The 144179-nt window shown below is 46.9% G+C and overlaps 2 protein-coding genes and 1 pseudogene across 3 annotated transcripts in view; 1 reads left to right on the forward strand and 2 right to left on the reverse strand.

Annotated features, from left to right (window-relative positions):
• The window catches only part of LOC135521084 (cytotoxic T-lymphocyte protein 4-like), a 9536-nt gene extending 776 nt beyond the window's left edge, over positions 1–8760 (reverse strand). The window contains exons 1-3 of one of the 2 annotated variants that reach the window (XM_064947029.1): positions 8522–8760; positions 7472–7834; positions 6746–6873 (exon numbers count right to left, since the gene is read on the reverse strand). In XM_064947029.1, coding sequence (XP_064803101.1) covers positions 6746–6873; positions 7472–7834; positions 8522–8579 — 549 coding nt within the window. In that variant the 5' untranslated portion in view covers positions 8580–8760. Of the gene's footprint in view, positions 1–6745; positions 6874–7471; positions 7847–8521 lie in introns of both variants that reach the window. The other variant, XM_064947027.1, reaches the window with a different exon arrangement.
• A 13663-nt stretch (positions 8761–22423) lies between these two features.
• On the reverse strand, positions 22424–88865 carry LOC135521340 (T-cell-specific surface glycoprotein CD28-like). Its single transcript, XM_064947257.1, has 3 exons — positions 88606–88865; positions 61369–61695; positions 22424–22581 (listed from the first exon to the last, which is right to left on the reverse strand). Exons 1-3 carry the CDS (start codon positions 88697–88699, stop codon positions 22424–22426), a joined length of 579 nt encoding a protein of 192 aa, XP_064803329.1. The 5' UTR covers positions 88700–88865.
• Positions 88866–91421: 2556 nt separating this feature from the next.
• Positions 91422–144179, forward strand: part of LOC135518892 (ras-associated and pleckstrin homology domains-containing protein 1-like) — a 132889-nt pseudogene continuing 80131 nt past the window's right edge.

Below are 144179 nucleotides of genomic sequence, written 5' to 3' on the forward strand. Positions count from 1 at the left end.
CATATTCACACCCCTGAGTCAATACTTTGTAGAAGAACCTTTGACAGCCATTAAAGCTGGGGGTTGTTCTGGGTTAAAGTCTCTAAGAGCTTTCCACACCTGGATCATTGCTAGACAACCATTTTCATGTCTTGCCATAGATTTTCAAGTAGATTTAAGCAAAAGTGTAACTCAGTCACTCAGGAACATTCCCTTTCTTCTTGGTAAGAATCTCCAGTGTAGATTCAATTTGTAAGTCGCTCTGGATAAGAGCGTCTGCTAAATGACTTAAATGTAAATGTAAATGTAGATTTGGCCTTGTGAGTTTAGGTTATTGTCCTGCTGAAAGGTGTATTCATCAAGGCAGACTTCCGGGTTTTCCTCTGGGATTTTGCTCCATTCAGTTTCTTTTTTATCCTGAAAAACTCCCCAGTCCTTAACGATTACAAGCATACCCATAACGGAAAACCTCCCCGGTCCTTACCGATTACAAGCATACCCATAACGGAAAACCTCCCCGGTCCTTAACGATTACAGGCATACCCATAACGGAAAACCTCCCCGGTCCTTAACGATTACAGGCATACCCATAACGGAAAACCTCCCCGGTCCTTACCGATTACAAGCATACCCATAACGGAAAACCTCCCGGTCCTTACCGATTACAAGCATACCCATAACGGAAAACCTCCCCGGTCCTTAACGATTACAAGCATACCCATAACGGAAAACCTCCCCAGTCCTTAACGATTACAGGCATACCCATAACGGAAAACCTCCCGGTCCTTAACGATTACAGGCATACCCATAACGGAAAACCTCCCGGTCCTTAACGATTACAAGCATACCCATAACGGAAAACCTCCCCGGTCCTTAACGATTACAGGCATACCCATAACGGAAAACCTCCCCGGTCCTTAACGATTACAGGCATACCCATAACGGAAAACCTCCCCGGTCCTTAACGATTACAGGCATACCCATAACGGAAAACCTCCCCGGTCCTTAACGATTACAAGCATACCCATAACGGAAAACCTCCCAGGTCCTTACCGATTACAGGCATACCCATAACGGAAAACCTCCCCGGTCTTTACCGATTACAGGCATACCCATAACGGAAAACCTCCCCGGTCCTTAACGATTACAAGCACACCCATAACGGAAAACCTCCCCGGTCCTTAACGATTACAAGCATACCCATAACGGAAAACCTCCCCGGTCCTTACCGATTACAGGCGTACCCATAACGGAAAACCTCCCCGGTCCTTACCGATTACAGGCATACCCATAACGGAAAACCTCCCCGGTCCTTAACGATTACAGGCATACCCATAACGGAAAACCTCCCCGGTCCTTAACGATTACAAGCATACCCATAACGGAAAACCTCCCCAGTCCTTAACGATTACAAGCATACCCATAACGGAAAACCTCCCCGGTCCTTAACGATTACAAGCATACCCATAACGGAAATTTTCCGGTTCCGGTTGGAGCGAGCGGTCGCATCTACACTTCGGTCCGCAGGTAGTATAACTTTTCATTACATTTCATTACATTTCGTTATAGTACAACGGTTTGATTTGTCTTATCTTAGCAATTTCTTCTTAGCTAGCTACATAGCCGTCTTTGTATCAACGACAATTGCATATTATCGTATTTCGTCGTCCTAACGTATCTGCCCAGCAGCTAGCTAAGCAGCTAGCTAACATCCACTGTCCACTAGCACTGTAGAAACTATTACACTCAACTGAACGACTCGATTAGCGTAGTGTCAGCTAGCTACATAGTTGTCTTCGCTGTCTTCGTATCCAAGATAATTGTGCAGTTTAGAGTGTGTAGACTTAGAGTGATTATCTTAATTTACCGAGGTTAGCTAGCCAGCTATTTGTCGTCCTTAACGTAGGAAATGCTGCTAGCTAGCTAGCCAACAGCTAGCCAACCTCTACCGAATTGAACTCCAACTACCCGGTCAACATTCCCGTCGCTCCACAGGTAGTATCACATTTTTCATTTCACTTCATTACAGTACAACGGTTTGATTTGTTTGATCGTAGCTAGCCAGCTACATAGCCGTCTTTGTATCTAAGACAATTGTGTAGTCTAGAGCGATTTTCTAGGTTAGCTGGCCAGCTATTGTCGGTCTTTCAACGTAGCTAGCCAGCTAGCCCCCGAATAGCAGCACTGTAGTAACTATTACAGTACAACGGTTTGTTTTGTTTGATCGTAGCTAGCTAGCTACATAGCCGTCTTTGTATCTAAATCAATTGTTTAGCCTAAAGCGATTTTCTAGGTTAGCTACATCGCAGCCACTACCAGCTAGCCTACTCCAGCAGTACTGTATCATTTCAATCATTTTAGTCTATAAGATTCTTGCTACGTAAGCTTAACTTTCTGAACATTCGAGACGTGTAGTCCACTTGTCATTCCAATCTCCTTTGCATTAGCGTAGCCTCTTCTGTACCCTGTCAACTATGTGTCTATCTATCCCTGTTCTCTCCTCTCTGCACAGACCATACAAACGCTCCACACCGCGTGGCCGCGGCCACCCTAATCTGGTGGTCCCAGCGCGCACGACCCACGTGGAGTTCCTGGTCTCCGGTAGCCTCTGGAACTGCCGATCTGCGGCCAACAAGGCAGAGTTCATCTCAGCCTATGCCTCCCTCCAGTCCCTCGACTTCCTGGCACTGACGGAAACATGGATCACCACAGATAACACTGCCACTCCTACTGCTCTCTCTTCGTCTGCCCACGTGTTCTCGCACACCCCGAGAGCTTCTGGTCAGCGGGGTGGTGGCACCGGGATCCTCATCTCTCCCAAGTGGTCATTCTCTCTCTCTCCCCTTACCCATCTATCTATCGCCTCCTTTGAATTCCATGCTGTCACAGTTACCAGCCCTTTCAAGCTTAACATCCTTATCATTTATCGCCCTCCAGGTTCCTCGGAGAGTTCATCAATGAGCTTGATGCCTTGATAAGCTCCTTTCCTGAGGACGGCTCACCTCTCACAGTCCTGGGCGACTTTAACCTCCCCACGTCTACCTTTGACTCATTCCTCTCTGCCTCCTTCTTTCCACTCCTCTCCTCTTTTGACCTCACCCTCTCACCTTCCCCCCTACTCACAAGGCAGGCAATACGCTCGACCTCATCTTTACTAGATGCTGTTCTTCCACTAACCTCATTGCAACTCCCCTCCAAGTCTCCGACCACTACCTTGTATCCTTTTCCCTCTCGCTCTCATCCAACACTTCCCACACTGCCCCTACTCGGATGGTATCGCGCCGTCCCAACCTTCGCTCTCTCTCCCCCGCTACTCTCTCCTCTTCCATCCTATTATCTCTTCCCTCTGCTCATACCTTCTCCAACCTTTCTCCTGAGTCTGCCTCCTCAACCCTCCTCTCTTCCCTTTCTGCATCCTTTGACTCTCTATGTCCCCTATCCTCCAGGCCGGCTCGGTCCTCCCCTCCCGCTCCGTGGCTCGATGACTCATTGCGAGCTCACAGAACAGAGCTCCGGGCAGCCGAGCGGAAATGGAGGAAAACTCGCCTCCCTGCGGACCTGGCATCCTTTCACTCCCTCCTCTCTACATTTTCCTCCTCTGTCTCTGCTGCTAAAGCCACTTTCTACCACTCTAAATTCCAAGCATCTGCCTCTAACCCTAGGAAGCTCTTTGCCACCTTCTCCTCCCTCCTGAATCCTCCTCCCCCCCCCCTCCTCCCTCTCTGCAGATGACTTCGTCAACCATTTTGAAAAGAAGGTCGACGACATCCGATCCTCGTTTGCTAAGTCAAACGACACCGCTGGTTCTGCTCACACTGCCCTACCCTGTGCTCTGACCTCTTTCTCCCCTCTCTCTCCAGATGAAATCTCGCTTCTTGTGACGGCCGGCCGCCCAACAACCTGCCCGCTTGACCCTATCCCCTCCTCTCTTCTCCAGACCATTTCCGGGGACCTTCTCCCTTACCTCACCTCGCTCATCAACTCATCCCTGACCGCTGGCTACGTCCCTTCCGTCTTCAAGAGAGCAAGAGTTGCACCCTTCTGAAAAAAACCTACACTCGATCCCTCCGATGTCAACAACTACAGACCAATATCCCTTCTTTCTTTTCTCTCCAAAACTCTTGAACGTGCCGTCCTTGGCCAGCTCTCCCACTATCTCTCTCAGAATGACCTTCTTGATCCAAATCAGTCAGGTTTCAAGACTAGTCATTCAACTGAGACTGCTCTTCTCTGTATCACGGAGGCGCTCTGCACTGCTAAAGCTAACTCTCTCTCCTCTGCTCTCATCCTTCTAGACCTATCGGCTGCCTTCGATACTGTGAACCATCAGATCCTCCTCTCCACCCTCTCCGAGTTGGGCATCTCCGGCGCGGCCCACGCTTGGATTGCGTCCTACCTGACAGGTCGCTCCTACCAGGTGGCGTGGCGAGAATCTGTCTCCCGCCACGCGCTCTCACCACTGGTGTCCCCCAGGGCTCTGTTCTAGGCCCTCTCCTATTCTCGCTATACACCAAGTCACTTGGCTCTGTCATAACCTCACATGGTCTCTCCTATCATTGCTATGCAGACGACACACAATTAATCTTCTCCTTTCCCCCTTCTGATGACCAGGTGGCGAATCGCATCTCTGCATGTCTGGCAGACATATCAGTGTGGATGACGGATCACCACCTCAAGCTGAACCTCGGCAAGACGGAGCTGCTCTTCCTCCCGGGGAAGGACTGCCCGTTCCATGATCTCGCCATCACGGTTGACAACTCCATTGTGTCCTCCTCCCAGAGCGCTAAGAACCTTGGCGTGATCCTGGACAACACCCTGTCGTTCTCAACCAACATCATGGCGGTGGCCCGTTCCTGTAGGTTCATGCTCTACAACATCCGCAGAGTACGACCCTGCCTCACACAGGAAGCGGCGCAGGTCCTAATCCAGGCACTTGTCATCTCCCGTCTGGATTACTGCAACTCGCTGTTGGCTGGGCTCCCTGCCTGTGCCATTAAACCCCTACAACTCATCCAGAACGCCGCAGCCCGTCTGGTGTTCAACCTTCCCAAGTTCTCTCACGTCACCCCGCTCCTCCGCTCTCTCCACTGGCTTCCAGTTGAAGCTCGCATCCGCTACAAGACCATGGTGCTTGCCTACGGAGCTGTGAGGGGAACGGCACCGCAGTACCTCCAGGCTCTGATCAGGCCCTACACCCAAGCAAGGGCACTGCGTTCATCCACCTCTGGCCTGCTCGCCTCCCTACCATTGAGGAAGTACAGTTACCGCTCAGCCCAGTCAAAACTGTTCGCTGCTCTGGCCCCCCAATGGTGGAACAAACTCCCTCACGACGCCAGGACAGCGGAGTCAATCACCACCTTCCGGAGACACCTGAAACCCCACCTCTTCAAGGAATACCTAGGATAAGATAAGTAATCCTTCTCACCACCCCCGCCCCTTAATGATTTAGATGCACTATTGTAAAGTGGCTGTTCCACTGGATGTCAGAAGGTGAATTCACCAATTTGTAAGTCGCTCTGGATAAGAGCGTCTGCTACATTTACATTACATTTAAGTCATTTAGCAGACGCTCTTATCCAGAGCGACTTACAAGTTAATTTTTACCTTTATTTAACCAGGCAAGTCAGTTAAGAACACATTCTTATTTTCAATGACGGCCTGGGAACAGTTCAGGGGCAGAACGACAGATTTGTACCTTGTCGGCTCGGGGGTTTGAACTCACAACCTTCCGGTTACTAGTCCAACGCTCTAACCACTAGGCTACCCTGCCGCTAAATGACTTAAATGTAAATGTAAATGTAAACGGAAAACCTCCCCGGTCCTTAACGATTACAAGTATACCCATAATGGAAAACCTCCCCGGTCCTTAACGATTACAGGCATACCCATAACGGAAAACCTCCCCGGTCCTTAACGATACAAGCATACCCATAACGGAAAACCTCCCCGGTCCTTAACGATTACAAGCATACCCATAACGGAAAACCTCCCCGGTCCTTAACGATTACAAGCATACCCATAACGGAAAACCTCCCGGTCCTTACCGATTACAAGCATACCCATAACGGAAAACCTCCCCGGTCCTTAACGATTACAAGCATACCCATAACGGAAAACCTCCCCGGTCCTTAACGATTACAAGCATACCCATAACGGAAAACCTCCCCGGTCCTTAACGATTACAAGTATACCCATAACGGAAAACCTCCCTGGTCTTTGTGGTTAAATCTGTGTTTGAAATTCACTGCTCGACTGAGGGACCTTACAGATAATTGTATGTGTGGGGCACAGAAATGTTAAACACTATTATTGCACACATAGTGAATCCATGCAACTTATTATGTGACTTGATAAGCAAATGTTTACTCTTGAACTTATTTAGTCTTGCCATAAAAAACGGGGGTTGAATAGTTATTGACTCAATACATTTCAACTTAAAAAAAAAATCGTAAAAATGTCTAAAAACACAATTCCACTTCGACATTATGGGTTATTGTGGGTAGGCCAGTGACACAACATCTACACTTAAACCATTTTAAATTCAGGCTGTAACAACAGAAATGAGGAAAAAAGTCAAAGGGTGTGAATAGTTTCCGAAGGCTTTGTACTCGGTGGAGAAAACTATAAAAGAACATATCAACAAGTAGTGTCTCTCAACCAAAATAACTTTTGTTTTTAGGTTAATGTTGGTCTTGAATTTGAACAAAACAGATGTGTACAGTATCAAGGGAGTGATCCGTGTTAAAGGTTGTTTGTAATGGTTTACCTGGTAAAGGAGAAAGGTGACAACAGAGATGACTATCAGTATGTTGGCTGCGACCAGAGCTAGTCGGACTGACGTTTCTCCCATGTCACTCGTTCCCTGGGCCTCTGGCAACGAGCAGCCTGGTTCCTCTACAGAAGGTCACACATATAGACTCAGTTTCATTGACTGTAGCTCTTTCCTTACAGTCAATGACCAAAAGCGCCCTCTTTGGCCTCATGGGTGGAACGTTATTCATATTTATCATAATTAATCATGTTTTTTTTTTTTATGCCGAAAATCTGGTGTTTCTACGTCAAACGGTTGTGTTGCATTTCAGTCTTCTGTCATGTATATAACGTGTAATATTGGGATGCAAACTCCAAATGTAACACATTTCAACTCTATATCTGACATGGTACAGGTGTCTTCTTTTTGTTAAGCCTATAACCATGTGTGTGAGGTGTCTTCTTTTTGTTTTGTATGTGAGGTGGATACGCTTGCTTCCAAGTAGATTTGTTTAAGACAACCAGAAAACACTCCGCTGTAGTAGAAGGTTATTAAGGAATTCAGAGATTTAAACAAATCCTTTTCTTTCACTGAACCCGAACATAAAATACACACCTGTTACTAGAATTTTCCCCCAAATCTCCCATCAACTTCATAGTCCACGTTACGGCTTCATACATAGTCACACAGTTATACGCCTAAGAATGTTTTATCTCAGTATACATTAGTATACAGACTTACCTGGAATGTAGAGAAGAGTACCATTTCCAAACACCCTGAGGTATGGCGCAGGGTACAAGACCTCTATGCCACAGTAGTACAGGTCAGTGTCGTTACCCCGGAGACCAGAGATAGTCAGGTTCACCCTGCCTGGCCCTAACTGGCCCCGACAACCCACCTCTCTCTCTCCCTCCACCTGGAAGGATGTCTGGTTGTGGGTGAAGGAGGAGGTGCACACCTCCTGCTTCCCCTCCCCGTACACCCCCCGGTACAGAGTGACCCTTAGCTCCTCCGGCTCATGTCTCCCTGTGTGGTGGTAGGAGCAGAACAGCTCCACCTCACCACGAAAACCGACCACACGGTACGGCTGGGTGACCCTCAGCGCTGGGGAGAGAGCTGCAGAAAGAGGGAGAGAGGTGGACAGAGAGAAGGAGAGAGCAGCAGAAAGAGGGAGAGAGGTGGACAGAGAGAAGGAGAGAGGTGGACAGAGAGAAGGAGAGAGCAGCAGAAAGAGGGAGAGAGGTGGACAGAGAGAAGGAGAGAGCAGCAGAAAGAGGGAGAGAGGTGGACAGAGAGAGGGAGAGAGGTGGACAGAGAGAAGGAGAGAGGTGGACAGAGAGAGGGAGAGAGGTGGACAGAGAGAAGGAGAGAGGTGGACAAAGAGAAGGAGAGAGCAGCAGAAAGAGGGAGAGAGGTGGACAGAGAGAAGGAGAGAGCAGCAGAAAGAGGGAGAGAGGTGGACAGAGAGAGGGAGAGAGGTGGACAGAGAGGAGAGAGGTGGACAGAAAGAGGGAGAGAGGTGGACAGAGAGAGGGAGAGAGGTGGACAGAGAGAAGGAGAGAGGTGGACAAAGAGAAGGAGAGAGCAGCAGAAAGAGGGAGAGAGAGAGAGAGGAAAGGTCAGATTAACTCACTGCTGTTGCTGAGCTTGTATCTTATACAGCTTCACGTTATCCAGAAACAGGGGTCCAACTCATAACACCTGAGGTCCCAACAACACTATACAACTAACAACTAACTAAGGACTAAATCTAGTCCTTAAAGAAATGTATCATATTTGAAAAGAACTCACCATTCCACACTGGGAGGTAAAGACCGAGACAGAGAAATGTCAACAGGCTGAGACTCATGATGACGAGAAGAAGTGTTCCTCTAAAAATACTCTTGTCAGACTTTTATATCATGTTTTGGAAAGAGTTTGAGATACATCCGCCATAGAAAGCCCATAGGTACCTCAGTACCAGTAATCCCACAACCACCCAGTCAAGTATACAGTTCACTATTCTGCTAGAATAGGTTCCAATACCAACGGAAAATATGCAAAGTGAATATAAAGAGAGAGAGAAAAACGCCCCTAAGTACAACAATGAAACGATTAGTCATAATGAAAATGCTGATGAGTGAGATTTGACACTTTTTGACGTCATCAGTGTTGATTGGAACATATTTGGTGCTGCAGTGATAATACTGAATAACCAACGATGGACGATCGGGGTTACACCTCTACTGTGGTAGATATTTAATTTAACCTTTATTTAACGAGGCAAGTCATTTAATTACATATTCTTACAAAGACGGCCTACCAAAAGGCCTCCTGTGGGGACGGGGGGGGGCGGAGGTCTGGGATTGAAAATGCAAGTATAGGACAAAACACAACACTACATAAAGAGAGACACCACAACACTACATAAAGAGAGACACCACAACACTACATAAAGAGAGACCTAAGACAACACAGCACTACATAAAGAGAGACACCACAACTACATAGAGAACACACAACTACATAAAGAGAGACCTAAGACAACACACAACACAACACTACATAAAGAGAGACCTAAGACAACACAACACTACATAAAGAGAAACCTAAGACAACACAACACTACATAAAGAGAGGCCTAAGACAACACAACACTACATAAAGAGAGACCTAAGACAACACAACACTACATAAAGAAACCTAAGACAACACAACACTACATAAAGAGAGACCTAAGACAACACAACACTACATAAAGAGAGACCTAAGACAACACAACACTACATAAAGAGAGACCTAATAAACAAGACTACATAAGACACCACAACACTACATAAAGAGAGACCTAAGACACCACAACACTACATAAAGAGAGACCTAAGACAACACAGCACTACATAAAGAGAGACACCACAACACTACATAGAGAGACACCACAACACTACATAAAGAGAGACCTAAGACAACACAACACTACATAAAGAGAGACACCACAACACTACATAAAGAGAGACCTAAGACAACACAACACTACATAAAGAGAGACACCACAACACTACATAAAGAGAAACCTAAGACAACACAACACTACATAAAGAGAGGCCTGAGACAACACAACACTACATAAAGAGAGACCTAAGACAACACAACACTACATAAAGAGAGACCTAAGACAACACAACACTACATAAAGAGAGACCTAAGACAACACAACACTACATAAAGAGAGACCTAAGACAACACAACACTACATAAAGAGAGACCTAAGACACCACAACACTACATAAAGAGAGACACCACAACACTACATAAAGAGAGACCTAAGACACCACAACACTACATAAAGAGAGACACACAACACTACATAAAGAGAGACACCACAACACTACATAAAGAGAGACAACACAACACTACATAAAGAGAGACCTAAGACAACACAACACTACATAAAGAGACAACACAACACTACATAAAGAGAGACAACACAACACGACACTACATAAAGAGAGACACTACAACACTACATAAAGAGAGACAACACTACATAAAGAGAGACACCACAACACTACATAAAGAGAGACACCACAACACTACATAAAGAGAGACCTAAGACACCACAACACTACATAAAGAGAGACCTAAGACACCACAACACTACATAAAGAGAGACACCACAACACTACATAAAGAGAGACACCACAACACTACATAAAGAGAGACACCACAACACTACATAAAGAGAGACCTAAGACACCACAACACTACATAAAGAGAGACCTAAGACACCACAACACTACATAAAGAGAGACACCACAACACTACATAAAGAGAGACCTAAGACACCACAGCACTACATAAAAGAGACACCAGACACTACATAAAGAGAGACACCACAACACTACATAAAGAGAGACACCACAACACTACATAAAGAGAGACCTAAGACAACACAACACTACATAAAGAGACAACACAACACTACATAAGACAACACAACACGACACTACATAAAAAGACACTACAACACCACAACACTACATAAAGAGAGACACCACAACACTACATAAAGAGAGACACCACAACACTACATAAAGAGACCTAAGACACCACAACACTACATAAAGAGACCTAAGACACCACAACACTACATAAAAGAGACACCACAACACTACATAAAGAGACAAAGACACCACAGCACTACATAAAGAGAGACAACACACACAACACTACATAAAGAGAGACACCACAACACTACATAAAGAGACCTAAGACACCACAGCACTACATAAAGAGAGACCTAAGACACCACAACACTACATAAAGAGAGACACCACAACACTACATAAAGAGAGACACCACAACACTACATAAAGAGAGACACCACAACACTACATAAAGAGAGACACCACAACACTACATAAAGAGAGACCTAAGACAACACAACACTACATAAAGAGACAACACAACACTACATAAAGAGAGACAACACAACACGACACTACATAAAGAGAGACACTACAACACTACATAAAGAGAGAGAACACTACAACGAGACACTACAACACTACATAAAGAGAGACAACACTACATAAAGAGAGACACCACAACACTACATAAAGAGAGACACCACAACACTACATAAAGAGAGACACCACAACACTACATAAAGAGAGACACCACAACACCATAAGACTAAGACAACACAACACTACATAAAGAGACAACACTAAGACACACAACAACACTACATAAAGAGAGACACCACAACACTACATAAAGAGAGAACACTACAAAGACACTACAACACTACAGAGACAACACTACATAAAGAGAGACACCACAACACTACATAAAGAAGACACCACAACACTACATAAAGAGAGACCTAAGACACCACAGCACTACATAAAGAGAGACCTAAGACACCACAACACTACAGAAAGAGAGACCTAAGACAACACAGCCTTACATAAAGAGAGACACCACAACACTACATAAAGAGAGACCTAAGACACCACAACACTACATAAAGAGAGACCTAAGACAACACAACACTACATAAAGAGAGACCTAAGGCGACACCACAACACTACATAAAGAGAGACCTAAGACAATACTACACTACATAAAGAGAGACCTAAGGCGACACCACAACACTACATAAAGAGAGACCTAAGACAACACTACATAAAGAGAGACCTAAGACAACACTACATAAAGAGAGACTTAAGACAACACAACATAAAGAGAGACACCACAACACTACATAAAGAGAGACCTAAGACAACACTACATAAAGAGAGACAACACAACACTACATAAAGAGAGACCTAAGACAACACTACACTACATAAAGAGAGACACCACAACACTACATAAAGAGAGACCTAAGACACCACAACACTACCTAAAGAGAGACACCACAACACTACATAAAGAGAGACCTAAGACAACACAACACTACACAAAGAAAGACCTAAGACACCACAACACTACATAAAGAGAGACACCACAACACTACATAAAGAGAGACCTAAGACAACACAACACTACACAAAGAAAGACCTAAGACACCACAACACTACATAAAGAGAGACACCACAACACTACATAGAGAGACACCACAACACTACATAAAGAGAGACACCACAACACTACATAAAGAGAGACACCACAACACTACATAAAGAGAGACACCACAACACTACATAAAGAGAGACACCACAACACTACATAAAGAGAAACCTAAGACACCACAACACTACATAAAGAGAGACCTAAGACAACACAACACTACACAAAGAAAGACCTAAGACACCACAACACTACATAAAGAGAGACACCATAACACTACATAGAGACACCACAACACTACATAAAGAGAGACCTAAGACACCACAACACTACACAAAGAAAGACCTAAGACACCACAACACTACATAAAGAGAGACACCACAACACTACATAAAGAGAGACACCACAACACTACATAAAGAGAGACCTCAGACAACACTACATAAGGGCACATCCCCAGCCGCGTCCTCAGAGCATGTGCAGACCAGCTGGCTGGTGTGTTTACAGACATATTCAATCAATCCTTATTCCAGTCTGCTGTTCCCACATGCTTCAAGAGGGCCACCATTGTTACTGTTCCCAAGAAAGCTAAGGTAACTGAACTAAACGACTACCGCCCAGTAGCACTCACTTCCGTCATCATGAAGTGCTTTGAGAGACTAGTCAAGAACCATATCACCTCCACCCTACCTGACACCCAAGACCCACTCCAATTTGCTTACCGCCCAAATAGGTCCACAGACGATGCAATCTCAATCACACTGCCCTAACCCATCTGGACAAGAGGAATACCTATGTGAGAATGCTGTTCATCGACTACAGCTTGGCATTTAACACCATAGTACCCTCCAAGCTCGTCATCAAGCTCGAGACCCTGGGTCTCGACCCCGCCCTGTGCAACTGGGTACTGGACTTCCTGACGGGCCGCCCCCAGGTGATGAGGGTAGGTAACAACATCTCCACCCCGCTGATCCTCATCACTGGGGCCCCACAAGGGTGCGTTCTGAGCCCTCTCCTGTACTCCCTGTTCACCCACGACTGCGTGGCCACGCACGCCTCCAACTCAATCATCAAGTTTGCGGACGACACAACAGTGGTAGGCTTGATTACCAACAACGACGAGACGGCCTACAGGGAGGAGGTGAGGGCCCTCGGAGTGTGGTGTCAGGAAAATAACCTCACACTCAACGTCAACAAAACTAAGGAGATGATTGTGGACTTCACGAAACAGCAGAGGGAACACCCCCCTATCCACATCGATGGAACAGTAGTGGAGAGGGTAGTAAGTTTTAAGTTCCTCGGCATACACATCACAGACAAACTGAATTGGTCCACCCATACAGACAGCATCGTGAAGAAGGCGCAGCAGCGCCTCTTCAACCTCAGGAGGCTGAAGAAATTTGGCTTGTCACCAAAAGCACTCACAAACTTCTACAGATGCACAATCGAGAGCATCCTGTCGGGCTGTATCACCGCCTGGTACGGCAACTGCTCCGCCCACAACTGTAAGGCTCTACAAAGGGTAGTGAGGTCTGCACAACGCATCACCGGGGGCAAACTACCTGCCCTCCAGGACACCTACACCACCCAATGTCACAGGAAGGCCATAAAGATCATCAAAGACAACAACCACCCGAGCCACTACCTGTTCACCCCGCTATCATCCAGAAGGCGAGGTCAGTACAGGTGCATCAAAGCTGGGACCGACAGACTGAAAAACAGCTTCTATCTCAAGGCCATCAGACTGTTAAACAGCCACCACTAACATTGAGTGGCTGCTGCCAACACACTGACTCAACTCCAGCCACTTTAATAATGGGAATTGATGGGAAATGATGTCAAATATATCACTAGCCACTTTAAACAATGCTACCTAATATAATGTTTACATACCCTACATTATTCATCTCATATGTATACGTATATACTGTACTCTATATCATCGACTGCATCTTTATGGAATACATGTATCACTAGCCACTTTAACTATGCCACTTTGTTTACATACTCATCTCATATGTATATACTGTACTCGATACCATCTACTGTATCTTGCCTATGCTGCTCTGTACCATCACTCATTCATATCTTTATGTACATATTCTTTATCCCCTTACACTTGTGTCTATAAGGTAGTAGTTTTGGTATTGTTAGTTAGATTACTTGTTGGTTATTACTGCATTGTCAGAACTAGAAGCACAAGCATTTCGCTACACTCGCATCAACATCTGCTAATCATGTGTATGTGACAAATAAAATTTGATTTGATTTGATTTAAAGAGAGACCTAAGACAACAAAACACTACATGAAGAGAGACCTAAGACAACACAACACTACATAAAGAGAGACACCACAACACTACATAAAGAGATACCTAAGACAACACAACACTACATAAAGAGAGACACCACAACACTACATAAAGAGATACACCACAACACTACATGAAGAGAGACCTAAGACACCACAGCACTACATAAAGAGAGACACCACAACACTACATAGAGAGACACCACAACACTACATAAAGAGAGACCTAAGACAACACAACACTACATAAAGAGAGACCTAAGACAACACAACACTACATAAAGAGAGACCTAAGACAACACAGCACTACATAAAGAGAGACACCACAACACTACATAAAGAGAGACAATACAACACGACATAAAGAGAGACACCACAACACTACATAAAGAGAGACAACAAAACACTATATAAAGAGAGACACCACAACACTACATAAAGAGAGACCTAAGACAACAAAACACTACATAAAGAGAGACCTAAGACAACACAACACTACATAAAGAGAGACCTAAGACAACACAGCACTACATAAAGAGAGACCTAAGACAACACAACACTACATAAAGAGAGACACCACAACACTACATAAAGAGAGACACCACAACACTACATAAAGAGAGACACTACAACACTACATAAGAGAGACCTAAGACACCACAACACTACATAAGAGAGACCTAAGACACCACAACACTACATAAAGAGAGACACCACAACACTACATAAAGAGAGACACCATAACACTACATAAAGAGAGACACCACAACACTACATAAAGAGAGACACCACAACACTACATAAAGAGAGACCTAAGACACCACAGCACTACATAAAGAAAGACCTAAGACACCACAGCACTACATAAAGAAAGACCTAAGACACCACAACACTACATAAAGAGAGACACCACAACACTACATAAAGAGAGACCTAAGACAACACAACACTACATAAAGAGAGACCTAAGACACCACAACACTACATAAAGAGAGACACCACAACACTTCATAAAGAGAGACACCACAACACTACATAAAGAGACCTAAGACAACACAACACTACATAAAGAGAGACAACACAACACGACATAAAGAGAGACCTAAGACACCACAGTACTACATAAAGAGAGACCTAAGGCGACAACACAGCACGGTAGCAACACCACATGACAACACAGCACGGTAGCAACACCACATGACAACACAGCACAGTAGCAACACCACATGACAACACAGCACGGTAGCAACACCACATGACAACAACATGGCAGCAATACAACATGGCAGCAGCACAAACAAATGGAACAAACATTATTGGGCCCAGACAACAGCACAAAGGGCAAGAAGGTTAGAGACAACAATACATCACGCGAAGCAGCCTGTCAATTGTCAGATAAAGGGGTTTGTCTGAAATGGGACCCTATTCCCTTATGGGCCCTGGATAAAAGTAGTGCCCTATTTATGGAACAGAGTGCCATTTTAATGAGGGATTATCCACATATTTACCATCCATCACTCAATATTTATGTGTGCTTACAGTATGTGAGGTTGTGTGAAACTGCTCAGTAATACGCAGTAGACATGATCTTTGATTTCCTAGAATAGGTGTGAAAATGTCTCGGAGGGGTCCCAAATGGCACCCTATTCCCTATATTATAGTGCACTACTTTAGACCAGAGCCCATATGTACCCTGGTCAACAGTAGTGCACTACATAGGGTGCCATTTGAGCGTGAGCCCTGGCATGTAAGGAAGAACGTGTGGTGAGGGCCTAACATGAGGGTATGAAGTGAAACTCACGTGAACTTGCTCCTTCCTTTACTTTTGAAACACAAACAGCTTCGTTCAAAGCATTAAACAATAGGGAGGGAGTCATTGTTATGGAACAACACAGAGATTATACAGTGTTGGTTAACACCCTTTACTACAAACATCCTGATTGGTAAAACTTTACTTAAAGCCTGTAAGAATAATGTATTCTGAAGCCGTTCTGATGCAGTATGAAGCCGTTCCAATGCAGTATGAAGCAGTTCCAATGCAGTATGAAGCCATTCTAATACAGTATGAAGCCATTCTAATACAGTATGAAGCCATTCTAATACAGTATGAAGCCGTTCCAATGCAGTATGAAGCCATTCTAATACAGTATGAAGCCATTCTAATACAGTATGAAGCCATTCTAATACAGTATGAAGCCATTCTAATACAGTATGAAGCCATTCTAATACAGTATGAAGCCATTCTAATACAGTATGAAGCCATTCTAATACAGTATGAAGCCGTTCCAATACAGTATGAAGCCATTCTAATACAGTATGAAGCCATTCTAATACAGTATGAAGCCGTTCCAATGCAGTATGAAGCAGTTCCAATGCAGTATGAAGCAGTTCTAATACAGTATGAAGCCATTCTAATGCAGTATGAAGCAGTTCTAATGCAGTATGAAGCCATTCCAATGCAGTATGAAGCCATTCTAATGCAGTATAAAGCCGTTCCAATGCAGTATGAAGCCATTCCAATGAAGTATGAAGCCATTCTAATGCAGTATGAAGCAGTTCCAATGCAGTATGAAGCCATTCTGATGCAGTATGAAGCAGTTCTAATGCAGTATGAAGCCATTCTAATGCAGTATGAAGCCATTCTAATACAGTATGAAGCCATTCTAATACAGTATGAAGCCATTCTAATACAGTATGAAGCCGTTCCAATGCAGTATGAAGCAGTTCCAATGCAGTATGAAGCAGTTCTAATACAGTATGAAGCCATTCTAATGCAGTATGAAGCAGTTCTAATGCAGTATGAAGCAGTTCTAATGCAGTATGAAGCAGTTCTAATGCAGTATGAAGCCGTTCCAATGCAGTATGAAGCCATTCTAATGCAGTATGAAGCCATTCTAATGCAGTATGAAGCAGTTCTAATGCAGTATGAAGCCATTCTAATGCAGTATGAAGCAGTTCCAATGCAGTATGAAGCCATTCTGATGCAGTATGAAGCAGTTCTAATGCAGTATGAAGCCATTCTAATGCAGTATGAAGCCATTCTAATGCAGTATGAAGCCATTCCAATGCAGTATGAAGCCATTCTAATGCAGTATGAAGCAGTTCTAATGCAGTATGAAGCCGTTCCAATGCAGTATGAAGCCATTCTAATGCAGTATGAAGCCATTCTAATACAGTATGAAGCCATTCTAATACAGTATGAAGCCATTCTAATACAGTATGAAGCCGTTCTAATGCATTATGAAGCAGTTCTAATGCGTGCAGATTGATTGAAAGCCAGTTCTAATGTATGGAAGACATAGTGCACAATGCAGTATGACAGCCATTCTAATGACTGGATACTGGACTCTATGAAGAACTCTCTTCTCATTCTAATGTTCAGTATGAAGCAGACACTTCTAATGCAGTATGAAACAGGATATGACACATTATTATGCAGTATGAAGTCATCTATTACTATAATGCATTACCATGAATACAGTTCTAATGCAGTATCAGAAGGGTCATCTATACATACTATACATACATTACCATCAGTATGAAGGGTCATCTATTCTAATGCATTACCATCAGAATACAGGGTCATCAATACAGTATGAAGCATACATTACCATCAGAATACAGTCATCTATGAAGCCATTCATAATACAATAAGGGTCATCTATGAACAATGCATTACCATCAGAAACAGTGTCATCTATACATACTATACATACATTACCATCAGAAGCAGTCATCTATAATGCATTACCATCAGAAGTCATTCTAATGCAGTATCAGAAGCAGTCATCTATAATACAGTATGAAGCCATTCATACTATAATGCAGTATCAGAAGTCATCATTCTATAATGCATTACCATCAGAATAAGGGTCCATTCTATAATGCATTACCATCAGAAGTCATCCATTCTAATGCAGTATGAATACAGGGTCATCTATACATACTATAATGCATTATCAGAATACAGGGTCATCTAATGCATACTATACATACATTACCATCAGAATACAGGGTCATCTATAAGCAATTCTACCATCAGAATACAGTCATCTATGCATTACCATGAATACAGGGTCATCTATACATTGTAATGCAGTATGAAGTCATCTATACATACTATAATACATTACCATCAGAATACAGGGTCATCTATACATACTATTCTAATGCAGGGTCATCTGAAGCTATCTAATGCATTACCATCAGAATACAGGGTCATCTATACATACTGTACATAGTACCATCAGAATACAGAGTCATCTATGAACACATTACCATCAGAATGCAGTATGAAGCCATTCATTAATCAGTATGAAGCCATTATAATGCATTACCATCAGAAGTCATCATTACTATAATACATTAGTATCAGAAAGGGTCCATTACTATACATAATACCAGTATGAAGGGTCATCATTCTAATACATTACCATCAGAATACAGGGTCATCTATACATACTATGCATTACCATAGAATACAGGTCTAATACATATGAACACACATTCTCAGAATGCAGTATGAAGCCATTCATCAGAATGCAGTCATGAAGCCATTCATCAGAATACAGGGTCATCTATACAGCTATACATACATTACCATCAGAATGAAGGGTCATCCTATTTAATGCATTACCATCAGAAGGGTCATCTATACATACTAATACATACATTACCATCAGAATACAGGGTCATCTATACATACATTACCATCAGAATACAGGGTCATCTATACATACATTACCATCAGAATACAGGGTCATCTATACATACTATACATACATTACCATCAGAATACAGGGTCATCTATACATACATTACCATCAGAATAAGGTCATCTATACATACATTACCATCAGAATACAGGGTCATCTATACATACTATACATACATTACCATCAGAATACAGGGTCATCTATACATACTATACATACATTACCATCAGAATACAGGGTCATCTATACATACTATACATAACCATCAGAATACAGGGTCATCTATACACACATTACCATCAGAATACAGGGTCATCTATACATACTATACATACATTACCATCAGAATACAGGGTCATCTATACATACTATACATACATTACCATCAGAATACAGGGTCATCTAGCACATTACCATCAGAATACAGGGTCATCTATACATACTATACATACATTACCATCAGAATACAGGGTCATCTATACATACTATACATACATTACCATCAGAATACAGGGTCATCTATACATACTATACATACATTACCATCAGAATACAGGGTCATCTATACACACATTACCATCAGAATACAGGGTCATCTATACATACTATACATACATTACCATCAGAATACAGGGTCATCTATACATACATTACCATCAGAATACAGGGTCATCTATACATACATTACCATCAGAATACAGGGTCATCTATACATACTATACATACATTACCATCAGAATACAGGGTCATCTATACATACATTCATCAGAATACAGGGTAATCTATACATACATTACCATCAGAATTTATGGTCATCTATACATACATTACCATCAGAATACAGGGTCATCTATACATACTATACATACATTACCATCAGAATACAGGGTCATCTATACATACTATACATACATTACCATCAGAATACAGGGTCATCTATACATACTATACATACATTACCATCAGAATACAGGGTCATCTATACATACATTACCATCAGAATACAGGGTCATCTATACATACTATACATACATTACCATCAGAATACAGGGTCATCTATACATACTATACATACATTACCATCAGAATACAGGGTCATCTATACATACATTACCATCAGAATACAGGGTCATCTATACATACTATAAATACATTACCATCAGAATACAGGGTCATCTATACATACATTATCAGAATACAGGGTCATCTATACATACTATACATACATTACCATCAGAATACAGGGTCATCTATACATACATTACCATCAGAATACAGGGTCATCTATACATACTATACATACATTACCATCAGAATACAGGGTCATCTATACATACTATACATACATTACCATCAGAATACAGGGTCATTACCTATACATACATTACCATCAGAATACAGGGTCATCTATACATACCATCAGAATATACATACATTACCATCAGAATACAGGGTCATCTATACATACATTACCATCAGAATACAGGGTCATCTATACATACTATACATACATTACCATCAGAATACAGGGTCATCTATACATACTATACATACATTACCATCAGAATACAGGGTCATCTATACATACATTACCATCAGAATACAGGGTCATCTATACATACTATAAATACATTACCATCAGAATACAGGGTCATCTATACATTATCTACAGGGTCACATACATTACCATCAGAATACAGGGTCATCTATACATACATTACCATCAGAATACAGGGTCATCTATACATACTATACATACATTACCATCAGAATACAGGGTCATCTATACATTACCATCAGAATACAGGGTATCATTACCATCAGAATACAGGGTCATCTATACATACTATACATACATTACCATCAGAATACAGGGTCATCTATACATACTATACATACATTACCATCAGAATACAGGGTCATCTATACATACTATACATACATTACCATCAGAATACAGGTCATCTATACATACTATACATACATTACCATCAGAATACAGGGTCATCTATACATACTATACATACATTACCATCAGAATACAGGGTCATCTATACATACATTACCATCAGAATACAGGGTCATCTATACATACTATACATACATTACCATCAGAATACAGGGTCATCTATACATACTATACATACATTACCATCAGAATACAGGGTCATCTATACATACATTACCATCAGAATAGGGTCATCTATACATATTACATACATTACCATCAGAATACAGGGTCATCTATACATACTATACATACATTACCATCAGAATACAGGGTCATCTATACATACATTACCATCAGAATACAGGGTCATCTATACATACATTACCATCAGAATACAGGGTCATCTATACATACTATACATACATTACCATCAGAATACAGGGTCATCTATACATACTATACATACATTACCATCAGAATACAGGGTCATCTATACATACTATACATACATTACCATCAGAATACAGTGTCTATCATACTATACATACATTACCATCAGAATACAGGGTCATCTATACATACATTACCATCAGAATACAGGGTCATCTATACATACATTACCTGGGACCATCAGAATACAGGGTCATCATCTACATTACCATCAGAATACAGGGTCATCTATACATACATTACCATCAGAATACAGGGTCATCTATACATACATTACCATCAGAATACAGGGTACATCTATACATACATTACCATCAGAATACAGGGTCATCTATACATACATTACCATCAGAATACAGGGTCATCTATACATACTATACATACATTACCATCAGAATACAGGGTCATCTATACATACATTACCATCAGAATACAGGGTCATATATACATACTATACATACATTACCATCAGAATACAGTGTCTGACATGTTGCTGTCAGTCTGTCTGACATGTTGCTGTCAGTCTGTCTGCGTCCCAAATGACTGATTTTATGTGACAGTTGAAAAAAGACCTATCCAGACAATACATTTTAAATTGTGTCGAGGATTACACTGACTGTTTTCTATCGTAGTTCCATAAAGTGCATGATGCAGTAAAGTGGCCTACCACAGGCTGCAATTTGGAACGCAGGCTCTGTCATTGTGCTGGATCAACCTACCCAGATGAGGACGACGATGATGGTGAGGATGGTGCTGTAGAGGAGTAGCACCCCACATCCCACCAGCAGCAGACACAGAAGGAGGGGATTAGGATCCTCCACACAACTATGTTTGGCCAGTGGATCATGGTGTTTCAGACACTGCTTCTCTGTGAACCAATCAGAACACACAAGAAGCCCGTAATAAGAAATAAGATCTGGGACCAGGCAAGGAATGTATGGTTCTGTTATAGATCATGGACTAGCTAGAATTGTATGGTTCTGTTTTAGATCTGGAACCAGGCTTGGATAGTATGGTTCTGTTATAGATCATGGACCAGGCTTGGATAGAATGGTTCTGTTGTAGATATGGGACCAGGTGAGGATAGTATGGTTCTATTAGTGATGTTATAGATCTGGAACCAGGCTAGGATAGTATGGTTCTGTAACAGATCATGGACCAGGCTAGGATAGTATGGTTCTGTTTCGATCTCGGACCAGGCAACGATAGTATGGTTCTGTTTTTATATCTGGGACCTGGGTAGGACTGTATGGTTCTGTTATAAATCTGGGACCAGGCTAGGATAGTATGGTTCCGCTATAGATCTGGGACCAGGCGAGGATTGTATGGTTCTGTTATTGATCTGGGACCAGAAGAGGATAGTATGGTTTAGTTATAGATCTGGGACCAGGCTCGGATCGCATGGTTCTGTTATAGATCTGGGACCAGGCTAGGATTGTATGGTTCTGTTGTAGATCTGGAACCAGGCTAGGATTGTATGGTTCTGTTATTGATCTGGGACCAGGCTAGGAATGTATGGTTCTGTTATAGATCTGGGACCAGGCTAGGATAGTATGGTTCCGCTATAGATCTGGGACCAGGCGAGGATTGTATGGTTCTGTTATTGATCTGGGACCAGAAGAGGATAGTATGGTTTAGTTATAGATCTGGGACCAGGCTCGGATCGCATGGTTCTGTTATAGATCTGGGACCAGGCTAGGATTGTATGGTTCTGTTGTAGATCTGGAACCAGGCTAGGATTGTATGGTTCTGTTTTTGTTCTGGGACCAGGCTAGGAATGTATGGTTCTGTTATAGATCTGGGACGAGGCAAGGATAGTATGGTTATGTTATAGATCTGGGACCAGGCAAGTATAGTATGGTTCTGTTAAAGATCTGGGACCTGGGTAGGATTGTATGGTTCTGTTATAAACCTGGGACCAGGCTAGGATAGTATGGTTCCGTTATAGATCTGGGACCAGGCTAGGATTGTATGGTTCTGTTATAGATCTGGGACCAGGAAAGGATAGTATGGTTCTGTTATAGATCTGGGACCAGGCTAGGATTGTCTGGTTCTCTTTTAGATCTGGGACCAGGCTGGGATAGTATGGTTCTGTTATAGATCTGGGACCAGGCTAGGATGGCATGGTTCTGTCATAGATCTGGGACCAGGCTAGGATAGTATGGTTCTGTTATAGATCTGGGACCAGGCTAGGATTGTATGGTTCTGTTATAGATCTGGGACCAGGAAAGGATAGTATGGTTCTGTTATAGATCTGGGACCAGGCTAGGATTGTCTGGTTCTCTTTTAGATCTGGGACCAGGCTGGGATAGTATGGTTCTGTTATAGATCTGGGACCAGGCTAGGATAGTATGGTTCTGTTAAAGATCTGGGACCTGGGTAGGATTGAATGGTTCTGTTATTGATCTGGGACCAGGCTAGGATTGTATGGTTCTGTTATAGATATGGGACCAGGCCAGGATAGTATGGTTCTGTTATTGATCTGGGGCCAGGCGAGGAATGTATGGTTCTGTTATAGATCTGAGGCCAGGCTAGGATAGTGTGGTTCTGTTATAGATCTGGGACCAGGCTAGGATAGTATGGTTCTGTTATAGATCTGGGATCAGGCCAGGATAGTATGGTTCTGTTATAGATCTGGGACCAGGCTAGGATAGTATGGTTCTGTTAAAGATCTGGGACCTGGGTAGGATTGAATGGTTCTGTTATAGATCTGGGACAAGACAAGGATAGCATGGTTCCGTTATAGTTCTGGGGCCAGGCTAGGATAGTATGGTTCTGTAATAGATCTGGGACCAGACTAGGATTGTATGGTTCTGTTATTGATCTGGGACCAGGCTAGGACAGTATGGTTCTGTTATAAATCTGGGATCAGGCTAGGATAGCATGGTTCTGTTATAGATCTGGGACAAGACAAGGATAGTATGGTTCCGTTATAGTTCTGGGGCCAGGCTAGGATAGTGTGGTTCTGTTATAGATCTGGAACCAGGCTAGAATGGTATGGTTCTGTCATAGATCTGGGACCAGGCTAGGATAGTATGGTTCTGTTATAGATCTGGGACCAGGCTAGGATTGTATGGTTCTGTTATAGATATGGGAACAGGCTAGGATTGTATGGTTCTCTTTTAGATCTGGGACCAGGCTAGGATAGTATGGTTCTGTTATAGATCTGGGACCAGGCTCGGATGGTATGGTTCTGTCATAGATCTGGGACCAGGCTAGGATAGTATGGTTCTGTTATAGATCTGGGACCAGTCTAGGATTGTATGGTTCTGTTATAGATATGGGACCAGGCTAGGATAGTATGGTTCTGTTATAGATCTGGGACCAGGCTAGGATTGAATGGTTCTGTTATAGATCTGGGACCAGGCAAGGATAGTGTGGTTCTGTTATAGATCTGGGACCAGGCTAGGATAGTATGGTTCTGGTATAGATCTGGGATCAGGCCAGGATAGTATGGTTCTGTTATAGATCTGGGACCAGGCTAGGATAGTATGGTTCTGTTAAAGATCTGGGACCTGGGTAGGATTGTATGGTTCTGTTATAAACCTGGGACCAGGCTAGGATAGTATGGTTCCGTTATAGATCTGGGACAGGCTAGGATTGTATGGTTCTGTTATAGATCTGGGACCAGAAGAGGATAGTATGGTTTAGTTATAGATCTGGGACCCGGCTCGGATCGCATGGTTCTGTTATAGATCTGGGACCAGGCTTGGAATGTATGGTTCTGTTATAGATATGGGACAGGCATGGTTCTGTTATAGATCTGGGACCAGGCTTGGAATGTATGGTTCTGTTATAGATATGGGACCAGGCTAGGATAGTATGGTTCTGTTATAGATCTGGGACAGGCTAGGATTGTATGGTTCTGTTATAGATCTGGGACCAGGCTAGGATTGTATGGTTCTGTGATTGATCTGGGACCAGGCTTGGAATGTATGGTTCTGTTATAGATCTGGGACGAGGCTAGGATAGTATGGTTCTGTTATAGATCTGGGACCAGGCTAGGATTGTATGGTTCTGTTATAGATATGGGACCAGGCTAGGATAGTATGGTTCCGTTATAGATCTGGGACCAGGCGAGGATTGTATGGTTCTGTTATAGATCTGGGACCAGGCTAGGATAGTATGGTTCTGTAATAGATCTGGGACCAGGCTAGGATAGTATGGTTCTGTTATAGATCTGGGACCAGGCTAGGATAGTATGGTTCTGTTATAGATCTGGGACCAGGCTAGGATAGTATTGTTCTGTTATAGATCTGGGACCAGGCTCGGAATGTATGGTTCTGTTATAGATCTGGAACCAGGCAAGGATGGTATGGTTCTGTCATAGATCTGGGACAGGGCTAGGATAGTATGGTTCTGTTATAGATCTGGGACCAGGCTAGGATTGTATGGTTCTCTTTTAGATCTGGGACCAGGCTGGGATAGTATGGTTCTGTTATAGATCTGGGACCAGGCTAGGATGGTATGGTTCTGTCATAGATCTGGGACCAGGCTAGGATAGTATGGTTCTGTTATAGATCTGGGACCAGGCTAGGATTGTATGGTTCTGTTATAGATCTGGTACCAGGCTAGGATTGTATGGTTCTGTTTTTGATCTGAGACCAGGCTAGTAATGTATGGTTCTGTTATAGATCTGGGACCAGGCTAGAATAGTATGGTTCTGTTATAGATCTAGGACCAGGCTAGGATAGTATGGTTCTGTTAAATATCTGGGACCTGGGTAGGATTGTATGTTTCTGTTATAAATCTGGGACCAGGCTAGGATAGTATGGTTCTGGTATAGATCTGGGAATAGGCTAGGATAGTATGGTTCTGTTTTAGATCTGGGATCTTGCCAGGATAGTATGGTTCTGTTATAGATCTGGGACCAGGCGAGGAATGTATGGTTCTGTTATAGATCTGAGGCCAGGCTAGGATAGTGTGGTTCTGTTATAGATCTGGGACCAGGCTAGGATAGTATGGTTCTGTTATAGATCTGGGATCAGGCCAGGATAGTATGGTTCTGTTATAGATCTGGGACCAGGCTAGGATAGTATGGTTCTGTTAAAGATCTGGGACCTGGGTAGGATTGTATGGTTCTGTTATAAACCTGGGACCAGGCTAGGATAGTATGGTTCCGTTATAGATCTGGGACCAGGCTAGGATCGCATGGTTCTGTTATAGATCTGGGACCAGGCTTGGAATGTATGGTTCTGTTATAGATATGGGACCAGGCTAGGATAGTATGGTTCTGTTATAGATCTGGGACAGGCTAGGATTGTATGGTTCTGTTATAGATCTGAGGCTAGGATTGTATGGTTCTGTGATTGATCTGGGACCAGGCGAGGATTGTATGGTTCTGTTATAGATCTGGGACCAGGCTAGGATTGTATGGTTCTGTTTTTGATCTGAGACCAGGCTAGTAATGTATGGTTCTGTTATAGATCTGGGACCAGGCTAGAATAGTATGGTTCTGTTATAGATCTAGGACCAGGCTAGGATAGTATGGTTCTGTTAAATATCTGGGACCTGGGTAGGATTGTATGTTTCTGTTATAAATCTGGGACCAGGCTAGGATAGTATGGTTCTGGTATAGATCTGGGACGAGGCTAGTATAGTATGGTTCTGTTATAGATCTGGGATCTGGCCAGGATAGTATGGTTCTGTTATAGATCTGGGACCAGGCGAGGAATGTATGGTTCTGTTATAGATCTGAGGCCAGGCTAGGATAGTGTGGTTCTGTTATAGATCTGGGACCAGGCTAGGATAGTATGGTTCTGTTATAGATCTGGGACAGGCTAGGATTGTATGGTTCTGTTATAGATCTGGGACCAGGCTAGGATAGTATGGTTCTGTTAAAGATCTGGGACCAGGCTTGGAATGTATGGTTCTGTTATAGATCTGGGACCAGGCTAGGATAGTATGGTTCTGTTATAGATCTGGGACCAGGCGAGGATTGTATGGTTCTGTTATAGATCTGGGACCAGGCTAGGATAGTATGGTTCTGTTATAGATCTGGGACCAGGCTAGGATTGTATGGTTCTGTTATAGATTGGGACCAGGCTAGGATAGTATGGTTGTTATAGATCTGGGACCAGGCGAGGATTGTATGGTTCTGTTATAGATCTGGGACCAGGCTAGGATAGTATGGTTCTGTTATAGATCTGGGACCAGGCTAGGATAGTATGGTTCTGTTATAGATCTGGGACCAGGCTAGGATAGTATGGTTCTGTTATAGATCTGGGACCAGGCTAGGATAGTATGGTTCTGTTAAAGATCTGGGACCTGGGTAGGATTGTATGTTTCTGTTATAAATCTGGGGCCAGGCTAGGATAGTATGGTTCTGTTATAAACCTGGGACCAGGCTAGGATAGTATGGTTCTGTAATAGATCTGGGACCAGACTAGGATTGTATGGTTCTGTTATTGATCTGGGACCAGGATAGGATTGTATGAATTCTGTTATAGATATGGGACCAGGCTAGGATAGTATGGTTCTGTTATAGATCTGGGACAAGGCTAGGATTGTATGGTTGTGTTATACATTTGGGACCAGACTAGGATAGTATGGTTTGTTATAGATCTGGGACCAGGCTAGGATAGTATGGTTCTGGTATAGATCTGGGACCAGGCTAGGATAGTATGGTTCTGTTATAGATCTGGAATCTGGCCAGGATAGTATGGTTCTGTCATAGATCTGGGACCAGGCGAGGAATGTATGGTTCTGTTATAGATCTGAGGCCAGGCTAGGATAGTGTGGTTCTGTTATAGATCTGGGACCAGGCAAGGATAGTATGGTTCTGTTATAGATCTGGGACCAGGCTAGGATAGTATGGTTCTGTTATAGATCTGGGACCAGGCTAGGATTGTATGGTTCTGTTATAGATCTGGGACCAGGCAAGGATAGTGTGGTTCTGTTATAGATCTGGGACCAGGCTAGGATAGTATGGTTCTTTTATAGATCTGGGATCAGGCCAGGATAGTATGGTTCTGTTATAGATCTGGGACCAGGGTAGGATAGTATGGTTCTGTTAAAGATCTGGGACCTGGGTAGGATTGTATGGTTCTGTTATAAACCTGGGACCAGGCTAGGATAGTATGGTTCCGTTATAGATCTGGGACCAGGCTTGGAATGTATGGTTCCGTTATAGATCTGGGACCAGGCTTGGAATGTATGGTTCTGTTATAGATATGGGACCAGGCTAGGATAGAATGGTTCTGTTATAGATCTGGGACAGGGTAGGATTGTATGGTTCTGTTATAGATCTGGGACCAGGCTAGGATAGTATGGTTCTGTAATAGATCTGGGACCAGGCTAGGATGGTATGGTTCTGTTATAGATCTGGGACCAGGCTAGGATTGTATGGTTCTGTTATAGATCTGGGACCAGGCTAGGATAGTATGGTTCTGTTAAAGATCTGGGACCTGGGTACGATTGTATGGTTCTGTTATAAACCTGGGACCAGGCTAGGATAGTATGGTTCCGTTATAGATCTGGGACCAGGCGAGGATTGTATGGTTCTGTTATAGATCTGGGACCAGGCTAGGATAGTATGGTTCTGTAATAGATCTGGGACCAGGCTAGGATGGTATGGTTCTGTTATAGATCTGGGACCAGGCTAGGATAGTATGGTTCTGTTATAGATCTGGGACCAGGCTAGGATGGTATGGTTCTGTTATAGATCTGGGACCAGGCTAGGATAGTATGGTTCTGTTATAGATCTGGGACCAGGCTAGGATTGTATGGTTCTGTTATAGATCTGGGACCAGGCTAGTATAGTATGGTTCTGTTATAGATCTGGGACCAGGCTAGGATTGTATGGTTCTGTTTTTGATCTGAGACCAGGCTAGTAATGTATGGTTCTGTTATAGATCTGGGACCAGGCTAGAATAGTATGGTTCTGTTATAGATCTGGGACCAGACTAGGATAGTATGGTTCTGTTAAATATCTGGGAGCTGGGTAGGATTGTATGTTTCTGTTATAAATCTGGGACCAGGCTAGGATTGTATGGTTCTGGTATAGATCTGGGACCAGGCTAGGATAGTATGGTTCTGTTATAGATCTGGGAGCTGGCCAAGATAGTATGGTTCTGTTATAGATCTGGGACCAGGCGAGGAATGTATGGTTCTGTTATAGATCTGAGGCCAGGCTAGGATAGTGTGGTTCTGTTATAGATCTGGGACCAGGCTAGGATAGTATGGTTCTGTTATAGATCTGGGATCAGGCCAGGATAGTATGGTTCTGTTATAGATCTGGGACCAGGCTAGGATAGTATGCTTCTGTTAAAGATCTGGGACCTGGGTAGGATTGAATGGTTCTGTTATAAACCTGGGACCAGGCTAGGATAGTATGGTTCTGTAATAGATCTGGGACCAGACTAGGATTGTATGGTTCTGTTATTGATCTGGGACCAGGCAAGGATTGTATGGTTCTGTTATAGATATGGGACCAGGCTAGGATAGTATGGTTTGTTATAGATCTGGGACCAGGCTAGGATAGTATGGTTCTGTTATAGATCTGGGACCAGGCTAGGATAGTATGGTTCTGTTATAAATCTGGGATCAGGCTAGGATAGCATGGTTCTGTTATAGATCTGGGACAAGACAAGGATAGCATGGTTCCGTTATAGTTCTGGGGCCAGGCTAGGATAGTGTGGTTCTGTTATAGATCTGGAACCAGGCTAGAATGGTATGGTTCTGTCATAGATCTGGGACCAGGCTAGGATAGTATGGTTCTGTTATAGATCTGGGACCAGGCAAGGATTGTGTGGTTCTGTTATACATTTGGGACCAGACTAGGATAGTATGGTTTGTTATAGATCTGGGACCAGGCTAGGATAGTATGGTTCTGTTATAGATCTGGGATCAGGCTAGGATAGCATGGTTCTGTTATAGATCTGGGACAAGACAAGGATAGTATGGTTCCGTTATAGTTCTGGGGCCAGGCTAGGATAGTGTGGTTCTGTTATAGATCTGGGACCAGGCTAGGATAGTATGGTTCTGTTATAGATCTGGGACCAGGCTAGGATTGTATGGTTCTGTTATAGATCTGGGACCAGGCTAGGATAGTATGGTTCTGTTTTAGATCTGAGACCAGGTTAGGAATGTATGGTTCTGTTATAGATCTGGGACCAGGCTAGTATAGTATGGTTCTGTTATAGATCTGGGACCAGACTAGGATAGTATGGTTCTGTTAAATATCTGGGAGCTGGGTAGGATTGTATGTTTCTGTTATAAATCTGGGACCAGGCAAGGATAGTATGGTTCTGGCATAGATCTGGGACCAGGCTAGGATAGTATGGTTCTGTTATAGATCTGGGATCTGGCCAGGATAGTATGGTTCTGTTATAGATCTGGGACCAGGCTAGGAATGTATGGTTCTGTTATAGATCTGGGACCAGGCTAGGATAGTATGGTTCTGTTATAGATCTGGGACCAGGCAAGGATAGTATGGTTCTGTTATAGATCTGGGACCAGGCTAGGATAGTATGGTTCTGTTATAGATCTGGGATCAGGCCAGGATAGTATGGTTCTGTTATAGATCTGGGACCAGGCTAGGATAGTATGGTTCTGTTAAAGATCTGGGACCTGGGTAGGATTGTATGGTTCTGTTATAAACCTGGGACCAGGCTAGGATAGTATGATTCCGTTATAGATCTGGGACCAGGCTAGGATTGTATGGTTCTGTTATAGATCTGGGACCAGGCTAGGATAGTATGGTTCTGTTATAGATCTGTGACCAGGCTAGGATAGTATGGTTCTGTTATAGATCTGGGACCAGGCTCGGATAGTATGGTTCTGTTATAGATCTGGGACCAGGCTAGGATAGTATGGTTCTGTTATAGATCTGGGACCAGGCTAGGATGGTATGGTTCTGTCATAGGTCTGGGACCAGGCTAGGATAGTATGGTTCTGTTATAGATCTGGGACCAGGCTAGGATTGTATGGTTCTGTTATAGATATGGGACCAGGCTAGGATAGTATGGTTTGTTATGGATCTGGGACCAGGCTAGGATAGTATGGTTTGTTATAGATCTGGGAGCAGGCTAGGATAGTATGGTTCTGTTATAGATCTGGGACCAGGCTAGGATAGTATGGTTCTGTTATAAATCTGGGATCAGGCTAGGATAGCATGGTTCTGTTATAGATCTGGGACAAGACAAGGATAGTATGGTTCTGTTATAGATCTGGGCCAGGCTAGGATAGTGTGGTTCTGTTATAGATCTGGAACCAGGCTAGAATGGTATGGTTCTGTCATAGATCTGGGACCAGGCTAGGATAGTATGGTTCTGTTATAGATCTGGGACCAGGCTAGGATTGTATGGTTCTGTTATAGATATGGGAACAGGCTAGGATTGTATGGTTCTCTTTTAGATCTGGGACCAGGCTAGGATAGTATGGTTCTGTTATAGATCTGGGACCAGGCTAGGATGGTATGGTTCTGTATAGATCTGGGACCAGGCTAGGATAGTATGGTTCTGTTATAGATCTGGGACCAGGCTAGGATAGTATGGTTCTGTTATAGATCTGGGACCAGTCTAGGATTGTATGGTTCTGTTATAGATATGGGACCAGGCTAGGATAGTATGGTTCTGTTATAGATCTGGGACCAGGCTAGGATTGTATGGTTCTGTTATAGATCTGGGACCAGGCTAGGATAGTATGGTTCTGTTATAGATCATGGACCAGGCTAGGATAGTATGGTTCTGTTATAGATCTGGGACCAGGCCAGGATGGTATGGTTCTGTTATAGATCTGGGACCAGGCTAGGATAGTATGGTTCTGTTATAGATCTGGGACCAGGCTAGGATAGTATGGTTCTGTTATAGATCTGGGACCAGGCTAGGATTGTATGGTTCTGTTATAGATCTGGGACCAGGCTAGGATAGTATGGTTCTGTTATAGATCTGGGACCAGGCAAGGATAGTATGGTTCTGTTATAGATCTGGGACCAGGCTAGGATAGTATGGTTCTGTTATAGATCTGGGATCAGGCCAGGATAGTATGGTTCTGTTATAGATCTTAGGATAGTATGGTTCTGTTAAAGATCTGGGACCTGGGTAGGATTGTATGGTTCTGTTATAAACCTGGGACCAGGCTAGGATAGTATGGTTCCGTTATAGATCTGGGACCAGGCTAGGATTGTATGGTTCTGTTATAGATCTGGGACCAGAAGAGGATAGTATGGTTTAGTTATAGATCTGGGACCAGGCTCGGATAGTATGGTTCTGTTATAGATCTGGGACCAGGCTAGGATAGTATGGTTCTGTTATAGATCTGGGACCAGGCTAGGATTGTATGGTTCTGTTATAGATCTGGGACCAGGCTAGGATAGTATGGTTCTGTTATAGATCTGGGACCAGGCTAGGATAGTATGGTTCTGTTATAGATCTGGGACCAGGCAAGGATAGTATGGTTCTGGTATAGATCTGGGACCAGGCTAGGATAGTATGGTTCTGTTATAGATCTGGGATCAGGCCAGGATGGTATGGTTCTGTTATAGATCTGGGACCAGGCTAGGAATGTATGGTTCTGTTATAGATCTGGGCCAGGCTAGGATAGTGTGGTTCTGTTATAGATCTGGGACCAGGCTAGGATAGTATGGTTCTGTTATAGATCTGGGATCAGGCCAGGATAGTATGGTTCTGTTATAGATCTGGGACCAGGCTAGGATAGTATGGTTCTGTTATAGATCTGGGACCAGTATGGTTCTGTTATTGATCTGGGACCAGGCTAGGATAGTATGGTTCTGTTATAGATCTGGGACCAGGCTAGGATTGTATGGATTCTGTTATAGATCTGGGACCAGGCTAGGATTGTATGGTTCTGTTATAGATCTGGGACCAGGCTAGGATTGTATGGTTCTGTTTTAGATCTGGGACCAGGCTAGTAATGTATGGTTCTGTTATAGATCTGGGACCAGGCTAGAATAGTATGGTTCTGTTATAGATCTGGGACCAGGCTAGGATAGTATGGTTCTGTTAAATATCTGGGACCTGGGTAGGATTGTATGTTTCTGTTATAAATCTGGGACCAGGCAAGGATAGTATGGTTCTGGTATAGATCTGGGACCAGGCTAGGATAGTATGGTTCTGTTATAGATCTGGGATCTGGGCCGATGTGTGGCTCTGGCCAAGATGGGGTATGGTTCTGTTATAGATCTGGGACCATTATATTAGTATGGTATGGTTCTGTTATAGATCTGGGACCAGGCGAGGAATGTATGGTTCTGTTATAGATCTGAGGCCAGGCTAGGATAGTGTGGTTCTGTTATAGATCTGGGACCAGGCTAGGATAGTATGGTTCTGTTATAGATCTGGGATCAGGCCAGGATAGTGTGGTTCTGTTATAGATCGGGGACCAGGCTAGGATAGTAAGGTTCTGTTATAGATCTGGGATCAGGCCAGGATAGTATGATTCTGTTATTGATCTGGGACCAGGCTAGGATAGTATGGTTCTGTTATAGATCTGGGACCAGGCTAGGATAGTATGGTTCTGTTATAGATCTGGGACCAGGCTCGGAATGTATGGTTCTGTTATAGATCTGGGACCAGGCTAGGATTGTATGGTTCTCTTTTAGATCTGGGACCAGGCTGGGATAGTATGGTTCTGTTATAGATCTGGGACCAGGCTAGGATTGTATGGTTCTGTTTTTGATCTGAGACTAGGCTAGTAATGTATGGTTCTGTTATAGATCTGGGACCAGGCTAGAATAGTATGGTTCTGTTATAGATTTGGGACCAGGCTAGGATAGTATGGTTCTGTTAAATATCTGGGACCAGGCTAGGATAGTATGGTTCTGTTATAGATCTGGGACCAGGCTAGGATTGTATGGTTCTGTTATAGATCTGGGACCAGGCAAGGATTGTATGGTTCTGTTATAGATCTGGGACCAGGCTAGGATAGTATGGTTTGTTATAGATCTGGGACCAGGCTAGGATAGTATGGTTCTGTTATAGATCTGGGACCAGGCTAGGATAGTATGGTTCTGTTATAAATCTGGGATCAGGCTAGGATAGCATGGTTCTGTTATAGATCTGGGACAAGACAAGGATAGCATGGTTCCGTTATAGTTCTGGGGCCAGGCTAGGATAGTGTGGTTCTGTTATAGATCTGGAACCAGGCTAGAATGGTATGGTTCTGTCATAGATCTGGGACCAGGCTAGGATAGTATGGTTCTGTTATAGATCTGGGACCAGGCAAGGATTGTGTGGTTCTGTTATACATTTGGGACCAGACTAGGATAGTATGGTTTGTTATAGATCTGGGACCAGGCTAGGATAGTATGGTTCTGTTATAGATCTGGGATCAGGCTAGGATAGCATGGTTCTGTTATAGATCTGGGACAAGACAAGGATAGTATGGTTCCGTTATAGTTCTGGGGCCAGGCTAGGATAGTGTGGTTCTGTTATAGATCTGGGACCAGGCTAGGATAGTATGGTTCTGTTATAGATCTGGGACCAGGCAAGGAATGTATGGTTCTGTTATAGATCTGGGACCAGGCTAAGATTGTATGGTTCTCTTTTAGATCTGAGACCAGGTTAGTAATGTATGGTTCTGTTATAGATCTGCGACCAGGCTAGAATAGTATGGTTCTGTTATAGATCTGGGACCAGGCTAGGATAGTATGGTTCTGTTAAATATCTGGGACCTGGGTAGGATTGTATGTTTCTGTTATAAATCTGGGACCAGGCTAGGATAGTATGGTTCTGGTATAGATCTGGGACCAGGCTAGGATAGTATGGTTCTGTTATAGATCTGGGATCTGGCCAGGATAGTATGGTTCTGTTATAGATCTGGGACCAGGTGAGGAATGTATGGTTCTGTTATAGATATGGGACCAGGCTAGGATAGTATGGTTCTGTTATAGATCTGGGATCAGGCCAGGATAGTGTGGTTCTGTTATAGATCTGGGACCAGGCTAGGATAGTATGGTTCTGTTATAGATCTGGGATCAGGCCAGGATAGTATGATTCTGTTATAGATCTGGGACCAGGCTAGGATAGTATGGTTCTGTTAAAGATCTGGGACCTGGGTAGGATTGTATGGTTCTGTTATAAACCTGGGACCAGGCTAGGATAGTATGGTTCCGTTATAGATCTGGGACCAGGCTAGGATTGTATGGTTCTGTTATAGATCTGGGACCAGGCTAGGATAGTATGGTTCTGTAATAGATCTGGAACCAGGCTAGGATAGTATGGTTCTGTTATAGATCTGTGACCAGGCTAGGATAGTATGGTTCTGTTATAGATCTGGGACCAGGCTAGGATAGTATGGTTCTGTTATAGATCTGGGACCAGGCTAGGATAGTATGGTTCTGTTATAGATCTGGGACCAGGCTAGGATAGTATGGTTCTGTTATAGATCTGGGACCAGGATAGGATATTATGGTTCTGTTATAGATCTGGGACCAGGCTAGGATAGTATTGGATCTGGGACCAGGCTAGGATATTATGGTTCTGTTATAGATCTGGGAGAAGGCTAGGATAGTATGGTTCTGTTATTGATCTGTGCACAGTCCAGGATAGTATGGTTCTGTTATAAATCTGGGATCAGGCTAGGATAGCATGGTTCTGTTATAGATCTGGGACCAGGCTAGGATAGTATGGTTCTGTTATAGATCTGGGACCAGGCTAGGATAGTGTGGTTCTGTTATAGATCTGGAACCAGGCTAGAATGGTATGGTTCTGTCATAGATCTGGGACCAGGCTAGGATAGTATGGTTCTGTTATAGATCTGGGACCAGGCTAGGATTGTATGGTTCTGTTATAGATCTGGGACCAGGCTAGGATTGTATGGTTCTCTTTTAGATCTGGGACCAGGCTAGGATAGTATGGTTCTGTTATAGATCTGGGACCAGGCTAGGATGGTATGGTTCTGTTCATAGATCTGGGACCAGGCTAGGATAGTATGGTTCTGTTATAGATCTGGGACCAGTCTAGGATAGTATGGTTCTGTTATAGATCTGGGACCAGGCTAGATTGTATGGTTCTGTTATAGATCTGGGACCAGGCTAGGATAGTATGGTTCTGTTATAGATCTGGGACCAGGCTAGGATTGTATGGTTCTGTTATAGATCTGGGACCAGGCTAGGATAGTATGGTTCTGTTATAGATCTGGGACCAGGCTAGGATTGTATGGTTCTGTTATAGATCTGGGACCAGGCAGGATAGTATGGTTCTGTTATAGATCTGGGACCAGGCTAGGATAGTATGGTTCTGTTATAGATCTGGGATCAGGCCAGGATAGTATGGTTCTGTTATAGATCTGGGACCAGGCTAGGATAGTATGGTTCTGTTATAGATCTGGGACCAGGCTAGGATTGTATGGTTCTGTTATAAGGTCTGGGACCAGGCTAGGATAGTATGGTTCTGTTATAGATCTGGGACCAGGCTAGGATAGTATGGTTCTGTTATAGATCTGGGACCAGGCCAGGATAGTATGGTTCTGTTATAGATCTGGGACCAGGCTAGGATAGTATGGTTCTGTTATAGATCTGGGACCTGGGTAGGATTGCATGGTTCTGTTATAAACCTGGGACCAGGCTAGGATAGTATGGTTCTGTTATAGATCTGGGACCAGGCTAGGATTGTATGGTTCTGTTATAGATCTGGGACCAGGCTAGGATAGTATGGTTCTGTTATAGATCTGGGACCAGGCTAGGATAGTATGGTTCTGTTATAGATCTGGGACCAGGCTAGGATTGTATGGTTCTGTTATAGATCTGGGACCAGGCTAGGATTGTATGGTTCTGTTTTAGATCTGGGACCAGGCTAGTAATGTATGGTTCTGTTATAGATCTGCGACCAGGCTAGAATAGTATGGTTCTGTTATAGATCTGGGACCAGGCTAGGATAGTATGGTTCTGTTAAATATCTGGGACCTGGGTAGGATTGTATGTTTCTGTTATAAATTTGGGACCAGGCAAGGATAGTATGGTTCTGGTATAGATCTGGGACCAGGCTAGGATAGTATGGTTCTGTTATAGATCTGGGATCTGGCCAGTATGGTATGGTTCTGTTATAGATCTGGGACCAGGCGAGGAATGTATGGTTCTGTTATAGATCTGAGGCCAGGCTAGGATAGTGTGGTTCTGTTATAGATCTGGGACCAGGCTAGGATAGTATGGTTCTGTTATAGATCTGGGATCAGGCCAGGATAGTGTGGTTCTGTTATAGATCGGGGACCAGGCTAGGATAGTAAGGTTCTGTTATAGATCTGGGATCAGGCCAGGATAGTATGATTCTGTTATTGATCTGGGACCAGGCTAGGATAGTATGGTTCTGTTATAGATCTGGGACCAGGCTAGGATAGTATGGTTCTGTTATAGATCTGGGACCAGGCTCGGAATGTATGGTTCTGTTATAGATCTGGGACCAGGCTAGGATTGTATGGTTCTCTTTTAGATCTGGGACCAGGCTGGGATAGTATGGTTCTGTTATAGATCTGGGACCAGGCTAGGATTGTATGGTTCTGTTTTTGATCTGAGACTAGGCTAGTAATGTATGGTTCTGTTATAGATCTGGGACCAGGCTAGAATAGTATGGTTCTGTTATAGATTTGGGACCAGGCTAGGATAGTATGGTTCTGTTAAATATCTGGGACCAGGCTAGGATAGTATGGTTCTGTTATAGATCTGGGACCAGGCTAGGATTGTATGGTTCTGTTATAGATCTGGGACCAGGCTAGGATTGTATGGTTCTGTTATAGATCTGGGACCAGGCTAGGATAGTATGGTTCTGTTATAGATCTGGGACCAGGCTAGGATAGTATGGTTCTGTTATAGATCTGGGACCAGGCTAGGATAGTATGGTTCTGTTATAAATCTGGGATCAGGCTAGGATAGTATGGTTCTGTTATAGATCTGGGACAAGACAAGGATAGCATGGTTCTGTTATAGTTCTGGGGCCAGGCTAGGATAGTGTGGTTCTGTTATAGATCTGGGACCAGGCTAGGATGGTATGGTTCTGTTATAGATCTGGGACCAGGCTAGGATAGTATGGTTCTGTTATAGATCTGGGACCAGGCAAGGATTGTGTGGTTCTGTTATAGATTTGGGACCAGACTAGGATAGTATGGTTTTGTTATAGATCTGGGACCAGGCTAGGATAGTATGGTTCTGTTATAGATCTGCGAACAGGCTAGGATAGTATGGTTCTGTTATAGATCTGGGACAAGACAAGGATAGTATGGTTCCGTTATAGTTCTGGGGCCAGGCTAGGATAGTGTGGTTCTGTTATAGATCTGGGACCAGGCTAGGATAGTATGGTTCTGTTATAGATCTGGGACCAGGCTCGGAATGTATGGTTCTGTTATAGATCTGGGACCAGGCTAAGATTGTATGGTTCTCTTTTAGATCTGAGACCAGGTTAGTAATGTATGGTTCTGTTATAGATCTGCGACCAGGCTAGAATAGTATGGTTCTGTTATAGATCTGGGACCAGGCTAGGATAGTATGGTTCTGTTAAATATCTGGGACCTGGGTAGGATTGTATGTTTCTGTTATAAATCTGGGACCAGGCAAGGATAGTATGGTTCTGTTATAGATCTGGGACCAGGCTAGGATAGTATGGTTCTGTTAAAGATCTGGGACCTGGGTAGGATTGTATGTTTCTGTTATAAATCTGGGACCAGGCAAGGATAGTATGGTTCTGTTATAGATCTGGGACCAGGCTAGGATAGTATGGTTCTGGTATAGATCTGGGACCAGGCTAGGATAGTATGGTTCTGTTATAGATCTGGGACCAGGCTAGGATTGTATGGTTCTGTTATAGATCTGGGACCAGGCTAGATAATGTATGGTTCTGTTATAGATCTGGGACCAGGCTAGGATAGTATGGTTCTGTTAAAGATCTTGGACCTGGGTAGGATTGTATGGTTCTGTTATAGATATGGGACCAGGCTAGGATAGTATGGTTCTGTTATAGATCTGGGACCAGGCTAGGATTGTATGGTTCTGTTATAGATCTGGGACCAGGCTAGGATAGTATGGTTCTGTTATAGATCTGGGACCAGGCTAGGATAGTATGGTTCTGTTATAGATCTGGGACCAGGCTAGGATTGTATGGTTCTGTTATAGATCTGGGACCAGGCTAGGATTGTATGGTTCTGTTTTAGATCTGGGACCAGGCTAGTAATGTATGGTTCTGTTATAGATCTGGGACCAGGCTAGAATAGTATGGTTCTGTTATAGATCTGGGACCAGGCTAGGATAGTATGGTTCTGTTAAATATCTGGGACCTGGGTAGGATTGTATGTTTCTGTTATAAATCTGGGACCAGGCAAGGATAGTATGGTTCTGGTATAGATCTGGGACCAGGCTAGGATAGTATGGTTCTGTTATAGATCTGGGATCTGGCCAGTATGGTATGGTTCTGTTATAGATCTGGGACCAGGCGAGGAATGTATGGTTCTGTTATAGATCTGAGGCCAGGCTAGGATAGTGTGGTTCTGTTATAGATCTGGGACCAGGCTAGGATAGTATGGTTCTGTTATAGATCTGGGATCAGGCCAGGATAGTGTGGTTCTGTTATAGATCGGGGACCAGGCTAGGATAGTAAGGTTCTGTTATAGATCTGGGATCAGGCCAGGATAGTATGATTCTGTTATTGATCTGGGACCAGGCTAGGATAGTATGGTTCTGTTATAGATCTGGGACCAGGCTAGGATAGTATGGTTCTGTTATAGATCTGGGACCAGGCTCGGAATGTATGGTTCTGTTATAGATCTGGGACCAGGCTAGGATTGTATGGTTCTCTTTTAGATCTGGGACCAGGCTGGGATAGTATGGTTCTGTTATAGATCTGGGACCAGGCTAGGATTGTATGGTTCTGTTTTGATCTGAGACTAGGCTAGGAATGTATGGTTCTGTTATAGATCTGGGACCAGGCTAGAATAGTATGGTTCTGTTATAGATTGGGACCAGGCTAGGATAGTATGGTTCTGTTAAATAGATCTGGGACCAGGCTAGGATAGTATGGTTCTGTTATAGATCTGGGACCAGGCTAGGATTGTATGGTTCTGTTATAGATCTGGGACCAGGCTAGGATTGTATGGTTCTGTTATAGATATGGGACCAGGCTAGGATAGTATGGTTTGTTATAGATCTGGGACCAGGCTAGGATAGTATGGTTCTGTTATAGATCTGGGACCAGGCTAGGATAGTATGGTTCTGTTATAAATCTGGGATCAGGCTAGGATAGTATGGTTCTGTTATAGATCTGGGACAAGACAAGGATAGTATGGTTCCGTTATAGTTCTGGGACCAGGCTAGGATAGTATGGTTCTGTTATAGATCTGGAACCAGGCTAGAATGGTATGGTTCTGTCATAGATCTGGGACCAGGCTAGGATAGTATGGTTCTGTTATAGATCTGGGACCAGGCTAGGATTGTATGGTTCTGTTATTGATTTGGGACCAGACTAGGATAGTATGGTTTGTTATAGATCTGGGACCAGGCTAGGATAGTATGGTTCTGTTATAGATCTGGGATCAGGCTAGGATAGTATGGTTCTGTTATAGATCTGGGACAAGACAAGGATAGTATGGCGTTATAGTTCTGGGGCCAGGCTAGGATAGTGTGGTTCTGTTATAGATCTGGGACCAGGCTAGGATAGTATGGTTCTGTTATAGATCTGGGACCAGGCCGGAATGTATGGTTCTGTTATAGATCTGGGACCAGGCTAAGATGTATGGTTCTGTTTAGATCTGGGACCAGGTGTATGGTTCTGTTATAATGTATGGTTCTGTTATAGGGACCAGGCTAGGATAGTATGGTTCTGTTATAGATCTGGGACCAGGCTAGGATAGTATGGTTCTGTTATAGATCTGGGACCTGGGTAGGATTGTATGTTTCTGTTATAAATCTGGGACCAGGCAAGGATAGTATGGTTCTGTTATAGATCTGGGACCAGGCTAGGATAGTATGGTTCTGTTAAAGATCTGGGACCAGGTAGGATTGTATGGTTCTGTTATAGATCTGGGACCAGGCTAGGATAGTATGGTTCTGTTATAGATCTGGGACCAGGCTAGGATAGTATGGTTCTGTTATAGATCTGGGATCTGGCCAGGATAGTATGGTTCTGTTATAGATCTGGGACCAGGCTAGGATAGTATGGTTCTGTTATAGATCTGGGACCAGGCTAGGATAGTATGGTTCTGTTATAGATCTGGGACCAGGCTAGGATTGTATGGTTCTGTTATAGACCTGGGACCAGGCTAGGATAGTATGGTTCTGTTATAGATCTGGGACCAGGCTAGGATAGTATGGTTCTGTTATAGATCTGGGACCAGGCTAGGATAGTATGGTTCTGTAATAGATCTGGGACCAGGCTAGGATGGTATGGTTCTGTTATAGATCTGGGACCAGGCTAGGATAGTATGGTTCTGTTATAGATCTGGGACCAGGCTAGGATGGTATGGTTCTGTCATAGATCTGGGACCAGGCTAGGATAGTATGGTTCTGTTATAGATCTGGGACCAGGCTAGGATTGTATGGTTCTGTTATAGATATGGGACCAGGCTAGGATAGTATGGTTTGTTATGGATCTGGGACCAGGCTAGGATAGTATGGTTTGTTATAGATCAGGGAGCAGGCTAGGATAGTATGGTTCTGTTATAGATCTGGGACCAGGCTAGGATAGTATGGTTCTGTTATAAATCTGGGATCAGGCTAGGATAGCATGGTTCTGTTATAGATCTGGGACAAGACAAGGATAGTATGGTTCCGTTATAGTTCTGGGGCCAGGCTAGGATAGTGTGGTTCTGTTATAGATCTGGACCAGGCTAGGATGGTATGGTTCTGTTATAGATCTGGGACCAGGCTAGGATAGTATGGTTCTGTTATAGATCTGGGACCAGGCTAGGATAGTATGGTTCTGTTATAGATCTGGGACCAGGCTAGGATTGTATGGTTCTCTTTTAGATCTGGGACCAGACTAGGATAGTATGGTTCTGTTATAGATCTGGGACCAGGCTAGGATGGTATGGTTCTGTCATAGATCTGGGACCAGGCTAGGATAGTATGGTTCTGTTATAGATCTGGGACCAGGCTAGGATTGTATGGTTCTGTTATAGATATGGGACCAGGCTAGGATAGTATGGTTCTGTTATAGATCTGGGATCAGGCCAGGATAGTATGGTTCTGTTATAGATCTGGGACCAGGCTAGGATAGTATGGTTCTGTTAAAGATCTGGGACCTGGGTAGGATTGTATGGTTCTGTTATAAACCTGGGACCAGGCTAGGATAGTATGGTTCCGTTATAGATCTGGGACCAGGCTAGGATTGTATGGTTCTGTTATAGATCTGGGACCAGAAGAGGATAGTATGGTTTAGTTATAGATCTGGGACCCGGCTCGGATCGCATGGTTCTGTTATAGATCTGCGAACAGGCTAGGATAGTATGGTTCTGTAATAGATCTGGGACCAGGCTAGGATAGTATGGTTCTGTTATAGATCTGGGACCAGGCTAGGATAGTATGGTTCTGTTATAGATCTGGGACCAGGCTAGGATAGTATGGTTCTGTTATAGATCTGGGACCAGGCTAGGATTGTATGGTTCTGTTATAGATCTGGGACCAGGCTAGGATTGTATGGTTCTGTTTTTGATCTGAGACCAGGCTAGTAATGTATGGTTCTGTTATAGATCTGCGACCAGGCTAGAATAGTATGGTTCTGTTATAGATCTGGGACCAGGCTAGGATAGTATGGTTCTGTTAAATATCTGGGACCTGGGTAGGATTGTATGTTTCTGTTATAAATCTGGGACCAGGCAAGGATAGTATGGTTCTGGTATAGATCTGGGACCAGGCTAGGATAGTATGGTTCTGTTATAGATCTGGGATCTGGCCAGTATGGTATGGTTCTGTTATAGATCTGGGACCAGGCGAGGAATGTATGGTTCTGTTATAGATCTGAGGCCAGGCTAGGATAGTGTGGTTCTGTTATAGATCTGGGACCAGGCAAGGATAGTATGGTTCTGTCATAGATCTGGGACCAGGCTAGGATAGTATGGTTCTGTTATAGATCTGGGACCAGGCTAGGATAGTATGGTTCTGTTATAGATCTGGGATCAGGCCAGGATAGTATGGTTCTGTTATTGATCTGGGACCAGGCTAGGATAGTATGGTTCTGTTATAGATCTGGGACCAGGCTAGGATAGTATGGTTCTGTTATAGATCTGGGACCAGGCTAGGATGTATGGTTCTGTTATAGATCTGGGACCAGGCTAGGATTGTATGGTTCTGTTATAGATCTGGGATCAGGCTGGGATAGTATGGTTCTGTTATAGATCTGGGACCAGGCTAGGATTTTATGGTTCTGTCATAGATCTGGGACCAGGCTAGGATAGTATGGTTCTGTTATAGATCTGGGACCAGGCTAGGATGGTATGGTTCTTTTATAGATATGGGACCAGGCTAGGATAGTATGGTTCTGTTATAGATCTGGGACCAGGCTAGGATTGTATTGTTCTGTTATAGATATGGGACGAGGCTAGGATAGTATGGTTCTGTTATAGATCTGGGACCAGGCTAGGATTGTATGGTTCTGTTTTTGATCTGAGACTAGGCTAGTAATGTATGGTTCTGTTATAGATCTGGGACCAGGCTAGAATAGTATGGTTCTGTTATAGATTTGGGACCAGGCTAGGATAGTATGGTTCTGTTAAATATCTGGGACCAGGCTAGGATAGTATGGTTCTGTTATAGATCTGGGACCAGGCTAGGATTGTATGGTTCTGTTTTTGATCTGAGACTAGGCTAGTAATGTATGGTTCTGTTATAGATTTGGGACCAGGCTAGGATTGTATGTTTCTGTTATAAATCTGGGACCAGGCTAGGAGTATGGTTCTGGTAGATCTGGGACCAGGTATAGATCTGAGGCCAGGCTAGGAGTATGGTTCTGTGATTCTGTTATAGATCTGGGACTAGGATAGTGTGATTCTGTTAGGATCAGGTAAGGTTCTTTAATAGATCTGGGATCAGGCCAGGATAGTATGGTTCTGTTATAGATCTGGGACCAGGCTAGGATAGTATGGTTCTGTTAAAGATCTGGGACCTGGGTAATATTGTATGGTTCTGTTATAAACCTGGGACCAGGCTAGGATAGTATGGTTCTGTAATAGATCTGGGACCAGACTAGGAATGTATGGTTCTGTTATTGATCTGGGACCAGGCTAGGATAGTATGGTTCTGTTATAGATCTGGGACCAGGCTAGGATTGTATGGTTCTGTTATACATTTGGGACCAGACTAGGATAGTATGGTTTGTTATAGATCTGGGACCAGGCTAGGATAGTGTGGTTCTGTTATAGATCTGGGATCAGGCCAGGATAGTGTGGTTCTGTTATAGATCGGGGACCAGGCTAGGATAGTAAGGTTCTGTTATAGATCTGGGATCAGGCCAGGATAGTATGATTCTGTTATTGATCTAGGACCAGGCTAGGATAGTATGGTTCTGTTATAGATCTGGGACCAGGCTAGGATTGTATGGTTCTCTTTTAGATCTGGGACCAGGCTGGGATAGTATGGTTCTGTTATAGATCTGGGACCAGGCTAGGATTTTATGGTTCTGTCATAGATCTGGGACCAGGCTAGGATAGTATGGTTCTGTTATAGATCTGGGACCAGGCTAGGATGGTATGGTTCTTTTATAGATATGGGACCAGGCTAGGATAGTATGGTTCTGTTATAGATCTGGGACCAGGCTAGGATTGTATGGTTCTGTTATAGATATGGGATGAGGCTAGGATAGTATGGTTCTGTTATAGATCTGGGACCAGGCTAGGATTGTATGGTTCTGTTATAGATCTGGGACCAGGCTAGGATTGTATGGTTCTGTTTTTGATATGAGACTAGGCTAGTAATGTATGGTTCTGTTATAGATCTGGGACCAGGCTAGGATTGTATGGTTCTGTTTTTGATCTGAGACTAGGCTAGTAATGTATGGTTCTGTTATAGATCTGGGACCAGGCTAGAATAGTATGGTTCTGTTATTGATTTGGGCCCATGCTAGGATAGTATGGTTCTGTTAAATATCTGGGACCAGGCTAGGATAGTATGGTTCTGTTATAGATCTGGGACCAGGCTAGGATTGTATGGTTCTGTTTTTGATCTGAGACTAGGCTAGTAATGTATGGTTCTGTTATAGATTTGGGACCAGGCTAGGATTGTATGTTTCTGTTATAAATCTGGGACCAGGCTAGGAGAGTATGGTTCTGGTATAGATCTGGGACCAGGCTAGGATAGTATGGTTCTGTTATAGATCTGGGACCAGGCTAGTATAGTATGGTTCTGTTATAGATCTGGGACCAGGCGAGGAATGTATGGTTCTGTTATAGATCTGAGGCCAGGCTAGGATAGTGTGATTCTGTTATAGATCTGGGACCAGGCTAGGATAGTATGGTTCTTTAATAGATCTGGGATCAGGCCAGGATAGTATGGTTCTGTTATAGATCTGGGACCAGGCTAGGATAGTATGGTTCTGTTAAAGATCTGGGACCTGGGTAGGATTGTATGGTTCTGTTATAAACCTGGGACCAGGCTAGGATAGTATGGTTCTGTAATAGATCTGGGACCAGACTAGGATTGTATGGTTCTGTTATTGATCTGGGACCAGGCTAGGATAGTATGGTTCTGTTATAGATCTGGGACCAGGCTAGGAATGTATGGTTCTGTTATAAATCTGGGATCAGGCTAGGATAGCATGGTTCTGTTATAGATCTGGGAAAAGACAAGGATAGTATGGTTCCGTTATAGTTCTGGGGCCAGGCTAGGATAGTGTGGTTCTGTTATAGATCTGGAACCAGGCTAGAATGGTATGGTTCTGTCATAGATCTGGGACCAGGCTAGGATAGTATGGTTCTGTTATAGATCTGGGACCAGGCTAGGATTGTATGGTTCTGTTATAGATATGGGACCTGGGTAAAATTGTATGGTTCTTTTATAAATCTGGGACTAGGCTAGGATAGTATGGTTCTGTTAAAGATCTGCGACCAGGCTCGGATAGTATGGTTCTGTTATAGATCTGCGACCAGGCGAGGATGGTATGGTTCTGTCATAGATCTGGGACCAGGCTAGGAATGTATGGTTCTGTTATAGATCTGGGACCAGGCTAGGATAGTATGGTTCTGTTATAGATCTGGGACCAGGCTAGGATAGTATGGTTCCGTTATAGATCTGGGACCAGGCAAGGATAGTATGGTTCTGTTATAGATTATGGACCAGACTAGGACAGTATGGTTTAGTTATAGATCTGGGACCAGGCTAGGATAGTATGGTTCTGTTATAAATCTGGGACTAGGCTAGGATAGTATGGTTCTGTTATAGATCTGGGACCAGGCTAGGATAGTATGGTTCTGTTATAGATCTGGGACCAGACAAGAATTGTATGGTTCTGTTATAGATATGGGACCAGGCTAGGATAGTATGGTTCTGTTATAGATCTGGGACCAGGCAAGGATATTATGGTTCTGTTATAGATCTGGGAGCAGGCGAGGATAGTATGATTCTGTTATAGATCTGGGACCAGGCTAGGATAGTATGATTCTGTTATAGATCTGGGAACAGGCTAGGATAGTATGGTTCTGTTATAGATCTGGGACCAGACAAGAATTGTATGGTTCTGTTATAGATCTGGGACCAGACAAGAATTGTATGGTTCTGTTATAGATATGGGACCAGGCAAGGATAGTATGGTTCTGTTATAGATCTGCGACCAGGCGAGGATGGTATGGTTCTGTCATAGATCTGGGACTAGGCTAGGATAGTATGGTTCTGTTATAGATATGGGACCAGGCTAGGATAGTATGGTTCTGTTATAGATCTGGGACCAGGCAAGGATATTATGGTTCTGTTATAGATCTGGGACCAGGCTAGGATAGTATGATTCTGTTATAGATCTGGGACCAGGCAAGGATGGTATGGTTCTGTTATAGATCTGGGACCAGGCTAGGATAGTATGGTTCTGTTATAGATCTGGGACCAGACAAGAATTGTATGGTTCTGTTATAGATCTGGGACCAGACAAGAATTGTATGGTTCTGTTATAGATATGGGACCAGGCAAGGATATTATGGTTCTGTTATAGATCTGGGACCAGGCGAGGATAGTATGATTCTGTTATAGATCTGGGACCAGGCTAGGATAGTATGGTTCTGTTATAGATATGGGACCAGGCTAGGATAGTATGATTCTGTTATAGATCTGGGACCAGGCAAGGATAGTATGGTTCTGTTATAGATCTGGGACCAGGCTAGGATAGTATGGTTCTGTTATTGATATGGGACCAGGCTAGGATAGTATGTTTCTCTTATAGATCTGGGACCAGGCAAGGATGGTATGGTTCTGTTATAGATCTGGGACCAGGCTAGGATAGTAGGATGGGACCAGGCAAGGATGGTATGGTTCTGTTATAGATCTGGGACCAGGCTAGGATAGTATGGTTCTGTTATAGATCTGGGACCAGGCTTGGAGATAGATCTGGGACCAGGCTAGGAGAGTATGGTTCTGTTTTAGATCTGGGACCAGAATGGGATAGTATGGTTCTGTTATAGATATGGGACCATGGTTCTGTTTTAGATCTGGGACCAGAATGGGATTATGGTTCTGTTATAGATCTGGGACCAGAATATGGTTTTGGATCTCAGACCAGAAGTATGATTCTGTTATAGATCTGGGACCAGGCTAGGATAGTATGATTCTGTTATAGATCTGGGACCAGGCTAGGATAGTATGGTTCTGTTATAGATCTGGGACCAGGCAAGGATAGTATGGTTCTGTTATAGATCTGGGACTAGGCTGGGATAGATCTGGGACTAGGCTAGGATAGTACGGTTCTGTTATAGATCTGCGACCAGGCGAGGATGGTATGGTTCTGTTATAGATCTGGGACTAGGCTAGGATAGTATGGTTCTGTTATAGATCTGGGACCAGGCAAGGATAGTAGTGTTCTCTTATAGTTCCGGGACTAGGCAGGAATAGTATGGTTCTGTTATAGATCTTGAACCAGGCTAGGATAGTATGGTTCTGTGTTATTAGAACTGGGACCAGGCTAGGATAGTATGGTTCTGTTATAGAACATGGACTAGCTCGGATTGTATGGTTCTGTTATAGATCATGGACGGAATAGGATAGTATGGTTCTGTTTCAGATCTGGGACCAGGCTTGGATAGTATGGTTCTGTTATAGATCATGAACCAGGCTAGGATTGTATGGTTCTGTTTCGATCTCGGACCAGGCTTGGATAGTATGGTTCTGTAGTAGATCTGGGACCAGGCTAGAATTGTATGGTTCTGTTACAGATCTGGGACCAGGCTAGGATAGTATGCTTCTGTTATAGATCTGGGACCAGGCTAGGATAGTATGGTTCTGTTATAGATCTGGGACCAGGATAAGATAGTATGGTTCTGTTATAGATCTGGGACCAGGCTACGATTGTATGGTTCTGTAATACTTCTTTGACAAGGCCAGGATGGTATGGTTCTGTTATTGATCTGGGACCAGGCAAGGATAGTATGGTTCTGTTATAGATCTGGGACCAGGCTAGGATATTATGGTTCTGTTATAGATCTGGGAGAAGGCTTGGATAGTATGGTTCTGTTATAGATCTGGGACCAGGCTAGGATAGTATGGTTCTGTTATAAATCTGGGATCAGGCTAGGATAGCATGGTTCTGTTATAGATCTGGGAAAAGACAAGGATAGTATGGTTCCGTTATAGTTCTGGGGCCAGGCTAGGATAGGGTGGTTCTGTTATAGATCTGGAACCAGGCTAGAATGTATGGTTCTGTCATAGATCTGGGACCAGGCTAGGATAGTATGGTTCTGTTATAGATATGGGAACAGGCTAGGATTGTATGGTTCTCTTTTAGATGTGGGACCAGGCTAGGATAGTATGGTTCTGTTATAGATCTGGGACCTGGGTAAAATTGTATGGTTCTGTTATAAATCTGGGACTAGGCTAGGATAGTATGGTTCTGTTAAAGATCTGCGACCAGGCTCGGATATTATGGTTCTGTTATAGATCTGCGACCAGGCTCGGATAGTATGGTTCTGTTATAGATCTGCGACCAAGCGAGGATGGTATGGTTCTGTCATAGATCTGGGACCAGGCTAGGAATGTATGGTTCTGTTATAGATCTGGGACCAGGCTAGGATAGTATGGTTCTGTTATAGATCTGGGACCAGGCTAGGATAGTATGGTTCTGTTATAGATATGGGATCAGGCAGGATAGTATGGTTCTGTTATAGATCTGGGACCAGGCAAGGATAGTATGGTTCTGTTATAGATCTGGGACCAGGCTAGGATAGTATGATTCTGTTATAGATCTGGGACCAGGCAAGGATGGTATGGTTCTGTTATAGATCTGGGACCAGGCTAGGATAGTATGGTTCTGTTATAGATCTGGGACCAGACAAGAATTGTATGGTTCTGTTATAGATCTGGGACCAGACAAGAATTGTATGGTTCTGTTATAGATATGGGACCAGGCAAGGATATTATGGTTCTGTTATAGATCTGGGACCAGGCTAGGATAGTATGGTTCTGTTATAGATCTGGGACCAGGCTAGGATAGTATGGTTCTGTTATAGATATTAGGCTAGGATAGTATGATTCTGTTATAGATCTGGGACCAGGCAAGGATAGTATGGTTCTGTTATAGATCTGGGACCAGGCTAGGATAGTATGGTTCTGTTATTGATATGGGACCAGGCTAGGATAGTATGTTTCTCTTATAGATCTGGGACCAGGCAAGGATGGTATGGTTCTGTTATAGATCTGGGACCAGGCTAGGATAGTATGTTTCTCTTATAGATCTGGGACCAGGCAAGGATGGTATGGTTCTGTTATAGATCTGGGACCAGGCTAGGATAGTATGGTTCTGTTATAGATCTGGGACCAGGCTTGGAGAGTATGGTTCTGTAATAGATCTGGGACCAGGCTAGGAGAGTATGGTTCTGTTTTAGATCTGGGACCAGAATGGGATAGTATGGTTCTGTTATAGATATGGGACCAGTCTTGGAGATTATGGTTCTGTTTTAGATCTGGGACCAGAATGGGATAGTATGATTCTGTTATAGATCTGGGACCAGGCTAGGATAGTATGGTTTTGTTCCGATCTCAGACCAGAATGGGATAGTATGATTCTGTTATAGATCTGGGACCAGGCTAGGATAGTATGATTCTGTTATAGATCTGGGACCAGGCTAGGATAGTATGGTTCTGTTATAGATCTGGGACCAGGCAAGGATAGTATGGTTCTGTTATAGATCTGGGACTAGGCTAGGATAGTATGGTTCTGTTATAGATCTGGGACTAGGCTAGGATAGTACGGTTCTGTTATAGATCTGCGACCAGGCGAGGATGGTATGGTTCTGTTATAGATCTGGGACTAGGCTAGGATAGTATGGTTCTGTTATAGATCTGGGACCAGGCAAGGATAGTAGTGTTCTCTTATAGTTCCGGGACTAGGCAGGAATAGTATGGTTCTGTTATAGATCTTGAACCAGGCTAGGATAGTATGGTTCTGTGTTATTAGAACTGGGACCAGGCTAGGATAGTATGGTTCTGTTATAGAACATGGAAAGCTCGGATTGTATGGTTCTGTTATAGATCATGGACGGAATAGGATAGTATGGTTCTGTTTTAGATCTGGGACCAGGCTTGGATAGTATGGTTCTGTTATAGATCATGAACCAGGCTAGGATTGTATGGTTCTGTTTCGATCTCGGACCAGGCTTGGATAGTATGGTTCTGTAGTAGATCTGGGACCAGGCTAGAATTGTATGGTTCTGTTTTAGATCTGGGACCAGGCTTGGATAGTATGGTTCTGTTATAGATCATGAACCAGGCTAGGATTGTATGGTTCTGTTATAGATCTGGGACCAGGATAAGATATTATGGTTCTGTTATTGATCTGGGACCAGGCAAGGATAGTATGGTTCTGTAATACTTCTTTGACAAGGCCAGGATGGTATGGTTCTGTTATTGATCTGGGACCAGGCAAGGATAGTATGGTTCTGTTATAGATCTGGGACCAGGCTATGATATTATGGTTCTGTTATAGATCTGGGAGAAGGCTTGGATAGTATGGTTCTGTTATTGCTCTGTACACAGTCCAGGATAGAATGGTTCTGTTATAGATCTGGGACCAGGCTAGGATAGCATGGTTCTGTTATAGATCTGGGAAAAGACAAGGATAGTATGGTTCCGTTATAGTTCTGGGGCCAGGCTAGGATAGGGTGGTTCTGTTATAGATCTGGAACCAGGCTAGAATGGTATGGTTCTGTCATAGATCTGGGACCAGGCTAGGATAGTATGGTTCTGTTATAGATATGGGAACAGGCTAGGATTGTATGGTTCTCTTTTAGATGTGGGACCAGGCTAGGATAGTATGGTTCTGTTATAGATCTGGGACCTGGGTAAAATTGTATGGTTCTGTTATAAATCTGGGACTAGGCTAGGATAGTATGGTTCTGTTAAAGATCTGCGACCAGGCTCGGATATTATGGTTCTGTTATAGATCTGCGACCAGGCTCGGATAGTATGGTTCTGTTATAGATCTGCGACCAAGCGAGGATGGTATGGTTCTGTCATAGATCTGGGACCAGGCTAGGAATGTATGGTTCTGTTATAGATCTGGGACCAGGCTAGGATAGTATGGTTCTGTTATAGATCTGGGACCAGGCTAGGATAGTATGGTTCTGTTATAGATATGGGATCAGGCCAGGATAGTATGGTTCTGTTATAGATCTGGAACCAGGCTAGGATAGTATGGTTCTGTTAAAGATCTGGGACCTGGGTAGGATTGTATGGTTCCGTTATAGATCTGGGACCAGAAGAGGATAGTATGGGTTAGTTATAGATCTGGGACCAGGCTAGTATAGAATGGTTCTGTTATAGATCTGGGACCAGGCTCGGATCGCATGGTTCTGTTATAGATCTGGGACCAGGCTAGGATTGTATGGTTCTTTTATAGATCTGAGACAGGCTAGGATTGTATGGTTCTGTTATAGATCTATAGATCTGGGACCAGGCAAGGATTGTATGGTTCTGTTATAGATCTGAGACAGGCTAGGATAGTATGGTTCTGTTATAGATCTGGGACCAGGCGAGTATATTATGGTTCTTTTAAAGATATGGGACCTGGGTAGGATGGTATTGTTCTGTCATAGATCTGGGACCAGGCTAGGATAGTATGGTTCTGTTATAGATCTGGGACCCGGCTAGGATTGTATGGTTCTGTTATAAATCTGGGACCAGGCTAGGATAGTATGGTTCCGTTATAGATCTGGGACCAGGCAAGGATTGTATGGTTCTGTTATAGATTATGGACCAGACTAGGATAGTATGGTTCTGTTATAGATCTGGGACCAGGCTAGAATAGTATGGTTTAGTTATAGATCTGGGACCAGGCTAGAATAGTATGGTTCTGTTATAAATCTGGGACTAGGCTAGGATAGTATGGTTCTGTTATAGATCTGGGACCAGGCTAGGATAGTATGGTGCTGTTATAGATCTGGGACCAGACAAGAATTGTATGGTTCTGTTATAGATATGGGGGTATGGTTCTGTTATAGATCTGAGACAGGCAAGGATAGTATGGTTCTGTTATAGATCTGGGACCAGGCTAGGATAGTATGGTTGGGACCAGGCAAGGATATTAAGATCTGGGACCAGGCAAGGATATTATGGTTCTGCTATAGATCTGGGACCAGGCTAGGATAGTATGATTCTGTTATAGATCTGGGACCAGGCAAGGATGGTATGGTTATGTTATAGATCTGGGACCAGGCTTGGAGAGTATGGTTTTGTAATAGATCTGGGACCAGGCTTGGATTGTATGGTTATGTTATTGATCTGGGACCAGGCTAGGATTGTATGGTTCTGTTATAGATCTGGGACCAGGCCAGGATAGTATGGTTCTGTTATAGATCTGGGACCAGGCCAGGATAGTATGGTTCTGTTAAAGATCTGGGACCTGGGTAGGATTGTATGGTTCCGTTATAGATCTGGGACCAGAAGAGGATAGTATGGGTTAGTTATAGATCTGGGACCAGGCTAGTATAGAATGGTTCTGTTATAGATCTGGGACCAGGCTCGGATCGCATGGTTCTGTTATAGATCTGGGACCAGGCTAGGATTGAATGGTTCTGTTATAGATATGGGACCAGGCTAGGATAGTATGGTTCTTTTATAGATCTGAGACAGGCTAGGATTGTATGGTTCTGTTATAGATCTGGGACCAGGCTAGGATTGTATGGTACTGTCATAGACCTGGGACCAGGCAAGGATTGTATGGTTCTGTTATAGATCTGAGACAGGCTAGGATAGTATGGTTCTGTTATAGATCTGGGACCAGGCGAGTATAGTATGGTTCTTTTAAAGATCTGGGACCTGGGTAGGATGGTATGGTTCTGTCATAGATCTGGGACCAGGCTAGGATAATATGGTTCTGTTATAGATCTGGGACCCGGCTAGGATTGTATGGTTCTGTTATAAATCTGGGACCAGGCTAGGATAGTATGGTTCCGTTATAGATCTGGGACCAGGCAAGGATTGTATGGTTCTGTTATAGATTATGGACCAGACTAGGATAGTATGGTTCTGTTATAGATCTGGGACCAGGCTAGAATAGTATGGTTTAGTTATAGATCTGGGACCAGGCTAGAATAGTATGGTTCTGTTATAAATCTGGGACTAGGCTAGGATATTATGGTTCTGTTATAGATCTGGGACCAGGCTAGGATTGTATGGTTCTGTTATAGATCTGGGACCAGGCTAAGATATTATGGTTCTGTTATAGATCTGGGACCAGGCTAGGATAGTATGGTTCTGTTATAGATCTGGGACCAGGCTAGGATAGTATGGTTCTGTTATAGATATGGGACCAGGCTAGGATAGTATGGTTCTGTTATAGATATGGGACCAGTCTTGGAGATTATGGTTCTGTTTTAGATCTCAGACCAGAATAGGATAGTATGGTTCTGTTATAGATCTGGGACCAGGCAAGGATAGTAGTGTTCTCTTATAGTTCCGGGACCAGGCAGGAATAGTATGGTTCTGTTATAGATCTTGAACCAGGCTAGGATAGTATGGTTCTGTTATTAGAACTGGGACCAGGCTAGGATAGTATGGTTCTGTTATAGATCTGGGACCAGGCTTGGATAGTATGGTTCTGTTATAGATCATGGACCAGGCTAGGATAGTATGGTTCTGTTATAGGTCTGGGACCAGGCCAGGATGGTATGGTTCCGTTATTGATCTGGGACTAGGCTAGGATAGTATGGTTCTGTTATAGATCATGGACGGAATAGGATAGTATGGTTCTGTTTTAGATCTGGGACCAGGCTTGGATAGTATGGTTCTGTTATAGATCATGAACCAGGCTAGGATAGTATGGTTCTGTTATAGATCTGGACCAGGCAGGATAGATATATGGTTCTGTTATAGATCTGGGACCAGGCTAGGATAGTATGGTTCTGATCTCGGACCAGGCAAGGATATATGGTTCTGTTATTTGGGACCAAGGCCAGGATGGTATGGTTCTGTATGGTTCCGTTTCGATCTCGGACCAGGCAAGGATAGTATGGTTCTGTTATAGATCTGGGACCAGGCTAGTATAGAATGGTTCTGTTATAGATCTGGGACCAGGCTAGGATAGTAAGGTTCTGTTATAGATCTGGGAGCAGGCTGGAATAGTATGGTTCTGGTATAGATCTGGGACCAGGCTAGGATTGTATGGTTCAGTTATAGACCTGGGACCAGGCTAGGATAGTATGGTTCTGTTGTAGATCTGCGACCAGGCTAGGATAGTACGGTTCTGTTATAGATCTGGGACCAGGCTAGGATAGTATGGTTCTGTTATAGATCGAATATATGGTTAAGATTTTCTACTGCCAAGTTTACACCTTCACTATTACAATGGAACGTTTTTCCCAGGAAATTGTCTAAAAGGGATTGAATTTGTTGTTGCCTAATTGTTTTTTGGTAGGTTTCCAAACTGCATTCCTTCCATCTATAGCATTTCTTAATGTTACTCAGTTCCTTTGGCTTTGATGCCTCATGATTGAGTATTGCTCTGTTAGACACAGGTAGACTGTGATTTTGCTGTGGTCTGATAGGGGTGTCAGTGGGCTGACTGTGAACGCTCTGAGAGACTCTGGGTTGAGGTCAGTGATAAAGTAGTCTACAGTACTACTGCCAAGAGATGAGCTATAGGTGTACCTACCATAGGAGTCCCCTCGAAGCCTACCATTGACTATGTACATACCCAGCGTGCGACAGAGCTGCAGGAGTTGTGACCCGTTTTTGTTGGTTATGTTGTCATAGTTGTGCCTAGGGGGCGTACGGGGGGAGGGAATGCTGTCACCTCCAGGCAGGTGTTTGTCCCCCTGTGTGCTGAGGGTGTCAGGGTCTTGTCCGGTTCTGGCATTTAGGTCGCCACAGACTAGTACATGTCCCTGGGCCTGGAAATGATTGATTTCCCCCTCCAGGATGGAGAAGCTGTCTTCATTAAAATATGGGGATTCTAGTGGGGGGATATAGGTAGCACACAGGAGGACATTTTTCTCTGTTAGGATAATTTCCTTTTGAATTTCTAGCCAAATGTAGAATGTTCCTGTTTTGATTAATTTAATGGAGTGAGTTATGTCTGCTCTACACCAAATTAGCATACCCCCTGAGTCCCTTCCCTGTTTCACACCTGGTAGTTTGGTGGATGGGACTACCAGCTCTCTGTAGCCTAGAGGGCATCCAGTGGGTCTGTCTCCTCTATACCAGGTTTCTTGCAGGATGACAATGTCTGTATTACCGATTTCTTTGGTGAAGTCCGGGTTTCTGCTCTTCAGGCCAAAGGCAGATGACCTCAGGCCTTGGATATTCCAGGATGAGATAGTAAAGGCTTTTTGTTCCATAAAGCGTCCAATGTTGTTGGTCGTGGTTTGGCCTCAGGCCAGTAAGTGTGAGCAGAGCCTGCTGAGCATCTGGTACATGCCATTGGCTTGGGCGAGTGTGAGAGTGGGGGTTGGTCATTTATGAACATTTGAACATCTTGGCCATGTTCTGTTATAATCTCTACCCGGCACAGCCAGAAGAGGACTGGCCACCCCACATAGCCTGGTTCCTCTCTAGGTTTTGGCCTTTCTAGGGAGTTTTTCCTAACCACCGTGTTTCTACACCTGCATTGCTTGCTGTTTGGGGTTTTAGGCTGGGTTTCTGTACAGCACTTTGAGATATTAGCTGATGTACGAAGGGCTACATAAATACATTTGATTTTGATTTTTTTTTTTTTTTTAATAGTATGGTTCTGTTTTAGATCTAGGACCAGGCTAGGATTGTATGGTTCTGGTATAGATCTGGGACCAGGCTAGGATTGTATGGTTCTGTTATAGATTTGGGACCAGGCTAGGATAGTGTGGTTCTGTTGTAGATCTGGGACCAGGCTAGGATAGTATGGTTCTGTTTCGATCTCGGACCAGGCTAGGATAGTATGGTTCTGTTATAGATCTGGGACCAGGCTAGGATAGTATGGTTCTGTTATAGATCTGGGACCAGGCTAGGATAGTGTGGTTCTGTTGTAGATCTGGGACCAGGCTAGGATAGTATGGTTCTGTTTCGATCTCGGACCAGGCTAGGATAGTATGGTTCTGTTATAGATCTGGGACCAGGCGAGGAAAGTATGGTTCTGTTGTAGATCTGGGACCAGGCTTGGATAGTATGGTTCCTTTATAGATCTGGGACCACGCTAGGATAGTATGGTTCTGTTATAGATCTGGGACCAGGCTAGGATAGTATGGTTCTGGTATAGATCTGGGACCAGGCTTGGATAGTATGGTTCCTTTATAGATCTGGGACCACGCTAGGATAGTACGGTTCTGTTGAAGATCTGGGACCAGGTTAGGATAGTATGGTTCTGTTATAGATCATTGACCAGGCTAGGATAGTATGGTTCTGTTATAGATCATTGACTAGGCTAGGATAGAATGGTTCTGTTATAGATCTGGGACCAGGTTAGGATAGTATGGTTCTGTTATAGATCATTGACCAGGCTAGGATAGTATGGTTCTGTTATAGATCTGGGACGAGGCTAGGATATTATGGTTCTGTTATAGATCTGGGACCAGGCTAGGATCGTATGGTTCTGTTATATATCTGGGACCAGGCTAGGATAGAATGGATCTGTTATATATCTGGGACCAGGCTAGGATAGAATGGTTCTGTTATAGAACTGGGACCAGGCTAGGATTGTATGATTATGTTATAGATCATGGACCAGGCTAGGATAGTATGGTTCTGTTATAGATCTGGGACCAGGCTAGGATATTATGGTTCTGTTATAGATCTGGGACCAGGCTAGGATAGTATGGATCTGGGACCAGGCTAGGATATTATGGTTCTGTTATAGATCTGGGACCAGGCAGGAATAGTTTAGTTCTGTTATTGATCTGTGCACAGTCCAGGATAGTATGGTTCTGTTATAGATCTGGGACCAGGCTAGGATAGTATGGTTCTGTAATAGATCTGGGACCAGGCTAGGATAGTATGTTTCTGTAATAGATCTGGGACCAGGCCAGGATAATATGGTTCTGTTATAGATCTGGGACCGGGCTTGGATAGTATGGTTCTGTTATAGATCTGGAACCAGGCTAGGATAGTATGGTTCTGTTACTGATCATGGACCAGGCTAGGATTGTATGGTTCTGTTGTAGATCTGGGACCAGGCTAGGATAGTATGGTTCTGTTATAGATCATGAACCAGGCTAGAATAGTATGGTTCTGTTTCGATCTCGGACCAGGCGAGGATAGTATGGTTCTGTTGTAGATCTGGGACCACGCTAGGATAGTATGGTTCTGTTATAGACCTGGGACCAGGCAAGGATAGTATGGTTCTGTTATAGATCTGGGACCAGGCTAGGATAGTATGGTTCTGTTATAGACCTGGGACCAGGCTAGGATAGTACGGTTCTGTTATAGATCTGGGACCACGCTAGGATAGTATGGTTCTGTTATAGATCTGGGACCAGGCTAGGATAGTCTGGTTGTGTTATAGATCTGGGACCAGGCTCAGATAGTATGGTTCTGTTGGAGATGTTTTATATCTGGGACCAGGCTAGGATAGTCTGGTTGTGTTATAGATCTGCGACCAGGCTAGGATAGTCTGGTTGTGTTAAAAATCTGGGACCAGGCTAGGATTGTCTGGTTGTGTTATACATCTGGGACCAGGCTGGGATAGTATTGTTTTTTTAGAGATGTTATAGGTCTGGGACCAGGCTAAGATAGTATGGTTCTGTTATAGGTCTGGGACCAGGCTAGGATAGTATGGTTCTGTTAGAGATGTTATAGGTCTGGGACCAGGCTAAGATAGTATGGTTCTGTTATAGGTCTGGGACCAGGCTAGGATAGTATGGTTCTGTTAGAGATGTTATAGGTCTGGGACGAGGCTAAGATAGTATGGTTCTGTTAGAGATGTTATAGGTCTGGGACCAGGCTAAGATAGTATGGTTCTGTTAGAGATCTGGGACCAGGCTAGGATAGTATGGTTCTGTTAGAGATGTTATAGGTCTGGGACCAGGCTAGGATAGTATGGTTCTGTTAGAGAAGTTATAGGTCTGGGACCAGGCTATGATAGTATGGTTCTGTTATAGGTCTGGGACCAGGCTAAGATAGTATGGTTCTGTTAGAGAAGTTATAGGTCTGGGACCAGGCTATGATAGTATGGTTCTGTTATAGGTCTGGGACCAGGCTATGATAGTATGGTTCTGTTATAGGTCTGGGACCAGGCTAAGATAGTATGGTTCTGTTAGAGATGTTATAGGTCTGGGACCAGGCTATGATAGTATGGTTCTGTTATAGGTCTGGGACCAGGCTATGATAGTATGGTTCTGTTATAGGTCTGGGACCAGGCTATGATAGTATGGTTCTGTTAGAGATTTTATAGGTCTGGGACCAGGCTAAGATAGTATGGTTCTGTTAGAGAAGTTATAGGTATGGGACCAGGCTAAGATAGTATGGTTCTGTTATAGGTCTGGGACCAGGCTAGGATAGTATGGTTCTGTTATAGGTCTGGGACCAGGCTAAGATAGTATGGTTCTGTTAGAGATGTTATAGGTCTGGGACGAGGCTAAGATAGTATGGTTCTGTTAGAGAAGTTATAGGTCTGGGACCAGGCTAAGATAGTATGGTTCTGTTAGAGATGTTATAGGTCTGGGACCAGGCTAAGATAGTATGGTTCTGTTAGAGATCTGGGACCAGGCTAGGATAGTATGGTTCTGTTAGAGATCTGGGAACAGGCTAGGATAGTATGGTTCTGTTAGAGATGTTATAGGTCTGGGACCAGGCTAGGATAGTATGGTTCTGTTAGAGATGTTATAGGTCTGGGACCAGGCTAGGATAGTATGGTTCTGTTAGAGATGTTATAGGTCTGGGACCAGGCTAAGATAGTATGGTTCTGTTAGAGAAGTTATAGGTCTGGGACCAGGCTATGATAGTATGGTTCTGTTATAGGTCTGGGACCAGGCTATGATAGTATGGTTCTGTTATAGGTCTGGGACCAGGCTAAGATAGTATGGTTCTGTTAGAGATGTTATAGGTCTGGGACCAGGCTATGATAGTATGGTTCTGTTATAGGTCTGGGACCAGGCTAAGATAGTATGGTTCTGTTAGAGAAGTTATAGGTCTGGGACCAGGCTATGATAGTATGGTTCTGTTATAGGTCTGGGACCAGGCTAAGATAGTATGGTTCTGTTAGAGATGTTATAGGTCTGGGACCAGGCTATGATAGTATGGTTCTGTTATAGGTCTGGGACCAGGCTATGATAGTATGGTTCTGTTAGAGAAGTTATAGGTCTGGGACCAGGCTAGGATAGTATGGTTCTGTTAGAGATTTTATAGGTCTGGGACCAGGCTAAGATAGTATGGTTCTGTTAGAGATTTTATAGGTCTGGGACCAGGCTAAGATAGTATGGTTCTGTTATAGGTCTGGGACCAGGCTAAGATAGTATGGTTCTGTTAGAGAAGTTATAGGTCTGGGACCAGGCTAAGATAGTATGGTTCTGTTAGAGATGTTATAGGTCTGGGACCAGGCTAGGATAGTATGGTTCTGTTAGAGAAGTTATAGGTCTGGGACCAGGCTAAGATAGTATGGTTCTGTTATAGGTCTGGGACCAGGCTAGGATAGTATGGTTCTGTTAGAGATGTTATAGATCTGGGACCAGGCTAGGATAGTATGGTTCTGTTAGAGATGTTATAGGTCTGGGACCAGGCTAAGATAGTATGGTTCTGTTAGAGATGTTATAGGTCTGGGACCAGGCTAAGATAGTATGGTTCTGTTAGAGATGTTGTAGGTCTGGGACGAGGCTAAGATAGTATGGTTCTGTTAGAGATGTTATAGGTCTGGGACGAGGCTAAGATAGTATGGTTCTGTTAGAGATGTTATAGGTCTGGGACGAGGCTAAGATAGTATGGTTCTGTTATAGGTCTGGGACCAGGCTAAGATAGTATGGTTCTGTTAGAGATGTTATAGGTCTGGGACCAGGCTAAGATAGTATGGTTCTGTTAGAGATGTTATAGTTCTGGGACGAGGCTAAGATAGTATGGTTCTGTTAGAGATGTTATAGATCTGGGACCAGGTCAGATCATTTGTGCAGTGCATCATCTTTGTATTCAGTCCCTTACCTGTTATCAGTAGAGTGTGAACAGAGTCCTCTTTATAAGGGGGTGACCACAGCCTCTCTGCTCTGCAGATGTACAGTCCTGTTCCATTGACCGTGAACACATAGCGGTTGGTTAGGTTGTGGTTCATGTTCTGTTCAGCTTGGTAGAACTGGACCCAGGTGTCTGATTGGTTGTTTCCGGTGTGATTCTGGTTCCTCTTGAGCACTGTGGTGTGAACGAGGGACTGGTTCAACGAGAGGTGGAATCTCAGATCGTCTCCTGTCATGTTGGGGCAGGAGATGGACACTCTGCTGTGGGGAGATACACTCTGTATGGACAGAGGTCTGTCTGTATGGGGAAACAAGGAGGGTGGGTTAAGTGACTATGACATGTTAGAGGGCAGGAACCTGTTTCTGGAGGGGGAACTGATCCTAGATCTGTACTTAGGGTTAACAGAGTGTCTGTGGAGGAGAATCTTCATACAGACACCATTGTTCCTGTTCCCAAGAAAGCTAAGGTAACTGAGCTAAACGACTACCGCCCCGTAGCACTCACTTCCGTCATCATGAAGTGCTTTGAGAGACTAGTCAAGGACCATATCACCTCCACCCTACCTGACACCCTAGACCCACTCCAATTCGCTTACCGCTCAAATAGGTCCACAGACGATGCAATCTCAACCACACTGCACACTGCCCTAACCCATCTGGACAAGAGGAATACCTATGTGAGAATGCTGTTCATCGACTACAGCTCGGCATTCAACACCATAGTACCCTCCAAGCTCGTCATCAAGCTCGAGACCCTGGGTCTCGACCCCGCCCTGTGCAACTGGGTACTGGACTTCCTGACGGGCCACCCCCAGGTGGTGAGGGTAGGTAACAACATCTCCTCCCTGCTGATCCTCAACACTGGGGCCCCACAAGGGTGCGTTCTGAGCCCTCTCCTGTACTCCCTGCTCACCCACGACTGCGTGGCCACGCACGCCTCCAACTCAATCATCAAGTTTGCGGACGACACAACAGTGGTAGGCTTGATTACCAACAACGACGAGACGGCCTACAGGGAGGAGGTGAGGGCCCTCGGAGTGTGGTGTCAGGAAAATAACCTCACACTCAACATCAACAAAACTAAGGAGATGATTGTGGAAAACAGCAGAGGGAACACCCCCCTATCTACATCGATGGAACAGTAGTGGAGAGAGTAGCAAGTTTTAAGTTCCTCGGCATACACATCACAGACAAACTGAATTGGTCCACTCACACAGACAGCATCGTGAAGAAGGCGCAGCAAGCGCCTCTTCAACCTCAGGAGGCTGAAGAAATTCGGCTTGTCACCAAAAGCACTCACAAACTTCTACAGATGCACAATCGAGAGCATCCTGGCGGGCTGTATCACCGCCTGTTACGGCAACTGCTCCGCCCTCAACCGTAAGGCTCTCCAGAGGGTAGTGAGGTCTGCACAACGCATCACCGGGGGCAAACTACCTGCCATCCAGGACACCTACACCACCCGATGTTACAGAAAGGCCATAAAGATCATCAAGGACATCAACCACCCGAGCCACTGCCTGTTCACCCCGCTATCATCCAGATGGCGAGGTCAGTACAGGTGCATCAAAGCTGGGACTGAGAGACAGCTTCTATCTCAAGGCCATCAGACTGTTAAACAGCCACCACTAACATTGAGTGGCTGCTGCCAACACACTGACACTGACTCAACTCCAGCCACTTTAATAATGGGAATTGATGGGAAATGATGTAAATATATTACTAGCCACTTTAAACAATGCTACCTTATATAATGTTACTTACCCTACATTATTCATCTCATATGCATACGTATATACTGTACTCTATATCATCGACTGCATCCTTATGTAATACATTATCACTAGCCACTTTAACTATGCCACTTTGTTTACATACTCATCTCATATGTATATACTGTACTCGAAACCATCTACTGTATTTGCCTATGCTGCTCTGTACCATCACTCATTCATATATCCTTATGTACATATTCTTTATCCCCTTACACTGTGTATAAGACAGTAGATTAGGAATTGTTAGTTAGATTACTTGTTGGTTATTACTGCATTGTCGGAACGAGAAGCACAAGCATTTCCTACACTCGCATTAACATCTGCTAACCATGTGTATGTGACAAATTAGATTTGATTTGATTCAGTGCTAGTATGTGACACAGAGATGTGAAGAACCACTGTGCAGCAGTTGTTTACATCATACCTCACTCCATCCTGTTTGCTCAGTCAGGAAGTGGTTGCCACAATAGATCTCTGAACCTTTGATTATAAAGGTAAAATGAACCCATCTGTGACTGCAACATTCAATATCAGAAAAAACATTGTGAACCCTCTTCTATCTCTATAATGTTCTAAAGAGTTTAATTCCAAAACGCTATATGTCCATTTTCAGAAATGTTGGTAAATTAGCTTCTATTGTTAAAAGAAATTATGAAATGTAACATTGTTATCAGGAAATATTCAAAAAGGATAAAATAAGCACCGCTGGTGCTGCTGGTGCTACCGGTGCTGCTGGTGCTGCCGGTGCTACCAGTGCTGCTGGTGCTGCCGGTGCTGCTGGTGCTACCGGTGCTGCTGGTGCTACCGGTGCTGCTGGTGCTACCGGTGCTGCCGGTGCTACCGGTGCTGCCGGTGCTGCCGGTGCTGCCGGTGCTACCGGTGCTGCTGGTGCTACCGGTGCTGCCGGTGCTGCCGGTGCTGCTGGTGCTGCTGGTGCTGCTGGTGCTACCGGTGCTGCTGGTGCTGCCGGTGCTGCGGTGCTACCGGTGCTGCTGGTGCTGCTGGTACTGCCGGTGCTGCTGGTGCTGCCGGTGCTACCACTCCATCAGGTCAGGGATAGTAGTGATCTCAGTAATAAAGCGGTCCTGCCACTCCATCAGGTCAGGGATAGTAGTGATCTCAGTAATACGCCGGTCCTGCCACTCCATCAGGTCAGGGATAGTAGTGATCTCAGTAATACGCCGGTCCTGCCACTCCATCAGGTCAGGGATAGTAGTGATCTCAGTAATAAGCCGGTCCTGCCACTCCATCAGGTCAGGGATAGTAGTGATCTCAGTAATACGCCGGTCCTGCCACTCCATCAGGTCAGGGATAGTAGTGATCTCAGTAATACGCGGTCCTGCCACTCCATCAGGTCAGGGATAGTAGTGATCTCAGTAATACGCCGGTCCTGCCACTCCATCAGGTCAGGGATAGTAGTGATCTCAGGAAGGAGATGCATTCTGTCTCCTAGAGATTAACGTACTTTGGTGTGAAAAGTGCAAATCAATCCCAGAACAACAGCAAAGGACCTTGTGAAGATGCTGGAGGAAACAGGTACAAAAGTATCTATATCCACAGTAAAACAAGTCCTATATCAACATAACCTGAAAAGTCCGCTCAGCAAGAAAGAATCCACTGCTCCAAAACCGCCATACAAAAGCCAGAATACGGTTTGCAACTGCACATGGGGACAAAGATCGTACTTTTTGGAGAAATGTCCTCTGGTCTGATGAAACAGAAACAGAACTGTTTGGCCATAACGACCATCGTTATATTTGGAGGAGAAAGGGGGAGGCTTGCAAGCCGAAGAACACCATCCCTTCTGTGAAGCACGGGGTGGCAGCATCATGTTGTGGGGTGCTTTGCTGCAGGAAGGACTGGTGCACTTCACAAAATAGATGGCATCATGAGGCATGAAAATGATGTGGATATATTGAAGCAACATCTCAAGACATCAGTCAGGAAGTTAAGGCTTGGTCGCAAATGGGTCTTCCAAATGAACAATGACACCAAGCATACTTCCAAAGTTGTGTCAAAATGGCTTAAGGACAACAAAGTCAAGGTATTGGAGTGGCCATCACAAAGCCCTGACCTCAATCCTATAGAACATTGGTGGGCAGAACTAAAAAAGCGTGTAGAGCAAGAAGGCCTACAAACCTGACTCAGTTACACCAGCTCTGTGAAGAGGAATGGGCCAAATGCACCTAACTTATTGTGGGAAGCTTGTGGAAGGCTACCCGAAATGTTTGACCCAAGTTAAACAATTTAAAGGCAATGCTACCAAATACTAATTGAGTGTATGTAAACTTCTGACCCACTGGGAATGTGATGAAATAAATAAAAGCTGAAATAAATAATTCTCTCTATTCTCTCTATTATTCTGACATTTCACATTCTTAAATAAAGTGGTGATCCTAACTGACCTAAAACAGGGAATGTTAACTAGGATTAAATGTCAGGAATTGTGAAAAACTGAGTTTAAATGTATTTGGCTAAGGTGTATGTAAACTTCCGACTTCAACTGTACGTACGGTCATTGTGAGGACGATGTCGTCGGTTATTGATGAAGCTGGTGACTAAAGGTACAGGGTTTGGTAGGTTACTTTCTAAATGTAATCCGTTACAGTTACTAGTTACCAGAATTGTAATCAGTAACATAACTTTTGGATTACTCAAACTCAGTAACGTAATCTGATTACATTCAGCTACTTTTAGATTAATTTCCTCTTAAGAGGCATTAGAAGAAGACAAAAACGTATGTTACCAATTGAACGACATCTATTGCAGGATAAATCATTGTTAAAGTTTACAAAGCTGGCCATATATGGATGTTAAATGGTACTTTATGGTTTGGTTATGTCGGCGTCTTCTACCCAATCGCTTTCTACTACATATAATAACATGATTAAATTATATCTTTACATTAAAAACCAAACTCGATCAGAATTCCAGTCATTCTAACTAATGTTACGCCCCTTGATCTTCAAGAACAGGACATGGAAATATGGAAGTATAGATTAGCCAAATGGATTTACCTGAGCATGACCCCAAAACTAAGGACTTATTAGCCAGCCCTACTCTGTGGTTTATGATTTTCTTGTTATTAGAGGACTGATTGGGCTCCATGATTCGAGTTGAAAAATAAATGCTGCACTCATGGAATGGCATGCTTTGGGGACTACTGAAGAGGGCAATTTACATGTGGAAAATTAATTCCATATGCTGCATTAGCTATATGCCTCGTTTATCTTTTGTTGGTGACAATTTGACATCTTCATAATATGTCGCTGTTTAAAAGGGCAAATCCATAAATAACTAAAGTTAAATTACCAGATATTCTCCTTTATCAGCCAATAAACTAGATTTAGTTTGCAGAGAGCAGAGTTGGAGAGGCTCTACCTCTTTAAGGAGTGGGAATATTTTCAGACTGAGAAATATGGGTGATCAATATTTAGGTCCTATTTCTAAGCAATGTAGTAAACTATAGTCTAATCATAGGCCTATTTAGGAAGTACATTTCCTTGGAGCGATAACTGCCCCGTGCTTCTCTGCCCATTTATACATAGGCTATAGCCTGTTCTATTTAATAGAGACCACACGCTCACCTGATCTCACAGGCTACTGAACTGAAATCAGCAGGAATGAGGACAGCAAAACGCACTACGTTTAGTCCTATAGGAAATACCTTTTTACGAGGCGATTTGCAGGCAGTGACAAATAAATGGGACATCAATATTTATTAATTACCCCCCATCCCCCATCCCCCATATTTTATCAAACGAGGCAACGGTGTGCTTTAGGACCATGTGGACACCTCCGATTGGTCGGTAGGCTGTTCGGAGTGTTTATCCGACTGGAAAATTTAAAAATAATGTATGTCCCTCCCACTTCTAAAACCAAAGTAGCACCCCTTGGCGCAACGCTCGCTCACCATAGTAGTCTGACCTCTGTGCGTTGTGCCTATTCCTTTTAATTAGGACATTGTTTGATTGCACATCGACTCACGTTGGTTGACGTTGGTTGAGCGCCCTCCGCTTCTTTCTATTATAAATATTTATTTACAGACACTGTAGTAAACTACGGTCCAATCATATTCAAGTTAACTGCCACGTGATCCTCCACCCATATAGGCAGTCTACACTATTTCAATGAGAACACACACACTAGGCGCACTTGAACTCTCACTCTCAACTAGGAGAGGTAGGCTACTGAAGTTGAAGCAGTGAATTCTGGGAATCATGCAAAAAATATATATGTGCTTTTAATACAATATTTAGGCTAACGCATACAAAGCAGAAAGAAGAGAGTTTTCAAATAATCTCTTGGAATAACAAAAATATTTTTTATCCTGAAGTAGTCTGTCTTACCGACAGCTCCCGCCCACAGCATGAAAAATGCAGACCGCTCCCCAATGAGCTCTGTCGGGATCGGCCAGAGGCATCCTGAGGGAACGCAGCACTCTGGTGCAGTCAGTACACAACACTATGCTCATCATGTCTGAGCAGGATCAGATGGTGACAGGGCTCCCAGCAGGGTCAGACAGCCAGGGAAGACCAGTCTGTGATGGTGCTGAGGTCAGTCAGTACACAACACTATGCTCATCATGTCTGAGCAGGATCAGATGGTGACAGGGCTCCCAGCAGGGTCAGACAGCCAGGGAAGACCAGTCTGTGATGGTGCTGAGGTCAGTCAGTACACAACACTATGCTCATCATGTCTGAGCAGGATCAGATGGTGACAGGGCTCCCAGCAGGGTCAGACAGCCAGGGAAGACCAGTCTACGGCGCTCAGGGGATTCTGCAGTATATTAACACTACCAGTGAATGACCCAAAGTTCCTTCTTGAATTAATGGGTAGACCTACAGGACAGCAGATACCGTCTGGGATCTGGGAATAATGGTCATTTCAATTATTCAACCATTGATTCTATTCTTGGATAATATAATGTATTTATGTACACCAAGGTCATTCTTTGTCATGCGTCATTTTAGGAGGATCAGATGATGACCGGGGTGGTCTCAGCAGGGTCAGGCGGAGGGAGACCGGTCTGTGATGGTGCTGAGGGCAGTCAGGGGGAGACCAGTCTGTGATGGTGCTGAGGTCAGGCAGGGGAGACCAGTCTGTGATGGTGCTGAGGGCAGACAGGGGGAGACCAGTCTGTGATGGTGCTGAGGGCAGGCAGGGGAGACCAGTCTGTGATGGTGCTGAGGTCAGGCAGTCAGGGGGAGACCAGTCTGTGATGGTGCTGAGGGCAGGCAGGGGGAGACCAGTCTGTGATGGTGCTGAGGGCAGTCAGTCAGGGGGAGACCAGTCTGTGATGGTGCTGAGGTCAGGCAGTCAGGGGGAGACCAGTCTGTGATGGTGCTGAGGTCAGGCAGTCAGGGGGAGACCAGTCTGTGATGGTGCTGAGGGCAGTCAGGGGGAGACCAGTCTGTGATGGTGCTGAGGGCAGGCAGGGGGAGACCAGTCTGTGATGGTGCTGAGGGCAGACAGGGGGAGACCAGTCTGTGATGGTGCTGAGGGCAGGCAGGGGAGACCAGTCTGTGATGGTGCTGAGGGCAGGCAGGGGGAGACCAGTCTGTGATGGTGCTGAGGGCAGTCAGGGGGAGACCAGTCTGTGATGGTGCTGAGGGCAGGCAGGGGGAGACCAGTCTGTGATGGTGCTGAGGACAGACAGTCAGGGGGAGACCAGTCTGTGATGGTGCTAAGGTCAGGCAGTCAGGGGAGACCAGTCTGTGATGGTGCTGAGGGCAGTCAGGGGAGACCAGTCTGTGATGGTGCTGAGGTCAGGCAGTCAGGGGAGACCAGTCTGTGATGGTGCTGAGGGCAGGCAGTCAGGGGAGACCAGTCTGTGATGGTGCTGAGGGCAGTCAGTCAGGGAGAGACCAGTCTGTGATGGTGCTGAGGGCAGTCAGGTGGAGACCAGTCTGTGATGGTGCTGAGGTCAGTCAGGGGAGACCAGTCTGTGATGGTGCTGACGTCAGGCAGTCAGGGGGAGACCAGTCTGTGATGGTGCTGAGGGCAGTCAGGGGGAGACCAGTCTGTGATGGTGCTGAGGGCAGGCAGGGAGACCAGTCTGTGATGGTGCTGAGGACAGACAGTCAGGGGGAGACCAGTCTGTGATGGTGCTAAGGGCAGGCAGGGGGAGACCAGTCTGTGATGGTGCTGAGGACAGACAGTCAGGGGGAGACCAGTCTGTGATGGTGCTGAGGGCAGGCAGGGGGAGACCAGTCTGTGATGGTGCTGAGGGCTGAGGGCAGTCGGGGAGACCAGTCTGTGATGGTGCTGAGGGCAGTCAGGGGGAGACCAGTCTGTGATGGTGCTGAGGTCAGGCAGTCAGGGGGAGACCAGTCTGTGATGGTGCTGAGGTCAGGCAGTCAGGGGGGAGACCAGTCTGTGATGGTGCTGAGGGCAGTCAGGGGGAGACCAGTCTGTGATGGTGCTGAGGTCAGGCAGTCAGGGGGAGACCAGTCTGTGATGGTGCTGAGGGCAGACAGGGGGGGACCAGTCTGTGATGGTGCTGAGGTCAGGCAGTCAGGGGGAGACCAGTCTGTGATGGTGCTGAGGTCAGGCAGTCAGGGGGAGACCAGTCTGTGATGGTGCTGAGGGCAGTCAGGGGGAGACCAGTCTGTGATGGTGCTGAGGGCAGTCAGGGGGAGACCAGTCTGTGATGGTGCTGAGGGCAGACAGGGGGAGACCAGTCTGTGATGGTGCTGAGGTCAGGCAGTCAGGGGGAGACCAGTCTGTGATGGTGCTGAGGGCAGTCAGGGGAGACCAGTCTGTGATGGTGCTGAGGTCAGTCAGGGGGAGACCAGTCTGTGATGGTGCTGAGGTCAGGCAGTCAGGGGGAGACCAGTCTGTGATGGTGCTGAGGTCAGACAGGGGGAGACCAGTCTGTGATGGTGCTGAGGGCAGGCAGGGGGAGACCAGTCTGTGATGGTGCTGAGGTCAGGCAGTCAGGGGGAGACCAGTCTGTGATGGTGCTGAGGGCAGTCAGGGGGAGACCAGTCTGTGATGGTGCTGAGGGCAGTCAGGGGGAGACCAGTCTGTGATGGTGCTGAGGGCAGACAGGGGAGACCAGTCTGTGATGGTGCTGAGGTCAGGCAGTCAGGGGGAGACCAGTCTGTGATGGTGCTGAGGTCAGGCAGACAGGGGGAGACCAGTCTGTGATGGTGCTGAGGGCAGGCAGACAGGGGGAGACCAGTCTGTGATGGTGCTGAGGTCAGACAGTCAGGGGGAGACCAGTCTGTGATGGTGCTGAGGTCAGGCAGACAGGGGGAGACCAGTCTGTGATGGTGCTGAGGTCAGGCAGACAGGGGGAGACCAGTCTGTGATGGTGCTGAGGGCAGGCAGGGGGAGACCAGTCTGTGATGGTGCTGACGGCAGGCAGGGGGAGACCAGTCTGTGATGGTGCTGAGGGCAGGCAGGGGGAGACCAGTCTGTGATGGTGCTGAGGTCAGGCAGGCAGGGGGAGACCAGTCTGTGATGGTGCTGAGGGCAGGCAGTCAGGGGAGACCAGTCTGTGATGGTGCTGAGGGCAGACAGGGGGAGACCAGTCTGTGATGGTGCTGAGGGCAGTCAGGGGGAGACCGGTCTGTGATGGTGCTGAGGGCAGTCAGGGGGAGACCAGTCTGTGATGGTGCTGAGGGCAGACAGGGGGAGACCAGTCTGTGATGGTGCTGAGGTCAGGCAGTCAGGGGGAGACCAGTCTGTGATGGTGCTGAGGTCAGTCAGGGGGAGACCAGTCTGTGATGGTGCTGAGGGCAGGCAGTCAGGGGGAGACCAGTCTGTGACGGTGCTGAGGGCAGGCAGGGGGAGACCAGTCTGTGATGGTGCTGAGGTCAGGCAGTCAGGGGGAGACCAGTCTGTGATGGTGCTGAGGGCAGACAGGGGGAGACCAGTCTGTGATGGTGCTGAGGGCAGTCAGGGGGAGACCAGTCTGTGATGGTGCTGAGGTCAGTCAGGGGGAGACCAGTCTGTGATGGTGCTGAGGTCAGGCAGTCAGGGGGAGACCAGTCTGTGATGGTGCTGAGGGCAGACAGGGGGAGACCAGTCTGTGATGGTGCTGAGGGCAGTCAGGGGGAGACCAGTCTGTGATGGTGCTGAGGGCAGGCAGGGGGAGACCAGTCTGTGATGGTGCTGAGGTCAGGCAGTCAGGGGGAGACCAGTCTGTGATGGTGCTGAGGTCAGGCAGACAGGGGGAGACCAGTCTGTGATGGTGCTGAGGGCAGGCAGACAGGGGGAGACCAGTCTGTGATGGTGCTGAGGGCAGTCAGGGGGAGACCAGTCTGTGATGGTGCTGAGGGCAGGCAGGGGGAGACCAGTCTGTGATGGTGCTGAGGGCAGGCAGGGGGAGACCAGTCTGTGATGGTGCTGAGGTCAGGCAGGCAGGGGGAGACCAGTCTGTGATGGTGCTGAGGGCAGGCAGTCAGGGGGAGACCAGTCTGTGATGGTGCTGAGGGCAGACAGGGGGAGACCAGTCTGTGATGGTGCTGAGGGCAGTCAGGGGGAGACCGGTCTGTGATGGTGCTGAGGGCAGTCAGGGGGAGACCAGTCTGTGATGGTGCTGAGGGCAGACAGGGGGAGACCAGTCTGTGATGGTGGAGGTCAGGCAGTCAGGGGAGACCAGTCTGTGATGGTGCTGAGGTCAGTCAGGGGGAGACCAGTCTGTGATGGTGCTGAGGGCAGGCAGTCAGGGGGAGACCAGTCTGTGATGGTGCTGAGGGCAGGCAGGGGGAGACCAGTCTGTGATGGTGCTGAGGTCAGGCAGTCAGGGGGAGACCAGTCTGTGATGGTGCTGAGGGCAGACAGGGGGAGACCAGTCTGTGATGGTGCTGAGGGCAGTCAGGGGGAGACCAGTCTGTGATGGTGCTGAGGGCAGGCAGGGGGAGACCAGTCTGTGATGGTGCTGAGGTCAGGCAGTCAGGGGGAGACCAGTCTGTGATGGTGCTGAGGTCAGACAGGGGGAGACCAGTCTGTGATGGTGCTGAGGGCAGGCAGGGGGAGACCAGTCTGTGATGGTGCTGAGGTCAGGCAGTCAGGGGGAGACCAGTCTGTGATGGTGCTGAGGGCAGTCAGGGGGAGACCAATCTGTGATGGTGCTGAGGGCAGTCAGGGGGAGACCAGTCTGTGATGGTGCTGAGGGCAGTCAGGGGGAGACCAGTCTGTGATGGTGCTGAGGGCAGGCAGACAGGGGGAGACCAGTCTGTGATGGTGCTGAGGGCAGGCAGTCAGGGGGAGACCAGTCTGTGATGGTGCTGAGGGCAGTCAGGGGGAGACCAGTCTGTGATGGTGCTGAGGACAGGCAGTCAGGGGGACACCAGTCTGTGATGCTGCTGAGTGCCGGCAGTCAGAGGGAGACCAGTCTGTGATGGTGCTGAGGTCAGGCAGTCAGGGGGAGACCGGTCTGTGATGGTGCTGAGGTCAGGCAGTCAGGGGGAGACCAGTCTGTGATGGTGCTGAGGGCAGGCAGTCAGGGGGAGACCAGTCTGTGATGGTGCTGAGGTCAGTCAGGGGGAGACCAGTCTGTGATGGTGCTGAGGGCAGGCAGTCAGGGGGAGACCAGTCTGTGATGGTGCTGAGGGCAGACAGGGGGAGACCAGTCTGTGATGGTGCTGAGGTCAGGCAGTCAGGGGAGACCAGTCTGTGATGGTGCTGAGGTCAGGCAGACAGGGGAGACCAGTCTGTGATGGTGCTGAGGGCAGGCAGACAGGGGAGACCAGTCTGTGATGGTGCTGAGGTCAGACAGTCAGGGGGAGACCAGTCTGTGATGGTGCTGAGGTCAGGCAGACAGGGGGAGACCAGTCTGTGATGGTGCTGAGGTCAGGCAGACAGGGGGAGACCAGTCTGTGATGGTGCTGAGGGCAGGCAGGGGGAGACCAGTCTGTGATGGTGCTGAGGGCAGGCAGGGGGAGACCAGTCTGTGATGGTGCTGAGGGCAGGCAGGGGAGACCAGTCTGTAATGGTGCTGAGGTCAGGCAGGCAGGGGAGACCAGTCTGTGATGGTGCTGAGGGCAGGCAGTCAGGGGGAGACCAGTCTGTGATGGTGCTGAGGGCAGACAGGGGGAGACCAGTCTGTGATGGTGCTGAGGGCAGTCAGGGGGAGACCGGTCTGTGATGGTGCTGAGGGCAGTCAGGGGAGACCAGTCTGTGATGGTGCTGAGGGCAGACAGGGGGAGACCAGTCTGTGATGGTGGAGGTCAGGCAGTCAGGGGGAGACCAGTCTGTGATGGTGCTGAGGTCAGTCAGGGGGAGACCAGTCTGTGATGGTGCTGAGGGCAGGCAGTCAGGGGGAGACCAGTCTGTGATGGTGCTGAGGGCAGGCAGTCAGGGGGAGACCAGTCTGTGATGGTGCTGAGGGCAGTCAGGGGGAGACCAGTCTGTGATGGTGCTGAGGGCAGTCAGGGGGAGACCAGTCTGTGATGGTGCTGAGGGCAGTCAGGGGGAGACCAGTCTGTGATGGTGCTGAGGGCAGGCAGTCAGGGGGAGACCAGTCTGTGATGGTGCTAAGGTCAGGCAGTCAGGGGGAGACCAGTCTGTGATGGTGCTGAGGGCAGTCAGGGGGAGACCAGTCTGTGATGGTGCTGAGGTCAGGCAGTCAGGGGAGACCAGTCTGTGATGGTGCTGAGGGCAGACAGGGGAGACCAGTCTGTGATGGTGCTGAGGGCAGTCAGGGGAAGACCAGTCTGTGATGGTGCTGAGGGCAGGCAGGGGGAGACCAGTCTGTGATGGTGCTGAGGTCAGGCAGTCAGGGGGAGACCAGTCTGTGATGGTGCTGAGGTCAGACAGGGGGAGACCAGTCTGTGATGGTGCTGAGGGCAGGCAGTCAGGGGGAGACCAGTCTGTGATGGTGCTGAGGTCAGGCAGTCAGGGGAGACCAGTCTGTGATGGTGCTGAGGGCAGTCAGGGGGAGACCAATCTGTGATGGTGCTGAGGGCAGTCAGGGGGAGACCAGTCTGTGATGGTGCTGAGGGCAGGCAGACAGGGGGAGACCAGTCTGTGATGGTGCTGAGGGCAGGCAGTCAGGGAGACCAGTCTGTGATGGTGCTGAGGGCAGTCAGGGGGAGACCAGTCTGTGATGGTGCTGAGGACAGGCAGTCAGGGGGAGACCAGTCTGTGATGGTGCTGAGGGCAGGCAGTCAGGGGGAGACCAGTCTGTGATGGTGCTGAGGTCAGGCAGTCAGGGGGAGACCGGTCTGTGATGGTGCTGAGGTCAGGCAGTCAGGGGAGACCAGTCTGTGATGGTGCTGAGGGCAGGCAGTCAGGGGAGACCAGTCTGTGATGGTGCTGAGGTCAGTCAGGGGAGACCAGTCTGTGATGGTGCTGAGGGCAGGCAGGGGGAGACCAGTCTGTGATGGTGCTGAGGTCAGGCAGTCAGGGGAGACCAGTCTGTGATGGTGCTGAGGTCAGGCAGACAGGGGGAGACCAGTCTGTGATGGTGCTGAGGGCAGGCAGACGGGGGAGACCAGTCTGTGATGGTGCTGAGGTCAGACAGTCAGGGGGAGACCAGTCTGTGATGGTGCTGAGGTCAGGCAGACAGGGGGAGACCAGTCTGTGATGGTGCTGAGTCAGGCAGACAGGGGGAGACCAGTCTGTGATGGTGCTGAGGGCAGGCAGGGGAGACCAGTCTGTGATGGTGCTGAGGGCAGGCAGGGGGAGACCAGTCTGTGATGGTGCTGAGGGCAGGCAGGGGGAGACCAGTCTGTGATGGTGCTGAGGTCAGGCAGGCAGGGGGAGACCAGTCTGTGATGGTGCTGAGGGCAGGCAGTCAGGGGAGACCAGTCTGTGATGGTGCTGAGGGCAGACAGGGGAGACCAGTCTGTGATGGTGCTGAGGGCAGTCAGGGGGAGACCGGTCTGTGATGGTGCTGAGGGCAGTCAGGGGAGACCAGTCTGTGATGGTGCTGAGGGCAGACAGGGGAGACCAGTCTGTGATGGTGCTGAGGTCAGGCAGTCAGGGGGAGACCAGTCTGTGATGGTGCTGAGGTCAGTCAGGGGGAGACCAGTCTGTGATGGTGCTGAGGGCAGGCAGTCAGGGGGAGACCAGTCTGTGATGGTGCTGAGGGCAGGCAGGGGGAGACCAGTCTGTGATGGTGCTGAGGTCAGGCAGTCAGGGGGAGACCATTCTGTGATGGTGCTGAGGGCAGACAGGGGGAGACCAGTCTGTGATGGTGCTGAGGGCAGTCAGGGGGAGACCAGTCTGTGATGGTGCTGAGGGCAGGCAGGGGGAGACCAGTCTGTGATGGTGCTGAGGTCAGGCAGTCAGGGGGAGACCAGTCTGTGATGGTGCTGAGGTCAGACAGGGGGAGACCAGTCTGTGATGGTGCTGAGGGCAGGCAGGGGGAGACCAGTCTGTGATGGTGCTGAGGTCAGGCAGTCAGGGGGAGACCAGTCTGTGATGGTGCTGAGGGCAGTCAGGGGGAGACCAATCTGTGATGGTGCTGAGGGCAGTCAGGGGGAGACCAGTCTGTGATGGTGCTGAGGGCAGTCAGGGGGAGACCAGTCTGTGATGGTGCTGAGGGCAGGCAGACAGGGGGAGACCAGTCTGTGATGGTGCTGAGGGCAGGCAGTCAGGGGAGACCAGTCTGTGATGGTGCTGAGGGCAGTCAGGGGGAGACCAGTCTGTGATGGTGCTGAGGACAGGCAGTCAGGGGGAGACCAGTCTGTGATGGTGCTGAGGGCAGGCAGACAGGGGAGACCAGTCTGTGATGGTGCTGAGGTCAGACAGTCAGGGGGAGACCAGTCTGTGATGGTGCTGAGGTCAGGCAGACAGGGGGAGACCAGTCTGTGATGGTGCTGAGGTCAGGCAGACAGGGGGAGACCAGTCTGTGATGGTGCTGAGGGCAGGCAGGGGGAGACCAGTCTGTGATGGTGCTGAGGGCAGGCAGGGGGAGACCAGTCTGTGATGGTGCTGAGGGCAGGCAGGGGGAGACCAGTCTGTGATGGTGCTGAGGTCAGGCAGGCAGGGGGAGACCAGTCTGTGATGGTGCTGAGGGCAGGCAGTCAGGGGAGACCAGTCTGTGATGGTGCTGAGGGGCAGACAGGGGGAGACCAGTCTGTGATGGTGCTGAGGGCAGTCAGGGGGAGACCGGTCTGTGATGGTGCTGAGGGCAGTCAGGGGAGACCAGTCTGTGATGGTGCTGAGGGCAGACAGGGGGAGACCAGTCTGTGATGGTGCTGAGGTCAGGCAGTCAGGGGAGACCAGTCTGTGATGGTGCTGAGGTCAGTCAGGGGGAGACCAGTCTGTGATGGTGCTGAGGGCAGGCAGTCAGGGGAGACCAGTCTGTGATGGTGCTGAGGGCAGTCAGGGGGAGACCAGTCTGTGATGGTGCTGAGGTCAGACAGGGGGAGACCAGTCTGTGATGGTGCTGAGGGCAGGCAGGGGGAGACCAGTCTGTGATGGTGCTGAGGTCAGGCAGTCAGGGGGAGACCAGTCTGTGATGGTGCTGAGGGCAGTCGGGGGAGACCAATCTGTGATGGTGCTGAGGGCAGTCAGGGGGAGACCAGTCTGTGATGGTGCTGAGGGCAGTCACGGGAGACCAGTCTGTGATGGTGCTGAGGGCAGGCAGACAGGGGGAGACCAGTCTGTGATGGTGCTGAGGGCAGGCAGTCAGGGGGAGACCAGTCTGTGATGGTGCTGAGGGCAGTCAGGGGGAGACCAGTCTGTGATGGTGCTGAGGACAGGCAGTCAGGGGGAGACCAGTCTGTGATGGTGCTGAGGGCAGGCAGTCAGGGGGAGACCAGTCTGTGATGGTGCTGAGGTCAGGCAGGGGGAGACCAGTCTGTGATGGTGCTGAGGACAGACAGTCAGGGGGAGACCAGTCTGTGATGGTGCTAAGGGCAGGCAGGGGGAGACCAGTCTGTGATGGTGCTGAGGACAGACAGTCAGGGGAGACCAGTCTGTGATGGTGCTGAGGGCAGGCAGGGGGAGACCAGTCTGTGATGGTGCTGAGGGCAGGCAGTCAGGGGGAGACCAGTCTGTGATGGTGCTGAGGGCAGTCAGGGGAGACCAGTCTGTGATGGTGCTGAGGGCAGTCAGGGGAGACCAGTCTGTGATAGTGCTGAGGTCAGGCAGTCAGGGGGAGACCAGTCTGTGATGGTGCTGAGGGCAGACAGGGGGAGACCAGTCTGTGATGGTGCTGAGGTCAGGCAGTCAGGGGAGACCAGTCTGTGATGGTGCTGAGGGCAGTCAGGGGAGACCAGTCTGTGATGGTGCTGAGGTCAGGCAGTCAGGGGAGACCAGTCTGTGATGGTGCTGAGGGCAGTCAGGGGGAGACCAGTCTGTGATGGTGCTGAGGGCAGACAGGGGGGAGACCAGTCTGTGATGGTGCTGAGGTCAGGCAGTCAGGGGGAGACCAGTCTGTGATGGTGCTGAGGGCAGTCAGGGGGAGACCAGTCTGTGATGGTGCTGAGGTCAGTCAGGGGAGACCAGTCTGTGATGGTGCTGAGGTCAGGCAGTCAGGGGGAGACCAGTCTGTGATGGTGCTGAGGGCAGACAGGGGGAGACCAGTCTGTGATGGTGCTGAGGTCAGGCAGTCAGGGGAGACCAGTCTGTGATGGTGCTGAGGTCAGGCAGACAGGGGAGACCAGTCTGTGATGGTGCTGAGGGCAGGCAGACAGGGGAGACCAGTCTGTGATGGTGCTGAGGTCAGACAGTCAGGGGGAGACCAGTCTGTGATGGTGCTGAGGTCAGGCAGACAGGGGGAGACCAGTCTGTGATGGTGCTGAGGTCAGGCAGACAGGGGGAGACCAGTCTGTGATGGTGCTGAGGGCAGGCAGGGGGAGACCAGTCTGTGATGGTGCTGAGGGCAGGCAGGGGGAGACCAGTCTGTGATGGTGCTGAGGGCAGGCAGGGGAGACCAGTCTGTGATGGTGCTGAGGTCAGGCAGGCAGGGGGAGACCAGTCTGTGATGGTGCTGAGGGCAGGCAGTCAGGGGGAGACCAGTCTGTGATGGTGCTGAGGGCAGACAGGGGGAGACCAGTCTGTGATGGTGCTGAGGGCAGTCAGGGGGAGACCGGTCTGTGATGGTGCTGAGGGCAGTCAGGGGAGACCAGTCTGTGATGGTGCTGAGGGCAGACAGGGGGAGACCAGTCTGTGATGGTGCTGAGGTCAGGCAGTCAGGGGGAGACCAGTCTGTGATGGTGCTGAGGGCAGTCAGGGGAGACCAGTCTGTGATGGTGCTGAGGGCAGGCAGTCAGGGGGAGACCAGTCTGTGATGGTGCTGAGGGCAGGCAGGGGGAGACCAGTCTGTGATGGTGCTGAGGTCAGGCAGTCAGGGGGAGACCAGTCTGTGATGGTGCTGAGGTCAGACAGGGGGAGACCAGTCTGTGATGGTGCTGAGGGCAGGCGGGGGAGACCAGTCTGTGATGGTGCTGAGGGCAGGCAGTCAGGGGAGACCAGTCTGTGATGGTGCTGAGGTCAGGCAGACAGGGGGAGACCAGTCTGTGATGGTGCTGAGGGCAGGCAGACAGGGGAGACCAGTCTGTGATGGTGCTGAGGTCAGGCAGTCAGGGGGAGACCAGTCTGTGATGGTGCTGAGGGCAGTCAGGGGAGACCAATCTGTGATGGTGCTGAGGGCAGTCAGGGGGAGACCAGTCTGTGATGGTGCTGAGGGCAGTCAGGGGGAGACCAGTCTGTGATGGTGCTGAGGGCAGGAAGACGGGGGAGACCAGTCTGTGATGGTGCTGAGGGCAGGCAGTCAGGGGAGACCAGTCTGTGATGGTGCTGAGGGCAGTCAGGGGGAGACCAGTCTGTGATGGTGCTGAGGACAGGCAGTCAGGGGAGACCAGTCTGTGATGGTGCTGAGGGCAGGCAGTCAGGGGGAGACCAGTCTGTGATGGTGCTGAGGTCAGGCAGTCAGGGGGAGACGGTCTGTGATGGTGCTGAGGTCAGGCAGTCAGGGGGAGACCAGTCTGTGATGGTGCTGAGGGCAGGCAGTCAGGGGAGACCAGTCTGTGATGGTGCTGAGGTCAGTCAGGGGGAGACCAGTCTGTGATGGTGCTGAGGGCAGGCAGGGGAGACCAGTCTGTGATGGTGCTGAGGTCAGGCAGTCAGGGGGAGACCAGTCTGTGATGGTGCTGAGGTCAGGCAGTCAGGGGGAGACCAGTCTGTGATGGTGCTGAGGGCAGGCAGTCAGGGGGAGACCAGTCTGTGATGGTGCTGAGGGCAGGCAGTCAGGGGGAGACCAGTCTGTGATGGTGCTGAGGGCAGTCAGTCAGGGAGAGACCAGTCTGTGATGGTGCTGAGGGCAGGCAGTCAGGGGGAGACCAGTCTGTGATGGTGCTGAGGTCAGGCAGTCAGGGGGAGACCAGTCTGTGATGGTGCTGAGGGCAGTCAGGGGGAGACCAGTCTGTGATGGTGCTGAGGGCAGGCAGGGGGAGACCAGTCTGTGATGGTGCTGAGGGCAGTCAGGGGGAGACCAGTCTGTGATGGTGCTGAGGGCAGTCAGGGGGAGACCAGTCTGTGATGGTGCTGAGGGCAGTCAGGGGGAGACCAGTCTGTGATGGTGCTGAGGGCAGGCAGGGGGAGACCAGTCTGTGATGGTGCTGAGATCAGTCAGGGGGAGACCAGTCTGTGATGGTGCTGAGGGCAGGCAGTCAGGGGGAGACCGGTCTGTGATGGTGCTGAGGGCAGTCAGGGGGAGACCAGTCTGTGATGGTGCCGAGGGCAGTCAGGGGGAGACCAGTCTGTGATGGTGCTGAGGGCAGACAGGGGAGACCAGTCTGTGATGGTGCTGAGGGCAGTCAGGGGGAGACCGGTCTGTGATGGTGCTGAGGTCAGGCAGTCAGGGGGAGACCAGTCTGTGATGGTGCTGAGGGCAGTCAGGGGGAGACCAGTCTGTGATGGTGCTGAGGGCAGTCAGGGGGAGACCAGTCTGTGATGGTGCTGAGGTCAGGCAGTCAGGGGGAGACCAGTCTGTGATGGTGCTGAGGGCAGTCAGGGGGAGACCAGTCTGTGATGGTGCTGAGGGCAGGCAGGGGGAGACCAGTCTGTGATGGTGCTGAGGGCAGGCAGTCAGGGGAGACCAGTCTGTGATGGTGCTGAGGTCAGGCAGTCAGGGGGAGACCAGTCTGTGTTGGTGCTGAGGGCAGTCAGGGGGAGACCAGTCTGTGATGGTGCTGAGGGCAGTCAGGGGGAGACCAGTCTGTGATGGTGCTGAGGGCAGGCAGGGGGAGACCAGTCTGTGATGGTGCTGAGGGTCAGTCAGGGGGAGACCAGTCTGTGATGGTGCTGAGGGCAGGCAGGGGGAGACCGGTCTGTGATGGTGCTGAGGGGGCAGTCAGGGGGAGACCAGTCTGTGATGGTGCTGAGGGCAGTCAGGGGGAGACCAGTCTGTGATGGTGCTGAGGGCAGACAGGGGGAGACCAGTCTGTGATGGTGCTGAGGGCAGTCAGGGGGAGACCAGTCTGTGATGGTGCTGAGGGCAGTCAGGGGGAGACCAGTCTGTGATGGTGCTGAGGTCAGGCAGACAGGGGGAGACCAGTCTGTGATGGTGCTGAGGGCAGTCAGGGGGAGACCAGTCTGTGATGGTGCTGAGGGCAGGCAGTCAGGGGAGACCAGTCTGTGATGGTGCTGAGGGCAGTCAGGGGGAGACCAGTCTGTGATGGTGCTGAGGTCAGTCAGGGGGAGACCAGTCTGTGATGGTGCTGAGGGCAGGCAGACAGGGGGAGACCAGTCTGTGATGGTGCTGAGGGCAGGCAGGCAGGGGGAGACCAGTCTGTGATGGTGCTGAGGGCAGTCAGGGGGAGACCAGTCTGTGATGGTGCTGAGGGCAGGCAGGGGGAGACCAGTCTGTGATGGTGCTGAGGGCAGACAGGGGGAGACCAGTCTGTGATGGTGCTGAGGGCAGGCAGACAGGGGAGACCAGTCTGTGATGGTGCTGAGGGCAGGCAGGCAGGGGGAGACCAGTCTGTGATGGTGCTGAGGGCAGGCAGAGGGGAGACCAGTCTGTGATGGTGCTGAGGGCAGGCAGTCAGGGGGAGACCAGTCTGTGACAGAGGTGACGTGAATTTTTGCAGATACTCAAGGCCACCTTTACTCCACACAGAGACGCGTACAAAGCTCTCCCCACCCTCCATTCTGCAAATATGACCATAACTTATGACCAAAAATGACGATGACAAATATGATGACAAATCTTCCCGATTACTGTTTACAAGCAGAAACTCAAACAGGAAGTACCAGTGATGTGCTCAATACGGAAGTGGTCTGATGACACAGATGCTAAGCTACAGGACTGTTTCCCAGACTGGAATATGTTCCAGGATTGAGAAGTATATCCCCTTAGCAGGGTTGGGGAGTAAGGGATTACAAAAAATGGATAACTGTACTCCGTTAAATTACCAGCATCAATATTGTAATCAGATTACAGATACTTTGTAGGAAAACTAGATCATTACTGTGAGGATTACTTTTGAGGATTAATTTGAGGATTACTGTGAGGATTACTGTGAGGATTACTGTGAGGATTACTGTGAGGATTACTGTGAGGATTACTGTGAGGATTACTTTGAGGATTACTTTGAGGATTTTGAGGATTACTTTGAGGATTACTTTTAAATTCAGAAAGGATGTTTGCAAAAAAATATATTTGACACTTATCTGTTTTCTCAATGACATTCAAATCAACATTGATAAAAGGCGCAAATTTAAGTTTGTTCCAACTGAGTGAGTCTGACCACCAATCAGAGACCACTATGATGACTCACCAAATGTGTTTGATGGACACTGTGGGAAAAGAGCAGGAACAGCAGTTTTTGTAGGATGACACAGATCCAAGCTAGTGGTCTAGGATGACAGCAGTGGTGAAGGATGACTGCTGTCGGCATCCAAAGGATTTGAATAAACTCTAGGATGACAGCAGTGGTGAGGATGACAGCAGTGGTGTAGGATGACAGCAGTGGTGTAGGATGACAGCAGTGGTGTAGGATGACAGCAGTGGTGAAGGATGACAGCAGTGGTGTAGGATGACAGCAGTGGTGAAGGATGACAGCAGTGGTGAAGGATGACAGCAGTGGTGTAGGATGACAGCAGTGGTGTAGGATGACAGCAGTGGTGTAGGATGACAGCAGTGGTGTAGGATGACAGCAGTGGTGTGAAGGATGACAGCAGTGGTGAAGGATGACAGCAGTGGTGAAGGATGACACAACAGTGGTGTAGGATGACAGCAGTGGTGAAGGATGACAGCAGTGGTGTAGGATGACAGCAGTGGTGTAGGATGACAGCAGTGGTGAAGGATGACAGCAGTGGTGTAGGATGACAGCAGTGGTGTAGGATGACAGCAGTGGTGAAGTGGTGGATGACAGCAGTGGTGAATGGATGAAGGACAGCAGTGGTGTAGGATGACAGCAGTGGTGTAGGATGACAGCAGTGGTGAAGGATGACAGCAGTGGTGAAGGATGACAGCAGTGGTGAAGGATGACAGCAGTGGTGAAGGATGACAGGTGTGAAGGATGACAGCAGTGGTGAAGGATGACAGCAGTGGTGAAGGATAACAACAGTGGTGTAGGATGACAGCAGTGACAGCAGTGGTGTAGGATGACAGGTGTAGGATGACAGCAGTGGTGAAGGATGACAGCAGTGGTGGTGAAGGATGACAGCAGTGGTGTAGGATGACAAGCAGTGGTGTAGGATGACAGCAGTGGTGAAGGATGACAGCAGTGGTGGAAGGATGACAGCAGTGGTGAAGGATAACAACAGTGGTAAAGGATAACAACAGTGGTAAAGGATGACAGCAGTGGTGTAGGATGACAGCAGTGGTGAAGGATGACAGCAGTGGTGAAGGATGACAGCAGTGGTGTAGGATGACAGCAGTGGTGAAGGATGACAGCAGTGGTGTAGGATGACAGCAGTGGTGTAGGATGACAGCAGTGGTGTAGGATGACAGCAGTGGTGAAAATGGATGAAGGACAGGCAGTGGTGTAGGATGACAGCAGTGCAGTGTAGGATGACTGAAGGATGCAGGTGGTGTGTAGGATGACAGCAGTGGTGTAGGATGACAGCAGTGATGAAGGATGACAGCAGTGGTGAAGGATGACAGCAGTGGTGAAGGATGACAGCAGTGGTGAAGGATGACAGCAGTGCAGTGTGGATCCCAGCCTATAGAATAACAGCTATATAGTGTGGATCCCAGCCGATGGAATTAAAATGGGGGCTTTTATTCCTCAATAATCTTTTAACCTAATAGACACATGATCAAACTCGTACACTTCTGATAGACTGAAAGGGGCCATCTGTAGTTGCTACATCCATTTCTGGACTATATATATAAATAATTAATATCTGTCCATTGCTTTTTGCAGAATATAACATAAAATATATAACTTATAAATGCCTCTTGAGCTGAGTTCAACTGTCACACCCCATCAGAACCTAAAATATAACCCTGTTTAATCCGGTGTTTGTAAACATTGTAAATGTAAAAAAACAGTGTATAGCTTCATAACATGGTTAAACCTATTCTGTTATTCTCATGGATGGTCAGTCCTTACATCTAGAGCTCTGTCTATTCATCTGAGACTGGTTACATTTCTCCAGGACCATCCCTCTGCTTTTTACCAAGACAGGGGATTTGGATATTTCTTTGCAACTCTGCCAAGAAGGCCAGCATCCCGGAGTCGCCTCTTCACTGTTGACGTTGAGACTGGTGTTTTGCGGGTACTATTTAATGGCCTCCCACTCCTCGTTCTATTCTGGTTAGAGACAGTTTGCGCTGGTCTGTGAAGGGAGTAGTACACAGCGTTGTACGAGATCTTCAGTTTCTTGGCAATTTCTCACATGGAATAGCCTTCATTTCTCAGAACAAGAATAGACTGACGAGTTTCAGAAGAAAGTTCTTTGTTTCTGGCCGTTTTGAACCTGTAATCCAACCCACGAATGCTGATGCTCCAGATACTCAACTAGTCTAAAGAAGGACAGTTTTATTGCTTCTTTAATCAGAACAACAGTTTTCAGCTGTGCTAACAATTGCAAAAGGGTTTTCTAATGATCAATTAGCCTTTTAAAATTATAAACTTGGATTAGCTAACACAACGTGTCATTGGAACACAGGAGTGATGGTTGCTGATAATGGGCCTCTGTACGCCTATGTAGATATTCCATTAACAATCATTAACAAGTCTTTTACAACATTAACAATGTCTACACTGTATTTCGGAGACACCTGAAACCCCACCTCTTCAAGGAATACCTAGGATAGGATAAGTCTTAATGATTTTACTATTGTAAAACTGGATGTTAACAATGTCTGGATACACTTAAATGTAAATGTAAATGTATTTCTGATCAATTTGAAGTTATTTTAATGGACAATTTATTTGTATGTATTTTTTTCAAAAACAAGGACATTTCTAAGTGACCCCAAACTTCAAACGGTTGTGTACATATATACTGTATAAATATATTAGTATTTAAATATACCAGAGGGTGGATAACAAACCCCCCCCCCCCCCCCACTAATTTAAGAAGTGGACTGTACATGTTTTGTTTTTGGCCTAGATGTATACATTATAATTTACCTCTGAACTGTATGTAAACCCCTCTGCAATCTACTGGCACTAACCATTAAAAACTAGGACTTCAACCAGGCTGTCCATATGCTATTTGCTCTCTCTCTTTTAAACTGCTAGCACAAAGCCTACGTGAAAATGTGGTTTGTCCACAGAAGAAAATGAAAAAAATAAAAAAATAAAAACTGGCCCAAATCAACTCTACATATTTCAGCAGGGAGGTGTGCAACTACCACACATTGTATCAGTGGAGAAACTACAACACCTACATAGAAATGACCAAATCCCTTTCAATTCACATTCCTTGCAGAAAGAACTATTTGCAAACCTTTTAAAACATCCAGAAAGACAGTGGTCTTAGAAGGGTATTTATACTTTAAAAGACATTTTATGTGAATGGATGAAAGAATTCTGCCAGTGTTTTAATATCCTGGGTCCATATTTTCTCCAACTCATATATCCAAGTGAGTCTGAGGACCTTGGGGATCAGATTGACCATTATACCCATTGATCAAATGTAGAACAGACAGACACTGCTCACAAGGAGTTGTTTGTGATATCTACACTCAGTTGACACTTTGTTAGGTTCACCACCCTATTCGTGATAATAAACTGCTCCTACATACATCAAGTCCCGTGTTCTTGGCTTGCTGGACACTGAAGCATGCAGAGAAGTATTCAGGTATTCTGTTTGTTTGAACTTTAGAATGTGCAGAATGACAGCACCGTCTGGGATGGTGTTTTGTAACTCAGAAACGTTTCAAATCTTTTTTTTTTTTTAATAATTCCAACACTCAGCTTTTACTGACTGTAACTCCAACTGGACTTAAACAGTCCATCTCCTTTCCCAGCTTCATCAGTTGTTCTGAATTCACGCTGCTCCAGATGCATAGGGGGTTGTACCTAATAAACTGACCACTGTGACTAGAGACTTTCCAGTATGTGTTCTGGGAATAAATAAAATTTGGCTGTAAGTGTTGAACAGTTGAGTCTATTAAACATTTGGCTGTAAGTGTTGAACAGTTGAGTCTATTAAACATTTGGCTGTAAGTGTTGAACAGTTGAGTCTATTACCTCAGGAGACGGTACCATTCAGCTTGTCTGGGGATGACAAAGAAGGACTTGAACAAAGCCAAGATAGAAAATGATTGGAAGGGGCCTCTGCTGATAAATTAGAGACGTATAAATAAGTGACTGTTGTGCCTTGTAACTACTTTAAAATGCAGAACTGTTGCACTAAAAATTGACCACAATTTAAGATGGTAAACATTGATTTGGCATACAATTTAAGATGGTAAACATTGATTTGGCCTACAATTTAAGATGGTAAACATTGATTTGGCCTACAATTTAAGATGGTAAACATTGATTTGGCCTACAATTTAAGATGGTAAACATTGATTTGGCCTACAATTTAAGATGGTAAACATTGATTTGGCATACAATTTAAGATGGTAAACATTGTACAACGCCTACAATTTAAGATGGTAAACATTGATTTGGCCTACAATTTAAGATTAAACATATAAGAGAACCAATTTGGCTACAATTTAAGATTAAACATTGATTTTCAATTTAAGATGGTAAACATTGATTTGCAAATTTAAGATGCATATTTTCACATTGATTTTACAATTTAAGATGTAAACATTGATTTCACAATTTAAGATGGTAAAATTGATTTGGCTTACAATTTAAGATGGTAAACATTTCTTCATCTAATTTTTAGAAAATGCTTAAAATTAAATATTTGCAAATAAAGATTGTCTGTATTGCTATCAAATCAAAACGGGAATTTCTACTCAAAACAAAGGTTGTAAAAGTATACTAGACATTTTTAGAATAAATCATCAATTTGATGTTTCTGTGACAAACGGTGAATTAGTGACTGATTTTTACATTTGTAACGGGCTTTTGGGCGAATGTCTGTTGAATGTTCGACGATAAAACCAACTTTACCTCCGTGGGGCGAGCAAGCGAGCTGCGTCACATACGCCTAAAATAACATTGCGGGACTGCGGTTGGGTTTGGAGCCAGCACTCCCAGAAGCTTTGCCACCACACAGGCTGTCAGCATGCTGCCCTAAATCCAGCCGGAACACTTGCTCAGAGGAGTCCGCATGGTCCTAAAGCACACCGGGACACTTCAGCCGGCCCACCAGACTGCTCAGAGGAGTCCGCATGGTCCTAAAGCACACCGGGACACTTCAGCCGGCCCACCAGACTGCTCAGAGGAGTCCGCATGGTCCTAAAGCACACCGGGACACTTCAGCCGGCCCACCAGACTGCTCAGAGGAGTCCGCATGGTCCTAAAGCACACCGGGACACTTCAGCCGGCCCACCAGACTGCTCAGAGGCCCACCAGTCCGTCCGCATGGTCCTAAAGCACACCGGGACACTTCAGCCGGCCCACCAGACTGCTCAGAGGAGTCCGCATGGTCCTAAAGCACACCGGGACACTTCAGCCGGCCCACCAGACTGCTCAGAGGAGTCCGCATGGTCCTAAAGCACACCGGGACACTTCAGCCGGCCCACCAGACTGCTCAGAGGAGTCCGCATGGTCCTAAAGCACACCGGGACACTTCAGCCGGCCCACCAGACTGCTCAGAGGAGTCCGCATGGTCCTAAAGCACACCGGGACACTTCAGCCGGCCCACCAGACTGCTCAGAGGAGTCCGCATGGTCCTAAAGCACACCGGGACACTTCAGCCGGCCCACCAGACTGCTCAGAGGAGTCCGCATGGTCCTAAAGCACACCGGGACACTTTGTATCACATTAAAACTGGGGGGCACACGTTTATATTGCAAAATACAGGGCACATTTTTAAAAAGAGACCTCGGTCTCAATATGTCTTCCCTGTTAAAATAAAGCTTAAATAAACACAAATAAATGAAAGAGATTGGTGTTTTTTCTCACAACCCTAATCATGGCATGGGGTTGTTCAATGACAGACATCTATCACTTGATGGTTTCATTTCAGAGAGACAAATAATCATGTTTTGTTGCAAAGCGCTATATATATATATATATATATATATATATATATATAGATATCCACCTATATAATAAGTAGTACCAGGTTTTACACAGTCAAATGGAACAAATAACTACATGTTTAATAAAGACTTGTCGAAATGATGTATATATGACATTAACATATATTTTTTTTAAATGTAGAAATACAGCATTATATCTATCTGAATGTAAAATGTTACTAATTTGACATTTTAGTCATTTAGCAGATGCTCTCTTCCAGTTGGTTCATTTTAAAATTAGCAAAGTGAGACAAACACAAATATACAGGATATGAACATTCCATTCCTGCTAAACAATGGAAGCCTAACGTTGGCAACAAAAATCCATTCTAATACACCTCTAACATCCATGAATTCAACATCTGAGAACAGTATTGTTTTACACGCACAGACCCATAAGCAATCATTTCTAAGGTGAAATAAAAAATAAAAAAAATAATGTAAAAAACACAAATATGAAGAAGTGGTCAAAACACTCGTAATTTATTTTCTATTTTCTCTGGAACATTGGTCGTCTTGTGGGAAATGGTTGATACAACGCATCTTGAAATACACTACCAATAAACTATAACTATATGCATTCAATCTGCTGAAAATCTTTTCACATCGACTTTTTCTTTTCATTTGAAATGTACAACAACTGACAGAATAAACCCCATGTATTTTACAGAAGTTGTCATGATAGATGAAAGATCATCCTGCAGACAGCCTTACATAACTAATAAATGATACTTTACGCAGTGTCTTCAGAAAAAAACCACTCTGTAATGGACATCCATCCGATTTCTATCAAATGCATTCATAGAGCCCTTTTTCTTTTTTACATCAGCAGATGTAGAATACGGTGTGTATACAGACACCAAAAACCACAAACAGCAAGTACAGATGTAGAAGCATATCTGAATCTCACCTTTGCAGTTGGGACGTTGGGAGAGTTCAGGAAACAGATTATGTGAAAGAGAGAAGGACAGGAGGATCGTTGTCATCCATAAATTACACTCCATCTTGTTCTCCTAATCCCCGAAGCTGATAGCAGGGCAGAGGAGAGTAGAGGAGCTGGACCGCACAATGTTTCTGATTCACCTTGATGCTTGGAGGATGCAGCTTTCACCCCGAGCAGAGGGGTGAAAACACCACACCCACACACTTAACTGTGGTAAATAACAATATCTATTCACAGACTACTAGACTGTCGTTGTGTCTCAAACGACACCCCGTTGCCTACCCACTAGTTGAATCAAAGTTGTTTCTACTTCATTTAAATGAACGTTGAACCAATGTGGAATAGATGTTGAATTGAAGTCTGTGCCCAGTGGGTATTTAGTGCACTTATTTTGACCAGAACTCAGAGAAGTAGTGCACTATATAGGGAATAGTGCCCTTTGACAGGTACACACTCGATATGTCTATGCATTCACAGACTACAGTATATAGACTGAGTTGACTGTTACAGACTACATTTTACATACTTGTCCTGCTATATTACTATATTATTTACACACCCATATACTGCCAACCAGACCCATATTCTGCTAAGTATTTCTTTAGAATTTCTACGAGTTTTCCTCGGTTACAGATCAGGTAGGAAATCGTTTTTTTATTATTTTTTTTATTCTACTGTGCATTTGCACTTTGTGGGTGTCTGCCTGAATTGTGAGTCACTCCTTCCATATTTGTGAGTCACTCCTGCCATATTTGTGAGTCACTCCTTCCTCTCCTCTCCTCCCTCTCTTTACCCTCTCCTCCCTTTGTCTTCACCGTGCTCTCTTCTCCCTCTTCTCCTCCCTCTCTTCTCCCTCTTCTCCCTCTTCTCCTCCCTCTCCAGCTCCCTCTCTTCTCCCTCTCTTCTCCCTCTCCACCACCCTCTCTTCTCCCTCTTCTCCTCCCTCTCTTCTCCCTCCTCCCTCCCTTCTCCCTCTTCTCCTCCCTCTCTTCTCCCTCTTCTCCTCCCTCTCTTCTCCCTCCTCTCCCCCCTCCCTTCTCCCTCTTCTCCTCCCTCTCCACCTCCCTCTCTTCTCTCTCTTCTCCTCCCTCTGTTTTCCCTCTCTCCTCCCTCTCTTCTCCCTCTTCTCTTCCCTCTCTTCTCCTCCCTCTCTTCTCCCTCTCTTCACCTTCTTCACCTCCCTGTTGGGTTTAAAACCCCTGGTCTCTGGGCATGACATCTCAAATAGCACCCTATGTGACCTGGTCAAAAGTAGTGCACTACATAGGGAATAGGGTGAAATTGGCGTCATAGCTAGATCAGAGATAGATGGGTTTGGGTTAGATGAGAGAGATGTTGCAGCTAACAGACAGAGCCAGAAAGAGGAAGTTGGGGGTTTTCGACCACAACGTGGTGATGGTTCCACAGAACAGAGTCAGGTGTATTTTGACATGGTAACATCTTCTGAAAACATTTTAAACTCTACTACAAAGCAGACAAACACCCACTCTTTAATGAGTATTTTAAATAATCCCACTTACTATGCTACTGTGATATGTGGTTGTTCTACCTAGCTATCTTTAGATGCAGGCACTAACTGTAGGTTACAGCATCTGCTAAATGACCGAAATGTCAAATTAGTGGAATGGTATCAAATACATAAAACAAGGCCTGCCGAGTGGCGCACCGGTGTAAGACACTGCATCGCAGGGCTAGAGGGGTCACTACAGACCCGGGTTTGATCCCGGGCTGTATCGGGAGTCCCATAGGGCGGCACACAGTTGGCCCAGTGTCGCCCGGGTTCGGGCAGGGTTTGGTCAGCGGGGGCTTTACTTGGCTCATCACGCTCTAGTGACTCCTTGTGGCGGGCCGGGTGCCTGCAGGCTGACCTCGTTCATCGGTTGAATGGTGTTCCTCTGACACATCGGTGCGGCTGGCTTCCGGATTAAGCTGGCGGGTGTTAAGAAGAGCGGTTTGGCGGGTCATGTTTCGGAGGACGCATGACTCAACCTTTGCCTCTCCCAAGCCCGTTGGGGAGTTGCAGCGATGAGACAAGATCGAAAACAGGGAGAAAATACAAAAGAATAATAATACAAAAAATATAATACATAAAACACACGGCTCCGTTCCATCCATTATTGTGAGCCGTCCTCCTCCCAGCAGCCTCCTGTGCTGGCTAGATATACTGTCTGAGCTCAGGCCCTGGGCTAAGATTAGTAATTGACAATGACCTGTTTCATGTGGTTTGTCTACAGGCCTGGAGGAACAATCACTGCGACCCCACATGTCTCCTCTTGCTCCAGGGTGAAGTTTCTCCGAGTTACAGATCTAGGATCAGCCTGCCCTCCCCCAATCCTCTCTTTAACTATTAGTGGGAAAAATGCTAAACTGACCCAAGATCAGCGTCTAAGGCGCAATTTTAACAGTCTCACTGTATAGATACTCACCAGTCTCACATTACAGGCCTTTGAAGAGGAACCACCAAGAGACGACATTTCTTTAGTGGTAATATTATCAACCATATAATGAGTATTTCCCCATTCCCAGACATAGATACTCCCGAGTGAGACCTGTCTGTACAATATAGGCATATGCAGGTAAGAAACCTTTGTATGAAAACATATATGTATTTAAATCACTGTTATTTGTGTGACTGACGATCTCAAATAAATAGCGTTTGTTTTCGCTCGGTTGGTTGATTGGTCGAGACTGATTGCAGCACTGAGGGACTGCAGGCCTGGTCTCCTCTGAACAGGAAACAGGAATTCGGGAACGCGCCTCCCATCTGCGGCGCGCTCCTGACTGGTTTTTACAGAATGGAGCTGGGAGAAATCAGTGTCAGAGTTGTTACGAAGCTAAGGAGTCGGCATCGCCGGTGAAAACCGTTCAATTCTGAAAACCGACCAATTGAAATCACAATATTGCATGTGCCGATCAATTGTAGCAGTTTTCCCGTTGGATACAGAGGAAAACATTCTGGATTTGTGATAGTAAGTAGCCGCTTACGTTCTGTCTCTCTTGAAACTCACCTTGATTTACGAGCAAGATTTTACATTTGCAAAACGTTTTTATAATTATGCTACGTTGGAATCAGGGGACGCTCATCTGTTAAATCGATGCAATGTTGAATTTTAGGTTATTATAACGGATTCCTCATTAGCCTATTCGCTGATATGGAGCCACATCAGGCTACCATGATTAGCCTACATTTCTACAGCGGTGAAATCTAGAGACATTTGGAAACACAAATGGCCAAGGCAGATTTATCCTGTGCTTTTAAATGCAAGAAAAACAACACGTTTATCGCTAGGCCGAAAATGTATGAGGCTACAACGTTGATTCATTTCAACGAAGGCAGCAGATGAGAATTGAATTGCATCTGGAGCTGGTTTGGACGTTTTCAGGCTAAATGGGTGTGTTGTGGTTTGTACGAGGCTAATGTTTTGGTGCCCTGTTCATGGAATAATGCAGTGTGTCAGCCGAAGGACAAGCACAGAGAAAGGTCGTGGATGGTTCCCGGCCTGTGAACCCTATTTCCGGGGAGAATAATGTGACATACCATTAAGTAAGGGAACCCTAATTGGGGCAATATGTACGATGTAAATTCTGAATTTGGCCTACACATGATAAGGGCGTGGCGAGTCACTGATATGGGCGTGTTCTCGTGCCAGCGTTTCATCTGTGTTGCCACCCTGTAATTTCTAAATTGTCTCATCACAGCACTCACTGTTGGTTCATGTTTGATTCCACAGCGAAGCAGTCTATTTTTGGGCTGTGCGATATGGCCTAAAAATATAATCTCGATTTTCTTGTTCAAATTTATGTGCGATTTACGATATATCTTAAATGTTTTAAAATGTTTTCTCTAATCTTTGTACAATTTCAAAGGTCAGATAACCACTGAGTAGACTGATACTCTGTTTCATGCCATAAGTAAAGATGTACAGTGCCTATAACTATGCCCCCAATGCAATTATGCATTCTAATACATCCACAATGTGAATTAAATTATTTGTTCTGTTTATCTGTTTATTGTCAAACATTTGTATTTTAAATTGTAACATTCCAACCTTGTTTAGCATGAGCTAGTCCAAATATAGTAACCGGAAGGTTGCAAGTTCAAACCCCCGAGCTGACAAGGTACAAATCTGTCGTTCTGACCCTGAACAGGCAGTTAGCCCAGTGTTCCTAGGCCGTCATTGAAAATAAGAATTTGTTCTTAACTGACTTGCCTAGTTAAAAAAAGGTAAAAAAAAAAATATGGCATGTTAGCACAATTTGTATCCGTTCTCGCCATCACTCTCAGATAGGGACTTTTATTTTGAAGGCGAACCCGGAAATTCAACACACGGAAGACAACAGCCGCCGGTTACCGTAGCAACGGAGTAAACACATTTTCGCCCTTGTGAAAAGTAAATCGCTTTAACACCATATCGGTATGCATTAAAACGTACTTACAGTCAACAGAAGTTATGAACGCCTTAAAAGAAATGTATGAGAAAACAATGCTTTATTGTGGCGAGCTAGCTCATCTGTTACATGTATATACTGATGTATTTACAGCTGGGGTAGGCAGGCATTGTAACATAATAAATCGTTCTTTAACTGATTTACCTAGTTAAATAAATAGATATAAATCACCAGGCTTTCTACCTGATCGGGCACCGCCGAACTTTACCCGGTCACACTGCCTCTCAGCTGCACCGCTCTGTATTACCTACAGTAGTAGAAAGAGGAACGTCTCGGATAACCTGCGGTATTCATGTGAACACATCCTTGTTGTAATCGATCGGGCACGAGAGCTGCCTCATCCAATCGAGTGGCACAGTGGTCTAAGACACTGCATCTCAGTACAAGAGGCATCACATCCGGCCGTGATGAGGAGTCCCGTGGGACGGCACCCTATTGGCTCAGCGTCTGTTCTGAGGGGGCGGAGCAGTTAATGCCAACAGCACAAAACAGGAAAACAACAGGAACGAACGCAAGGCTTTATCATTGGGCTCAGCCGTTTCTACCCTTTACATTAGACTACAGAGTGGGCCCATTACATGACCATCTACTGGCTCAGCTGTTTCCACCCTTTACATTAGACTTCAGAGTGGGCCCATTACATGACCATCTACTGGCTCAGCTGTTTCCACCCTTTACATTAGACTTCAGAGTGGGCCCATTACATGACCATCTACTGGCTCAGCTGTTTCCACCCTTTACATTAGACTTCAGAGTGGGCCCATTACATGACCATCTACTGGCTCAGCTGTTTCCACCCTTTACATTAGACTTCAGAGTGGGCCCATTACATGACCATCTACTGGCTCAGCTGTTTCCACCCTTTACATTAGACTTCAGAGTGGGCCCATTCCATGACCATCTACTGGCTCATTACTGCCCATTCCATGACCTCAGCTGTTTCCACCCTTTACATTAGACTTCAGAGTGGGCCCATTCCATGACCGTCTACTGGCTCAGCTGTTTCCACCCTTTACATTAGACTTCAGAGTGGGCCCATTCCATGACCGTCTACTGGCTCAGCTGTTTCCACCCTTTACATTAGACTTCAGAGTGGGCCCATTCCATGACCATCTACTGGCTCTACTGGCTCAGCTGTTTCTACCCTTTACATTAGACTCTCAGAGTGGGCCCATTCCATGACCGTCTACTGGCTCAGCTGTTTCCACCCTGTACATTAGACTACAGAGTGGCCCATTCCATGACCGTCTACTGGTCTCTGCCTGCCAGCTGTGCTGTCTCTGCCTGCCCTGTTCTGCCTGCCAGTGATGAACTCTGCCTGCCAGACGGTGTCTCTGCCTGCCAGACGGTGTCTCTGCCTGCCAGACGGTGTCTCTGCCTGCCAGACGGTGTCTCTGCCTGCCAGACGGTGTCTCTGCCTGCCAGACGGTGTCTCTGCCTGCCAGACGGTGTCTCTGCCTGCCAGACGGTGTCTCTGCCTGCCAGACGGTGTCTCTGCCAGCGGTGTCTCTGTCGGTGTCTGCCTGCCAGACGGTGTCTCTGCCTGCCAGACGGTGTCTCTGCCAGACGGTGTCTCTGCCTGCCAGACGGTGTCTCTCTGCCTGCCAGAGACGGTGTCTCTGCCTGCCAGACGGTGTCTGCCTGCCTGCCAGACGGTGTCTCTGCCTGCCAGACGGGTCTGTCTCTGCAGACGGTGTCTGCCAGACGGTGTCTCTGCCTGCCAGACGGTGTCTCTGCCTGCCAGACGGTGTCTCCCTGCCAGACGGTGTCTCTGCCTGCCAGACGTGTCTGTGTCTCTGCCTGCCAGACGGTGTCTCTGCCTGCCAGACGGTGTCTCTGCCTGCCAGACGGTGTCTCTGCCTGCCAGACGGTGTCTCTGCCTGCCAGACGGTGTCTCTGCCTGCCAGACGGTGTCTCTGCCTGCCAGACGGTGTCTCTGCCTGCCAGCTGGTTATATCTCTGAGGTTTGCCAGACGGTGTCTCTGCCTGCCAGACAGTGTCTCTGCCTAAAGATATAAAACTGTATTTTTTTGTGAAGAATCTGCCTGACACAACGGTGTATTCTGCCTGCCAAACTGAAATTGGGCGTGCAAAATTGTCAGCCCTCTCTGCCTGCCAGACGGTGTCTGCACATCGAGAGACTGTCTGCCAGACAGTACCTGGATATGTTGATTTTTGAACCATTCCATTGTAGATTTTGCTTTATGTTTTGGATCAGCTGAATTTTTTCAATTTTAACCATCTTCCCTGTTTGCCCACCATGTTTGACAGTGATTATATCTATCTCGATATTTCAAACTTTTTAACAAATCAAAAATTATCAGAGAGGTTTATTTCCAGTGCTTTATGTTTTGGATCATTGTCTTGTTGGAAGACAAAAAGTCTATCTTTTCAGACTCCAAGGCACTGTATGTATCTATTCATTAGTTAGGACCATAAAGATTCTCTCTATCAGAGAGGTTTATAAATATATTTATTTGCACCATAAAATACATGTTTGGTGTGTCTCCCAGGTGGCTGCAAACTTTAAACAACACTTTTTTATGGCGCAGCATCTCAGTGCAAGACTGATTGTTGCATCACCACAGTCCCTGGTTCTGCAGTTCATCCAGGCTGTATCACATCCGGATGTGATTGGGAGTCTCATGTTTAGGGCAGCACACAATTTGGCCCAGCGGTGAGACGTCTGGGTTTGGATTACACACAGGTGGATTGGCTGTCATTGTAAATAAGAATTTGTTCTTAACTGATTTTTGCAATTTTTTCAGTTTTTGATTTGTTAAAAAAGTTTGAAAGTTAAAAAATGATGTGTCCCACTTGTTGTTGATTCTTCACCAAAAAATACAGTTTTATATCTTTGAAGCCCAAAGTTCAAGGGGGCCGAATACTTTCACAAGGCACCATTTAGGAGCCAGAGGTTTATAAATATATTTATTTGCACCATAAAATACAGCGCTGTAAGGCGCAGCATCTCAGGGCAAGAGGCATCACCCATTTAGGAGCCAGGCTGTATCACATCCCATTTAGGGCAGCCCACCCATTTAGAATTTGGATGGCCAGCCAGGCCCACCCATTTAGGGAGCCAGGCCCACCCATTTAGGAGCCAGGCCCACCCATTTAGGAGCCAGGCCCACCCATTTAGGAGCCAGGCCCACCCATTTAGGAGCCAGGCCCACCCATTTAGGAGCCAGGCCCACCCATTTAGGAGCCAGGCCCACCCATTTAGGAGCCAGGCCCACCCATTTAGGAGCCAGGCCCACCCAATCAGAAGCCAGGCCCACACAAAAGGACTTTATTGTCCCCAGAACAAGGTGCAGCTGTGTAATGATCACGCTGTCTAATCAGCTTCTTGTAATGCCACACATGTCAGGTGGATGGATTATCTTGGCAAAGTTGAAATGCTCACTAACAGGAATGTAAACACATTTGTTTACAACTTTAAATGAATGTAAACAAATTTGAGAGACAAGGTTTTTGTGTGTATTTGTGTTGTATATTTTATTCTCATAAAACATGGAAAATGTGTTTATACACTGGTCATATGTTTTAGTTCTGTATCAGAGGGTGTATAAATATATAAAAGTTCTGTATCATGGGACCAACACATAGGGGTTTATAAATATACATGTTGCGCCCATAATGTTCTGTATCAGGGTGTATAAATATATTTTATATGTTCACATAAAGTTCTGTATCAGGGGTGTATAAATATATTGGTTCATGTTCTGTATATGTTAGGTAATATATTGGGTTGGCATAAGTTCTGTATCAGAGGGGGGTTTATAAATATATTACATGTTGCGTTTATAAATGTATAAATATAAAGTTCTGTATCAATTGGGTTGGGGTATCAGAGGGGTTTATAAATATATTGGGTTGGCCCATAAAGTTCTGTATCAGAGGGGCCCATAATGTTCTGTATCAGAGGGGCCCATGTATAAATGTTCTGTATCAGAGGGTTTATAAATATATTGGGTTGGCCCATAAAGTTCTGTATCAGGTTGGGGTGTTTATAAATATATTGGGTTGGCCCATAAAGTTCTGTATCAGAGGGGTTTATAAATATATTGGGTTGGCCCATAATGTTCTGTATCAGAGGGGTTTATAAAAATTGGGTTATTAAAGTTCTGTATCAGAGGGGTTTATAAATATATTGGGTTGGGTTCTGTATCAGAGGGGTTTATAAATAATGTTCTGTATCATTGGGTTGGCCCATAATGGTATTTATAAATATATTGGGTTGGTTTATAAATATATTGGGTTGGCCCATAATGTTCTGTATCAGAGGGGTGTATAAATATATTGGGTTGGCCCATAAAGTTCTGTATCAGAGGGGTTTATAAATATATTGGGTTGGCCCATAATGTTCTGTATCAAAGTTTATAAATATAGCCCATAAAGTTCTGTTTTGATTGGGTTGGTGTTCTGAAGGGTTTATAAATATATTTTATAAGTTCTGTATCAATTGGGTTGGCCCATAAAGTTCTGTATTTTAAATATATTGGGTTGGCCCATAAAGTTCTGTATCAGATTTATAAATATAAAATACTGTATCAGAGGGGTTATTATATTGGGTTGGCCCATAATGTTCTGTATCAGAGGGGTTTATTTATTGGGTTGGCCCATAAAGTTCTGTATCAGAGGGGTATAAATATTTTGAGTCAGAGGGGTTATATAGGAGTTCTGTATCAGGTTTATAAATATATGTTCTGTATCAGAGGGTTTATAAATATATTGGGTTGGCCCATAATGTTCTGTATCAGAGGGGTTTATAAATATATTGGGTTGGCCCATAAAGTTCTGTATCAGAGGGTTTATAAATATATTGGGTTGGCCCATAAAGTTCTGTATCAGAGTTTATAAATATATGGCCCATAATGGGTTCTGTATCAGAGGGGTTTATAAATGCCTGGCCCATGTTCTGTATCTGGTTTATAAATATATTGGGTTGGCCCATAAAGTTCTGTATCAGAGGGGTTTATAAATATATTGGGTTGGCCCATAAAGTTCTGTATCAGAGGGGTTTATAAATATATTGGGTTGGCCCATAAAGTTCTGTATCAGAGGGGTTTATAAATATAATAATGTTCTGTATCAGAGGGGTTTATAAATATATTGGGAGCCCATAAAGTTCTGTATCAGTTCTGTATCAGGGGTTTATAAATATATTGGGTTGGCCCATAAAGTTCTGTATCAGAGGGGTTTATAAATATACATCCCATAAAGTTCTGTATCAGAGGGGTTTATAAATTGGGTTGGCCCATAAAGTTCTGTATCAGAGGGGTTTATAAATATATTGGGTTGGCCCATAAAGTTCTGTATCAGAGGGGTGATCATCCCTACTTGCTTACTATTTCTGATCTGTACTTTTTACTCCATGAGGCCCAAAACTCATATTTTGAGTGGTTAAACAGAACAGATTCATCCCTGGTCATCCCTACTGCCTCTGATCTGAGGACTCACTAAACAGAGAACATCCCTGGATCATCCCTACTGCCTCTGATCTGGAGGACTCACTAAACAGAGAACATCCCTGGTCATCCTACTGCCTCTGATCTGGAGGACTCACTAAACAGAGAACATCCCTGGTCATCCCTACTGCCTCTGATCTGGAGGACTCACTAAACAGAGAACATCCCTGGTCTTCATCCCTACTGCCTCTGATCTGGAGGACTCACTAAACAGAGAACATCCCTGGTCATCCCTACTGCCTCTGATCTGGAGGACTCACTAAACAGAGAACATCCCTGGTCATCCCTACTGCCTCTGATCTGGAGGACTCACTAAACAGAGAACATCCCTGGTCATCCCTACTGCCTCTGATCTGGAGGACTCACTAAACAGAGAACATCCCTGGTCATCCCTACTGCCTCTGACCTGGAGGACTCACTAAACAGAGAACATCCCTGGTCATCCCTACTGCCTCTGATCTGGAGGACTCACTAAACAGAGAACATCCCTGGTCATCCCTACTGCCTCTGATCTGGAGGACTCACTAAACACACAGGCTTGGTTTGTTAATGATGTCTGAATGTTGGAGTGTGTCCCTGGCTATCCATACATTAAGAACATGGTGCTGTCTGGTTTGCATAATATAAGGAATTTTAAATGATTCATACTTTTGATGCTTAATTATATTTAAAATCAAATACTTTTAGACTTTATACTCAAGTATTATTTTACTGGGTGACTTTTTACTTGAGTCATTTTCTATTAATTAAGGGATCTTTTACTCAAGTATGCCGATTGGGTACTTTTCCCACAACTGGGCAAGCTCATAAAGCTCTGTATCAGAGGTTTATAAATCTATTTATTAGGTAGGACCATAAAGCTCTGAGCAGCTTGGCACAGAGACTTTTGAGGCAGAGGGGACAAATCTTAGACGCTTGTCATCAGTGAGGAATCTGAAGTTCTGTTGCGCCCAGATCTGAAACACCAGGGCCCGGTTTCCCAGAAGCTTCTTAAATATTTCTTCTAACCATGAATTTTGCCTTGATTTTAGGAGAACGGGCCCTGGACTTTGCAGTGGTACTGTGGTAGGGCTCAGGTGGGTAGGGCTCAGGTGAGGGAATCTATAGGCATCTATCAAATGCCACCTGATTCCCTTTATAGTGCTCTCTGGACCAGGACCAAGAGAGAATAGGGTGGCATTTGGAACATGCAGTACTGGAGGTCTGAGGTTGTGTTTACATTAAACTTCATATCTCTCAGCCCTGAAACGTCCCTTCAGAGGTCCTGTGGCTGTGGTTGCTGCTAGGACAGGCCTGTTGCTGCTAGGACAGGCCTGTTGCTGCTAGGACAGGCCTGTGGTTGCTGCTAGGACAGGCCTGTTGCTGCTAGGACAGGCCTGTGGTTGCTGCTAGGACAGGCCTGTGGTTGCTGCTAGGACAGGCCTGTGGTTGCTGCTAGGACAGGCCTGTGGTTGCTGCTAGGACAGGCTTGTGGTTGCTGCTAGGACAGGCTTGTGGTTGCTGCTAGGACAGGCTCGTGGTTGCTGCTAGGACAGGCTCGTGGTTGCTGCTAGGACAGGCCTGTGGTTGCTGCTAGGACAGGCCTGTGGTTGCTGCTAGGACAGGCCTGTGGTTGCTGCTAGGACAGGCTTGTGGTTGCTGCTAGGACAGGCTTGTGGTTGCTGCTAGGACAGGCTTGTGGTTGCTGCTAGGACAGGCCTGTGGCTGCTGCTAGGACAGGCTTGTGGTTGCTGCTAGGACAGGCTTGTGGTTGCTGCTAGGACAGGCTTGTGGTTGCTGCTAGGACAGGCCTGTGGCTGTGGTTGCTGCTAGGACAGGCCTGTGGTTGCTGCTAGGACAGGCTTGTGGTTGCTGCTAGGACAGGCTTGTGGTTGCTGCTAGGACAGGCCTGTGGCTGTGGTTGCTGCTAGGACAGGCCTGTGGCTGTGGCTGCTGCTAGGACAGGCTTGTGGTTGCTGCTAGGACAGGCTTGTGGTTGCTATGGTTGCTGCTAGGACAGGCCTGTGGCTGCTGCTAGGACAGGCCTGTGGCTGCTGCTAGGACAGGCCTGTGGCTGCTGCTAGGACAGGCCTGTGGCTGCTGCTAGGACAGGCCTGTGGCTGCGGCTGCTGCTAGGACAGGCCTGTGGCTGCTGCTAGGACAGACAGGCTTGTGGTTGCTATGGTTGCTGCTAGGACAGGCCTGTGGCTGCTGCTAGGACAGGCCTGTGGCTGCTGCTAGGACAGGCCTGTGGCTGCTGCTAGGACAGGCCTGTGGCTGTGGCTGCTGCTAGGACAGGCCTGTGGCTGCTGCTAGGACAGACAGGCTTGTGGTTGCTATGGTTGCTGCTAGGACAGGCCTATGGTTGCTGCTAGGACAGGTCTGTGGCTGTGGTTGCTGCTAGGACAGGCCTGTGGCTGCTGCTAGGACAGGCCTGTGGTTGCTGCTAGGACAGGCCTGTGGCTGTGGTTGCTGCTAGGACAGGCCTGTGGCTGCTGCTAGGACAGGCTTGTGGTTGCTGCTAGGACAGGCCTGTAGTTGCTGCTAGGACAGGCTTGTGGTTGCTGCTAGGACAGGCTTGTGGTTGCTGCTAGGACAGGCTTGTGGTTGCTATGGTTGCTGCTAGGACAGGCCTGTGGTTGCTGCTAGGACAGGCCTGTGGTTGCTGCTAGGACAGGCCTGTGGCTGCTGCTAGGACAGGCCTGTGGCTGCTATGGTTGCTGCTAGGACAGGCCTGTGGTTGCTGCTAGGACAGGCCTGTGGCTGCTGCTAGGACAGGCCTGTGGCTGCTATGGTTGCTGCTAGGACAGGCCTGTGGTTGCTGCTAGGACAGGCCTGTGGTTGCTGCTAGGACAGGCCTGTGGTTGCTGCTAGGACAGGCCTGTGGTTGCTGTGGTTGCTGCTAGGACAGGCTTGTGGTTGCTCCTTGGACAGGCTTGTGGTTGCTCCTTGGACAGGCCTGTGGCTGTGGTTGCTGCTAGGACAGGCCTGTGGCTGTGGTTGCTGCTAGGACAGGCCTGTGGCTGTGGTTGCTGCTAGGACAGGCCTGTGGCTGTGGTTGCTGCTAGGACAGGCCTGTGGCTGTGGTTGCTGCTAGGACAGGCCTGTGGTTGCTGCTAGGACAGGCCTGTGGTTGCTGCTAGGACAGGCCTGTGGTTGCTGCTAGGACAGGCCTGTGGTTGCTGCTAGGACAGGCCTGTGGTTGCTGCTAGGACAGGCCTGTGGCTGCTGCTAGGACAGGCCTGTGGATGTGGTGGTTGCTGCTAGGACAGGCCTGTGGTTGCGGCTAGGACAGGCCTGTGGTTGCGGCTAGGACAGGCCTGTGGTTGCTGCTAGGACAGGCCTGTGGCTGCGGCTAGGACAGACCTGTGCCTGTGGTTGCTGCTAGGACAGGCCTGTGGTTGCTGCTAGGACAGGCCTGTGGTTGCTGTGGTTGCTGCTAGGACAGGCCTGTGGTTGCTGTTAGGACAGGCTTGTGGTTGCTATGGTTGCTGCTAGGAAAGGCCTGTGGTTGCTGCTAGGACAGGCCTGTGGTTGCTGCTAGGACAGGCCTGTGGTTGCTGCTAGGACAGGCCTGTGGTTGCTGCTAGGACAGGCCTGTGGTTGCTGCTAGGAAATGCCTGTGGTTGCTGTGGTTGCTGCTGGGAAAGGCCTGTGGTTGCTGTTAGGACAGGCTTGTGGTTGCTATGGTTGCTGCTAGGAAAGGCCTGTGGTTGCTGTGGTTGCTGCTAGGAAATGCCTGTGGTTGCTGTGGTTGCTGCTAGGACAGGCCTGTGGTTGCTGTTAGGACAGGCTTGTGGTTGCTATGGTTGCTGCTAGGACAGGCCTGTGGTTGCTGCTAGGACAGGCCTGTGGTTGCCGCTAGGACAGGCCTGTGGTTGCTGCTAGGACAGGCCTGTGGTTGCTGCTAGGACAGGCCTGTGGTTGCTGCTAGGACAGGCCTGTGGTTGCTGCTAGGACAGGCCTGTGGTTGCTGCTAGGACAGACTTGTGGTTGCTGCTAGGACAGGCCTGTGGCTGTGGTTGCTGCTAGGACAGGCCTGTGGCTGTGGTTGCTGCTAGGACAGGCCTGTGGATGCTGCTAGGACAGGCCTGTGGCTGCTGCTAGGACAGGCCTGTGGCTGCGGCTAGGACAGGCCTGTGGCTGCGGCTAGGACAGGCCTGTGGCTGCGGCTAGGACAGGCCTGTGGCGGCTGCTAGGACAGGCCTGTGGCGGCTGCAAGGACAGGCCTGTGGCGGCTGCTAGGACAGGCCTGTGGCGGCTGCTAGGACAGGCCTGTGGTTGCTGCTAGGACAGGCCTGTGGTTGCTGCTAGGACAGGCCTGTGGTTGCTGCTAGGACAGGCCTGTGGTTGCTGCTAGGACAGGCCTGTGGTTGCTGCTAGGACAGGCCTGTGGTTGCTGCTAGGACAGGCCTGTGGTTGCTGCTAGGACAGGCCTGTGGTTGCTGCTAGGACAGACTTGTGGTTGCTGCTAGGACAGGCCTGTGGCTGTGGTTGCTGCTAGGACAGGCCTGTGGCTGTGGTTGCTGCTAGGACAGGCCTGTGGCTGTGGTTGCTGCTAGGACAGGCCTGTGGCTGTGGTTGCTGCTAGGACAGGCCTGTGGTTGCTGCTAGGACAGGCCTGTGGTTGCTGCTAGGACAGGCCTGTGGTTGCTGCTAGGACAGGCCTGTGGTTGCTGCTAGGACAGGCCTGTGGATGCTGCTAGGACAGGCCTGTGGATGCTGCTAGGACAGGCCTGTGGATGCTGCTAGGACAGGCCTGTGGATGCTGCTAGGACAGGCCTGTGGAGGCCTGTGGCTGCTAGGACAGGCCTGTGGATGCTGCTAGGACAGGCCTGTGGATGCTGCTAGGACAGGCCTGTGGATGCTGCTAGGACAGGCCTGTGGATGCTGCTAGGACAGGCCTGTGGCTGCTGCTAGGACAGGCCTGTGGCTGCTGCTAGGACAGGCCTGTGGCTGCGGCTAGGACAGGCCTGTGGGCTGCTAGGACAGGCCTGTAGGACAGGCCTGTGGCTGCTAGGACAGGCCTGTGGCTGCTGGACAGGCCTGTGGCTGCTGCTAGGACAGGCCTGTGGCTGCTGCTAGGACAGGCCTGTGGCGGCTGCTAGGACAGGCCTGTGGCTGCTGCTAGGACAGGCCTGTGGCTGCTGCTAGGACAGGCCTGTGGCTGCTGCTAGGACAGGCCTGTGGCTGCTGCTAGGACAGGCCTGTGGCGGCTGCTAGGACAGGCCTGTGGCTGCTGCTAGGACAGGCCTGTGGCTGCTGCTAGGACAGGCCTGTGGCTGCTGCTAGGACAGGCCTGTGGCTGCTGCTAGGACAGGCCTGTGGCTGCTGCTAGGACAGGCCTGTGGCTGCTGCTAGGACAGGCCTGTGGCTGCTGCTAGGACAGGCCTGTGGCTGACAGGACAGGCCTGCTGCTGCTAGGACAGGCCTGTGGTGGCTGCCTGCTAGGACAGGCCTGTGGCTGCTGCTAGGACAGGCCTGTGGCTGCTGCTAGGACAGGCCTGTGGCTGCTGCTAGGACAGGCCTGTGGCTAGGACAGGCCTGTGGCTGCTAGGACAGGCCTGTGGCTGCTGCTAGGAGGCCAGGCCTGTGGCCTGTGCTGCTAGGACAGGCCTGTGGCTGCTGCTAGGACAGGCCTGTGGCTGCTGCTAGGACAGGCCTGTGGCTGCTGCTAGGACAGGCCTGTGGTTGCTGCTAGGACAGGCCTGTGGTTGCTGCTAGGACAGGCCCGTGGCTGCTGCTAGGACATGCCTGTGGATGGATGGAAAATATTGTTTTCCCTTCAGGAAGTTCTACCTTTTTCTCCAGAGCTGGACAGAGTAGCGAGGCCTGACATGATGCCGTTGTGATGATTTCCGCTCAGTAATATCTTATGGGCAGATTTTGTGTTTAGAACAGAATCTGGTAAGACTGAATCCTAATCTCAACACATTGAATTGACTGTTACTGCAGAACCTAATCACATGGTGAAGATCATTGTGATGACCCAAGTGGGATTTACTTCCCAAATCAAATTGTATTTGTCACGTCACTCCTGCGTTGTCTTGGCTGTGTGCTTAGGGTCGTTGCCCTGTTGGAAGGTGAACCTTCGCCCCATTCTGAGATCCTGAGCAGGGTTTCACCAAGGATCTCTCTGTACTTTGCTCCGTTCATCTTTACCTTGATCCTGACTAGTCTCCCAGTCCCTGCCACTGAAAATCATCCCCACAGCATGATGCTGCCACCACCATGCTTCACCATAGGGATGGTGCCAGGTTTCCTCCAGATGTGATGCTTGACATTCAGGTCAAATAGTTCAATCTTGGTTTCATCAGATGAGAGAATGTTGTTTCTCATGGTCTGAGAGTCCTTTAGGTGCCTTTTGGCAAACTCCAAACAGGCTGTCATGTTCCTTTTACTGAGGAGTGGCTTCTGTCTGGCCACTCTACCATAAAGGCCTGATTGGTGGAGTGCTGCAGAGATGGTTTTCCTTCTGGAAGGTTCTCCCATCTCCACAGACGAACTCTGGAGCCATCGGGTTCTTGGGTGTTGTGTGTAGATTGCTGATAATAAAGCTGTAAAAAATAAAATGTGGAAAAAGTCAAGGGGTCTGAATACTTTCCGAAGGCACTACAGGTCCTCGGTGGCAGGAAGCTTGGTCCCAGTGAGGTACTGGGCTGTATTGCACTACCCTCTTAAACTTTTAAGGAACTTAAACTTTCGCTTTCTTACATAGCACATATTGCACTTTTACTTTCTTCTCCAACACTTATTTAAAACAAATTGAACATCTTTCATTATTTATTTGAGGCTAAATTGATTTTATTGATGTATTATATTAAGTTAAAATAAGTGTTCATTCTGTATTGTTGTAATTGTCATTATTACAAATTTAAAAAAGTGGCCGATTTAATCGGTATCAGATTTTTTTGGGGTCCTCCAATAATCGGTATCTTCTTTGAAAAATCATAATCGGTCGACCTCTATTCTGTATATTATACATTAGTCATACTTTTATTATTGAGGTATGGTGAGTGCTTGTGTGTCTACAGACGGACAATCATAGACCACCTGTACAGAGGACATCTCTGTCCCCCTGCCATGGAGTCAACTGTTTATTCTGCTACAGGAGGTCTGGTCGTCAGACCACAGTCCTGCGCCAGGGGCGGAGGAGGCCTGGTCGTCAGACCACAGTCCTGCGCCAGGGGCGGAGGAGGCCTGGTCGTCAGACCACAGTCCTGCGCCAGGGGCGGAGGAGGCCTGGTCGTCAGACCACAGTCCTGCGCCAGGGGCGGAGGAGGCCTGGTCGTCAGACCACAGTCCTGCGCCAGGGGCGGAGGAGGCCTGGTCGTCAGACCACAGTTTTACAGGAGGAGAAACAACATTCCTTATTTGTAGCACGGTGTCCTCTGTGGTTTAGCTGACCTTTGGCTTGGTGGCAGCTGCTGTAGTCATTTCAGAGTAGAGAGCAGAGCCAACCCATCCAGACCAGATGCTGATACCGTACTGCCAGCTCTCACAGGACTGAAGGACTGAAATGAGAGGAACAGATGACAACATTCTCCTACACAGAGAAGAATCTGGAGAATTAGGGAGGATCGAATCATGTCACAGTCAGGACCTAAAGTCACCAGACAGATTTACTTGGTCTTGATTGTCAAGGAACCTTGAGACGTTGACCAATTCATTGGTACATTGACGCATGAAGCAGTTAACTATTTGATTTGAAGGTCTTGTTGAGGTCATGTTTCTATAAGAAGAGGGAGATGGTGAATCTCAGCAGTTTCCACTAAAGCTGCTTTCATCTGGCAACCAATCACAATTCCAGATGCCAGGTAGCAGTTTAGTTTAGTGGATCTCAAAAATAGACCTCTCTGTCTCTCTCTCTCTGTGTCTCTCTCAAATTCAAATTCAAGCTGCTTTATTAGCATGAAAAACATTGTGTCAATATTGCCAAAGCAACAATGTATACAATATACATTGTAACAAAATTATAAATGTTAGCAAATATAAAATGGTTGTAAATAGTAATACAAAATTAAATACAAAAATAATAAAAATAAAATGGTAACAGTCAATAGTAGAAATGTAATAAATATAAAATCAAATTATGAAAAATGAAACTATAACTAACTTATAACTAAATAACGGTCATCTTCTCCTTTATATCATTACTACAACTACAATCATCATTACTACGACTACTACTACCATCACTAAACTGTTATCACTACCATTACCACCCACATTTGGAATGATAAACAGCAATAGTAATAACAATAATAAGTAAATTACTGCTTACTATGCAGATGTTATTATTCAGTGTCCTTCAGGCTATGGCAGGAAAATACATATTTGGCTGCAAGAGGAGCCATTGCTCCTTCGCCCATGAGTATTCTTAGTTTTTCCTCTGGGTTCAATTTGTAAAAATGTGGAATATGTGTAGTCATTTCTGTGAATAATGAATCTCTTTGTGAGGAATATTTATCACAGTAAAGGAGAAAGTGCATCTCTGTCTCTACCTCCCCTGATATGCAGTGACCACATACACGCTCCTCTTTGGGTAGCCATGTCTTTTTATGTCTGCCGGTTTCTATTGCCAATCGGTGGTCACTCAGCCTGTACTTGGTAAGGATCTGTCTCTGCTTCGTATCTCTGACAGAGGAGAGATAATCAGCCAATTCATATTCTCTGTTTAGGGTCAGATAGCAATTTAGTCGGCTTTGGGATTTTGTTTCATTTTTCCAATGTTGTAAATATGATTCCTTTGATTGGTTCATGATTTTGCTTATTGGAATTATTTCTTTTGAAGCAGTGCTGGTGTCAGCTTGGTTGGTGAGGTCCAACACCAGCTGACTGAGAGGGCTCGTTTCTGGGCTCAGCTCTTGGGTTTGAAGTGATTTAAATTGCAGACTTGAATTTGGACTTGAATTCAGATGTACCCAAAATTTTAATGATCTTTTCTGTATTTTCATTATTACTGGAAAACGGCCCAATTCTGCCCTACATGCATTAGTTGGTGTATTTCTCTGTATTTATTTTCCGACAGAATTCTGCATGTAGGGCTTCAATTGGATGTTTGTCCCACATTTTAAAGTCCTAGTTTATTGAGTGGCCCCCAAACCTCACTTCCATAAAGAGCTATTGGTAGGATTGCACTGTCAAATATTTTAGTCCAAATTCTAATTGGGATGTTGATTTTGAATAATTTCATTTTTATTGCATACATTGCTCTGCGGGCTTTTTCTTTGAGTGCATTCACTGCCATATTAACGTTTCCCGATGCAGATATGGTCAGACCAAGATAGGTGTAATTTTTTTGTGTGTTCAATTAAGGTGTTGTTCAAGGTGAATTTATATTTGTGTTTCTGACATCTGTTTTTTTTTGGGGGGAAAATCATGATTTTAATTTTTTGGAAATTTACTGCCAGGGCCCAATTATGGCAATATTGCTCCAGTATATTAATGTTCTGTTGAAGACCTTTGGTTGGTGATAGAAGTACCAAGTCATCAGCATATAGCAGGTATTTCACCTCTGTGTCAAATAGTGTGAGTCCTGGGGCTGGAGATTGGTCCAACATGTCTGCTAATTCATTGATATAAATGTTGAAAAGATTTGGACTCAAACTGCAGCCTTGTCTCACACCTCGACATTGTGAAAAAAATTATGTTCTTTGGTTTTTGATTTTTATTGCACACTTGTGTTCTGTGTACATACATTTTATTAAGTCATATACCTTACCACCAAGCCCACTTTGTAGAATTTTGGAGAATAGCCCTTCGTGCCATATCGAATCAAATGCTTTTTTAAAGTCAATAAAGCAAGCAAAGATTTTGCCCTCTTTTTTTTGGTGGACGTGTTTATTAATTAGTGTGTGTAAGGTGTGTATATATGGTCAGTAGTGCGATGGTGTTTATTAATTAGTGTGTGTAAGGTGTATATATGGTCAGTAGTGCGATGGTGTTTATTAATTAGTGTGTGTATATGGTCAGTAGTGCGATGGTGTTTATTAATTAGTGTGTGTAAGGTGTATATATGGTCAGTAGTGCGATGGTTAGGGAGAAAGCCAATTTGACATTTACTTATTACATTTTTTTCTTGAAAGGTTTGAATTCTTGAATTCAAAATGCTACAGAAAATCTTTCCCAAGTTACTGTTTACGCAAATTCCCCTGTAATTATTGGGGTCTGATTTGTCTCCACTTTTGTGGATAGGGGAGATGAGCCCCTGGTTCCAGACATCAGGGAAGCAGCCAGAAGTTAAAACCATGTTGAACAATTTAAGCAAAGCATTTTGCAACTCAGGTGTGCTGTTTTTCAGCATTTCATTTCTGATGTTGTCTAGACCACAAGCCTTCTTTGATTTAATAGATTTTAGCTTTTCATTTAGTTCTTGTTGGGTTATTGGGTAATCTAATGGATTTTGGTTGTTTTTAATGACTGATTCAAGGATGTTCATGTCTCTCTCTCTGTGTCTCTCTCTCTGTCTCTCTGTCTCTGTCTCTCCCTCTCTCTGTCTCTCCCTCTCTCTGTCTCTCTCTCTCTCTGTCTCTCTCTCTCTGTCTCTGTCTCTCTGTCTCTGTGTCTCTGTCTCTGTGTCTCGCTCTCTCGCTGTGTGTGTGTGTCTCCTATCATCTATCTCTTCTCTCTTCTCCATGAAAGCTCTGTCTAGAAAGGAACGTGGTATTGAACACATGTTATTCATATGCCTGTTATAGACTAGAGTTCTTAAGATCTCTGCTGCTGGGTTGTAGCGTACGTCCCACATGGCACCCTATATAGTACACTACTATAGACCAGAACCCTATTCCCTATATAGTCCACTACTATAGACCAGAGCCCTATTCCCTATATAGTGCACTACTATAGACCAGAGCCCTATTCCCTATATAGTGCACTACTATATACCAGAGCCCTATTCCCTATATAGTACACTACTATAGACCAGAGCCCTATTCCCTATATAGTACACTACTATAGACCAGAGGCCTATTCCCTATATAGTGGTACTACTATAGACCAGAGGCCTATTCCCTATATAGTGCACTACTATAGACCAGAGCCCTATTCCCTATATAGTGCACTACTATAGACCAGAGCCCTATTCCCTATATAGTGGTACTACTATAGACCAGAGCCCTATTCCCTATATAGTGCACTACTATAGACCAGAGCCCTATTCCCTATATAGTGCACTACTATAGACCAGAGCCCTATTCCCTATATAGTCCACTACTATAGACCAGAGCCCTATTCCCTATATAGTCCACTACTATAGACCAGAGCCCTATTCCCTATATAGTGCACTACTATAGACCAGAGCCCTATTCCCTATATAGTGCACTACTATAGACCAGAGCCCTATTCCCTATATAGTCCACTACTATAGACCAGAGCCCTATTCCCTATATAGTGCACTACTATAGACCAGAGCCCTATTCCCTATATAGTGCGCTACTATAGACCAGAGCCCTATTCCCTATATAGTGCGCTACTATAGACCAGAGCCCTATTCCCTATATTGTGCGCTACTATACACCAGAGCCCTATTCCCTATATAGTGCGCTACTATAGACCAGAACCATATTCCCTATATAGTGCACTACTATAGACCAGAGCCCTATTCCCTATATAGTGCACTACTATAGACCAGAGCCCTATTCCCTATATAGTGCACTACTATAGACCAGAGCCCTATTCCCTATATAGTGCACTACTATAGACCAGAGCCCTATTCCCTATATAGTACACTACTATAGACCAGAACCATATTCCCTATATAGTGCACTACTATAGACCAGAGCCCTATTCCCATTATAGTGCACTACATTAGACCAGAGGCCTATTCCCTATATAGTGCACTACTATAGACCAGGGCCCTATTCCCTATATAGTGCACAGCAGGAAGTGTACCCGTAGGAGCACAGCAGGAAGTGTACCCATAGGAGCACAGCAGGAAGTGTACCCATAGGAGCACAGCAGGTAGTGTACCCATAGGAGCACAGCAGGAAGTGTACCCGTAGGAGCACAGCAGGAAGTGTACCCGTAGGAGCACAGCAGGAAGTGTACCCGTAGGAGCACAGCAGGAAGTGTACCCGTAGGAGCACAGCAGGAAGTGTACCCGTAGGAGCACAGCAGGAAGTGTACCCGTAGGAGCACAGCAGGAAGTGTACCCGTAGGAGCACAGCAGGAAGTGTACCCGTAGGAGCACAGCAGGAAGTGTACCCGTAGGAGCACAGCAGGAAGTGTACCCGTAGGAGCACAGCAGGAAGTGTACCCGTAGGAGCACAGCAGGAAGTGTACCCGTAGGAGCACAGCAGGAAGTGTACCCGTAGGAGCACAGCAGGAAGTGTACCCGTAGGAGCACAGCAGGAAGTGTACCCGTAGGAGCACAGCAGGAAGTGAATAATTTAAATTTAAACATTCTACATTACCATGGGTTACCTGGTGTTGAATAGCTAGGCTCGTAGGAGCACAGCAGGAAGTGTACCCGTAGGAGCACAGCAGGAAGTGTACCATAGTTAGGATGGTCACAGCAGGTAGTGTACCCTGGGATGGTCTGGTGTTGAATAGGAGCACAGCAGGAAGTGTACCCGTAGGAGCACAGCAGGTAGTGTACCCGTAGGAGCACAGCAGGAAGTAGTATGTGCTAAAATATGAGCTGTTTTTTGTTTGATTCAACTCAACTGACATTCCAAAAAAATCCAATCCATTAAATGAGTCACATCAGTTTACATAATTTGAATAATTTAAATTTAAACATTCTACATTACCATGGGTTCATCAGTATCTCTCTCTGGGATGGTCTGGTGTTGAATAGCTAGGCTCTGTCAGGTCATAGTTCATCAGTATATCTCTCTGGGATGGTCTGGTGTTGAATAGCTAGGCTCTGTCAGGTCATAGTTCATCAGTATATCTCTCTGGGATGGTCTGCATATAGCACTACTTTGGACCAGAGCCCTATGGGTCAAAAGTAGTGCACTATGTATGGAATAGGGTGCCATTTAGGGTGCCATTTAGGACGCAGGCGTGGTGTAGGGTTAATGGTGATCTATATCTTCCCTGGCCCAGTTTACTGACGACCACCTTCTCGCTCTCTAATGATGGGCAGTTTGGGAGAATGAGGAATTGGCGACTTCAATAGTTTGTAATAAAAGGTGTTAGAGTGCGGGGTTTAAAAGAGCGAAACTGGAGAAGGGAACTGGCTGTAACGCACTACCAGTTTGGGTTCCTTAATAGCTTCTACCCCCAAGGCTTAAGACTGCTGAACAATGAATCAATTGGCCACCTTCTGCTACTCACTGTTTATTATCTATGCAACGAGAACATACCCCGAGCTACATGCACATTATCTTGGCTAACCTGCACCCGCACACTGACTCTGCTGGTGTCTCCTTTATATAGCCGCTATATTGTTATTTTGTGTATAATTTTTTAAACTTTAGTTTATTTAGTTAATATTTTCTTAACTCTATTTATTGAACTGTATTGTTGGTTAATAAGGGCTTGTATTCGGCGCATGTGACAAATAACATTTATTTTGAGATAGAAAGCTCTCTCTCGCTGTCTCTCTCTCTCGCTGTCTCTCTCTCTCGCTGTCTCTCTCTCTCGCTGTCTCTCTCTCTCGCTGTCTCTCTCGCTGTCTCTCTCTCTCGCTGTCTCTGTTTCTCGCTGTCTCTGTCTCTCGCTGTCTCTGTCTCTCGCTGTCTCTGTCTCTCGCTGTCTCTGTCTCTCGCTGTCTCTGTCTCTCGCTGTCTCTGTCTCTCGCTGTCTCTGTCTCTCGCTGTCTCTGTCTCTCTCTCTCTCTCGCTGTGCTGTCTCTCTCTCTCTCTCTCGCTGTCTCTCTCTCTCTCTCTGTCTCTCTCTCTCTCTCGCTGTCTCTCTCTCTCTCTCGCTGTCTCTCTCTCTCTCTCTCTCGCTCTCGCTCTCGCTCTCGCTCTCGCTCTCGCTCTCGCTCTCGCTGTCTCTCTCTCTCTCGCTGTCTCTCTCTCTCTCTCTCTCGCTGTCTCTCTCTCTCTCTCGCTGTCTCTCTCTCTCTCTCTCTCTCTCTCTCGCTGTCTCTCTCTCTCTCTCTCTCTCTCGCTGTCTCTCTCTCTCTCTCTCTCTCTCGCTGTCTCTCTCTCTCTCTCTCTCTCGCTGTCTCTCTCTCTCTCTCTCTCTCGCTGTCTCTCTGTCTCTCTCTCGCTGTCTCTCTGTCTCTCTCTCGCTGTCTCGCTGTCTCTCTCTCGCTCTCTCGCTGTCTCTCTCTCTCTCTCGCTGTCTCTCTCTCTCTCTCTCTCTCTCGCTGTCTCTCTCTCTCTCTCTCGCTGTCTCTCTCTCTCTCTCTCTCGCTGTCTCTCTGTCTCTCTCTCGCTGTCTCGCTGTCTCTCTCTCGCTCTCGCTGTCTCTCTCTCGCTGTCTCTCTCTCGCTCTCTCGCTGTCTCGCTGTCTCTCTCTCGCTCTCTCTCTCTCGCTGTCTCTGTCTCTCTGTCTCTCTCTCGCTGTCTCTCTCTCTCTCTCTCTCTCTCGCTCTCTCTCTCTCTCTCTCTCTCGCTGTCTCTCTCGCTGTCTCTCTCTCGCTGTCTCTCTCGCTGTCTCTCTCGCTGTCTCTCTCTCGCTGTCTCGCTGTCTCTCTCTCGCTGTCTCGCTGTCTCTCTCTCGCTGTCTCGCTGTCTCTCGCTGTCTCGCTGTCTCTCGCTGTCTCTCTCTCTCTCTCGCTGTCTCTCTCTCTCTCTCTCTCGCTGTCTCTCTCTCTCGCTGTCTCTCGCTGTCTCTCTCTCTCTCGCTGTCTCTCTCTCTCGCTGTCTCTCTCTCGCTGTCTCTCTCTCGCTGTCTCTCTCTCTCTCTCTCGCTGTCTCTCTCTCTCGCTGTCTCTCTCTCTCTCGCTGTCTCTCTCTCTCTCTCTCTCGCTGTCTCTCGCTGCTGTCTCTCTCTCTCTCTCTCTCGCTGCTGTCTCTCTCTCTCTCTCTCTCTCGCTGCTGTCTCTCTCTCGCTGTCTCTCTCTCGCTGTCTCTCTCTCTCTCTCGCTGTCTCTCTCTCTCGCTGTCTCTCTCTCGCTGTCTCGCTGTTCATCCTAAAAAACATATTTCTTATCTAGCCTGTTAAGGCCTGATCAGAGGCTGGCTGACTGACCAGGCCAGAGAAGAGCAGAGCAGACCAGGCCAGACCAGAGCAGACCAGGCCAGACCAGAGCAGGCCAGGCCAGAGCAGGCCAGGCCAGAGCAGGCCAGGCCAGAGCAGGCCAGGCCAGAGCAGGCCAGGCCAGAGCAGGCCAGGCCAGAGCAGGCCAGGCCAGAGCAGGCCAGGCCAGAGCAGACCAGGCCAGAGCAGACCAGGCCAGAGCAGACCAGGCCAGAGCAGACCAGGCCAGAGCAGACCAGGCCAGAGCAGACCAGGCCAGAGCAGACCAGGCCAGAGCAGACCAGGCCAGAGCAGGCTAACTAACAGGGAAGCTCAGTCTTACACCAGTCACACACCAGTAAAATAAAGGGAGAATCTTTGAACAGTGGTGACATTCTCTTTGGATGCTATTGATGTAATGTTGGAATTGGTGCATGGAAAATGTAAACTCACTCTTCTATTTTCCCCTGGCTGGCTGGCTGGTTGCAGTGGGCCAATGGTCTGACTGTACACACAATGGGCCAAGTCTCTAAGCACATCCTGATGTGGTGGTCTGAGGGAAGAGTGTGACACGAAACCAGCATCTGACTTTATCTCTCACACGCCACTGACTAAAGATCAGCTGTTATTTTACCGCCTAAATATCACAAAACAAACATCACGTGTCTCGTTTACATTCCAGGAAAGAGAGGAAAAATATCTAGCAGTCATGTCATTTAATATCTAGGATCCTGACTGGCAGTCATGTCATTTAATATCTAGGATCCTGACTGGCAGTCATGTCATTTAATATCTAGGATCCGTCTTTGCTACATAGTCAGTATCTGAGTGCCAAATGACTCCCTCCCTAGGACATAGGGGGAAGTGAAGGCAGCCTCGCCGGCGATCGGGGGAAGTGAAGGCAGCCTCAGAAAATCCACTGGTCCTCGGAGCTCATTTAGACCCAGTCAACACTGAATGAAACACCAATTAGATAAAGATTTTATGATGGTTGTGTCTTTTTATTTCACCAGTTGAAAACAACAAGTATTACTTGCATTTAAGAGCAGTTGGAGGCCATGGAAGTAGTGTTGTATGGCATTGAAGCTCGTCTGAAGGTTTGTTAACAGTGTCCAAAGAAGGGCCAGAAGTATACAGAATGGTGTTGTCTGCGTAGAGGTGGATCAAGTAATTACACGCAGCAAGAGTGACATCATTGATGTATACAGAGAAAAGTATTGGCCCGAGAATTGAACCCTGTGGCACCCCCATAGAGACTGTCAGAGGTCCGGACAACAGGCCCTCCGATTTGACACACTGAACTTTAACTTAGAAGAAGTTGGTGAACCAGGCGATGCAGTCATTTGAGAAACCAAGAATATTGAGTCTGCCGATAAGAACGCTGTGATTGACGGAGTCAAGCCTTGGCCAGGTCGATGAATATGGCTGCACAGTATTGTCTTTTATCAATGGCAGTTGTGATATAGTTTAGTACTTTGAGTGTGACTGAGGTGCACCCATGACCAGCTCGGAAACCAGATTGCATAGCGGAGAAGGTACGGCGGGATATGAAATGGTCGCTGATCTGTTTGTTAACTTGGCTTTCGAAGACTTTAGAACGGCAGGGTAGGATGGATATAGGTCTGTAACAGTTTGGGTCCTGGGTGTCTCCCCCTTTTGAAGAGGGGGCTGACTGCAGCAGCTTTCCAATTTTTAGGAATCTCGGACGACACGAAAGAGAGGTTGAACAGACTAGTAGTAGGAGTTGCATCAATGGCAGCGGATCATTTTCTAAAGACTGGGTCCAGACTGTCTGGCCCAGCTGATTTGTAGGGGTCCAGACTGTCTGGCCCAGCTGATTTGTAGGGGTCCAGACTGTCTGGCCCAGCTGTTTTGTAGGGGTCCAGGTTTTGCAGTTCTTTCAGAACATCTGGATTTGGGTGAAGCAGAAGCTGCGGAGGCTTGGGCTGCGGGGGGGTTCTGGCACAGCCAGAAGAGGACTGGCCACCCCTTGGTTCCACTCTAGGTTTCTTTCTAGGTTGTGGCCTTTCTAGGGAGTTTTTCCTAGCCACTGTGCTTCTACACCTGCATTGCTTGCTGTTTGGGGTTTTAGGCTGGGTTTCTGGACAACACTTTGAGATATCAGCTGATGTAAGAAGGGCTTTATAAATACATTTGATTTGGTGCGGAGTTGGGGCAGCTAGGAGGATAGCATGGCCAGCCGTAGAGAGATGCTTATTGATATTCTCGATTATCGTGGATTTATCGGTGGTGACAGTGTTTTCTAGCCTCAGTGCAGTGGGCAGCTGGGAGGAGGTGCTCTTATTCTCCATGGACTTTACAGTGTCCCAGAACTTTTGCAGTTAGAAAAAGCTAGCCTTTACTTTCCTAATTGACTGTGTGTATTGGTTCCTGACTTCCCCGAAAAGTTGCATATCGCGGAGACTATTTGATGCCAGTGCAGTACTGGGGTCTCGGGCACGGCTGGGTGTGTCTGGGGGGCTCGGGCACGGCTGGGTGTGTCTGGGGGGCTCGGGCACTGAGTTTGCTGGGGGTGTGTCTGGGGGCTCGGGCACGGCTGGGTGTGTCTGGGGGGCTCGGGCACGGCTGGGTGTGTCTGGGGGGCTCGGGCACGGCTGGGTGTGTCTGGGGGGCTCGGGCACGGCTGGGTGTGTCTGGGGGCTCGGGCACGGCTGGGTGTCCTACAGTGACGGTGTGTTGTTATCACGCACCATGTTTCAGGTGCTGCAGGGACTATGCTGAATCGCGTGATGAACAGTCCTATTAGAGACTGGAAAAAAGTCTGAATTTGCTGGAAACCTCATTGTACTTTAGGCAAATGTCTCAACATGTCAGCTCAGCTGAAGTGGATAGAAGCAGCCAATTATTTTTAAAGGTTGTAATCTGTTAACAGTACTGTTAGTGGAGTGTAGTCCAGTCAGAGTACTGGGATATACTGTGGAGTTAAACCAGTGAAACAAGGTATTTGATGCTATATGGCAGGAGAGGTGGTAGTAGAGGTAAACAAGGTATTTGATGCTATATGGCAGGAGAGGTGGTAGTGGAGGTAAACAAGGTATTTGATGCTATATGGCAGGAGAGGTGGTAGTGGAGGTAAACAAGGTATTTGATGCTATATGGCAGGAGAGGTGGTAGTAGAGGTAAACAAGGTATTTGATGCTATATGGCAGGAGAGGTGGTAGTAGAGGTAAACAAGGTATTTGATGCTACATGGCAGGAGAGGTGGTAGTAGAGGTAAACGAGGTATTTGATGCTATATGGCAGGAGAGGTGGTAGTAGAGGTAAACAAGGTATTTGATGCTACATGGCAGGAGAGGTGGTAGTAGAGGTAAACGAGGTATTTGATGCTATATGGCAGGAGAGGTGGTAGGAGAGGTAAACAAGGTATTTGATGCTATATGGCAGGAGAGGTGGTAGTAGAGGTAAACAAGGTATTTGATGCTATATGGCAGGAGAGGTGGTAGTAGAGGTAAACAAGGTATTTGATGCTACATGGCAGGAGAGGTGGTAGTGGAAATGATTGTGGGCAGTAATCGGCTCATCTCATGAATCAACCCAAATACGTGATGACAGAAAGGTGTCGCCACATGGTGCTCCCAGTCAAAGAGGGAAGGTTGATATGAGGTGGTAGAGGGAGTTGTGTTGTGAAAGACCGACAGACGTGTCGAAACAGGAGCGACTGAGGAGGAGGAGGAGGCGTAGTCAAGATAATGACTGTCACACCCAACCCTGTTGCTGACAGTGCAGAGAACACCTTAACCATTTAAATCTTTAAGGTTACCATGGGGCTAGGAGACTCTCGCTCTCTCTGTCACGTCCGCAGGGCAAGATGGAGCCTACCCTCAGTGGCGCTTTACATCAGTTGAAGGGTTTTATTGACATGGGAAACATATATGTTATCATTGCTCTTTATTGACATGGGAAACATATGTTATCATTGCCAAAGCAAGTGACATGGATAAACAAAAGTGAAATAAACAATAAGAATGAACAGTACACATTACACATACAGAAGTTCCAAAAGAATAAAGACATTACAAATGTCATATTATATATATATATATACAGTGTTGTAACGATGTGCAAATAGTTCAAGTACAAAAGGGAAAATAAATAAGCATAAATATGGGTTGTATTTACAATGGTGTTTGTTCTTCACTGGTTGCCCTTTTCTTGTGGCAACAGGTCACAAATCTTGCTGCTGTGATGGCACACTGTGGAATTTCACCTAGTAGATATGGGAGTTTATCAAAATTGGATTTGTTTTTTAATTCTTTGGATCTGTGTAATCTGAGGGAAATATGTCTCTATGGTCATATTTGTTTTTATTTTAATCATTTAAAAAATAACCTTTTTATTTAACTAGGCAAGTCAGTTAAGAACAAATTCTTATTTACAGTGACGGCCTACACCGGCCAAACCCGGACGACGCTGGGCCAATTGTGCGCCACCCTATGGGACTCCCAATCACGGCCGGTTGTGATACAGCCTGGATTCGAACCAGAGTGTCTGTAGTGACGCCACTAGCACTGAGATGCAGTGCCTTAGACCGCTGATAAATTACAACCGTCAGGAGGTTAGGAAGTTCAGCTCAGTTTCCACCTCATTTTGTGGGCAGTGAGCACATGGCCAATCTTCTCTTGAGAGCCAGGTCTGCCTACGGCGGCCTTTCTCAATAGCAAGGCTCTGCTCACTGAGTCTGTACATAGTCAAAGCTTTCCTTAAGTTTGGGTCAGTCACAGTGGTCAGGTATTCTGCCGCTGTGTACTCTCTGTTTAGGGCCAAATAGCATTCTAGTTTGATCTGTTTTTTTGTTAATTACTTGACACATTGGAAAGAATTAACAATCTTTTTGTTTTCTCATGATTTGGTTGGGTCTAATTGTGCTGCTGTCCTGGGGCTCTGTGGGGTGTGTTTGGTTCATCTCTCTGTAGGTGATGGCTTTGTTATGGAAGGTTTGGGAATCGCTTACTTTTTTGTGGTTGTAGAATTTAACGTCTCTTTTCTATATTTTGATAATTAGTGGGTATCGGCCTAATTCTGCTCTACATGCATTATTTGGTGTTCTACACGGAGGATATTTTTGCAGAATTATGCATTTCTCAGTTTGGTGTTCTTCCATTTTGTGAAGTCTTGGTTGGTGAGCGGACCCCAGACCTCACAATCATAAAGGGCAATGGGTTCTATAACTGATTCAAATGTTTTTTGGAAGATCCTAATTGGTATGTCAACTTTTATGTTCCCTTTGATGGCATAGAAGGCCCTTCTTGACTTGTCTCTCAGCTCGTTCACAGCTTCGTGAAAGTTACCTGTGGCGCTGATGTTTAGGCCGAGGTACGTATAATTTTTGTGTGCTCTAGAGCAACGGTGTCTAGATTAGAATTTGTGTTCCTGGCAATTGGACACATTCTGGAACACCATTATTTTGGTCTTACTGAGATTTATTATCAGGGCCCAGGTCTGGCAGAATCTGTGCAGAATATATAGGTGCTGCTGTAGGCCCTCCTTGGTTGGGGACAGAAGCACCAGATCAGCAGCAAACAGTAGACATTTGACTTCAGATTCTTGTAGGGTGATGCCGAGGGCGGCAGGCTGTTATAGTGCCCGTGCCAATTCGTTGATATATATGTAAAAAGCCAATTTGATATTTGCTCAGTACATTGTTTTCATTGAGGAAATGTACGAGTCTGCTGTTAATGATAATGCAGAGGATTTTCCCAAGGTTACTGTTGACGCATATTCCACGGTAGTTATTGGGGTCAAATTTGTCTCCACTTTTGTGGATTGGGGTGATCAGTCCTTGGTTCCAAATATTGGAGAAGATGCCAGAGCTGAGGATGATGTTAAAGAGTTTAAGGATAGCCATTTGGAATTTGTTGTCTGTATATTTTATAATTTCATTAATCAACACCACAGGCCTTTTTGGGTTGGAGGGTTTGTATTTTGTCCTGTAGTTCATTCAAGGTAATTGGAGAATCCAGTGGGTTCAAGTATTCTTTAATAGTTGATTCTAAGATCTGTATTTGATCATTGATCACAGCGATTGATAATGTTTTTGCTGTTTGTACCATAATGATTGGAGAAGTGACCTGTCCATCTCTCTCTTTGTCTCTCTGTCTGTCGGTCTCTGTCTCCATCTCTGTCTGTCGGTCTCTGTCTCCATCTCTGTCTGTCGGTCTCCATCTCTGTCTGTCGGTCTGTCTCCATCTCTGTCTGTGTGCCAAATACAACAGGTGTAGACCTTACAGTGAAATGCTTACTTACAGGCTCTAACCAACTGTGCAATTTAATTTAATTAAATTTAATTAAAAATATCTTTCTCTCCCTATCTTGCTGTCCCTCTCTCTCTCTGACTCCTGTCTGTTTCTCTCTCCCTCATCCTCCTCTGTGTCTCTCTCCCTCAGTCTCCCCTGTCTGCCTATCTCTCGGTTGGTCGGTCTGTCTGCCTGGGTTTCTCTCGGTTTGTCTGCCTGTCTGTCTGTCTGCCTGTCTGTCTTGGTCTGTCTGTCTTGGTCTCTTGGTCGGTCTGTCTTGGTCTCTTGGTTGGTCTTTCTTGGTCGGGCCGGTCTGCCTGGGTCTCTTGGTCTGTCTGTGTTTCTCTCGGTGTCTGTGTCTCTCTCGGTCTGTCTGTTCGTCTTGGTCTCTCTCTGGGTCTCTCGGTCGGTCGGTCAGTCTGTCTGTGCGTCTGTCTGTGCCTGGGGTCTGTCTCTGTCTCGGTCTCTGCCTGCCTGCCTGCCTGCCTGCCTGCCCGCTTTATTGGCGTGACAATGTACATATTGCCAAAGTTTACTTTGGAGATTAAGTGAAACATGTACAATATTAACATAATTATAATCAAGATTGTCAATGGGACATCAAGGGTCAAAATAACTGTACAATGGACAATCACAATAAGCATAGAGGACATGTGCAGGTTGATTGGTCCGTCAGACACTGTTCCTCAACTTATGGCAGCAATGTAGTGCTCTGCCAACCCAGAGCTCTCTGAGTCCTCCCACAACAGGACGTGTACCCTCATCAGAAAGGTCTTTCTCTTGCTCTCTCCGCCTCTCTCTTTCCATTCCTTTTCAACCTCTCAAATCAACTAGTTTTAGGAAAGAACAAATGTGGTTAGTTGTTTGCTTCTGCTGATGTTTTCACTGGCAGGGGCATTTCTCTGAGGGTTTGAGGTGGAAAGATTTGCTCCTTCCCATTTCATCAGAAATTGGGAGTGGGTGTCTGGTCTCGTCTACAAGCTGTAAGAAATCTAAATGGAAATACTACTTCATAATGAATGTTTATACAGTAACCACCGTCTCATGTCTCCGTCTACAATGTTAAACAACGGCCAGGCAGGAAGTGACGTGAAATGGACAGGGAGGAGTGACTGTAACAGATACATGTGAACCCCCCCCCCCCCCCACACACACACACACTGTACCACCAGACCAGACAGCATTCAAATGTACTGCGCAATGGATCTGGTCTAAAGTAGTGCACTACTATATAGGGAGAAATGAGCCTTTTTTGAGCCGCAAACAATGTCTTGCATCTCTAGTGGGTGGATAGTGTGGATATCTCTAGTGGGTGGATAGTGTGGATATCTCTAGTGGGTGGATAGTGTGGATATCTCTAGTGGGTGGATAGTGTGGATATCTCTAGTGGGTGGATAGTGTGGATATCTCTAGTGGGTGGATAGTGTGGATATCTCTAGTGGGTGGATAGTGTGGATATCTCTAGTGGGTGGATAGAGTGGATATCTCTAGTGGGTGGATAGTGTGGATATCTCTAGTGGGTGGATAGTGTGGATATCTCTAGTGGGTGGATAGAGTGGATATCTCTAGTGGGTGGATAGAGTGGATATCTCTAGTGGGTGGATAGAGTGGATATCTCTAGTGGGTGGATAGTGTGGATATCTCTAGTGGGTGGATAGTGTGAAATGCTGAATACAACAGGTGTAGTAGACCTTACAGTGAAATGCTGAATACAACAGGTGTAGTAGACCTTACAGTGAAATGCTGAATACAACAGGTGTAGTAGACCTTACAGTGAAATGCCGAATACAACAGGTGTAGTAGACCTCACAGTGAAATGCCGAATACAACAGGTGTAGTAGACCTTACAGTGAAATGATGAATACAACAGGTGTAGTAGACCTCACAGTGAAATGCCGAATACAACAGGTGTAGTAGACCTCACAGTGAAATACAACACTTATGAGCCCCTAACTGACATTGCAGTTTCAAAAAATTGAATAAGAGATAAAATAATAAATCATTAAGATAAAAAGTAATAAGTAATTAAAGAGCAGCAGTAAATAACAACAGGGGGTACCGGTACAGAGTCAATACGGAGGCTATATACAGGGTGTTACGGTACAGAGTCAATGTGGAGGCTATATACAGGGTGTTACGGTACAGAGTCAATGTGGAGGCTATATACAGGGTGTTACGGTACAGAGTCAATGTGGAGGCTATATACAGGGGGTACTGGTACAGAGTCAATGTGGAGGCTATATACAGGGTGTTACGGTACAGAGTCAATGTGGAGGCTATATACAGGGTGTTACGGTACAGAGTCAATGTGGAGGCTATATACAGGGTGTTACGGTACAGAGTCAATGTGGAGGCTATATACAGGGTGTTACGGTACAGAGTCAATGTGGAGGCTATATACAGGGTGTTACAGGGGGGTACTGGTACAGAGTCAATGTGGAGGCTATATACAGGGTGTTACGGTACAGAGTCAATGTGGAGGCTATATACAGGGTGTTACGGTACAGAGTCAATGTGGAGGCTATATACAGGGTATTACGGTACAGAGTCAATGTGGAGGCTATATACAGGGTGTTACGGTACAGAGTCAATGTGGAGGCTATATACAGGGTGTTACGGTACAGAGTCAATGTGGAGGCTATATACAGGGTGTTACGGTACAGAGTCAATGTGGAGGCTATATACAGGGGGTACCGGTACAGAGTCCATGTGGAGGCTATATACAGGGTGATACGGTACAGAGTCCATGTGGAGACTATATACAGGGGGTACCAGTACAGAGTCAATGTGCGGGGGTAATATATACATGTAAGTAGAGTTATAAGTGACTATGCATACATGCATAGATGATAACAACAGAGTGTAGCAGCAATGTAGGGTGGGGGGGCAATGCAAATTGGGTAGCCATTTGACTAGATGTTCAGGAGTCTTATGGCTTGGGGGTAGAAGCGGTTTAGAAGCCATTTGGACCTAGACTTGGCGCTCCGGTACCGCTTGCCTTGCGGTAGCAGAGAGAACAGTCTATGACTGGGGTGGCTGGTGACTTTGACCATTTTTGGGCCTTCCTCTGACACCGCCTGGTATAGAGGTCCTGGATGACAGGAAGCTTGGCCACTGTGATGTACTGGGCCGTACACACTACCCCCTAGTGCCTTGCGGCCAGAGGCTGAGCAGTTACCGTACCAGGCGGTGATGCAACCAGTCAGGATGCCAAGGAACTTGAAGCTCTCAACCTGCTCCACTGCAGCCCCATCGATGAGAATGGGTGCGTGGCTCGGTCCTCTTTTCCCTGTTGTCCACAATCATCTCCTTTGTCTTGATCACGGTGAAGGAGAGGTTGTTGTCCTGGTACTACACGGCCAGGACTCTGACCTCCTCCCTATAGGCTGTCTCATCGTTGTCAGGCCGACCACTGTTGTCATCAGCAAACTTTTTTAAATTTTAATTTTACCTTTATTTAACTAGACAAGTCAGTTAAGAACAAATTCTTATTTTCAATGACTGCCTAGGAACAGTGGGTTAACTGCCTGTTCAGGGGCAGAACGACAGATTTGTACCTTGTCAGCTCGGGGATTCGAACTTGCAACCTTTCGGCTACTAGTCCAACGTTCTAACCACTAGGCTACCCTGCCGACTTAATGATGGTGTTGGAGTCGTGCTTGGCCATGCAGTCATGAGTGAACAGGGAGTATAGGAGGGGACTGAGCACGCACCCCTGAGGGGCTCCAGTGTTGAGGATCAGCGTGGCAGATGTGTTGTTACCTCCCCTTACCACCTGGGGGTGGCCCGTCGGGAAGTCCAGTATCCAGTTGCAGAGGGAGGTGTTTAGTCCCAGGGTCCTTAGCTTGGTGATGACCATTGAGGGCACCATGGTGTTGAACGCTGAGCTGTCGTCAATGAACAGCACTCTCACATAGGTGTTCCTTTTGTCCAGGTGGGAAAGAGCAGTGTGGAGTGCAATAGAGATTGCATCATCTGTGGATCTGTTGGTGCGGTATGCAAATTGGAGTGGATCTATGGTTTCTGGGATAATGGTGTTGATGTGAGCCATGAGTAGCATTTCAAAGCACTTCATGGCTACAGACGTGAAGTGCTACGGGTCTGTAGTCATTTAGGCAGGTTCCCTTAGTGTTCTTGGACACAGGCACTATGGTGGTCTGCTTAAAACATTTAGGTATTACAGACTCAGTCAGGGAGAGATTGAAAATGTCAGTGAAGACACTTGCCAGTTGGTCAACGCATGCTCGCAGTACAGGTCCTGGTAATCCATCTGGCCCTGTGGCCTTGTGACTGTTGACCTGATTGATCTCATACTTACAAATAACCCTCATAAATAATCAGTGGTTTATTTGCCATGGACCTCAGTGATCACTCTCTCATTGTTTGTGTCAGAAACACAAAGTTGCCTGGAACGAAACCACACCTCATCACTATGAGAAACTTTAAACCCTTTCATGAGTAAGGGTTCCTCCATGACCTCCATGACCTCTTCCATTCATGCTTACTTTTCGGAAGCGGAACTTTCCCTTGAACAGTTTTGTAATACACTGTTTGTCCGATGTTTCATGAGCTGAAAGAAATGTTCCATACACACAAAAAAGCTTATTTCTCTCAAATGTTGTGCACAAATGTGTTTACATCCCTGTTAGTGAGTATTTTTCGCTTGCCAAGGTATGCTGCACCTGTCAGGTGGATGGATGAGCATGAAGCTTTAACTTTATGAGCATTACACAGGTGCACCTGGTGTTGGGGACAGTAAAAGGACACTCTAAAATGTGCAGTTTTGTCACACAGCACAGCACAGCCACAGATGTCCCAAGTTTTGGAGGAGCGTGAAATTGCATGCTGACTGCAGGAATGTCCACCAGAGATGTTCTCTACCAAAGTTGCCTCAAGTCATTTTAGAGAATTTGGTACTACATCCAACCGGCCCCATAACCGCAGACCGAGTAATCCCAGCCAGCTCAGGACCTCCACATCCGGGCTTCTTCACCTGTGGGATTGTCTGAGACCAGCTGATGAAACTGTGGGTTTGCACAACTGAAGAATTTCTGCACAAACATTTTTCAGGGAAGTTCATCTGCGTCCTCACCAGCGTCTTCAGCTGACTGCAGTTCGGCGTCACAACCGACTTCAGTGGGCAAATGCTCACCTTCGACGGCCGCTGTCACGCTGGAGAAGTGTGCTCTTCACTCTTCAAAGATGAATCTGTTTCAGCTGTACTGGGCAGACTGCGTGTACGGTGTCATGTGGGCGAGGGGTTGATGTCAACGTTGTGAACAGACCCATGGTGGCGTGGGGGGTTATGGTATGGGCAGGCAAAAGCTACAGACAATGAACACAATTACATTTTTATCAATGACAATTTGAATGCACAGAGATACTGTAATGAGATCCTGAGGTCTATTATCATTCATCTGTTCCATCACCTCACGTTTCAGCAGGATAATGCACAGCCCCATGTAGCAAGGATCTGGACACAATTCCTGGAAGCTGAACATGTCCCAGTTCTTCCATTGAGCGTACGGTGCATTCGGAAAGTGTTCAGACCCCTTGACCTTTTCCACATTGTTTTACGTTACAGCCTCATTCTAAAAGGGATTAAATGCTTTTTCCCCCTCATCAGTCTACCCACAATAACCCACAATGACATCACAATACCCCATAATGACATCACAATACCCCATAATGACATCACAATACCCCATAATGACATCACAATACCCCACAATGACATCACAATACCCCCAATGACATCACAATACCCCACAATGACATCACAATACCCCATAATGACAAAGCGACAACAAGTTTTTAGACATTCTTAAATGGAAGAAGTTTGGAACCACCAAGACTCTTCCTAGAGTTTGCTGCTTGGCCAAACTGCGCAATCAGGGGAGAAGGGCTCAGTAATGCTATTATGTTGGTGTGGCTCCCGTGGGCTCAGTAATGCTACTCTGCTGGTGTGGCTCCCGTGGGCTCAGTAATGCTACTCTGCTTGTGTGGCTCCCCTGGGCTTCAGGGAAGTTAATGGGCGTGTCCCAAATGGCTCCTTTTCCCTACTTTGGACCAGGGCCTGGATAGGGCCCATCTGTTCAAAAGTAGTGCACTATATAGGTGATAGGCTGCCATTTTGGGAAAACTAATTTGATTTCTACAGTAACAGTCACATTTAGCTGAGTCTGCAGAGGGTTGAAGTGGATTGATAGTCAGCGTTACTTTGAATCCAGGTGAATTATCGTTCTGAACTCTCTGCTCTGAATAAAGGCCTCTCTCTCTCTCCTTCAAGGTGGTTCTACCCATCAGGGGTTTCCTGACAGACTGAGGGCAGTGAGCTTGGCTGCCCAGCTAAACTACACCAAAGGTAAGAATTGCCTTAGGACATTATAATGTACATATCTTATGCTGTACACACACACACACACACACACACACACACACACACACACACACACACACACACACACACACACACACACGTTGCACAGTACACCAAATCGTTGGTACTTTCTTTATAGTAATTTATTAAATGTGTGTCTAATTTATTTACTATTATTGTGACCAACAGATGCATGTCTGTGTTCCCAGTCATGTGAAATCTATAGATTAAGGCCGAATGAATGTATTTACATTGACTGATAAAATCTTGGAACTCGGTAAAATCTTGGAAATTGTTGCATTTCTATATTTTTATTCAGTTTATATGAACGTCAAGATTGTCCAAAGCTGTCATCAAGGCAAAGGGTGGTTACTTAGAAGAAACTAAAATCTAAAATATTTTTGGATTTGTTTAACACTTTTTTTTGTTGTTGGTTACTACATGATTCCATATGTGTTATTTCATAGTTTAGATGTCTTCACTATTATTCTACAATGTAAATGTAAAACTAAAGAAAAACCCTGGAATGAGTCGGTGTTCTACAACTGGTGATGGATACTGTATTTATACAGGGTAGCTGTGCAGAATGAGTTGGGGAGGTGGAGGCCGGTTGGTTGCTGGCTCTATGGTTTGGTCAGCGGTGCTTTCATGTTTCCCACCAGATATGTCTGTTGTTGGTGGGTATTATATATGCTGATTTATGAACATTTAAGTAGTTATACTTTATAGAGCAGAGCAGTGGGTCTGTACTGTGGGCAGTGGTAATCCGATGCGAAGGCTGTCTCCAAGGCGCATGTAGCTAGGCAACCCCCTGCATTTGCCTTGGCAGGCCTGCTCCATCCACGGCTAAAGCCAGTGTGTGAGCGAAACACGCTATCAAACGTTTGTTTTATGAAACTAAATAAATATTGCACTCTGACCCACAAAACGTATTTGCTCAGTTCATGATAGTGTTTGACAAATCAAAGTGAACTTCAAAATGTGATTGTAGTTGGAATTTGCAGCTGTTGCTGGTGAGTAATGAGTCTGCTTCTGCCATGACTTACTGCATCGCTATTGAAAGCAGTTGATTGGTTGCTAAAATCCCTCTACCTCTTGATTGGTTAGAAACTATTCTTGTTCTGATTTCAGATTTGAATAGCAGTGGTCAAAGTGGTCAAAGTTGCTAATCTGTGTCAAAAGTTGTGTTTACAGCGAATGGAATGTTAGAGGTGATTTCACAATGGGACCTTTTTAGAAAGTTGTGGAAATCCCATGAATGTGGAGGAGGGAATCATCTACAACATATATAAGATACATGACCAACAAAGTTGTGGACAACTGCTCTTTGAACATCTCATTCCAAAATTACGAGTGTTAATTATAGAGTTGGTCCCCCCCTTTGCTGCTATAACAGCCTCCACTCTTCTGGGAAGGCTTTCCACTAGATGTTGGAACATTGCTGCTATAACAGCCTCCACTCTTCTGGGAAGGCTTTCCACTAGATGTAGGAACATTGCTGCTATAACAGCCTCCACTCTTCTGGGAAGGCTTTCCGCTAGATGTTGGAACATTGCTTCAGGGACTTGCTTCCATTCAGTCACACAAGCATTAGTGAGGTCAGACACTGAGGCAGTTTGGGACTCGGTGCAACAAAGTACAGACAATTTTGACATGCTACACACTTCAGCACTCGGCGGTCCCGTTGTGTGGCCTTCCTCTTCACGGTTGAGCCGTTGTTGCTCCTAGACATTTCCACTTAACAATAACACTGACAGATGACCGGGGCAGCTCTAGCAGGGCAGAAATGTGACGAACTGACTTGTTGGAAAGGTGGCATCCTCTGACGGTGCCATGATGAAAGTCACTGAGCTCTTCAGTAAGGCCATTCTACTGACAATGTTTGTCTATGGAGATTGCATGGCTGTGTGCTTGATTTTATACACCTGTCAGCAACCGGTGTGGCTGAAATAGAATCCACTCATTTGAAGGGGTCTCCTATGTCGTGTTTGTATACAAGCACACTATTCCAGACCGCCACGTCAGGCTAGGGAGAGAGCACCACCACGTCAGGCTAGGGAGAGAACAATGCCACGTCAGGCTAGAGAGAGCGCCACCGCCACGTCAGGCTGGAGAGAGCGCCACCGCCACGTCAGGCTAGAGAGAGCGCCACCGCCACGTCAGGCTGGAGAGAGCGCCACCGCCACGTCAGGCTAGAGAGAGCACCACCACCACGTCAGGCTAGAGAGAGCGCCACCACCACGTCAGGCTAGAGAGAGCGCCGCCGCCACGTCAGGCTAGAGAGAGCGCCACCACGTCAGGCTGGAGAGAGCGCCGCCACCACGTCAGGCTAGAGAGAGCACCACCGCCACGTCAGGCTAGAGAGAGCGCCGCCACCACGTCAGGCTAGAGAGAGCACCACCGCCACGTCAGGCTAGAGAGAGCGCCACCGCCACGTCAGGCTAGAGAGAGCGCCACCACGTCAGGCTGGAGAGAGCGCCGCCACCACGTCAGGCTAGAGAGAGCACCACCGCCACGTCAGGCTAGAGAGAGCGCCACCGCCACGTCAGGCTGGAGAGAGCGCCACCGCCACGTCAGGCTAGAGAGAGCGCCACCACCACGTCAGGCTAGAGAGAGCGCCACCACCACGTCAGGCTAGAGAGAGCGCCGCCGCCACGTCAGGCTAGAGAGAGCGCCACCACCACGTCAGGCTAGAGAGAGCGCCGCCGCCACGTCAGGCTAGAGAGAGCGCCACCACGTCAGGCTGGAGAGAGCGCCACCGCCACGTCAGGCTAGAGAGAGCGCCGCCGCCACGTCAGGCTAGAGAGAGCGCCACCACGTCAGGCTGGAGAGAGCGCCACCGCCACGTCAGGCTAGAGAGAGCGCCACCACCACGTCAGGCTGGAGAGAGCGCCGCCGCCACGTCAGGCTAGAGAGAGCGCCGCCGCCACGTCAGGCTGGAGAGAGCGCCGCCGCCACGTCAGGCTAGAGAGAGCGCCACCACGTCAGGCTGGAGAGAGCGCCGCCACCACGTCAGGCTAGAGAGAGCGCCGCCGCCACGTCAGGCTAGAGAGAGCGCCACCACCACGTCAGGCTGGAGAGAGCGCCGCCGCCACGTCAGGCTGGAGAGAGCGCCGCCGCCACGTCAGGCTAGAGAGAGCGCCACCACGTCAGGCTGGAGAGAGCGCCACCACGTCAGGCTAGAGAGAGCGCCACCACGTCAGGCTAGAGAGAGCGCCACCACCACGTCAGGCTGGAGAGAGCGCCGCCGCCACGTCAGGCTAGAAGAGCGCCGCCGCCACGTCAGGCTGGAGAGAGCGCCGCCGCCACGTCAGGCTAGAGAGAGCGCCACCACGTCAGGCTGGAGAGAGCGCCGCCGCCACGTCAGGCTAGAGAGAGCGCCACCACGTCAGGCTGGAGAGAGCGCCGCCGCCACGTCAGGCTAGAGAGAGCGCCGCCGCCACGTCAGGCTAGAGAGAGCGCCACCACGTCAGGCTGGAGAGAGCGCCGCCGCCACGTCAGGCTAGAGAGAGCGCCACCACGTCAGGCTGGAGAGAGCGCCGCCGCCACGTCAGGCTAGAGAGAGCGCCACCACGTCAGGCTGGAGAGAGCGCCGCCGCCACGTCAGGCTAGGGAGAGCGCCACCACGTCAGGCTAGAGAGAATTCCACCACCACGTCAGGCTAGGGAGAGCACCACCACGTCAGGCTAGGGAGAGCACCGCCGCCACGTCATTTTCCCCCTAATGTATTTAAAATAGTAAAAAGATACTGTATTCAGACCCTTTGCTATGAGACTCTACATTGGGCTCAGGTGCATCCTGTTTCCATTGATCGTCCTTGAGATGTTTCTTCAACTTGATTGGAGTCCACCTGTGGTAAATTCAATTGATTGGACATGATTTGGAAAGACATACACCTGTCTTTATAAGGTCCTACTGTTGACAGTGCATGTCAGAGCAAAAACCAAGTCATGAGGTCGAAGGAATTGTCCGTAAACCTCCGAGACGGGATTGTGTCGAGGCACAGATCTGGGGAATGGTACCAAAAAGGGCCTTGGTCATGGTCACTCTGACAGAGCTCCAGAGTTCCTCTGTGGAGATGGGAGAACCTTCCAGAAGGACAACCATCTCTGCTTCACCAATCAGGCCTTTATGGTAGAGTGGCCAGACAGAAGCCACTCCTCAGTCCTCGGTTTGGCAAAAAGCACCTAAAGGACTCTGACCATGAGAAACAAGATTCTCTGGTCTGATGAAACCAAGATTGAACTCCTTGGCCTGAATGCCAAACGTCACGTCTGGAGGCTACCTCAGGCAGAGGTTGAGAGGATTGATTTATGGCCTGGTGTCTTTGAGACAGTTCAGGAGACAGAAAACCCTCTAGTCTAGTGTTTCCTGCTGCAGTGCGGAGGAGCCTCTACTGGTCGGTCTCTAAAAGCACCTTATTCCCTATATAGTGCACTCCCTATGGGCCCTGGCCAAAAGTAGTGCATTACATAGGGAATAGGGTGCCATAGGGCCCTGGCCAAAAAAAGTAGTGCATTACTTGGGGAATAGGGTGCCATAGGGTCCTGGTCTAAAGTAGTGCACTATATAGGGAATAGGGTGCCATAGGGCCCTGGCCAAAAGTAGTGCATTACATAGGGAATAGGGTGCCATAGGGCCCTGGCCAAAAGTAGTGCACTACATAGGGAATAGGGTGCCACTTGGGATGCACCCACTGACTCCAGTGCATGATAGAGCTAGTGAATACTGTGCACTGCTCACTACATTCCCTGCTTTATTACTCAGTATCCAGTCCGCCGGCTCCTCTGCTAGGACGTCTGGAGAGTCATATCTCTGTCTCCGTTAACGGAACCACGTCTGACTCATTGGTTGAAGTGTATTACGGCCTGTCAATATGAAACTCCTTTCCTTTCTCTGAGCCTTACGTCTACCAGCTAGACTGCCTCTGTTACGTCTACCAGCTAGACTGCCTCTGTTACGTCTACCAGCTAGACTGCCTCTGTTACGTCTACCAGCTAGACTGCCTCTTTTACGTCTCACAGCTAGACTGCCTCTGTTTCTGTTACGTCTCACAGCTAGACTGCCTCTGTTTCTGTTACGTCTCACAGCTAGACTGCCTCGGTTTCTGTTACGTCTCACAGCTAGACTGCCTCGGTTTCAGTTACGTCTCACAGCTAGACTGCCTCGGTTTCAGTTACGTCTCACAGCTAGACTGCCTCGGTTTCAGTGCTGTTTGCGTCTCACAGCGAGACTGCCTCTGTTTCAGTTACGCCTCGGTGTCGGTATTGCCTCGGTGTCGGTATTGCCTCGGTGTCGGTATTGCCTCGGTGTCGGTATTGTGTCGGTATTGCCTCGGTGTCGGTATTGCCTCGGTGTCGGTATTGTTTGTGCCTCAGATGTATATGATGTCCAGAGCCTTCAGAAAGTATTCAGACATGTATTCAGACATGGTTTGGCACTGGTTGACACACAATAATATAAGAATTATGTCAAACTGGAAATGTGTTTTTCGACACATTCATTAAAAATGGAAAGCTGACATGTCTTGACTCAAAGTTTTCAACCCCTTTGGCTATGGGCTAAATAGGTTCAGGAGGAAAAATGTGCTGAAGTTGCATGGACTCTCTGTGCAATAATGGTGTTTAACATGATGTTTGAATGACTACCTCATCTCTTCACCCCACACATACAATTACAATTATTAGGCCAATGGTGACTTTAAAACAGTTACAGAATTTAATGGCTGTGATAGGAGAAAACTGAGGATGGATCAACAACATTGTAGTTACTCCACGATACTAACCTAAATGACAGAGAAAAGGAAGCCAGTACAGAGAAATCTTTTCTAAAACCTGCATCCTGTTTGTAGTAAGGCACTAAAGTAAAACTGGAAAAAAAGAATTGAACTTTGTCCTGATACAAAGTGTTACGTTTGGGGAAAATCCAACACATCACTGAGGACCGCTCTTCATATTTTCAATCATGGTGGTGGCTGCATCATGTTATGAGTATGCTTGTCATCGGCAAGGGCTAGGGATTAAAAGAAATGGAATAGAGCTAAGCACAGGCAACATCCTCGAGTAAAACCTGGTTGTCTGCTTCTCAACAGACACCGGGAGATGAATTCACCTTTTTAGCAGGACAATAACACTGGAGTTGCTTACCAAGACTACATTGAATGTTCCTGACTGGCCTAGTTACAGTTTTGACTTAAATCGGCTTGAAAATCTATGACAAGACTTGAAAATGTCTGTCTAGCAATGATCAGAAACTAACCTGATAGAGCTTGAATATTTTTTAAATGAATAATGTGCAAATATTGTACAATCCAGATGTGATGAATTTGAAGATACTGAGAGAGACTCTCAGCTGTAATCCCTGCTAAAGGTCATGCTAAAGGTCATGCTAAAATGCATTGACTTAGTAGTGTGAATACTTATGTAAATTAGACATTTCTGTATTTCAGTTTCAAATACATTTTCAATTAAAAAAACAAACATGTTTTCACTTTGTTTTTATGGGGTATTGTGTGTAGATGGGTGAGGGGGGACAAAACAGTTTCGGGAGAGGAGAAACCACACAGGTAGATCAGGAGAGGAGAAACCACACAGGTAGACCAGGAGAGGAGAAACCACACAGGTAGACCAGGAGAGGAGAAACCACACAGGTAGACCAGGAGAGGAGAAACCACACAGGTAGACCAGGAGAGGAGAAACCACACAGGTAGACCAGGAGAGGAGAAACCACACAGGTAGACCAGGAGAGGAGAAACCACACAGGTGGACCAGGAGAGGAGAAACCACACAGGTGGACCAGGAGAGGAGAAACCACACAGGTAGATCAGGAGAGGAGAAACCACACAGGTAGATCAGGAGAGGAGAAACCACACAGGTAGACCGGGAGAGGAGAAACCACACAGGTAGACTGGGAGAGGAGAAACCACACAGGTAGACCGGGAGAGGAGAAACCACACAGGTGGATCGGGAGAGGAGAAACCACACAGGTGGATCGGGAGAGGAGAAACCACACAGGTAGATCGGGAGAGGAGAAACCACACAGGTGGACCAGGAGAGGAGAAACCACACAGGTAGATCAGGAGAGGAGAAACCACACAGGTAGACCAGGAGAGGAGAAACCACACAGGTAGACCAGGAGAGGAGAAACCACACAGGTAGACCAGGAGAGGAGAAACCACACAGGTGGACCAGGAGAGGAGAAACCACACAGGTAGATCAGGAGAGGAGAAACCACACAGGTAGATCGGGAGAGGAGAAACCACACAGGTAGATCGGGAGAGGAGAAACCACACAGGTAGACCGGGAGAGGAGAAACCACACAGGTGGACCGGGAGAGGAGAAACCACACAGGTAGACCGGGAGAGGAGAAACCACACAGGTGGACCGGGAGAGGAGAAACCACACAGGTGGATCGGGAGAGGAGAAACCACACAGGTAGATCGGGAGAGGAGAAACCACACAGGTAGATCAGGAGAGGAGAAACCACACAGGTAGACCAGGAGAGGAGAAACCACACAGGTAGACCAGGAGAGGAGAAACCACACAGGTAGACCAGGAGAGGAGAAACCACACAGGTGGACCAGGAGAGGAGAAACCACACAGGTAGATCAGGAGAGGAGAAACCACACAGGTAGATCGGGAGAGGAGAAACCACACAGGTAGACCGGGAGAGGAGAAACCACACAGGTGGACCGGGAGAGGAGAAACCACACAGGTGGATCGGGAGAGGAGAAACCACACAGGTAGACCAGGAGAGGAGAAACCACACAGGTTACAAGTAGATGCCCCATGTTCTCCTGTCCTTCAGCTGGTTTACGACAGGATGAGAACAGGATGTTTAGGCCCTGTGTTCTCCTGTCCTTTTCCCACTGCTGAAGAAGAAGCCTACACTACATTTAATGAACACCACCAGACCTGAGAGCTTCTAAGTATTAACCCCACCCTGTTCCTAATGCCTCTGATGCTCTCCTATGGCGACAGTTAACCCCAGGGCCGTGACCCCTGACCTCGGGCTCAGCAGCCAGGATCATGGAGGGTCACTGAGGGAAAGTATCATGTCCGCCCATTCTGTCATCCCCGTTTGCGTTTCAATGTGTCGTACTCCTTCTCGGGTCATCAGGGTCACAGGAATGGCTACCCTCAGCTGGGTGATGCTCCTCGTTCCTCACAGGGAGGGGGAGATGCTCCTCGTTCCTCACAGGGAGGGGGAGATGCTCCTCGTTCCTCACAGGGAGGGGGAGATGCTCCTCGTTCCTCACAGGGAGGGGGAGATGCTCCTCGTTCCTCACAGGGAGGGGGAGATGCTCCTCGTTCCTCACAGGGAGGGGGAGATGCTCCTCGTTCCTCACAGGGAGGGGGAGATGCTCCTCGTTCCTCACAGGGAGGGGGAGATGCTCCTCGTTCTGCAGCTATGGCGGGGACTAAAGGTGGAAACTGGAGACATCAGTCACAGTGAAATACTGAAACAGCCACAGAATCTAAACATCAGCACAAAGATGTCCCATTGACAGTGACAGTCATAGCGAGGGAAGGGAATAACAGATTGAGGAGAGGGAAGGTTGGATGCTTTGGGGGAAGGTTGGGGCAGGACTAGAGGGAAGGTTGGGGCAGGACTAGAGGGAAGGTTGGGGCAGGACTAGAGGGAAGGTTGGGGCAGGACTAGAGGGAAGGTTGGGGCAGGACTAGAGGGAAGGTTGGGGCAGGACTAGAGGGTAGGTTGGGGTAGGAGTGGAGGGTGGGGTAGGAGTAGAGGGTAGGTTGGGGTAGGAGTAGAGGGTGGGGTAGGAGTAGGGGGTAGGTTGGGGTAGGAGTAGGGGGTAGGTTGGGGTAGGAGTAGAGGGTAGGTTGGGGTAGGAGTAGAGGGTAGGTTGGGGTAGGAGTAGAGGGTAGGTTGGGGTAGGAGTAGAGGGTAGGTTGGGGTAGGAGTAGAGGGAAGGTTATAAAAAGTGAGTTTGTGGAATGTCTTTTGTTGTTAATGTGTTTGAACCAATCAGATGTGTTGTGACAAGGTAGGGGTGGAATACAGAAAACAGCCCTATTTGGTAAAAGACCAAGTCCACATTACGGCAAGAACAGCTGAAATAAGCAAAGAGAAACGGCAGTCCATTACTTTGGGGTGCTGCGACACCAGTCTTCCACGAGAAATTAAATTGTTTAGTGTTTTGTTGACGGTGGTAGAAAACGCTGTCTCAGGCACTGCTCCAGAATCTCTCATAAGTGTTTTATTGGGTTGAGATCTGGTGACTGAGGCGTACATCGTTTTCATGCTCATCCAACCATTGAGTGACCACTCGTGTCCTGTGGATGGCTTGATACCTGCTTGTATCTCTCATTTACTCAGGTGTTTCTGTTATTTTGTCGGCTGCCTGTATTTTAGCTGGCGTGCCGGTAAGGTTGGTCGACTAATAAAGCACTAACTAAATGTACTGAATAAGACTCACGTTCCTCTCACGTTACCCAGATTTTGTCAGGAGGATACAGACGGCTCAAGACGAACGTTTAGATATGCAGAAATATAAACATTTATTTTTTATATATTTTTACATATAATTCAGCATAATGATTATGGCTCTAGATTGCATGAAAAAGCTTTCAGGTGTTTGAAAATGCGATATTCTCTCACTTCCAGACGGGGAGACTATCCACCATCCTCCTGTACTTGTGGCCACTCAAAGGTTTGGGATGCCCAGTGTCTAAAAGGTTGAAAACATGGATGGATGATTATATAGCTGGAGCAAGAGATTTGATAGGTTCTGGAGACACAAAGACATCGATTGAAGTCAATGGTCAGGGGTTCGTCAGTTCGGTGGACTTGGAATGACCCATATGCTGTGATGGTCAGGGGTTCGTCAGTTAGGTGGACTTGGGATGACCCATATGCTGTGATGACCAGGGGTTCGTCAGTTTGGTGGACTTGGAATGACCCATATGCTGTGATGACCAGGGGTTCGTCAGTTAGGTGGACTTGGGATGACCCATATGCTGTGATGACCAGGGGTTCGTCAGTTTGGTGGACTTGGAATGACCCATATGCTATGATGACCAGGGGTTCGTCAGTTAGGTGGACTTGGGATGACCCATATGCTGTGATGGTCAGGGGTTCGTCAGTCAGGTGGACTTGGAATGACCCATATGCTGTGATGGTCAGGGGTTCGTCAGTTTGGTGGACTTGCTCCAGGGATGTTACCATGGAGATGCTGGGTTCCCATTGGAGATGAATGAGAGGGACTGACACGCTCGTCAACCGGTAGCGAACTTTACCCTGTGTGTGTGTTTCAGATGGAGCAGCTGTCAGATGAAGACCTGGACCACACAGATGGAGGAGAGGAGGACAGTGATAAAGAAGATCAGGATCTAGACAAGATGTTTGGAGCCTGGCTGGGAGAGCTGGATAAACTCACACAGGTAACTAACTCACACAGGTAACTAACCCACACAGGTAACTAACCCACACAGGTAACTAACCCTCACAGGTAACTAACCCTCACAGGTAACTAACCCTAACAGGTAACTAACCCTGGCTGGGAGAGCTGGATAAACTCACACAGGTAAAGGTTGACAGGTAACTAACCCACACAGGTAACTAACCCTCACAGGTAACTAACCCTCACAGGTAACTAACCCTAACAGGTAACTAACCCTAACAGGTAACTAACCCTAACTCACACAGGTAACTAACCCACACAGGTAACTAACCCACACAGGTAACTAACCCACACAGGTAACTAACCCTCACAGGTAACTAACCCTCACAGGTAACTAACCCTAACAGGTAACTAACCCTGGCTGGGAGAGCTGGATAAACTCACACAGGTAACTAACTCACACAGGTAACTAACCCACACAGGTAACTAACCCTCACAGGTAACTAACCCTCACAGGTAACTAACCCTCACAGGTAACTAACCCTCACAGGTAACTAACCCTAACAGGTAACTAACCCTAACTCACACAGGTAACTAACCCTAACTCACACTGGTAACTAACCCTAACTCACACTGGTAACTAACCCTAACTCACACGGGTAACTAACCCTAACTCACACGGGTAACTAACCCTAACTCACACGGGTAACTAACCCTAACTCACACGGGTAACTAACCCTAACTCACACGGGTAACTAACCCTAACTCACACGGGTAACTAACCCTAACTCACACAGGTAACTAACCCTAACTCACACAGGTAACTAACCCTAACTGGTAACTAACCCTAACTGGTAACTAACCCTAACTGGTAACTAACCCACACAGGTAACTAACCCACACAGGTAACTAACCCACACAGGTAACTAACCCTCACAGGTAACTAACCCTCACAGGTAACTAACCCTAACAGGTAACTAACCCTGGCTGGGAGAGCTGGATAAACTCACACAGGTAACTAACTCACACAGGTAACTAACCCTCACAGGTAACTAACCCTCACAGGTAACTAACCCTCACAGGTAACTAACCCTCACAGGTAACTAACCCTCACAGGTAACTAACCCTAACAGGTAACTAACCCTAACTCACACAGGTAACTAACCCTAACTCACACAGGTAACTAACCCTAACTCACACGGGTAACTAACCCTAACTCACACGGGTAACTAACCCTAACTCACACGGGTAACTAACCCTAACTCACACGGGTAACTAACCCTAACTCACACGGGTAACTAACCCTAACTCACACGGGTAACTAACCTAACTCACTCACACGGGTAACTAACCCTAACTCACACGGGTAACTAACCCTAACTCACACGGGTAACTAAACCTAACTCACACGGGTAACTAAACCTAACTCACACGGGTAACTAACCCTAACTCACACGGGTAACTAACCCTAACTCACACGGGTAACTAACCCTAACTGGTAACTAACCCCAACTCACACAGGTAACTAACCCCAACTCACACAGGTAACTAACCCCAACTCACACAGGTAACTAACCCTAACTCACACAGGTAACTAACCCTAACTCACACAGGTAACTAACCCTAACTCACACAGGTAACTAACCCTAACTCACACAGGTAACTAACCCTAACTGGTAACTAACCCCAACTCACACAGGTAACTAACCCCAACTCACACAGGTAACTAACCCCAACTCACACAGGTAACTAACTCACACAGGTAACTAACCCTAACTCACACAGGTAACTAACCCTAACTCACACAGGTAACTAACCCCAACTCACACAGGTAACTAACCACAACGCACCTAGGTAACTAACCCCAACTCACACAGGTAACTAACCCCAACTCACACAGGTACAGTGCCTTGCGAAGGTATTCGGCCCCCTTGAACTTTGCAACCTTTTGCCACATTTCAGGCTTCAAACATAAAGATATAAAACTGTTTTTTTTTCACGCCCACTTTTTCAGTTTTTGATTTGTTAAAAAAGTTTGAAATATCCAATAAATGTCGTTCCACTTCATGATTGTGTCCCACTTGTTGTTGATTCTTCACAAAAAAATACAGTTTTATATCTTTATGTTTGAAGCCTGAAACTCAAGTTCAAGGGGGCCGAAGCTAAGGCACTGTAACTAACCCCAACTCACACAGGTAACTAACCCCAACTCACACAGGTAACTAACCCCAACTCACACAGGTAACTAACCCCAACTCACACAGGTAACTAACCCTCACAGGTAACTAACCCTAACAGATAACTAACCCTAACTCACACAGGTAACTAACCCTTACAGGTAACTAACCCTAACTCACACAGGTAACTAACCCTTACAGGTAACTAACCCTAACTCACACAGGTAACAAATCCTCACAGGTAACTAACCCTTACAGGTAACTAACCCTAACTCACACAGGTAACTAACCCTTACAGGTAACTAACCCTAACTCACACAGGTAACAAATCCTCACAGGTAACTAACCCTAACTCACACAGGTAGCTAACCCTCACAGGTAGCTAACCCTCACAGGTAGCTAACCCTCACAGGCAGCTAACCCTCACAGGCAGCTAACCCTCACAGGCAGCTAACCCTCACAGGCAGCTAACCCTCACAGGCAGCTAACCCTCACAGGCAGCTAACCCTCACAGGCAGCTAACCCTCACAGGCAGCTAACCCTCACAGGCAGCTAACCCTCACAGGCAGCTAACCCTCACAGGCAGCTAACCCTCACAGGCAGCTAACTCTCACAGGCAGCTAACTCTCACAGGCAGCTAACTCTCACAGGCAGCTAACTCTCACAGGCAGCTAACTCTCACAGGCAGCTAACCCTAACTTAGGGAAGCAGGTAGCCTAGTGGTTAGAGCATTGGACTAGTAACATAAAGGTTGCAAGTTCAAACCTCCGAGCTGACAAGGTACAAATCTGTCGTTCTGCCCCTGAACAGGCAGTTAACCCACTTTTCCTTGGCCGTCATTGAAAATAAGAATTTGTTCTTAACTGACTTGCCTACTAAAATAATGGTAAAATTAAAAACCCCACAGATAACTAACCCTAACCCCCACAGATAACTAACCCTATCGGGTAACTAACTAATACATTATGTGGACATTTAGTGACGTTATATGGATTGTTTTGTTACCATGTATTTTCAGCATCATAACTACCTTAGTGGGTAGTATTTTCATATGCTTGTGGTGTATACTGTGTCTGTGTCCTCTCCTCTGTACAGAGTCTGGATGATGGGAGACCAGAGACAGTCCAGAAGGCCCCTCAGAAAGCCCCTCTCAGACAGGAGACCAACATGGCTAACTTCTGCAACCGCTTCTCCATGTACAACATCAACGGTATAAATAAAATGTACATAATATAGCTGCAATCAGCCATGGCGTGGTTCAAGCTATGGCCCCACAGCGCCACAATCAGGACAAATTGGACTCCTCGCCTTAGGGCAGGGCTGGGACTCCTCGCCCTAGGGCAGGGCTGGGACTCCTCGCCCTAGGGCAGGGCTGGGCCGGGACTCCTCGCCCTAGGGCAGGGCTGGGCTCGGACTCCTCGTCCTAGGATAGGGCAGGGCCGGGACTCCTCGCCCTAGGATAGGGCAGGGCCGGGACTCCCCGCCCTAGGGCAGGGCAGGGCCGGGACTCCCCGCCCTAGGGCAGGGCAGGGCCGGGACTCCCCGCCCTAGGGCAGGGCAGGGCCGGGACTCCCCGCCCTAGGGCAGGGCAGGGCCGGGACCCCGCCCTGGGACGGGGCAGGGCCGGGACCCCCGCCCTAGGGACGGGGCAGGGCCGGGACTCGCCCTGGGCCCGGGGCAGGGCAGGGCCCTGGGACGGGGCAGGGCCGGGACCCCTCGCCCTAGGGCAGGGCTGGGCCGGGACCCTCGCCCTGGGGCAGGGCTGGGCTCGGACCCCCGCCCTGGGACGGGGCAGGGCCGGGACTCCTCGCCCTAGGACGGGGCAGGGCCGGGACCCCCGCCCTAGGGCAGGGCAGGGCCGGGACCCCCGCCCTGGGGCAGGGCAGGGCCGGGACCCCCGCCCTAGGGCAGGGCAGGGCGGGGACCCCCGCCCTGGGGGCAGGGCAGGGCCGGGACCCCCGCCCTGGGGCAGGGCAGGGCCGGGACCCCCGCCCTGGGGCAGGGCAGGGCCGGGACCCCCGCCCTAGGGCAGGGCAGGGCACCCCCGCCCTGGGGGCCGGGACCCCCGCCCTGGGGCGGGGCAGGGCCGGGACCCCCGCCCCAGGGCAGGGCAGGGCCGGGACCCCCGCCCTGGGGGCGGGGCCCCAGGGCCCTGGGGCAGGGCCGGGACCCCCCCGCCCAGGGCAGGGCAGGGCCGGGACCCCCGCCCTGGGGCAGGGCAGGGCAGGGCCGGGACCCCCGCCCTGGGGCAGTGCAGGGCCGGGACTCCCCGCCCTAGGGCAGGGCCGGGACTCCCCGCCCTAGGGCAGGGCAGGGCCGGGACTCCCCGCCCTAGGGCAGGGCAGGGCCGGGACTCCCCGCCCTAGGCCAGGGCAGGGCCGGGACTCCCCGCCCTAGGCCAGGGCTCGGTCTCCTCCCCTTAGGGCAGGGCTGGGACTCCTCCCCTTAGGCCAGGGCTGGGACTCCTCCCCTTAGGCCAGGGCTGGGACTCCTCGCCTTAGGGCAGGGCTGGGACTCCTCGCCCTAGGGCAGGGCTGGGACTCCTCTCCTTAGGGCAGGGCAGGGATCGGACTCCTCGCCTTAGGGCAGGGCTCGGACTCCTCTCCCTGTGCGGTGGACACAGTGGCTGTCTGATGGAGTTTCAGGGAGAATATTGTGAACATACAGTAGACATTTTAGGAGTGATGTTGCTTTCTGATTTAAAAACCGAGCAACCATAGGTTGAATCGTTTGTTTTGGGAAGCTGATGTTTACCATAAAAATGCACCTTTATAATGCCCCATTCCATTCAGCATCACATTTGCAGATGTGTGTAAGAGCGCCTGGTATTCCCAATGTGATGAGTAGATTGGAAAGTCATAATTTAGGTTAATAATCAATAACTGTTTGAGAAAAAGACAGTTCACTGCATGGCTGAGCGTGTAGAGTGTGGAGAAGTTCCCTCTTTCTTTTTTCAACACATTTCATGCAATTCTACTACATTTTGTATGACTGGAGACATTAGCAGAATCTGTTTTAATACAACAAATGACAGGGTATCCTACACTGCTGACACTGACAAACAGACCAATAGAAACGATGTTGTCCATATATAATCGGCCTATGAGAACAGAGAGGCACTAATAGAGAATGATGTCTATTTTATCATTTTTTAAATTTAACCTTTTATTTGACATTTATTTGACTAGGCAAGTCTATACCCTAGACCCAGCCTGGTTTCCTTGATATTTCATAGTCTTCTATTGTTTCCAGAACTAGTCTTATATAATCTCCAATGTAAAAAAAACCTGTCTGATTGGGATTAGGAAAACCTGTCTGAATCGGCACTCAGAATTTGTTTTAAATTCTCCGCCAAGTTGGAGTCAACAGAAATCATAAATAACATTATAAATATTCCCTTACCTTTGATGATCTTCATCAGAATGCACTCCCAGGAATCCTAGTTCCACAATAAATGCTTGATTTGTTCGATAATGTCCATTATTTATGTCCAAGTAGCTACTTTTGTTAGGGCTTAGGTATACAAATCCAAACGCTCGTGCAGGTCCAGCATCAAAAAGTAATATTACAGGTCTTAGAAACATTTCAAACTAAGTATAGAATCAATCTTTAGGATGTTGTTATCATAAATCTTCAATAACGTTCCAAAAGGAGAATTCCTTTGTGTGTAGAGAAGCAATGGAACGAACGCAGGTCGCTATCATGTGACCAGCCCTTGGCTCTCTGCCAGACACCTGGCTCATTCAGCTCTCATTCAGCCCCACATCACAGTAGAAGCCTCATTCAAGTTTCTAAAGACGTTTGACATCTCGTGGAAGTGCAACTTCATCCATATCCCACTGTGAATTCAATAGGGGCTGGGTTGAAAATCGACCAACCTCAGATTTCTCACTTCCTGTTTGGATTTCTTCTCAGGTTTTTGCCTGCCATATGAGTTCTGTTATACTCACATACATGATTCAAACAGTTTTAGAAACTTCAGAGTGTCTTCTATCCAATAATAATAATACTATGCATATATTAGCATCTGGGACTGAGGAGCAGGCCATTTCCTCTGGGCACCTTTTCATCCAAGCGACTCAATACTGCCCCTGCAGCCATAAGAAGTTAACAGAATGTGACCGGCAGAACGGGTGTATGGAGGATGAGGTACTTTACTTCCTCTTTCAAAATATCATTTGGTGAATCATGCGTGACTCCATCATTTGGTGAATCATGCGTGACTCCATCATTTGGTGAATCATGCGTGACTCCATCATTTGGTGAATCATGCGTGACTCCATCATTTGGTGAATCATGCGTGACTCCATCATTTGGTGAATCATGCGTGACTCCATCATTTGGTGAATCATGCGTGACTCCATCATTTGGTGAATCATGCGTGACTCCATCATTTGTATCAAGTTTTAATAAAAAAATGTTGGTAGCATTTCTATATTGAAGATTGAAAAAATCATTTGGTGCATTTTTCCCCATATTCCATCCAGTTCGCTTTATTTTTTATAATCTCTACACTGGATCTTTCTGGAATAAGTTCCTCCATTTATTTTTCCTCTAACGTGTTCTGAGCCTCTATGGTACAGTTTTTATTGCTGTCTAACTGTACTGTCCTTCCATTTCCTTTGTTAAGACTCTTTTGATCTAAATTGCTTTTGTTTTATAGAGTACTGAATTGCATGGCCTCTAAAGGCATAATTAAAAGTGTCCCATACAATAAGGGGATCTGCTGTACCTATGTTATGTCTGAAAAATTCCATTATAAATACCTCTGTCCTGGTTAAAAACAAGTTATCATCCAATAGGCTTGGATTCAATTTCCAATATCCTCGCCCATGTGGAAATTCTGTAAGAGTAATGTATATGGTAATTATCTAATGGTCCGACCTCCTCCTGTCCCCTATCAACACTTTTTAAACGTTTGGAGCCAGAGAGAATGGCATAAGAAAGTAGTCAAGGTGACTAGCTTGATTAAGCCTTCACCATGTATATCTCACTAGGTCAGGATATTAAACCTCCTCCATGTATATCTCACTAGGTCAGGATATTAAACCTCCTCCATGTATATCTCACTAGGTCAGGATATTAAACCTCCTCCATGTATATCTCACTAGGTCAGGATATTAAACCTCCTCCATGTATATCTCACTAGGTCAGGATATTAAACCTCCTCCATGTATATCTCACTAGGTCAGGATATTAAACCTCCTCCATGTATATCTCACTAGGTCAGGATATTAAACCTCCTCCATGTATATCTCACTAGGTCAGGATATTAAACCTCCTCCATGTATATCTCACTAGGTCAGGATATTAAACCTCCATGTATATCTCACTAGGTCAGGATATTAAACCTCCTCCATGTATATCTCACTAGGTCAGGATATTAAA

This window comes from Oncorhynchus masou, chromosome 29, assembly GCF_036934945.1.
Source record: "Oncorhynchus masou masou isolate Uvic2021 chromosome 29, UVic_Omas_1.1, whole genome shotgun sequence".
In the NCBI taxonomy this organism is placed as follows: domain Eukaryota; kingdom Metazoa; phylum Chordata; class Actinopteri; order Salmoniformes; family Salmonidae; genus Oncorhynchus; species Oncorhynchus masou.

Coding starts and splice junctions, on each gene's coding strand:
- LOC135521340 (XM_064947257.1), bottom strand. CDS start 88,699: ATGGAGTGTAATTTATGGATGACAACGATCCTCCTGTCCTTCTCTCTT. Junction 61,696..88,605: donor CCAACGTCCCAACTGCAAAG/GTGAGATTCAGA, acceptor TTCCCCATACAG/ACAGACCTCTGTCCATACAG. Junction 22,582..61,368: donor TCACACTCTACTGATAACAG/GTAAGGGACTGA, acceptor ATTGGTTCACAG/AGAAGCAGTGTCTGAAACAC.